We start from the raw sequence: 103,639 nt of genomic DNA, 5'->3' as shown, positions 1-103,639 counted from the left end.
CACTTCTCCTTCAGGTCCAATAGGAAGCAGCCCGAGGATAAAAATCGCTCTATATTCCTGGTATAGGTGAACGAGAACGAACTGTGGCAGGGGGTGGGGTGCTGCTGGGTGCTCCCCAGATTCTGTCCAAGTCAGAGTCTGATAGAACAGGTACCTTTATGACTCTTGCAGAGAAGAAATGCTGTTCAAGGCAGCAAATAACCTAAGCCTGGAGAACAACTGGCAGCCAGCAACTAGCTAGACCCCTGTGCCAAACAAGAAGACACTGCAGTCTCAGAGGCAAACACTGGGCCTCTTCAGACCAAAACTTTCCCAGGACAAGGCAGACAGACATTATTGGACAACTGGGCAATAATGGAATTGAGAAATGAGCCTCTTAGCATGGGGCCCATGGCCAGAGCTATAGCCTTCGCTTTCCCTGCTTACTCTGTGCTTATGTGAGAAAGGTAGGATCCCGGCTTGGGCTGTGAAAACCAAAGCATGGATACAATGGGTGCCAGTCTCTGATCTTGCCTGGTAGGGAGAACTGATTTGATATATGGGCTCAGTCTCTGGCCATACCACCCATGAACATGCCAGATTTCATCTGAATGTGGGTTCAAAGCTCTATGATCTGGAACTTTCCTTAACCCTTGGTGGAAGAGCTCTTTCCTGTAAGTTTCGCCACCCCCTAAATGTGGAAAGCCCCATAAGAAAGCAGCAATAAGTGCCAGGCGTTGGTGGCACACGCCTTTAATCCCAGCACTTGGGAGGCAGAGGCAGGCGGATCTCTGTGAGTGCCAGGATAGGCTCCAAAGCTACACAGAGAAACCCTGTCTCGAAAATGACCCGTCCAGCAGGTCCAGTTATTCAGGGTCTGAAGAGGTACTGCCTGAAAGAGAGTCATGGGCGGAGAAAGAAAGGAGACCATGCAAGCATAGCAAATTTTGTCACGGTCTCCCTTTATTGAGGGAATAATAAGACTTATATAGGGATGTGGCAAGGAGGGAGTGTAGAGGGAGGGAGGAGGAAAAGGGGAGCAAGGCCGCTGGCGGTGGGGCTCCCAGAAGGGAGGTGAGGTACAGAGGAAGAAGTTAGTACATTTGATGCAAGCGGCTATCTAAAGAATGTCTGTTGCCTGAAAGCCTCCTATGTTTCTTGTCCTCAGAGCTGCTTATCTCTTCCGGGATAGAACAGCCAGTGGCAGCAGTTGCCAGGTGGCAAGTCCTTCAAGGACCTGTAGTTTTCCACTGCTCTGAATGGCCCCTTAACTTATGGCTCCCAACACAAAAAGCCAAAAAAAAAAAAAAAAAAAAAAAAAAAAAAAAAAAAAAAAAAAAAAAAAGGAAGGAAGGAAGGAAGGAAGGAAGGAAGGAAGAAAGGAAAGAAGCAATAAGATGTGTCCATGCTGGTGGTGGTGGTGGTGGCAGCAGCACACGCCTTTCGACCCAGCCCTCGGGAGACAGAGGTGATCACATCTCTGGAAGTTCAAGGCCAGCCTAGCCTAGTCTACAGTAAGTGAGTTCTAGGACACCCAGGGCTATCTTTGACAAACCCTGTAAAAAACAGTCTTACTGATCTTTTTCTCTTGGTCGACTATCAACAAAGTGAAATTCACCATGAAACACACAGAAGTTTGCTCAGAGCCCATGTGGGCCCTGACAGTGAATCCTAACTAAGAAATGTTATATCCCCAACATGAGTCTCTGTCTCAAGGACTTTGTGTCACTGTCCCATGGTGATGTTGAAACAAGAAGGAAGCAAAGGAGAGTCCAGAGTGCACCAAGAGGATAACTGGGCTCCAGGGCCGTTCAGTTGCCCCTCTAGGCTTTCTCTGCTGCATCCCAAGGCCAGTCTAAGCCCAAGGCCAGGCCTACAGCTCTGTCCTCTACTTTATAACTAATGGCCCCCTGCCTAGGAGTCTGACCTCAGAGCTCTGGCTCCACCGTTTTGTTTTTGGTTTTGTTTTTGTTGGTTTTTTGTTTTGTTTTGTTTTGCCATCTAGCTGCAGGGCACATGGTGGAGGAACTCCTTGACAGGAGTCTGCATCATCTGACAGGAAAGCCTTCCCTACCTATCATCTTTCCAGTGCTGGATCTCTGTGTTCTTCCCCAGCAGGCAATTCCATCATCAAGCCTTGAGGACCCCATTGCTTCTTCCACAACGAAATCTGTCCCTCCCCTTTGCTCTCTCTCTACATCTCTGCCTCCAGATCCAGGAAAATCCCATAGGAATTCCCGGTTCTCCAGTGTAAAGTGAAAATCCATGAGCCCCCTAAATTCAGCTCTTATCAGTAATTTCAAGACAGAGACAGGAAGCAATAACTCAGGGCCAGAGCTATTTAAGAGATTCACATGCTCCCGAAGCCAGCCACAGCCACAGGCTTCCGTCTTGTATTCTATCAAGTTGCCTCCTGTATTGGGTTGTCCCCTCCAGGCTGTGATGTTCATATGGAAATAGGATTATCATGTATTTGTTTGTTTATCTCTCTGTAACACAATACCTTGCACAATAAGCTGTGGCTCCACGTTTAAGAAACTGCATTGCATTGCCAGATAATGGTTTGAAAGTGCAAACAAAAACCACCAGGTGGCACTGTTGCCCTCATAAACATAAATGCTGTCCAAAAGTGATTGGAATCCTTCAAGATAGTCTTTTCCATGTCTTTGGGGTTCTCTGGAGGTTTACACGCTCAGTTCTACATATCTCCAAGAAATTTACAAAGTTCTAAAGCCCACTCGTGGGTCCATTTACTTCACTAGATTCAGCTAAGTTCTTTGTAAGTTAGCTGTCCTTAGAAGGCCTAGTCGCAAATGCATTTAGTCCCAACACTCTGGAGGCAGAGACAGGCAGATTTCTGAGTTTTGAGGTTGGCCTTGTCTACAGAGTGAGTTCCAGGACAGCCAGGGCTACATAAGGCAACCCTGTCTCAGATAGATAGATAGATAGATAGATAGATAGATAGATAGATAGATCTTTCCAGGCCATAGCACAGATCAATCGGATTAAAATCCCTGTGTAGATGGGATTGTCATCTGTATTATTGTCAAACCTCTTGTATGACTCTAACAAAAAGTCAGAAGTTGGGGCTCACCACCCCAGTACACCTCCTCTCTCCGTTTGGTAGAAGGGTAAACTGAAGCTACAACAGAGGAGGGTTAGGGTTAGCTCACACACAGCCAGTTGATGGCACAACCTGTCCTGGATTTTAGTCCTGCCCTCCTAACACACAGTCCTGGCCTCTGAGGTTGTCCTAGCTGTCATATGACACTAGGCTACAGGTGGAATGTGTTGGCAATAGGACAGAGTGAGAGAATGCAGACCAAAGGGAGGATAAGACAGATGTCTGGTCCCCAAATCCTAGTTTTCCATCTCTCACAGTGCCTGAAGTCCTACTGCTGACAAAATTAGTCTCCCATTTAAGGACTGACTTTGGGCTGCTTCTGTTTCTGTTGAATTAGGTTTTCTGCAAAGAGAAATTAGTCCAAACAACAGAATGATGCAACTCTCAGACATTTTCCTCTCTGGGGAGGATGTGGACGGCTGAGAGCATAGACCGTGAAGATGTCAGGGGAGAAGGGGATGGGAAGTGAAACCAGAATGATATCTACAGGTTTTGTCAAGGGTCAGTCCTAAACTCTGTCTGTCTCCCTCCCTTTCCCCCTCCCCCTCCCTCCTTCCCTCCCTCCCCTAGTCAGGTTTGGCTCTGTTCCAGACCCCCCCTCAAAAGGGACAAAGTATGGGTAATGGTGGTACAGTAATATTTTTAGTGGATGAAGAGGCAAACACCTGTTGCAGCTGGCTGCTTTCTGTGAGGGTTTGCGGGGGAGGGGGTTCAAGCAAAGTTCTGGGGAAGGCAGAGCCTTGTGACCAAGTTCTCCACGGATTAACCCTAGCTAAAGAGTATTTTAGCAGGGGGCTGGGGATGTAGCTAAGCTGGTAGAGTATTTGCCTAGCCTGCACAAAGGTACGTAAAACAGGATGGCGGCACATGCCTGCGATCCTTCCACTCAAGAGGTAGGACCAGAATCCAGGGTTTTGGAAATTCAAGGTGGCCAAGTGGTGGTACCACACCCCTTTAATCCCAGGAGGCAGGGGCAGAGGCAGGAGGATCTCTGTGAGTTCCAGGACAGCCAGGGCTACACAATGAAATCCAGTCTCAAAAAACAAAACAACAAAAAACCCACAAACAAAAGAAATTCAGGGTCATCTTCTAGATTCAAGTCCAGGCTGAGCAAAGTGATACTCAGAATAAAGGGAGTGGGGTTACCAAGGTGAAGCCCATCACCACTAGCTTTGTCCTTGAGCCACTTCTCTCTGTCCTTGGCTGTTAGTTGGATGAGGTAAGCTGCCCACAGTTTTGCCTGGATACATGCATTGTATGTATCTAATATGCACTTGTATATATAATCTCCCTTCACACTGTCAACCACATGTTTTGTCAGAGGTGTCTTAAGGTGAAAAAAAGCAGTTCCAGTAGTAGCTGGATCCAGTAAAAGGAGTCAAAGCTGGGTGAGCTTGGTAAGCTCAAGTTACTTTAAGATCTCCTAGCCTTAGTTTCCCATCCTGTACATGGGAATGGCAGCATTTGTTTCGAAAAGTAATGTAGGTGAAGGCCTTTCTTCAGGACCAGACCCAACTGCTTCCTATGGGCTGGCTGCTGCCACTGCTCGAAAATTTTTGTTTGTTTTGTTTGGGGGCAGTCGTAGGGAAGCAGGGTCTCACAATAGCCTTGGCTGGCCCGGAACCCAGCCAAGATCCCCCTATCCCTGCCTCTCCAGTGCTGGGATTAAAGTCAGGAGCCACCATGCTAGGCCAACACAAGCACCTTTCAAGGGAGAATAATATCCTATTTCCAAAATGGGGAAAACAAGAGCCCACAGGAGGTAAGTGACCTTTCTGCCCCGGTTTTCTGTTGCATAACAAATAACCACAAAAGTATCAGGTTACAACAATGCATGTACATTGTTTGGAGTTTCCATGGAGTCCAAGCACAGCTGCCCAACTTAGCAAGTCTGCTCGGGGTCTCCTATTGCTGGAATCAAGGTCTTTTTGAGGCAAAAGGACTGCTCTATGATCATGTGACTGTTGGCAAAATGAATTTCTTGAAGCTATCGAACTCAATGTTATCTTGCTCTGTTGAGATCAACTAACTCAGGCCCACCCACGATAATCTCTTTTGCTAAGACATGAATCAGCTAATTGGGGATATGAATACATCTGCAAAATCCTTTTACCTGTGCTCTCTAATGTAAGCTATTATACACCCAGTGGCATCCTCCATAATTTACAGGCCCTACACACAACAAGAACAGAGACCTAGGGGCCTGGAAAGACGGCTCAGTGGCTAAGAGCACTAGCTCTCTTGCAGAGGGCCCAGGCTCCATTCCCAGTACCCACTTCAGACAGCCCCCAATTGCCTGTAAGTCCAGTTCTGGGGGATATGTTGTCTCAGGACTTTGAGGGTACCAGCACTCATGTATACATACTCACACAAGGTCCCACACATATACCCATAACTTAAAATAATCAAATGGGGACTGGAGAGATGGCTTGTTAAGAGTACTGGTTGCTCTTTCAATTCAATTCCCAGCACCCACATGGCAGCCCACAACTGGCTGTAGCTCCAGTTCCAGGGATTCTGACACCCTCACACAGACATACCATATATGTAGGCAAAACACCAATGCACATGAGATTAACATTGTTTTTAATTATACGATAATAAACACTTAGAGAGAAGGGATTTATAAAATGTGTGCATGTCATGGAGCAAGAAAGAAGTCTTGGGCCATCTTGGAGCTCTGCCTACTTCTCAGAGCTTCCCAGGGAGTGTTGACATGGGAGTATCTGTTTGATGTGTAAGCTTTTCCATGCCTCATGAAAGAAATATCCAGGAGTTTCTGGACATTGGCAGATTGTAAGTTGAGCACAGTACAATACCATATTCCTTCTTCAATTCTTAGAAGTAATGTACCAATCAGTGTGAACTTGCCAGACAAATAAACCCAGTCGTAGGATTGGCAGGTAATGAAGGATGTGGTCACCAACCTGTAAGATGGTTTCTGTTTTGGCTTGGACATGAAGTGCCCACTTCCCTAAGGCTTAGGTTTTGTTTTGGCTTGGTTTTACTGGGTTCCCCTGCCCCAGCTTTTTTTTTTTTTTTTTTTTGAGACAGGGCTTTTGTGTATAACAGCCCTGGCTGTCCTGGAACTTACTTTATATACCAGGCCAGGGTGGAACTCACCAGCCTCTGCCTCTGGAGTGCAGGGATTAAAGTTCTGTGCCCTCACCACCAGGTTAAGGCTTAAGTTTTTTGTTTTGTTTTTTTTTAATTTATTTTATTTATTTATTTTTGCAATTTTATGTGCATTGGTGTTTCTGCCATGGGTGTTGGGTACCCTGGAACTGAAATTACAGACAGTTGTGAGCTGCCATGTGGGTGCTGGGAATTGAATTTGGGTCCTCTCGAAGAGCAGTCAGTGCTCTTAACCACTGGCTAAGGCCTAAGTTTTAAAAGCTTGATTGCCAACAGTTTTGGGGAAGTGACTGAATCCTGAGGCCTCTGAATCCTGAATTTACAACACAGCATTATTGGCAAGTGGTAAACCGTAGAGGTGGGACAGAGTTGAAGCAGGTCACTAGCAGTATGCCCTGAAAAGTTATGCAGGTCCCTGACCCCTGTCTCTCACCATGTCCTGGACACCATGAGGTGAGCAACTCTGCTCCAGCACACCCTTGCTCCCTGTTTTGTCTCATCACAGGCCCAGAAACACAGAGCCAGGTTAAGGACAGATTGCCTCAAGTCAAATCCTTGCTCCCTATGCCTCTCTCAGGTATTTTGTCTGTCATGGTGACTAACACAGCATCCAGTGAGTCTTGCCTCTCCTGGCACTCCTGCCTTTGTAACAGCTTACTGTGACAGTCAACAGGACTGACCTGTATGCATGACTAATGAGACGCTATGAAAGGGAGAGTGTGTGACTTCCAAAGCTAGTTTAGTTCATAAAAGGCCTTGTAGCTTCTACCTGGCTCTCTTGGATCACTGGCTCTGGGAAACCAGCTGCTCCGTCATGAGGACACACATTTCTACGTTAATCCAGAAGGTGAGCAACGGAGGCCTCTTGCCAACAACTATAGCCAAGTTTCCAGGCATGTGAATGCACCCTGTTGGAAATAGATCCTCGCCCAGTCAGGCTTTCAGATGACTACAACATAGCCCTTATCTGGGTGCAACTTTCTGGGACATCCCCCCATCCCCCCACCCCACCCCACCCCACCTATAGAACCAGCCACCTCAGCTGCCCCTGAGTTTCTGACTCACAGAAGCCATGAGAGACATTTGTCATGGTAAGCCCCCAAGTCTAAAGAGAATGTTACATAGCAACAGATAACTAATACTTCTCAAGCTAGTATCTCACCCAAAGGATGGCACTTGTGTTGAGACCACCACTGCAGTACAGTCAACCTCTGGCCTTTCCCTCCACAGGCTGTGGGAAAGCAAGGCAACAGCTAATAGAAACCGAAGTCCAAATGCAGACCTGTCAACGTCCACTTTAACACAGACATTCCTCCAACAGTGGACATATTGTGTAGGCGCCACCCTGTTCGGGAGCCACTCAGCTCCATGTAACTCCATGTAGCCATTGTGCACTTAGGAAGAGGCTTTGCAATTCCATTTGTATTTTTAAATTTAAAGAGCCACGGTGGCTGGCAGCTACTGTGTTGAAGGAGCAAATCTATCAGATGAGAGTGCATGCTACCAGAAAAGTAATGAGTTGTAAGAACCAGAAATTCACCCAAGGGACTCAGGGAAACAAAATGTAGTATGGTCTTTCGAGAGACTGGAGATCCCAATCTACTGCTTCAGAGGGGGCTCTGAGAGTTGAGCATCCCCCAGTGAGGAGACTATGAGTAACATAACCCTTCGCTAGGCACGAGTTCAAATTCCACCTGTCACTAGTAAACTGTCTATTTGGACAAGTTATTTAACCTCTTAGATGCTGTTTTCCCATTTCTAACAACTGCTTCGTGCTGTTATAATTAATGTGTTCAAATGTCAAACATTTGAGTGGGTTCCTGTGTTGTAGTGATGTGAGGAGCCAATAGATTGACTATTAAATTCCTCTTGGGGCTTTTCTTCCCTCTGAACATGATGGTGACACCAAGCCCAAGCCACCAATGTCTCAACACACCTCAAACTGAGGTCCCACTCCACAGAGACAAGCTAAGAGCAGGTCATAGCCTTGCCGAAGGCATCGAAGACTTGTCAGCAGAATGTGACAACTATAGCAGGGCCTGCAGAGACCAAGCAGGTGACATCAAGGAAATAGGTGCAAACTGTGTCAAGAGAAAGCCAGTTTCCTCTTACCCACTCCTACTCGTCATACAGACTGGACGGCTGACAGTGTATAATTTTCCAATCCCTAAGTGAGTTATTTGGACTTTCATGAGAAGCATCATGTTTTCTACACAGTGACTCATTTGAGGCTTAATTTTTACTCTTCTGGTATTATGTGTATTTATCCTCCACAGTACCCGTGGAGGCAGTTTCTCTGTGTCCTGGCAAATAACCACTACCAAATAACCGCAGAGTCTTTATAATGTTGTATTTGGCCAACAGCTTAGACTTATTCTTAGCTAGCTCTAATAACTTAAATTAACCCATTTCTGTCCATCTACGTGCTACCCCAAGGCTTATCTACCACATGAACTTACTTCCCATGATGCTTGCTGTATCTTCCAGGCTCATGACTCCTGGACCTCTCTGCCCCAAAAATCCTTCCTAGCCATCGGCCGATCAGCTTTTTAATAACAATGAGAGCAACACATCTTCAGTGTACATAAAAGGTTATTTACCTTTTATCTAATTTCCCCCTTTCTGTCTAATTAAAAAGGAAGGTTTAACTTTAACATAGTAAAATGATATGTAACAAAAAGCTATCAGGTTAAGAATTGCAGTTACAATATCCAGTCTATTTATATTTGGCAAATTAGAGAAAATATTTAATTATATTTGTGAGTCTAAAGTTTTATATCTAATTTACCTTTTATCATAACTAAGGAAAACTAATTATCTAGTCTAGAACTCCCTCAAAGACCCATGAAGGGTGTGATGTTACTAAATGACAGGGACACCTGGCTGCCTGGACAGTCACCCAACATTGATATGATATAGGAATGATAGGGATGTTAAAGTTAAAACCTTTTTATTTAGACAAAAAGGGGAAATGTGGAATAGCACTTTACACATCTGAATGTATGTCACTGTGATTGGTTTAATAAAGAAGCCGACTGGCCTATAGCTAGGCAGGATAAGGTTAGGTGGGAGAACCAGACTAAGAGGATGCTGGGAAGAAGAAGGCAGAGTCTCCAGAGGAGAGAAGACAAACTTGGTGTAGTGTACAGAGGTACCACCACGTAGCAGAATGTAAGAAGAATCAAGGGTTAATTTAAAATGTAAGAGCTAGTTAGTAACAAACCTAAGTTATTGGCCAAGCACTTATAATTAATAGTAATTCTCTCATGTGGTTATTTTGGAACTGGCTGGCAAGACAGAAAAGTCAGCTAACACAGGTGGACCATAGAGGTCACAGGACAACTTTACAAGTTGGTTCTCTCCTTCCTCGGTGGAGTCCAGGAATCACACTCAGGTCCTCAGGCTTAACTGACAAGTGTTCTTATCCTCAGAGCTATCTCAAAGGCCTCAGGGATTCCGTGTTTGTTTTTAAAACCTGGCGTTGCTTAATTTAAACATGAACAGAGACACGCCATTGGGATACATTTTCTGGCATCTTCCCTCCTGTCTCACATATGTCCCTGTGTCTGGGACCTGAAAAGGTCTCACAAGCTTCAAGCTCAAAGGGTACACTCCAAAAGAAATAACTTGTTACAACCTTTAAAATGACACTGGGCACGGTGGAGCACACCTTTAATCCCAGCACCAGGGAGGGGGAGGTAGATGGATCTCTATGAGTTTGAAGCCAGCCTGGTCTACAGAGTGAGTTCCAGGACAGCCAGGGCTACACAGAGAAACCCTGTCTCGAAAAAGCAAAAATAAAATGACAATCTGACAATCTAGAAAGTACCAGGTTTTATTATCTTTTTATCAAAAAAGAAATCAGTAACAGACGACAGTGTGAGGAGGGTACAGAAAAGGTGCAGGCACTGAGGTTTAGAAGAGGACCCAGCCAGCTGGGGCCGCTCTGAGGTGCTGATGGGACTTGCAGGTACAAGTATGGTTGAGGAAATATGATCCCCACAACCCACATACACCCTGGACTTTGTAAGTCACTCTGTAAGAGGGAGAGTCCCTGGCAACAGGACTCATTGGGGCCTCATCACCCTCCTCCTGGTCCCCTTCCCTTGCCCTGGGAGGCAAGCAAAGCTGAGTGTCACTGCTAAGCCAGCTTAAGTCTCTTAGCAATATGCTTAGTGGATGGTGACTGAGCACTCATATTTGTGGCCAGTGCAACTGAGGAATGGATTTCTAACCATGTGGTCTGAACTGACCTGATTTATCCAGCCACATGAGGTCACTTTCATCTAGAGAAGCCTGAAGAAAGCAGCCCCAGAAGCCATGCTGCTGGGCCCCCCAGCAGAAGGCAGGACGAGGGTTAAGAGTCAGCTACCCTCTACTACTCCAGCTCAAGCACAAGAAGGCACCAGGAACAGGGCAAGAGAAGGGGGCAAAGCCTACTCAGCCACACAAAAATTTACTCACGCAGCCACCTGAGCCAACATGAAACTGGTAAAAAACCATTCTATATCCTAAAAAAATATATTCTTCTATTCTTCTATAGCCAAGTAAGGATAATATATTACAAGAACATGTACACAAATATCCCACTATCCCCTAAGTTATATTCTGGAATCTGCTAGAACATTATAGCTACTTCTTAAGACAAAGCAACTTCAGAAAGGGCCAAGGTCATAAAAAAAAAAAAAAAGAGTGCAGAGTATCTTTTTAAATGGTGGGGGAAACAAAAGATGAAGAAGCAGCCCTGTCTGAAGCTATAAATAGTAACAAAAATTAATAAAAAATCATTATCTCCAACTCTTCTCTCATTTTCAAAAAACAAAACAACATAAAAACCAAGACACACAAACTTAGCTGGTGCAATGTAAATGTTCAACACAGATGTGAACATCTGCACATTCCCACACTCTTAGCCCAGGCACAGATACTTGCATAAAGGAATGAACTGTTTTGTTTTGTTTTTTTTAAAAAAAAATTAGTTTTATCAATCTTCTACAAATGCATTTCAGCACTCCACCCCACCTTCCCCATATTTAAAAAACAAAACAAAAAATCAAAAAACAGTTGAGTTCCAAAAGTCACTGAAAGAGCCTAGAATGGCCCAAGGTGTAGCACAGAGACTCTGTAGTGTGAACCACTCGTGGGTGGACACATCTCAAGGTGCAGTGGATTCTAGCTTCTTGCCAGCTCCTACAGACAGACAGGGTACAGCATGTGGAAGGCAGCCAAGTTGGCTTCCAAAGACAAGGTAGTCACAGATGAGGCACCTTCAGTATAGGCTCTAAACTGGTCCTAGATTCTATTCTGGAAATTTGGAGGGGAAAAAAAAAATGACTCAAACCCAGGCTTGCCTTTAGAAAGGGCAAGTTTAACAGCCCCTTTTTTTCTACCTGGGCAACCGAGACATGAACCCCCACCCCCAAATCCAAGTGAGGCAGCACAGAAGATGATCTTTCTTCTGACCCCAGAAAGGTGACCAGAGATGGAGACACTGACAAGTCAGTATTAAGGTGCCCTTCCTCTACAAAGGCCCACCATCCAATCCTGTGACTCCCCTCCCCATCAAGTCCAAGCGGCACTCAAGGAAAACTTCACGCGTAGAACTCGTTGGTGGGGGCTTTTTTGTAGATGGGTTTCTTGCCCAAGTCGTAACTGCCCTCATCCTTCTTCTTCATGCGGTACACCAGCAGCAGGATCAGGAAGACAGCGAAGAGGATGCCCACCACGCCGCCCACAATCAAAGCTGGAGGGAGAGAGCGAGAGGTGAGGGTAAGGTGCTCCTTGGGACCTCAAGGTCCATGGGCTCTTCTACCCACAGTCATTATTCTCCATCACCATGACTACCCCACTACACCAAGGGAGATGATACCTTATCAGTTTTGACTGTCATGACTTTCATGACAGGATGATTAAGTATAGTAAGACCACGGCTAAAATGGGCCACAAAGCAAAATCACTACTGGCCTAGTCCACACATCGGGCCTAGTCCAAAGCTTGGGCTCTTTCTAAACATCACATAGACTCTCTAGCAACAATAGCTTAGCACTAGGCCAGGAACAAGGACTAAAGCGACTCACATAGACACTTCCAGCATTACCACAGGCTACCCTACCGTTCTCTGTGTTCACAGGTCCTCCCCCACCCCCGCCCCACCTAGACTCATACATGCACAGACAGGCATCACAGTCTACAAACATGCAGAACACACCGATGTCCACACTGTCACAGCACAAATAACTACTAATTATCATGGTTGTGTTCCAGTGTCTTGCGGTGGATTTCCACTTGTTTCTCCTTGAACCTTGAACCTTCCCCACCTACTACGGTGTCTGCTAAGGCAAGTTTTTAATCTCTTTCTCTCGTTGTGATATGGAAAAAGAACCTATCTCATATTTTTACCTACAAATTAAGATAAATTAATCAATCTACAGAAAACACTTGGAGCGGTGTCTGATGTAGTGTCTATCTATGTTCAAGGTCTGTGAACCTCTGGCTCTCACGTTCCCCACCACATGAACTAGGCCTGCACAACACTAAGCGTGTAAGTGTCCCCGGCAGTTCAGCTCACTGAGGAGCACCTGGCTGGGGGCAGGCAGAGGTAGGCTTCTCCACTTGGGTCAGCATCTGCCCATCCACCATGCCAGGTGACCAGAATAACTCATTTCTATTTGTCAGGGGTGGGAGTGGCCAACAGAATCCTTCCTGTGGCAGACTGAATCCCCTAATCCCAGGCTAAGAAGATTAATTTCACATACACGAGACATACACACACACACACACACACACACACACCACAAATCTACACACAGACTGGAACAGAGCAGCCAGAAGAACCAAGAATTTCTTCTTAATAAAAATTTTTTTAATTAAATTTTTAAAAAAAAGCAAGAAAGTGCTGCCAGGGATGCCAGACAAAGTATAGGCACTGTCAATTAGGCAAATACCACCTTCCTGTCTCCAGCTGTTTCTTTCCCTCCAGTAACTCTACTCCTCCTTCAGGTCCTTGATCTATACTGGGAAGCTAACTCTGCAGGAGTAAGGCCCAGCCAGAGGTTCAGAAGGCAACCAACTGTGCTCCAGATCCAAACACCAGGCCCACCAGGCCCACCAGGCCCTGGCTCTGTGACCTGGACAAGTTATTCAGGTTTCCAGTCCAGATTGCTGGAGGGGTTCCATGGGGTGAAGCATAGGAACCATGTGACACACAGACACTTAACAGAACTCCTAGGTGCTATGTAAAAGCTACTGGAACTGAGAGCATGCTTTCAGCTGTCGTTGAGCCTCTGCTGTCCTTCAGAGGTGAAGCCACAGGGGCTAGAGAAATGGATCTTTCCTACAAAAGACCTTACACTGGCGTGACCCTGACGTGGAGGAAGAAAGGGACAGCCGGGCATTAGTTCTTCTCTTACTCTGAACCAGAGTGGGACCTAAGTCTCCCCACAAATAAGAAAAAAGCAGCTTGACTCCATCAGTGGTTTTCAAAGTTTTCTTAAGAAAAAAAGACTACTGAACCGATCCGAAACTCCACAGATGTAAATGTAGCCAGCAGGTCTAAAATATGCTAAGAGCGAAACTCTATGGTTGAGTGGAGTTCTTTCCACGAAGCTTGAAAACATTTCAGGCCTAACAGTTTCTAAGGACTGCTCTCTCTGACAGACACCAACACACAAGAGTGGTAAAGGAAAAGTAGAAAGAATGTTGACAGGAGACCAGAGGCAGGACTGTGCTGCATGACCCGAGTCACCGGGGTCTGGGAGGCCAGTGAGAGCCTGGGCAGCTGAAGGTAGGAGGTCGGACAAAATGACATGCAAGCACACAGTTCCTTACACCTTGCCCTCCTTTGGCTCAGCTGGTTCCCAGGAAACAGGAATTACCTAGCATGGGCTTGCTATACCCATGCCCCTCCTCACCAGCCAGTCCACCCAGACTCTGGAAAGTTTGCTTCTTTCTCTGACAGCCTGGTGTGGAGACGCCCCCCTCCCCCCCTCATCTTGTGCTGCCAGAACAAGAGTGGCACTACCCCCAACTGATGTACCCCAGCCATCTCGACACAACACCACCTAGAGCCTCATGCAGTGAAGCACAGTCCCTGTCAAGGGTCTCTTAAACCAAAATGTCCTAATTTCGTAACATAAAAATATCGCATGTCCTACCTGCAAAGGGACCATGAGAGCACTAATGATAACACAATCACAGCCTTCTGCAATTTGCAAAGCAATTTCATATTTCATCTTTCACAAACCAACTCAAGGAGGCAGCATCGTTGCCTTTTTCCAGAGGAGTAAACCGAGGTAGACTCCCTTCAAAAGCATCCTGACCAAGGTCAGAGGGCTATCAAGAGACAGGAGCCTATCTAATTCCCCGGGGCCTCCAGGCTTTCAAGGGAAATTAACCCTTAAATAATTAACTCCAGAAGCTACTCAGTCAGGGGGAAGGCTTTGAGATATACCTGAGGGGCTTAAAGAAACAATTCCTCTTCTATTCTTTACAAGACTTTGATATGCATGGATTCCCCCTGCCATCCTCCCCTTAAGGGAGATAAAGCCCTCAGATGCCCCAAGGTGAAGTGAAGGACTAAGGACTTCTCTCTTCACCCTGGAGGAGCAAGCGAGTCTTACCTGCCAGGACCTCGGTTCTCTCAAAAATGTTGCCGTCCTGGGCAGTGCTGGACATGGACACTTTGTTGGATATATCGTTATCCACTTCGGAGGGTGAGACCCTTTTGGGAATGACTTCATTCTGCTCCACTTCCTTAGGTTCTGAGGGGACACGGATCCCAGGTTGTGCCCGCTCAGGAATGTGGTTATCTACAGGCATCTGAAAGGGAAAGGGGGGGGGGAATACTGAGCACATCTGAAGAGGAAGTAGGTGGAAGGGGACCCAGGAGGATGACAGGTGAAGAATAGTGTCTGCCCCAAATGGGAAATGAAGGGGGGAGTGTGCTTCACACACTAAAGCAGGTATAGAGTAACCACTACAAGCGATGTGGCAATGCTCACTTGTCTTTCAGGAAGGCAATTGCGCACCTGGAACTCTCTCCTAAGGGAGGGAGGGAGGGAGGGAGGGAGGGAGTGTGTGTGTGTGTGTGTGTGTGTGTCATACTTGATGCTTGATAGTGTTTTACTCTCAGAACACCACAATTTATTGACAGCTATTTTATCAATAAAAGGAACAGAGCCGGGCTTTGGTGGTGCACGCCTTTAATCCCAGCACTCGGGAGGCAGAGGCAGGCGGATCTCTGTGAGTTTGAGGCCAGCCTGGTCTCCAGAGTGAGTGCCAGGATAGGCTCCAAAGCTACACAGAGAAACTCTGTCTCAAAAAACCAAAAAAAAAAAAAAAAAAAAAAGAGGAACAGACTACAGCCTGTAAAAATAAGTGATGCAAGGAAACCTGACAAGTCCCGAGTTGTGAGTTTGGGGTTTTTTTGTTTGTTTTCATGCCCTCAGAATTTCACAGTGGTTCTGAGAGCACAGAAATTCATGTGCAATTTGAAAACTGTGCTGTCAAACAGCTGCACATGCATAAGGAGGAGGCTGGGGTCATTTTCTCCAAGGAGGATGGCCCACCTACCCGCCCTGCCATGCCTGTCCCCAAATGAGCCCAGTGCCCCAGTAAAAGTCTTCAAAATGGAGTCACTGCTGTTGTTTATTCACAGGGCTGTATTTTTTGCCCCTCTCAGTGGGTGCGCTGTGGAAGAGCAGGAGCAAAGAGATTGATACAAAGGGTGCAGGACTTACCAAGGGCTGAATCACTTCAGGGAAGGTCTTGGTCTCCTCTGTGTCATCTGCAAAGTTAGCCAAATGGCTGTGTGAGCATGAGGTCGGCCCCTCGAGTCCAGGGAACTGACTCCTTCGGCTAGTGGAGTCCTTCCCTGCCAGCCTCCCAAGTCAGCTTTAGTCACCTACTCTGAAACATGAGGCCCCTGGGACACCTGGCTCGGTCTCAGCAGTATGTACGCTGGTAGTACACAAAGCTTTCAGGCACTCTGCCAGCTCCAAACCCTTACTATGTAACCTGTAGATCCATAGAAAATAGAAGTATCTGGGAGCTGGTTAGAAATGCAGAATGACCCTGAATAAATGGGGCACACCAGGAATCCCCGAACACCAGAAGCCGGGACAGGATTGGGAGTCCCAGAGCAGCCTGGGCACCTCGATAAGATCCTGCGGTCTCAAACGCTCAAGGCTGGAGTGGAAGTTAGTGGTGGAACACTTGGTGCAATCTCTATCTGGGCGGACTGACCAGCCTAGGGCCAAATTAACTAGGATTTACATCTTAACACACTCCCTAGGAAATTAACTTTTGGGAAGGAAACAGTTCATTATAATACTAAATACTACACAACGCAACATAAAATTTAACTACAGGAGGCAGAGCGCTTGCTTCCCCGCTACAACGGTGTGTAGACTGTCTTAGAGCATAAATGTACACCAGTGTACACAGCAAATTTGACTTCTAAAAAATGTGGGGCTACCCAGTGCTTGGTAAGTTCAGTCCACAACACTCATAATCCTTGAGACACTTGTTTTACAAAGAAAGAAATGAAGGTTCTAGAGGAAGGCGAGGCTGGAATTCTGGACGTGAGTCCGAAGCTTCAAAGTTGGAACCAGTACCATACCCCTATACCCTGAACAGGAGAGGGAGGGACACTTCTCAGCAGCTGATACAGAGGCCAGAAAGCCCATGAAAGCCTGGGCACCTGGTTACATCCCTGAGAAACCTCCGAGCCTCCATCTTATCTGAAGCAGGAGCCTGTCTTCCGCTCCCCCTCCACATCTCAGCCCACACATGCGCCTCCCGTCCCACCACCCACCCACCCACACACACACACCGCTTCTGAGCCAGTACTTTTCCTTTCCAAAGGAAGAAAAACACTCTGGGTCTTTCCCCACGCTCCCTCTAGCCTCCACCAGAGAAGGAGCCTATTGGACAGGTTCAGGCTCGTGCCTGCAAACTCGGAGGGATGAATTCTAAGTTGTTTACAACTCACCCAGAGACCCCGGGGGTGGGAAAATGTTACTTTTGTTTCTCTTTTTGAAGTGGAGAAGGGAGGCTGTAGGAAAATCTCCACTAAAATGCACATCTCTCACTGTTGGGGCCACAATTCCCAGAAGCCCAGGTTCCCAGACTGCCCAAGCACAGTTCCATACCCAGATCTCCAGAGCCCGACAGCTCAAAGTCATCCGACTCCAGCTCGAGGCCCCCAGCATCTTCATCGTCAGGGAGGGCTCCAGAGAAGTATCTGCCTTCCAGGAAGTGCTGGTGGTCTATGACCTCAGTCTCCCGGATCTAGAAGAAAGGAGAAGGAAGTACCAGCCTACAGCTCCATTTCCCTCCCTCGGGACACTCTGGAGGTTGGGTCCCCCAGAACCAAAGCAAACACTCAGGCACAGGCAGAATTACAGAAGCCTTCGGGCCTGCTGTATAACCTTACCAAGTATCTTTACCATTCTGGGTTAATAAAAAATAGTTCAAGTGGTAACAAGTTAATATTTGTAGGTATCGCTTACTGAGCCACCTCCAACTCCTCAGTTCTTTATAGTAACTTAATTCATTTTATCACTAAAGGCAGTGGGCACTAAAGGCTTTAAACCACTCTCTTTTGGTAGCACAAGTTGACAGACAGGAGGGAGGACGAGTGTGGGGACAACCTGGCTTCGGGGCCAGAGGTTTCCATGCACACAGGCATGCCCAGGACATACGGCCTAGGGTCCCATGACAACAGCTGATTCCCACATGGAAGGGAGTAGGCTACTGGCCCTGCCCAGTCAGGGACACGATCCCCCACTGAGTCACACTGGGCTGACACAGGGCTGGTTCACTCACACCCCAAGACAGCCACAGGGCACAGCTCAGTCCCAGTGACTCAAAGGCACACCTCCAGTATTCATCAGCTTCTCTCAAATGTCTGTTGTACCAGCTCTGTGCAGGGCACAAAGACATAGATCCTTGCTCCCTCAGACCATGTCACCCATTTCTCAGAGACCCAGCTGGCCACCACAGAGTCTAAGGTCAATTCCCACTAAACAACTAAGAAGCGCCCCCCCCTTAAACACCACTTATTCTGCCCACCCCATCTCTTAGCCCTACTGGGTATTAAACAAAGCTTCTTCAGGGGCATAGGGTGCACTGAGGCGTCCACTGCCCTTCCCCTAGCCTCTGGACTCAGACTACTGTTCCTGCAAACAACAGCCAGGTACAAGGGTCACTGTTCCACTCCTACCCAGCGAGCCCTCAGGACTGCAGGGGATGAGCCTCTACTTAGAGGTTCAGAATAAAAACCTCTAAGGCCTCGGAGGCCCTTTTCTCTTTTACAGAGAATTCTGACGGTAGTCAAACCAGAAACAAGTAGCGACAACCCTAAGGCCACACACAGAATTCGGGTAGAAAGTGGCTGGATCTGTTTCTGACAGCCCCAGGCTGTCTTTCACCCAACCAAGGGGCCGCAGTGACACTGCCATGATAGTGAGAAAGAATGCTGGTCTATCCCTAACACCCGTGATTAAGTGGCAGGAGAGGTCAGGCGAGCAGCTTGGGAGGCAGGCTACTCCTTCACTCTCTCTTCCGGGGAGAGGTGGCAGGAGCTGACTGTGCCCTCTTATCCACCCCCGTGGTCAGGAAACCAGATTCTGGGAAGGGAGCTGGGAGGAAGTCGGGGAGGCATCCCTCTGTCCGGGGGTGGGGAAGTCAATGCAGAGCGCTTGGTACGCGTGGGAGTGGGGAGCCAGCAGGGGTTAAGCCCTGCTTAGGAATGACTTCATGACTCCGGAATCGGGAGCTGTAGGGCTGCTGGTACTGGAATTCCAGCCCCCGCACAGGGCCTGTGCCTGTGGCTTTGGTTTGGCAGCACAGCAAGAGGGCTTTTCTGTGGTTGTACAAGAGCCCTAGATGTCAGGCCACGTCCACCCCACCCCCCAACACACACACACAGCCTTTGCTACAAATTCCCTAGGGCTCAAAATCCAAAACAGCAAAGCCTCCTCCATTGCTTACAGTGTGCCAGGCCTTAACACGCACGCACGCACGCAGCTGGGATGACGTAGACCCTTCTGGTAGGTGTGGAAACCAAGGCTCGGAAAAGCAAATTATTTCTCTAAGGTCACACAAGCAGAAAGTGACCAACAAGATCAGCAGTCAGGCATGAGATCACCTGGGCTTTTAGCCACAGACAAGGGAACACATTTGTGCTTATAGCTACCAGCCTGCCCTAGGCTAGACGGGAACACTAGCCTAGGTCATGTCTAAACCAGCTAGGGGTTGGGGTTAGAAGAGAAGGAGGGAAGGAGGGAGGCTGATGTTGATACTTTTGACAACCAAAGCCTGAAAGACTGGTCAAGGGATGTTAAAGTTCAAACTCCTCAGGGCAAAAGCTGAGGTTTTTAGCCGGGGGAGGGGGTGTGTGGATTCCAGCACAGGTATCAGGCCTGGAGACCTTCCCTACCCAACCTGGCCTCTAGGAAGGAGCCTTGGAATGTTAAGTCACACACCGAACCTCCTTAATTTGTGAAAGTGTTCCCGGGTGTTTCAAAACAACCCAGGAGATTGGAGATAAGCACGTCCATTGGCTTTTAGTAATTACTTTAATCTTCCATTAGAAAAATGAGGTCCAAGAAAGAAGGCTGTAACAGCCTGACGTTGGTAAAACTGAGGCTGAAGCCCAGGTTTATTCCCGGGTCAGCCAGGCCCCTTTGGAACACCTGGTATGCCCCTATCCCCTACCCCTTCATTTTGAGACAGTGTCTCACGAGATAGTCTTGGGATAGCTTGGGATAGGGAGATCAGGCTGGCCTCTGCGACTCCAGTGCTGGGCTTAAAGGAGTGTGGCCCCCTACCACGTCACCTTTATGCTAAATTCCAGAGCAAAGAAACCATTTGTCTGAGATCACACAGGGGCCCAGGGTCAAGCCAGGATCAGACCCTTAGGCTCAGAGGCTGGAAAGCTCTTCAGAGGTGGTCTTAGAGGACTGAAGAGTTAACCTTCGACCTCTTCAGCACTTCAGAGGCTCTTGGACACGACCAATTCAGCCTCCTGGAGCTCAGAAGACATCCTCTCTTGGACCCTTTCTGGTTCTTCCTCTGCTCACCATCTTTAACAAGAGGAAAAACTCGAGTGGACCGACAGCAGCCACTGAGACCAAGATGTCACGACAGAACCAAGCCCAAGGGGATTGCAAGCGATGGTTTGTGTGTAAGGCTGAGAAGGTACCAACACCCCTCCCCCCCTTTTCCAACAAGGTCCATTCAGTAGTCTGGGGTGGCTCTGAAAAGCAAGGCCACCCATCAGGCAGGACCAGCCCTGCTCCTGACTACAGATGTGGTCTGTTCACCTCAGCTCACCCCAACCCTGCTCAGGAACATGTGTTCACATGGGTATGTCCACACACGAGCATCCCCTATGGGTCATCAGAACTCATCTGTTTCCTGTCTCAGACATACAACAGAAGGTTGTGGGGTCTACACTCAAAGGCTCTTGCTGGCCCTGTGGATATCTGAACTAATGCTGGCAGCTAGAGTCTTGGATTCTTCCCCATGGCACCTGGGGAAAAGAACAGAGGTAGGTATGGTATTGTTTTATAGGAAGCAACACCTGCCAACAGAAGGGCTCTGAGGCCACTGAGCCCAACGTATCGTTTTATAACCTCTGAGACAGATTACTTTGCCAAGGTCACCCAGGCAGCCAGCAGCAAAGCTGGGCTTACAACTGAGGCCTCTCAGTTCCCAGGGTAAGGCGGCTTCCCACCCCTTCCTGGAGCCCTGGCTGTCCCCAGGGTTCTCAACAAATGCACAGGCTGTTGCATGAAGCTAGGACAAAACCAAAAACAACACTGATCATATCCCAAAGTCTTACAATGTTCATCATCCCAGGAAAAGCATGGAGCCTGGGTGACTACAGGTTACAGAAGTAATCAAACCACTCTGCACAGGCTCAGAGTCTACTTCACACAATCGTGAGGCGGTCTACCTGGTTTGCAGGTGAGAAAACAGGTTAACTGAGCCATTCATCCAAGTGTCACAGCTAGAAAGGGGGACACTGGTTAAAACCCAGGATCTTTCTCTAGACCATGCCCTAACCACAGCCAGGTTTCTCACCATCACCCACTCTTTGCCTCCAGCCTAACGACAGCACACTGGCCAAGCCAGGGCTCCAGGGCACCCCGCTTCCCTTGCCCAGGAATAAACAAAGGTGAAAGTGATATTGCTTAAACAAAGGAACAGAAACTTGGCTGGAGTACCAGGGAGGGGTTCAGGATCAGAACTTGGTTAACTGTGAACTAATGAGAGCCTGCTACCTGCCTCCTCCCCAGGGAAGGCAGGGTCAAGGCCACACTTGATCATGAATTAAGGAAGAGACCACAAGCATGACAGTGGAACAAATACATTTAGGGGCAAAGGAACAACACCCTTGGGCACCAATAGCTGGCCTTTTCTGAGTGGTTCTGCAACCCCATTTCCTACAGTGGGCAAGAGCCACAACCACTTCTATGCGTCTAGGAGTTTACTCTGGCTTTTAAGTCTTCAGTTTCCTCTTTTGTAATCAGGGCTGGTAAGCACTTAGCAGAGGGATGAAAATCCACGGAAATGTAGCCCGTGTACAAGTGACCCAGTGGGTGATCTGGTGCATAGCAGGTGCTCAACACACGGTGATCTTTATTAAACCCCATTAGTTTTCCTTCAGGCTGGGGGAGATGAATGCTTAGCAGGCCAAAGATGAAACTTGCAGAGAAGCAACTGAAGGGCTGGGGAGGCCCTGACATCAAAGGGGAGCTGCTTCTGCAAGCCAAAGAGGGGTATGACAGCCAGCCTTCTACTTCTGAGACCAAAGATGCCCAGCTGAAAAGGATTTCTGTCCAGTGTAAGCCATGAGCACATTATCATAAGCAGAAACTCTATTTTTCCAGGAGTAGTGAAAGGCACTAACCAAAGACATCTGAAATTCCTGGTGACCTCAATCCTTTTATTTCCTAGCTTGCCTTGAGGGGACTCCTGCCCCAATCTTGAAGACAAAAGGAAGTCACCTCAATCTCCAGTCTGGTGTCCTGGTACCTGAAAGGGTTAATTAAGTAAAGTCTGGGAGAGTGGGGGTGGAGTGAGGGTTCAAATGTCGGCTCTGCCCACTTCAAGGTCAAGTTACTCTGAACACAATCACCCTGTAGAGAGCCAGACCTGGCACAGTCAGCAGCCAGCTTTTCACCAAGCCCCAGGGCAGCCCATTCCCACAAGAACTCCAGGATCATGGGGTACCAGGCAGGAATGAAGGGGATTGGTCACAAGCCTCAGGACAAACTCCGCCTGGGGACCAATCCAGGACGCCTGTCACTAACTACCTAGGTGGTCCCGAGTGGTGGATTCCCTTTTCTGGGCCTTGGTTTCCCCACCTGTAAAAGGTCTCAAAGAGACAAGCCTCCCTCTGTCCCGAGGCCTGGTTACCAAATTGGGCATTGCTCCGATTACTAGTGGAGACAGCTGGGAGGGACTGGCTCCCTCAAGGCCTCAGAGACAGAGGTGCATTGAAGCTGGGACTTGTAATCTAGGCTGCAGATCCAAAACCCCTGCTGGATCTGTGGCTGGCCAGGAGGCTCTCAGGATGCAAACAAGCCTCCTGTGTTCCGAGAGCAGAGTCCAAGGCCTACTTTGCAGCCCTGTTGCAACGGACCAGCGCCTGGTTTATGGCCCCTGAACCTCCCCAGACACTGGGGAAGCCAGCACTCCAGTCCAAGCCAGTCTGTCTCAATCATCTCCCAGCTGGGCTTCCCCAGAGGCAAGGAGTGTCCTCACTCCAAGTGCCCGGCCCAGCCATTTGCTTGCTGGCCCAGAGGTTGGAGTGGTGTGGCCAGTCCCCATAGGTTGGGCCACCACAGCCCAGCTTCACCCAGTCACTGTTTCCATACACACCAGCCTCTCCCTGCCTCCCTTTCCATTACCCTGGGTGTCACCTGACCAGCAGCCTCTCCTTTGCCAGAGAAAACTGGGGCAGCCAACTCCCTATACTAGGAGGACGAGGGAGGGAGTAGGCAAAGGATGGAGAGCACTCAGTAAGAGGGGATAACTCAGGGTGAGGGTGGGAAGAAACTGGGCAATGGAGGAGAGTGATATGTAGAGAAGACGAGTGACAGCTGTAAAAAGTCAAAGGTGGCTGGCTGTAGTGGTCCGTGGCTGTAATACCAGTACTTGGGAAGCAGAGGCAGAAGAACAGGAATTCAAGGCTAACTTCAGCTACATAGGGAATTCAAAGCCAGCCTGGGCTACACCAGACTCGGTCTTTTAAGTCCTAGAGTCCTCTGAGATAAAGGGTCCGAACCCCAGGAATCCTACTTAGCCCATTTCCATTTCCAGCACATTTACAGACACCATGTCCCAAAGCCAACCTCTGGCCAAGATCAGAGCCCTAATAATAAGCGCAACTTAAACCAGCACTTTACAAGTCTGCTAAATGACGATTACGGCCCTCAAGTGTATTTTATAGAGGACACTAGGGCTCTCACATCAACAAAGTGACTTATTAACTCCCTGTGTGCCCCTTGGTGAGTGGCAGAGTTGGGGCAGAGACTATGAAACTTTCTGGCTTTGAGACATGCCTACATTTCCAGTTTCCCAGCTTCCAGCAGGCACCACCAGAGAAGCCTCCAAGGGGCAGGCATGCACCCAAAGGTCACCAGCGGGTTAATTACCCACCAGCTCAAGTCAGGTTTCTCTCTCGAGGGTTAAATCGGACCCCAGTGGTCCACACACGTTCTCCCAGTCTCTAGTGCATGCATACAGGGAAAAGACTTTCTCAGAACACTCAGCACCCTTTACTTGTCCACCAAACCCAGAATGCTTCTTGTAGTCGCTCAGCTGCCTGAAGACTGCCCCTCCCCCCCAACAAGGGAAAGTGGAGTGGTGCAACTCCTAGATTGAACAGTGTCCTGAAAAATCTGGGACCCTTGTAAATTACCTACCCCCATTTCCCTGCAAGCTGCCTGGGACACCTGCAGATCCTAGCAGGAGGTGGGGCTACCAGGAACTGGTTCTTGTTTAAATATAAACCCATCTGATAACCTGCAAACAGCCCACTTGTAAGATAAACAAATATAAGATTTGGGCTCTATCAGCCCCACCCCTAGGCTCGCCCCTTCCCACCTAGCAGCTGCAGGATTGGATGTGGGGGAGGAGAGGGGTCCTAGGCAAGTCAGGGATCGGTCACTAAGGAACGTCTACTCTGGTCCACTACTTGGAGCTATGTTCAGACTCTCATCTGCAAGATCATCTTTAAGTCTCTCCATAATTTTATTTGTTTATTTACTGGTGCTGGGGAATTGAACTCAGAACCTCAACAGACCATTAACTCAAGTTTTAACCCTCCTAGCAGTCTCAGAAATGTCACAGCCTCCTAGAGCAAACCAAACCTGAATGATACTAGCTTGGCTCTATGAATTCAGACCAGCTCAAGCCTCAGTGTTGCTTAAGGGTGTGTGTGTGTGTGTGTGTGTGTGTGTGTGTGTGTGTGAGAGAGAGAGAGAGAGAGAGAGAGAATGTGGTGTGTGTGTGTGTGTGTGTGTGTGTGTGTGTGTGTGTGTGCAGGGGTCGCCAATGTTGTACCTGCTCTGTACCACTGTCCAGGGTCAAAGTGCACACATAGGCACTGTGAATGTTCAAAGGCTCTGGACACTGATGTTGACTTCCAGAGGTGAAGATTAAAAACAAAACAAAAACCTTCAATCCTTTAGGCCCATTCCAGTATTCTTACCACAGAGCTATCCACCTTATTAGCCAAGAGACTGATAGGAAATGGGTGAGTCAGGCAGGCTGTAGTAACACACAGTGATTCACAAAGCCCAGTCCATCCCATTTCCCTACTCTTAAGCATTACTTGTAAATTACACCAACTCATCCAGTCCAGGAGAGGCCGAAAAGAGAACAGCTAGTAGCCAATCCCTTCCAACAGCAAGCCCAGCTGCCCAGCTCCCCATTCAGGCGAGCTCAGCACTCCAAGTCCTTGGAAAAGCCTCCTGTTTCTAGGCACTGGAGATGGCAGGAGCTGAATGTCCACCCCACTTCTCTTCTGAGACAGGGACTTGTTTAGAGGCTACCAAAGCAGCCAAGGGAACTCTCCTTTCCCCTCCCCACTGGGCTGTGGCTCAGGAGAAACAATGGTCCAGCCTCCTCAGTTTGGAGATAGGACACTGGGCCCTAGACACAAGGTATGTTTGCTATCAACCCAGAAGTAGGTCCCAAGGTTATCTAGTGTCACCATCATCTAAAAATGTTCTCTGAGGGACAAACTATCTAGACACCTAGCATTCTCAATCAGACCTAGTTCCTGATCTTGGCAGAACACTACACTCCTTTCAGCATCAATTTTCTGTGAAAAGGGAGATAAAAATTCCTAACCTGCCATACCAAACTATAGTCATACTAGCAATATTGACTTGGGAGCACTTCTAGAACAAAGTTCCATACATGAGTTTATTCATTCACATAATCAATGCCCGTAAGAAAGTTAGGTGTTTCAGTAGAAGGAATAAAGCAGAGTTCTGGGCCCAGGTGTGGATGGGTGGGGCTCTCTCCCTTTCAGAATTTGGTGGTGTGTTTCCATTTCCTGGAGGGAATGCCTTAGATATCTCCAATAGCTCCTTCTGAATAGTTAGCGGTCAACTATCAAGAGGGCTGGAGAAAGAGCGCTCAGAGAGAAAACCAGGGTTTAATTTCCAGCACCCACTTAGCAGCTCACAACTGTAGCTCCTGTGAGCTCCTGTAGCAGCTCACAACTGACACCTCTCCTGGCCTCCTTAGGCACTAGACACAAACATGCTACATACATTTAGGCAGAACACTCATCCACATAGGTAGTATCTAAGGCAATAATCAAGTATGAGAAGGTGGTCTTACGGCTTTCTAGCTCTGTCAGATTCTGTGGAAGTCCTCTACACCCAGAGACACCAAAGGAAAGCCTTCCCAACCCCACATAACTCTCCAGATCATGGCCCGAATAGTTTCCCGGATGTGTGGTAATTCTATGGATTCCCAAGAAGTCCCAAGAGTTCTCAACAACCACTCATAGGTCCTAGAACACCCCCCCCCCAGGCTTCCGTCCCCTCCAGCCCCATGCACTTCACACCCACTCCCTGAATTGCTATCAAGGGGAGTTCTCAGGTAGACCAGATGTCTTTAAATTGAAGTACACCTGGTGGGTGGGAGATACTTTCTCAGAACTGCCTGGGATTGGTGCCAAGTTAGTGGGCTGTGCCCCTGGGCAGCAACACCTTGCCCCACCTTCCCAACCCAAAACAAGGCTGCCTTTAATTGGCCAGGGTGGGAGTGGCAGGAAGGCAGAGCAGGGAATGCTCCCAGCTGGACAGGAAGAACAGGTTTAGGAGACAAACCCGCCAAACAGAGGAGAGGGCAGCTGGGTGTTTAGCTTGGGCTCCCTTCCCCAAATCTGTGTTTGGACTAAATGCAAAATTTGGAGAAAGGCCCTCATAACATGAGGAAGACTACTTTATCAGTTGATGGCCTGCTTGCATAATGCATATTTAAAGGTGATATCACTTAATCTCTCAAAATACTTTATCTGGAAAAGAGGACACAATAACATAATCAACACATCACCACGTGCTAGTTTTCTGTGTGTGTATGTGCGCTCACTCAAGCTCCAGTAAGGGCCTAAATTATGTTATCAGAAAGTACTCAATAAACCATAACAGCTATTAGCTAAACCCTGCTCCCCAGGCATTCTTTTTTTCACTAATTTCCAAGAAAAAAAAAAAAAAAAAAGGAGGGCTGATAGTATCATTTCTCCAGTCAGCGAGCATGATTTGGTCTGATTTTTCTGGCCACAATTTAAGGGGATTCCCTGTGCCCCAATTAGAGGTTAAGATGCCCACGATATTAGCCAGGAAGGAGAAAGCTCAGAGATCGGGCTAAGAGATTGAGACAGAGACCTCCAAAAGGAAGCAGCTGCTTAAAGCTGGCTTCTCCCCCTAGCTAGATCGGGTCACCCACAGGCCTGGCATGACCTACCTCCCCCAAACCACATCCTCCTACTGATCTGGGGGACAGAGCCGTCTACTCCTCCCCCTTAAGCAAAGCACCTGCTGACTGAGCTGAGATCCATGGCATGTGACTGACTGACCACGTGTTGACCTCAGCCACCTCTCAGGTCCTTTGCCCAACCAGAATTCCTTCAGATACTCCCCAAGGAAAGACTCAACTTCTGTCACGATGTCACGATACCCTTCAGTCGTTCACTTGTTATTGTGCCAGGGAGGCATGTGGTATGTGCTCCAGCCTCGGCCACAAACCTTTCTGCCAAAATGCTGTCACCTTAGAGGAAAGCCATGACCCTCATTCTGGTTCTTTCTCCCCACTATTCCTTGAGGCTTTCTAACCCCAGATATGAATAGATGTAAGCTCAGTCTTGAGAATGAGACCCAACAGCAGCCACTAGAAGATAAAAACCGGCACTTCCAAACCTGGCTGCCTAATTTCAGTCTGACTCAGCCGGTTATTAGCTGTGTGACCTTCAACAAATTACTTTTAACCTCTCCTGCCTCAGGACTAGCTTAAGAACAGTAAACAGTGAGGTTTTCTGGAACTGAAAACATTTCATTCCAAAGCCATCAGAAAGCTGTTAGAACAGAAACCTGCATGCAACAGGTTCTGTATTTGACTGGAATTAAGGCTGCGTGTTGCACAGGCCCTCCCTAGAGTCCCCCGGAACAGAATCAACTGTGCCCTAAGTAAGCCCAGAGAAAAGGAATTTTCAGAAGAATGAATATTTATAATTAAACTTCTAAGTCTTCTCTTACACCCCCCCCCCAACTTGGACTGAAGGTACAAATGACCCACGCTCCTGGGATAGATCCCCTCTTCCAACAACTGCCATGCCCCGCAACTTCCCGTATGTGTTTGCCTCTAACCTACTAACTACTATGACGGAGCTGTATGTGGCCCAGGGCCCGGGGGACGCTGGTAGGGACCCTGACAAGGAAAAGTTTCTTTAGGCTCCCTAGGACCTTTTCTCCTCCAGCTCCTTCACCTCATTCAGGTGGGCTCCTCAATTTCCCCGTGTGCTGTTCAACACAAAAAATCGCAAAACAGCTGTAACTCAACCTCTAGCCCGGAGCCGAGTGTAAGTTGCTGTTGAGTCAGTCCGCTCTGTAAAGTTAAGGGACCCAACTTTCTAGGCAGCCTAAAGCAAGAAGGGTCACCTGTTGATCCTACTGTAGCAAACCGATCTGCAGATGGGGAAGGTGACACTGAAAGAGCAGGTCCCTGCCCCTTCTCAGGTCAGTGGCAAGGTTGTGACCAGGAGTAAATTCTCTCCACTCCTCTGTGAAAACAGGATCCCCGCATAACCCTAAGTTCCCCCACTCCCGAATGCACGCTGCCCACCTCGTCCCCAGGACATCTAAGGCTCAAGCCTCAGAGAGAGGAGGGACGCTCTGCGCGCAGAGCCTGCCCCAAGATCAGAGAAGGGATGAGGGTGTGGGAGAAGAGTTGACACCAAATTAGTCACGTCCCATCCCGGAGCCCCGCCGCAAAGCAGAGGCCAGGACAGGAGCGCAGACAACAATCTAGGGGCGCACGGCGCATGGAGGGGTTCCCGCCAGCCTTCCCGCGACCCCCGAAGAAACTTTCTCCACAAAGTTTTCCCCGCCTCGGTGCCCAGATAGGGGTAGCGCAGCTCCTGGCGTACCCCCACTCCATCCGGAACCGGGGATCTCAGGAAACAAAGGAGGCACCGCCCTCCGCCCTAAAACATCCCTCAAACACCTACCGACTCGGCGGGGGTGGCAGGGAATCCTCCGAAGAGCAGTAGCAGCAAAGCGAGCAGGCAAGGAGACGCCATGGTCTCAACAGTGCGTACCAGTGGCCCGGAGCGGGTGCACAGCCCTTCTTATATGCCGCAGCCCTGCCCCGCCCTGCCCCGCCCCCAGAGCCCGCTCGCACCGCCCGGAATTCCCCCGGGAAAGCTTGGGCCTGCGGGGCGCTGCGCCCGGACGAGCTGGAAACCCCAGGGGGGACCCGCCCACAGCGCGCCCGCAGGCTCCGGGATGACCCCCCGATCTGCGGCTCCCAGAGCGGGCAGCTTGCCATGGTTAGCAGTTCCACTGCGAAGCAGCCCCCCACCCCACCACCACTACCACGGGGAATCACTGCCCAACTCCACTTTATAGCTGGGGAAACTGAGGCCCAGAAATGGGAAGGACAGATTCAGAGTCTTATGTTTATACCAGTCTTCAACCAGGCGCGGTCCCCTCTGAAGTCAGGAAGATTTCCCAAGTGGGGCTTGAATCCGGATAGCAGCTCTGAAAGGGGTGGACCAAAAGGTTTGGGCTTTTCCGAGCCTGCTGTCGAAACTATTCCAGGCCCAGGGCGCCAGCTCCAAAAACGCTGGACAGTGGGCCTGCCTTTATATTAACCAATAAAATTTATGAACTGAAATATGTATTTTGCGTAATTGTCACATGTCACGAAATAAATACTTATTCTTTCGACTGGTCTCTGTTTTTGAGAGAATTTTCATCACTCTTAAAACTGGTTTGCAGTTTCTCTCTTCTCAAGTAGTCTTCCACATTGGATCCAAAAATGTCACTTCTAACATCAACCTAACAGAGTGGAGGGTTGGTAAGATTGCTTAGACCCTCAAGCCTCGGTACTGTTGGAATTAACAACAGTGGATTGAAGGCCATCCTCACTCAGGTGATGGGGAAGGCCTGTCATCCCAGCACTGAGGCAAGGGGACAGCCAAGAGTTTAAGACAGTCCAGCTGTTTACAATATGAGACCCTTATAGGGGAGGGGGCATGCTAGAACCATCAATCAAAGAGCCAATCTTTGACAGACAGATGTATTGTGCTAAGGGTGTGATGTGGCTTCGGAACTAGGGTACTTTGGGCTGTTTTGGCATATTAGGAATTCACATTCTTTTTGTGTATGTGTGTTTTGGTTTTGGGAATTTTTTTTTTCGAGACATGGTTTCTCTGTGTAGTCCAGACTGTCCTGGAACTCACTCTGTAGACCAAACTAGCCTTGAACTCAGAGATCCACCTGCCTCTGCCTCCCCAGTTTCGGGATTAAAGGCGTGCGCCACCACCTGGCTGAATTCACACACTTTTCCAGGTGGAAATGACCCCTGCCCCTCTCCTTCTTTGAATTGTCTAAACCAGCCCCTCACAATGTCCCAATTCACACCCCACCACGCACACATACAAGGTGGGTTTACAGGTAGGGCATACTATGTCCTGTTCCTAGACTTCCTTTATTCTGTTCCTTAGTTATTTTCCAAGAATCAAAGACTCTTGTGGCAGAAAACCTTGAGAGAAAAACAATTTTCAAATATTGATCGTGGGTTTTTCCCCTCACAGACTTAATGATGACCAATTGTTTTCAACTATTTTAATATACTTCCCTAAAAATTGGGCACAGAGAAAAGAAATTAACCACAATAAATCCTTTCTCGTGATCTGAGTGTGGTGGTGCATGCTTTAACACCATTACTCAAGAGGCAGAAGCAGGTAGATCTCTGAGTTCAAGACCAGCCTAGTGGACACACTGAGTTCTAAGACATCCAGAGCTATGTAGAGATACTCTGATTCGAGAGAGAGAGAGAGAACAATTTGGTTTACATTTCAGGTTCTAGGCTGACCAGTGATACACAACCAGAGCCATTCTCAAGAAAAAAGGGAGGGCCGGGCATAGGTGGTGAAGGCCTTTAATCCCAGCACTCGGGAGGCACAGGCAAGTGGATCTCTGTGAGTTCGAGACCAGCCTGGTCTACAAGAGCTAGTTCCAGGATAGCCTCCAAAGCCACAGAGAAACCCGTTTTGAAAAACAAAAAAAAAACAAAAAACAAAAACAAAAAAAAAAAAAGAAAGGGAGGGAGGAAGGAAGGAAGGAAGGAAGGAAGGAAAGATCATTTTACAATTCAAATGGTTTACAGTCTTTGCTTTCCATGGGACTGAAGGAGGCCTAACGTATCTGTCAGGAGGTAACTCACTAGAAGTAATTTCTGGTGACAGCTGCTACTCTCAGTCACCTGTCATCATGGTAACAAAACTCGAAAAGGAACTTCTCACCACTTCCAGCTCACCCAGCAGTAGAGGAGGGAGGAGGGCTAATTTGTGCCTTCTGTCAATTTCTATGGTGTAAATGCTCCCACTGTGGCTGATTTCAGCTCACCAATGAACCCTTACTGAACACGGAATTGGGAAGTGGTCTGCAACACTTATGTCACACAATAGGTATTAACATTTCAAAATTTATTTTCACTTCAAGGCAGGATCTGGCTAAATCGGCCCAAGCTGGCCTTAAACTCATGACACTCCTATGGACCCTTCCCAAATCTCTGGCATCACAGGCCTAGGCCATGGCTGGCTGCTGTAAACAATCATAAGAACATAAATAATAAACGGATAGTGAGAAAATTCAGAAGTGGCAAGTTTTGAGTGATTTCCTTCAGGTTTGTTTATTTTATGATGGTGATCATGCTGATAGCTACCTTTATGTTTCAAAGTTTTAAAATTGCAGTGCTTAGAATTACAAAACAAAATCGGACCTCCAAATGTCAAGGTATTTTAAGGGTTGTTTTTGTCATTGCCTGGTCCTGTACAGCTTTAACAAAACTTGCTGTTTATACAAGGTAATAGGTCACAAGGTTAACTGTGTTTCTACTTCTGTAAACAAAAGTTTGTTTTTGCTGGAGATAACTGGACACCTGCAAGACATAAGTTTAAAAAACAGAATGTAAAAACAAACAAAACAAAGTAGTGGGCAATGGTGGCGCACCCCTTTAAATCCAGCACTGGGGAGGCAGAGGCAGGCGGATCTCTGTGAGTTGGAGACGGGCCTTGTCAACAGAGCTAGTTCCAGGACATCCAGAGCTACATAGAGAGACCCTGTCTCAAAAACAAACCAAAACACTAAAATAAAAATAAAAAACAATGTAACTTTATGTTCTTTGCTTTTATAAACCCCTAACTTATGTGGCTAGGAGATAGGATTGGGAGTCCCCAGTCCAGGGTGTAGACCTGGCTCAATTACTGGAATAAAAGCCTCTGCTTTGTTAAAATGTATTCATTTTCAGACTGGTGAATCTCTGAAGACTCTAGAACCATAACAGTTTATAGCATACTGGTGATTGAACTAAAGACACATAAACTAAACAAGCACCCTGCCACTGAGATGTACTGCCTGCCTTTCATTCACACACACACACATGCACAAGCACACGCACACGTATATATGTGTATATATAATAAGTTTATGTAATTCAACTTATAGTAATAGTATTTACAAGTAGCTCACGGAGTTCCTCAGATTTGATTCTTCTGAAGCATTTCCTGATGCTGACATCTGGGAAACATCAAAATGAAAACTAGGGGTAGAGTTGTAGCTAAAATCTGTCCCATCCTAGTGTGAGCAATAAATTACCAAATTAAGAAGATCTGCAGTAAGACAGACATTCTCAACAAAATTTCACTTTTTCTGCTTAATAAGTATTGATCAAACTTGTTAGCACTGGTTTTAGGACTGTATAGTTATTTTAGTTTTGGTGCTGCTGTGCTAGGGATCAAAGCCAGGACTTCATGCATCCTGGGCAGGCAAGTGCTCTACCACTGACTACAGCCTCAGCTCTTGGCTCTGTGTCAAAGCGCACACTTTAAACCTTATATGCTTCATCTGATGTCAGTACTACCGTAAACTAGCTCATCCCATCACCCATGTAAGTTCACATACATTTATGCTTTCTTTCCCCCCAATTAAAATGTAAAAATGGGGGGTGTGTTCTTTAAAATCTGGGCATGCATGCTGCTGGTGGCACAGAACTTTTTAATCCCAGCTCCCAGGAAGCCAAGGCAGGTGAGTTCAAGGCCAACCTGGTCTATAGAGTGAGTTCCAGAACAGCCGGTGCTACACAGAGAAACCCAGTCTGGAAAACAAAACAAAGCAAAAAAGCCAGGTGGTGGTGATGTACGCCTTTAATCCCAGCGAGTTAGAGGCAGGTGGATCTCTGTGAGTTCGAAGCCTGTCTGGTCTACAGAGTGAGTTCTAGGACAGCCAGGACTGTTACACAGAGAAACCTTGTCTCGAAAAATAAGGTTTAAAAAAATGAAAAGAAAAAGAAAGCTGCTTAAATTATTACAAGACTTTTTAAAAAGGTGTAATATGGGCTGAAGCATGGTGGCACAGGCCTTTAATCCCAGCTCTCCGGAGGCTGAGGCAGGTGGGTCTCTGTGAGTCCGAGGCCAGCCTAGTCTGTAGAGTGATCACCAGAAGAGCCACGGCTGTAGAGACAGAAGGACAGCAAATCTGAGACCAGCTGGTCCATATATTGAAACTGTTTCATGCAACAAATAGAGGAGCTGGGGAGATGGGGTTCTCACGTGGTGAACGTTCATACACTTGAGTCCACCCACATAAACGTACAGAAGTCATCAATAAGTCTCTTATGTAAAAAATAGAATATGAGGAAATTCTGTGGCAGAATGTGGAGTGTAAATTCAAGTGTGAGTAGAAATTGCAATAAGGTAAACTTTGTTCGTGTATTTTCTTAAAGATTTATTTTTATTTTATGTGTCCGAGTGTTTTGCCTGCATCACCTGGTGCCTGAGGAAGCAAGCAGAAGAGGGCATCAGATCCCCTGGAAATGGAACTAGAGTTACAGATGGTGGGAAGCCATCACATGGGTGCTGGGAACCAAACCTGGGTCCTATGCAGCAGCAGCCAGTGCTCTTAACCACTGAGCCATCTCTCCAGCCCCTGTTCCTTTCTGTTTTTCTTTTTAGATGGATTGTTGAAAATAGCCAACTGTTAGGGCATTTGATTCAATGAGATACTTCTAAAAGAACAATGTAAACACTTTATTTGTAAGTGTATGAATTTATAATAAACTGGGAAGTATGATCCTTGCAACTATTTACACAACTATTGAAAATTGTTAGCTGCAAACTTAAAAATGTTGCTTTAAAATGATAGTAACTCGGGGAGAGTACCTCCAGAACAGGTTCAAAATGTCTAATTTATAATAAGCAAAAGTATTTGGCAAGACTGTCCCAACCACGTGGAACTATGGACTTCGTTATCCTTTTTCCAGGTTCTGAGAATCTCTTAGAAGGGGTACAAATATGTTTTGATGCAGTTATCTGTGAGTTTATGGGAATTGAACCTGGGATTCTTGGATTGGGAGCGGAGAGTATGCATCAGAAACACTACTCTAGGGAGACAGACACAGGTGGATTACCGAAAGCTTGAAGCCAGCCAGTCTAACCTACTCATTCGATCCAATTCCAGACCAATGAGAGACCCTGCTTAAAAAAAATAGTGGTGGTTCCCTCTTTTAATCTCAACACTCAGGAGTGAAAGGCAAGCAAATCTCTGAGTTCCAGGCCAGCTAGAGCTACATAGTAATACTCTGCAAAAAATTAAAAAAAGCATAATAGCTACTAGGGTATGACAGCTGGGGTTGACCTCTGACCTACACACACACACACACACACACACACACACACACACACACACAATTTATAATAGCAAGTTAAGGTCCTGTGTGGAGCTGAAGTTTAGCAAAACAGAAAAAAAAAGAAAGAAAGAAAGAAAAAGAGACAAAATCTAGTTTTAAAAATCTTGATTTACTGTGTGTGTGTGTGTGTGTGTGTGTGTGTGTGTGTGTGTGTAATAAAGGGGTATTGCACATGTGTGGTGATGAAAATGTGGGGTCAGAGGGGTTAGTGTGTGCATTTGGTTCCCTCCTTGCAACTTTATTCCATAAAGGATGGAATTCTGAAGTCACAGGCTTGTAAGCAAGCACTTTATGCACTGAGCCATCACAGCAGCCCCTTACGTAGTTTTTATAGTCAGAAGTTGGTTCCAGGAATCTCGGGGATGGAGGAAAGTTTGCAAGTCAGTTTGTTCCCAGGCTCCTGGGCGATTAGGAGAACGGGGATGGGGTGGATGCACATGGCGCATACTCAGCCCTGCTGGATCTGCTTCCATTTCCTTATTTTAGTTGTTTGTTTGTTTGTTTGTTTTGGTTTTGGTTTTTTGAGACAGGGTTTCTCTGTGTAGCTTTGGAGCCTATCCTGGCACTCACTCTGGAGACCAGGCTGGCCTCAAACTCACAGAGATCCACTTGCCTCTGCCTCCCGAGTGCTGGGATTAAAGTTGTGTGCCATCAACACCCGGCCCATTTCCTTATTTTCTAGCCCTGAGTTGGAGGGAGTCCAAGGAACACCTTGGGCCACATACTTGTGTCATCCCCTAGCTTCATTTCAAGCAAATGAAAGTGATTTGGAGTATCATCAGGCAGCCTTCTCCAACAGAACTTAAAAAATCAGCAGAGACATGGCCTGTGACAGAGCAGGGAAGTGTTCTCCCTTCTCTCAAACTCAGGCTGGGTGCATTCCTGGAACATCAGAGGCTCCAAGCCCGAGGTTCTCCAAACTGTCATTAGATGCTCCATCTCCTGGAAGTTCTGGATCCTTCACCTTCTAACTTTCATCTCTCCTTCCACGATGTCCAGTGTTCCTCCTTTTGAGTAATTTTCCCTTCCCCTCTTGGGTTAGATGGCTCTTCAATTAGACTGAATGGGGCTACATTCCTGGCTATGTGATCTGGAGCAAGACACTACCTCTCTGTGCTTCCATGTCCTCATATACCACTCTGTAGTCATCGGAAGAATGTGGACAGTATGGTGCTTAGCCCAATGCCTTGGCCATAAACCACTTCAAAGAGATCTTCTCACATGTAAGCATATTGAGACATTCATCTCCCCAGGAGCAGCCCACATAGCACACGGGTCATTTCAGCACTGTTTTCAGAACAGCTAAGGGACTGGATCGTGGCATTCTCTCTCCCAGAATGGTGCCATTGCTTTCTGATCTTCCTCACTCCACACAAACTTCTCCCCAGTTCCACATAAGACAGCCTGGACTTTGAAGAGTTTATGGAACGTCCAGCTGCTGCCGCCGCTGCCTTGCATAACCACAGAAACTGGAAACATTCTGGTCAGAAGGTTCCTCCTAGGTCACTGGGTCCAACAGTGCCTCCATTGTGAGATAGGCAAACCAAGGCCAGTACTGGGAGTCAGCAGCCACCAGAGGTATTTGCAGGTTCTGAAAATAACTCCCCCAGTTACTCTGTGCTTTGCCTAATTTTTTCCTCATCTGACATCATGGATTTGGTTTTTTGCTTGTTTGTCATCTGTTTTGCCTGTCGGATATGAGGTACACAAGGCAAGGATATTTGCCTTGCCCACAGATGTATCTATCCATATTACCTGCTGTGTCTGGTAGCACATGCCTTTAATCACAGCACTTGGGAGGCAGAGGCAGGCAGGTCTCTGAGTTCAAGGCCAGTATGAACTCCAGAGTGAGTTCCAGGACAGCTGGGGCTAAACAGAGAAACCCAGTCTCAAAAAACCAAACCAAACAACAACAAAAACATTGCATCCTGAAGGGAAGCTCCTTAAGCGGGAAGGCAAAATAGTTTCAGGAAATCCCTGAAATTGACCAGATCCACTAGGCCCCTCCCTCCCTGTCAGAGGAAACCATGAAAGCAAAAGCTTCTAAGACTCTGAGACCAGACCAGCTGTCTGGAAGAAGCAGAGACCAGCTGCGAGTAGGAGGTTTAGACCAGTGCCACTTGGAAAGGACATTATCCAACCTGTGGAGCTGCGAGCAAGCTATACAGTGTGCTCCAGGTCCCCAGCGTTTGTGAGCTATCACCCATACTGGGGTGAGCCTGGGTGATGCAGCTGTCTTTGATTCATTTTGTTCCTGAAAGTAACCCCTCACCCACATTTCTGCAAGTAACCCCAATAAAACCATTGGCTCACCAAGTTAGACTTTGGTGGTAGCTGTACTTTGGTCTGTTGTGGGATCTCTACCTAGGGTGAGTAGATGTCTCCTGAAGAACAGTTTTGTCGCGTGACAACACTGTGGACTATACTCTGAGTTAACATCTTCTTGCTCTAAATCCAGCTCTCACAAATGTAAGAAACATGCCTCCTCAAATACCTCAAAGAAAGGAAGGAAGAGAGACAGAGAGAGACAGAGACAGAGAGAGAGAGAGAGAGAGAGAGAGAGAGAGAGAGAGAGAGAGAGCAGATGCAGAGGCACACACCTATAACCCCAGCACTGAGAAGGCAGAGGCCAGAGGATGGAGAATTGGTGTGCTATATACTGAGATAGGAAAAGAGATGAAGAGGGGGTAGGGACAGAAAGGGGACTTGGAGAAGTGGACTCTAAACAAAGACTAAGGGAAAGCACACATACTATAGTGGTTTTCTGGGCTCATAAACTTATCTGCAGATTTTCTTTCCTTCTCCTTCCTTCCTTCTTTCTTTTATTCCCCCTGAGACAGGATCTCTCCATATAGTCCTGGCTGTCCTGGAACTCACTACGTAGATCAGTCTGGCCTCAAACTTACAATGATCGCCTGCCTCTGCCTCCCAAGTGCTGGGAAGATTAAAGGTGTGCACCACCATGCCTCAGCCTCCCTCTTCTCTTCCTCCCCATCCTTCCCCTCACCCTACCCTCTCACTCTCCTCTTCCTCCTTCCTTGGAACTTGCTAGATCCCTGCTTTCACCAGATGTGTGCTGCCTTAGTTCCAGCCCTTTAAGCTTGCATGGTCTTTTGAGAGGCTTCTCTTCCCTGGGTGTCTGCTTGTCTCCCTTCTGTTGACTTACTGGGTCTCTCTCCTCTAGTCTGTATTGGGGACAGCTATTCTCATTGGCATCCCCAGTAAACATCTATTGTTCTGTGACTAGAGATCTGCCACCGAGACCACAGTCTGCATTATCAGTTGGTTTAAAGAGTAGACGGACATCCAGCTTCTCACATCCCGAGTTGAGAATGTTAACAGTGTCCTCACCTTGACCTCATGAAGTCAGTAGTTTATCTCTTGTTTTACAGGCAAGAACGGAGAAGTGACAGCAAAACTGTAATGAAGCCTCCCCAATTGACCTCCAAACCCACCACAGAGTAATATGTGCCATTGCTGTTTACCACTGAGGTCTCGGGCTGTTGATTACGCAGCAAAAGCTGACTAGTATAGGATTCAAACGCAGGTTTTCTTTGATTATGTCTGCCTTTCCATTCTGTCCCACTGAACTTCCAGCCCTGCTTCCTGTTCTAGATAACACACATGCGCACCCACACGCACAGGTGAACAAACGAGCAAGCATACTCGCACAATCATTTTAAAGGGCTGGTGCTGCCACAGCCCCTTTTCCCTGCCCCTTTCTATACTTGGCACTGAGCAAGCATTCTACCTCTGAGCTACACCTCACAGTTGTAGTCACCCGGCAGCAGCAGGGGAAACCAAAGCTTAGAGGAAATCAACAGGTTGTCTCCAGGCAAAGCTTCACTTGGAAAGCCATCCCTTGGATTCTGGCCCTGGGCTAATCCCACAACCCCCTACTGGTGCTGAGTGTTTGACACAGATCATCACCTGGGCACTTCTGTGCAGTGGGCATGATGCCATGCAGTTTGCATGCCCGGCTCTGGGAGCTGAGTGCAGTGAGGATTGCAGGACAGTGAACCAGGCATTTCTCTGAGCTTTCCTTAGCCTCCCAAGTTTTCTGTGCTCCCTTGAAGTCCTCTTCCCTAATTCAACATCTGGTCAAAGAGCAGGCCGTGCACCTGTGCTGCAATGTTACTGAGACCAGTATATGTATATTATAAAGAGCTTGGGCACAGAGAAAGGTCCCAGGGAAGTGAGGTAAGGACTCCATGCAGAGGACTTGCTTACCTAATGTGTGCAAAGCCTCGGGTTCATTGCTAACACGGGGCTATGAGGTGCATAACTCTACAATCTTAAACGTGCCTGGCTCTGACCGTCATCTTGTGCACATCCACAGTGATTCGTCCCATGTCTCTGGTTTTGCTTTTTTTCTCCATCTGTTTGCTGACAACCTGGCTGTTAGAAACACTCTGACTACAATGACTTGCTTGTCCTTGCCCTGGCTTGCACTCCTCACCTTTCAGGATGAATTTGAAATGCTACTTCCTCAGAGACATCTTCTACTACGACCAGCTTGTGTCCCTGTTCAAATTCTTTTACACAGCTTCCTTTGTTGTTATTGTTAGGGGTTTTTTTTTGGGGGGGAGGGGGTGTGACTGTATGTGTGCCATAACAGGCATGTCAAGTTCAGAAGACAGTCTTGGGTACAGTGGGCTCAAGGGGTTGCCCTCATGACATCATCTGTGCACACCTTTCCCCACGGAGTCATCTCACCAGCCCTCCACACTTCCATGCTCATAGCTTTGTGTTTGTGCTGGTCCTTGTTTCTTGTACATTACCCCCTTGCACTCAAAGGCCCAGAGGCGGAGGGACTGTTTCTCTTTTGCATTCATGCTGTATCTCACAGCCTAGCACAGTGCCAGCTACTTAGTAAGCACTCAGAAACACTTGTAAGAACATGGCAGATAAACTAACAACTCTCCTCCCTGACTTTCACCTCTTCCCGTGTGTTCCCCAAACTCTGTTCCTCTGTTCATGTCCCAGGGGTATTGTGAGTTGATAGGGGCTGGTGCCTTTACCAGCTGTTCTGCCTCACCAGCCCCTTCACACTTTTCATCCTTGATATTAAATATTGCATTACCTCCTGACCTGCTTGTCTGTGGCCTTCGTGAGGCTAGCACTTTCCTCTTCATTAACTCTATTCATTTATGCCATCGGAACCAGTTCACGACAAACAATATAGGCCCAATGGATATTTATCAAATAAACGAACAACTTAAAAAAAATAAAAATCTGAGTGTTAACACTAAGAGCATAGAGTCATTTCTAGGCAGGGAGAGGGAGTTGTGTCTATGACAGGGTTCGGAATGCTAAAAGCTAAGCATGATAGCACATGCTGCAATTCCAGCACTTGAGTGGCTGAACACAAAGATGAGTTTGAGGTCAACCTGGGCTACATAATGAGTTCCAGGCCAGCCTGGACTATACAATGAGATCCTGCCACAAAAACAAAGCAAAAAAGAATTAGATAAGAAATTGTGTTGTGAAGTGGGGATGTCATCGTTTGAGAATATTTCACCTCTCTTCTTCCTTTCCAAGGTGTCTTGGAAATCAGTATCTAATGCCTGGAGCAGAGTCTTGTATTTAAAAGAAACGGTACCATCCAGCCAGAGGCCCAGCCACCCACTATCATGCCTGGCATCACCCACCGCCATGGAGAGATGGTTTGCAGAAAACTATCAGTGATCAGGCTTGGAACACAGAAACCTGTTTCTCCCCTCCTCTGGTGTGCAGGGAAGAATTGGCAATTTGTGGAGTGAAGATACATACATACTTCAGGTGTTTCTCAATTATGTTAGCATTGTTTTGTTTGGGTGGCAGCACTGGGGATGGAATCCAGGACCTTGTGTTTGTTACTCTACAGCTTTACCTCTGAGCTGCAGCTGTAGTCATTGTGGTTCTTCATTTGTTTATTTCTGTAGAGAAGACCCACCATGCACCAGCTGACTGTGAGTGTTTTCCTCCACTGAGCCTCAGTTATCTGTGAAATGGGAGCAATATTTATGCTCACCCTGCTGGGGAAAACAGACGAGGTTACGTAAGTGAGAGTTTTGTGTAAACTGTAACATCCAGTGCACTTTGTGGGGAAGAGGTAATAGACAGACCTGGGTTGGAGTTCAGCCCTGCCCTTTCTGGAGGCGTGGCTTTGGGCAAATAGTGCCTTTCTCTGAGCCTCAGGTTCCTTATCTGCTAAGTGTGAATACTAATAGTATTTACTTCTCACAGGCTTGTTTTAGAAGTCAAATAAGGGCCAAATGAGATAACGGAAGCCTGTGGCATACAGTAGGTGCCCAGCAAATGTTACTCCTCAAATACATGTGCGCACAGCCGTTGTTGCAACCAGAGTAACAAAGTGTTCTCTGTTTGGAGGAGAAAACAGGCAGCCAATGAGCTCGCTCTCCAGTTTCCATTCTAAGAAAGGAACTCACTGGCCAGAGTCCAGGCTAGTCAGTGATGTGGAGAATAGGAACGAATGCCAGCCTCCCACATGGAGTTTCCAAAAAGTGTGAGCACAGTGTTGCATAACCTGTCTCCAAAGAACTTCCACAAACTATTCCCCAAAAGGAAACGTGAGCAGGGCTATGGAGCAATCTCAGGAGGGAGGAGGGGAGCAGAGGTGTGGGGCTAGGACTGCATAGAGAAGCTGCTGGCCCTGGTGGCACAGGCCTGTAATCTGAGCTATGCCAGAGGCTGAGACAGGAGGATCACAAGTTCAAAGCCAGTCAGGAGTACTGAGCAACTGACACTCTGCCCGAAAATACAAAGTGAAAACAGGGCCAAGGAAACAAATCGACAGTAGAGTACTGGCCAAGCATGAGCAAGGTCCTAGGTCCAGACTCCAGTACGAAAAGACGGACAGACAGTCACAGAAGGAACCATAAGCTCTGGGTTTATTCTGTCTGATGCTTAGAGGAAGATCCTTGTCTCAACTCTGAGAGCTTAGGTATTTCCACTCCCACATTCCAAAGGAAGAAATAACAGCAGTAATTCATACTGCTAACATTTACACAACACCGACTGCTTATCAGGCTAAGCACACATTTGCTCCTCAGTACAGCCCACAATAGGGGTGCTACTGTAATCCCTGTGTTGTGGAAGAGAAAACCATTATGGTGGGAGAGGAGGGTGTGAAATGAGGCTGCAGTAGAGCCAGGTTTTAATTTTAAATAACCTCATGTCACTTGAGTGACTTACTAGGGTAGATCAGACACTGACCTAGAACTAATTGTCCTTACATCCTTGTAGTTAGGCCTGGTGTGGGGCTGATGTAAGCGACTAAATGACTAGACACTCAGAGGACAGTTTGTCCCAGCTTGTGGCTGTTTGCCACCTTTGCTTCTGACCCAAAGTTTGAATTTCATTCATAAGTTTGTAACCACAGACTTGGCAGTGTGGGAAAGGCCCTTGGGGACCAGTTATTCTAGTCCAACCCCCTCATATTACAAATGGAAAAAAACCCTAAAGCCCAGGGACATCCAAAGACACATCAAGGTCACAGAGAAACTTTCTGTTGGATGGAGGAGTTGGTTTTGGGGCCAACTACAGATAATCTGTGGTTGCCGATTATGTAACTCTGGTTCACTATTTTAAAATTGATTATTGTTATTATTATTACTATTATTTACTATCAAGACAAGATATCTTTATGTATCCAAGCTTTCTGGAGCTCATGATCCTGTCTTGGCCTCTAGACCCCAAAGTGTAAGGATCACATGTTTGTGTCACCATGCCTAGCTTGGGATTAGCTTTAAATGTACAGATTTTGTACTGGAATTATCATTCAATAGCGCAGTGTTTGTATGACGTATGAGGCCCTGGGTTTTATCTTTAACAACACACACACACACACACACACACACACACACACACTCACACACACACACACCCCACATGCTTTCCGAGGTCAGGGGACGAGTCTCAGGAGTCAGTTCCCTCCTCTTACTGTGCAGGTCCCAGGAACTGAAGTTGGGTCTTTTGGCTTGGCAACAAGCTCATTAGTTTGTTTGCTGAACTAGCTCATTAGTCCCAAGAGATTGATCTGTATGCTCTGCTTTTATAGAAGAATCCAAACATGCCCTGTTTCTCAAGCAGTTCTGACGTCACAGGGTATTGCATTTGGAAGCTGGAATCCAATCCCTGGCTTTTCCTTTATAGCTTGGAATATTAGGGCCCACCAAGGGACTTGACTAAGGTCATACAGCAAGTCTGTGACATTTCCTAGATCCTTTGATCAAATTTCAAGAACAGGCTAAGGAGGTTGGTGAAGAGAACTGTCATGGTTCCCTTGGCTCTTGGTTTCCTTGTTGGAGTCAGGTTAAGACATAGGATGGTGGCCATTTCCGGGACTCAGCAAGGTAGGAACCCAAAAGCTGAGCCTTCAAAAGGAAAAGGAAACAGCAGAGCAGGAAAGGATGTGGCCAGCCAGTGGGGTTTTCCCAGAGGCAAATTCTATGCTCTAAGAATGACATCAGACACTAACTACACACTCCTAAAGCTACCTGTGAGTCCTAGTTCAGGATGACAGGAGCACTTTTCCTGTGAGGGAGGAGATGGGGTGACTCAACCCAGCTGTGGCATCAGGAGGGTGGATCAAGTATGGACAGACCTGCCTGTGGCCACTAAGACAAACCTCTCCATTCTGGGCTTTCTCCTTCATCTCCCTCGCCCCCCCTCCCCCCCGCAAGGTTGAGTGGTGAGTGGAAGAATTTACTGGTCCTTTTCCTTTTTTTTTTTTTTTAAGATTTATTTATTTATTTATCATGTATACAGTGCGTGCCAGAAGAGGGCACCAGATCACATTACAGATGGTTGTGAGCCACCATGTGGTTGCTGGGAATTGAACTCTTTTTTTGTTTGTTTGTTTTGTTTTTGTTTTTGTTTTTTTGTTTTTGTTTTTCGAGACAGGGTTTCTCTGTGGCTTTGGAGGCTGTCCTGGAACTAACTCTTGTAGACCAGGCTGGTCTCGAACTCACAGAGATCCGCCTGCCTCTGCCTCCCGAGTGCTGGGATTAAAGGCATGCGCCACCAGTCAGCTGCAGTCAGTGCTCTTAACCCCTAAGTCATCTCTCCAGCCCCTCATTTTCCTTTTTCTACAGCACCACAATCTCTTTCCTCCCTTCTCCTGCCATCTGGAAAGGAAGTTGGTGTTTGCAGTCAGAGGGCCTTCATTTGAGTCCAGCCTTAATTTCTCTCTTTCTTTTTTGTTCATTTTGTTTTTTTCAAGATAGGGTCTCTCTGTGTAGCCCTATCTGTCCTGGAACTCACTTGGTAGACCAGGCTGGCCTTGAACTCAGAGATCTGTCTGTCTCTGCCTCCTGAGTGCAGGAATTAAAGGCTTGCACGACCATGCCCTGCTCAAACCTCAGTTTCTTTACATACAACTATCTTGGGCTTTGAGAATTACATAGCTCTTATGTGTACTTGACAGTTTCACAGACACTGGATCCTTCGAGTTAGTGGACCAGAGGAGTCTGAAAACCTGTGCTGAACTGTATTGAGATGCCTAAAAGATGGTTGAGTTGGGAAGTAACCTCGGTGATCTTTGGGCTAGAGTCCAAGTGGATTATTTACCATTTCCAAATGATAAGAGAAGTCACATACACTGGCTAAAGGCTTGTTTCTTTACTTTTGTCTGGGGTTCTATCAATTCAAAGTGATCGCATGGCTATCAGAAACTCTGACAGGCAGAAATGTAGGGTTTCATAAAGTGTTTAAATGGGAAGATAATTAGTGCAGCATAAAGTAAACGTTGGAAAATGTTCATGTAGTCCAAATGGGGAAGCTGAGGAGTTGCTCAGTGGTCACACTGCTAGCAAGAGGCACAGCCCGCTGGAAGCCCATGCTCTTTTCCTAGAACCACTCACTTCCCTTCTTTGTGTTCTTCTGTGAAGTTAGGGAACTTGGGGCTTTGGGAACAGAAATCGAGTGAGTCATGGGTTTGCCTTTGCCCTTTCTCTGCTCTTGATTCATCCAGCAAATATTTACTGACTGTCCACTACTCGGTCTCAGAGAAGGCAGAGATAAAAATGAACGTGGAGGTAGGCAATGCCAGCTGTGACTCCGGAAGCTGTGTTCTCTCCTCGTTGGATGGCCACCTCAACACCCACTCATCTGCCATTTAATGTAACCACGTCTGAGTGTAACCATTGTCTCGTGTGTCCAAATTTTCCCAGTCTCACCTGGATTATAATTCCTGCTTTGCTGGGTGTATGGACCATGCCTTCAATACCAGCACTAGAGAGGCAGAGGCAGGTAGATCTCTATGAGTTCAAGCCCATCCTGGTCTACAAAGTAAGTTCCAGGACAGCCAGGGCTACACACAGAGAAATCCTGTCTTGAAACAACAAACACACAAAAAGCCCATTTTGTCACTAACTCTATGTCTTTAAGACAGTATGCTGCCTTCCTTCTCTGGCCTTTAAACATTAGTGTAATGAGAAAGGAAAATATGTAGAAGCGCCTGAAAGTCCTGGATTAACTAAGGAAAGAAAACACTGAGAAGCTAACATGAAAATAGTCAATGTTTAAACCTGGGAGAGAGAGGCGGTGTGTGTGTGTGTGTGTGTGTGTGTGTGTGTGTGTGTGTGTGTGTGTGTTCCAGGTAGGCCTGGAGTATAGCAAGTTCCAGACCAGCCAGGGCTACATAATGAGACTGTCTCCAACCCCCCCCCAAAAAAAAGAAAAAAAAAAAACAGTTCTTTTTGGTTAAATTTAACTTGTTATTATTGTATTTGTGTGTGCTCAACAGTCAGGTGACAGCTAGCAGGAGGGAGTCAGTTCTCTTCTTCCAACATGTGGGTTCCAGGGATTGAACGCAGGTCCGGCAAGCCTTTAATCTGCTGAGTCATCTCGCCATCCCTCAAGTGAATGTTTTCTCTCTTATTTATTCCTAGACTTTCCACCCCTTTCCCTCCTAGGAATTGATCTGCTGGTTTTTTAAAAAAATCGCCCTCTAGAGGGCGCGCAAGATTCACGGCTTTGTGCCTCACTTCCGTTTGCCTTCAGACTTCCTCCTGCGCATGTGCAGTTTACTTCCTGGCAGCTCTCGGGAGCCTCTCTGGATGATGCGGTCCGGGCTGCGTCCACTGCGCCTGCGCGATCTCAGTGCGACCGCTCGGCCGCCGTCCCCGGAAACGCTTCCTTTGCACGCAGCCGCTGGCCTCAGCTATTCGGCCTCTCTAGGCAGGCAGGGCCTCGGCTCCATGGTCCGGTCTGTCAGCGCAGTTTCGGGAGTTCACTGCTGAGGCCCGGCCGCGCTCGGACGCTTCGATCCTCGAGCGGGTCGCGGGTGAGTGATCCCGGGAGGAGCCCGTGAGTGGGTCCGCCCGCCCCGCCTCCCCCACCTCCCGGAATGGTATCGCTCCTGGGTCCCAGGCCCTCCTCCCTCCCGCGGCGTTGCCAAGGCGACGGCCGGCCGGCCGGCCGGCCGGCCGGCCGGCTGCAGCTCCTGTGTCTCCCCGCAGGTAGCCCGTTGTCCGCGGGCCGATGGCGTGGCAGCGCTGACAGACGCGGGCCGGCATGGCGGGCCAGTTTCGCAGCTACGTGTGGGATCCACTGCTGATCCTGTCGCAGATCGTGCTCATGCAGACGGTGTACTATGGCTCGCTGGGCCTGTGGCTGGCGCTGGTGGACGCGCTAGTGCGCAGCAGCCCTTCCCTGGACCAGATGTTCGACGCGGAGGTAGGCTTGGCGGGATGGAGTAGGTTTTCGCGGTCCTGCACCGCCGAGCTCTAGATCTAACTGGGCCACGTTCTCGTTTTTGTTGTTGTTGTTGTTTTGTTTTTGTGGATCTAAGAAAGAGGGGATTCCAGCGCGCCCCCTTCCCCATTTTTGTGGATCTAAGAAAGAAGGGATGGATTCCAGCGCGCCCCCTTCCCCATCTGTAAAATGGAATGAATGACTGAGGACAGGGAGGCAGATGAGTTCACTCTCAGGTGTGTCCACTCCTGATATTGGGAAACGATGTACTCATCTACAGAGTTTCATGCTTAGGAATTGCGCATTCAAGTTTTTGTTTGTTTGTTTTAAGGGAAAACAATCTTACAGGGTTTTAAGCGACTTTACAGTTTTGTATTGGGCTGCACTTCACAGCTAACTGTGCAGCTTAGCCCGAGGTTGAACACACGTGCCAGATATTACAGTCAACAGGCTTGTGTCTCAGGCAAACATGGGAAGTCTCTTTGCTGAGACCTCCCGGGAAAGTGACTATGCCTTTCTCAGATTTGCAGGGGCCATGGTAGGAAGAGCAATAGATAAAAGGGCAACCAGGGTGGTGCAGTGGGAACTGTTAGGACTTGGTGTCAGACGGGCATCTTACTTAAATTCCACTTTGTTTGCTGTGTGACTTGTGGCAAGTGTTACCTCTCCTGTCTGCAAAATCATGCTATTGGCATTAGGTGGTAAATGGTAGTAAAAGATCCTGCCTGTGTTTAGAGTCCAGTCTAGTTGGAGGAATTTGGCAAGTTGTTTTATCTTTCCAACACCTTTCCTCCTCCGGAAAATGGGCAGAATAACCCTGCCATGTCACTCACATAAAATGTTAAAAGGCCCAGAGGGATAAGAAGATGCTCTGTGAGTCTGGGGTGTGTGTGTGTGTGTGTGTGTGTGTGTGTGTGTGTGTGTGTGTGTGTGTTTGTATTGCACACTTTTAATCCTAGCACTTGGGAGGCAGAGGCAGAGGTAGGTGGATCTGAGTTCCAGGGCAGTCTGGTCTACAGATCGAGTTCTAGGATAGCCAGACTAGACAGGGAAACCCTGTCCCAAGAAACAAAAAGAAACAAATAAGGAAAATGCTTTGTGAGGTATAGTGGAAGCCTAAGAGGCTGTTAGGAGAAGGAGCTGTGATTGACAGATGGTATTGAGCAAAGTTCTTGTTTCAGGAGACCTGGGATGGAGTCCTTGCTTTGCTTTTAGTCTTTGGATAACTAATTATATGAGAGGAGACACTGGTAGTCTTGTGAGATCATGGATGTCAGAGGCCTTTACAAGCTGAAGTGTGGTTCAGATATTTAGTACTTAGTACTACTCTGTCAATGATAAGTACTGCACACATATTAGGTGCTGAGTAGTAGTGCTTTGTGGGAGGCTCCATTGCTTCTCTAGCATGTTTCCCTGTGATTCCCCCTCAGATCCTGGGCTTTTCCACCCCTCCAGGCCGGCTCTCAATGATGTCCTTCGTCCTCAACGCCCTCACCTGGTGAGTACCACCAGCTCTCCTGTACGTCTTCTGGGGTCTATCTGGGACTAGCTTCTAAACTTAAACATGAGCAGGCTGGCATGTCTTGGGAATGGTAAGATGGGTTGAAGAGCCTATTTCTATGAACTGGCCCTGCTGTGGGTCTCCATGTTTGTTTTGAATTCAGCTCAAAGCTCATCTGTCACTGTGTGTGTGCTGCTTCTTGATGGTGTACCCAAATGTGGTGTGATTTGGAGGGAGGATTGGCTTCTGTTCCTGTTCTGTGCCACTGATGGAGTTACTTTCCTCCTTTCTGGGACCCAGGCTCCCTGTGTGTATCCCAGGGCTTGGACTGGGTAACATCCAGGGTCACTCATGACCACTGCCCATCTTTTGAGGATCAGTTTAGAATAGGGACCAAGATCTTAGACTTAAAGCAGACTTAACTGGCCTTGAGTCTTCCACCACCTTACCAATAGTGAAGTGACTTTGGACAGTTTTATCGCATTTCCTCATCAGTAAAATGGGGCTAATCTGATCGCTTACCTCCTAGTTGTAAAGTACTGTGTTAATTCACAGGAAGTTCTGAAGTCCTGTACATATTATATGATGACTTTACACTGAAGGTGGGAAAATGTCCAGATTTCTGCCTTCTCTTGAATAGTGGGGAAATGGATTGATTCCAGGCTCTAAGATTTGACTGGATGCAATAGCTTCTGTCTGCATTTTTACACAGAATGTGTGCTTTCTGGTATCCACCAGTCTGTACCATTCCTGGGCGGCTGTTTGTCATCAAACTCATCTTTCCCTGCTCTGTCAGACCCACTCTTGATGTTATCCAGCAGGTCTCTAAGCATCTGATATGATAACCCTTGTTTCTCACTCACCTTGCCAGCTTCTGACCACTGTGTTGTCATCCTAATTGTCCCCACTTCCCCAAGAACCTAATGTAAGGCCAGGACAACCCAGTGACAACTCGCTGCTGTCCTTTCCCCACAGTGCCCTGGGCTTGCTGTACTTCATCCGTCGAGGGAAGCAGTGTCTGGATTTCACTGTCACTGTCCACTTCTTTCACCTCCTGGGGTGTTGGCTCTACAGCTCCCGTTTCCCCTCGGCGCTGACCTGGTGGCTGGTCCAAGCTGTGTGTATTGCACTCATGGCCGTCATTGGGGAATACCTGTGTATGCGGACGGAGCTCAAGGAGATCCCCCTCAGCTCAGCCCCTAAATCCAATGTCTAGTGTTGGGCCCTTTGGACACTCTGCGGGCATTTGGCCCCCCTGTCACCTTGGGCTGCTCAGACCTCCACATGGGTCTGGCTCGAGTCTGAGAGGAACCCTGAAATGTGAAGTCTGTTGGTGGAAAGAGAGTGAGGTCCTGTAACAGAGGCCGGGAGCAGTCAGGGGCACAGCTGCAAGAATGGCCTCTGCCTGCTGGAGCCTTGATTTCTGGAGGCCAGGAAGGGGACCTTATTGAGGGTAATAACAGATTTGGAACCATGTCACTCTTGAGCCATCATACTGTCACCAGCCTGTTGTTTCAAAAAAGGGAAAAAAAAAAAAAATCAAGGATATCTGATTGGCGCAAACCACTTTTCTGGTCGCCTGTCTTACCCTCTGTAACAGCTGGTACCTTTGCCATGTTGCCAAACCACAGTGATTGTGTGTGGGGAGAGATTTGATTTCTGGGCCCGTAACCACAGAAAGAGATGTAGGAGCAGAGAGTACTAGGCTGCTGACAGAGAGGACGACAGATGGAGACATCAAGCACAAGAAAAATGCACGGCCTGTGCCCTGTTAGACACACACAAATGTGTGTTTGTGTGTCCAAGAACCCATGACTGACTGACTTCCTCCAGTTCCCTGTATGCCGACTCAACACAGTGGGCCACAGGACCCAGAGAAGAATCCCAGCACCCCCTCCTCCACCCCTCCCCCCCCCCCCCCACCCCCCACCCCCCCCCCCACCCCTAGCTTCATAATAAAAGCCACTGTCTGCTCTCTAGGAATGACCAGGCACCAGCTCCCACTGGACTCTCAGTTGTGGCAAGAATTTCTTTTTTCCTGCCTTATTTGAATTCTGTGGTGGTGAGAGGGGTATGATGGGTACCCAGCTTCCAATTGCAGGCTCCACTCATGGTGCTGGAGGAGATAGACTTTGCTGTGAAGGCTAGAGTTTACTCCTAGAGTGGTTCCTCTGTGAGGCGCTGGCAGCTGTCCTTTCTAGGTACATAAATCCAGTATATTCCACACTTTTGCCTGTATTTACTTGATGATGTCATTGTTAGGACCAAGAGGGAGTCGGCTGTGCCCAAGAGCTGTAAAGAATTAGCATTCCTCATTTCCTGAGACCCAGAGTTACTTCTCCATTCAAGTCAAATACCAAATGCCAGAATAAGTATCAGAGCACCTAGTTGCCCTAATACTTAGGAGGCTGAGGCAGGAGGATTGTAAGTTTGAGGCCAACCTGGGCTACATGATAAACTCAGACGTTATAGTGAATCTCTGTCTCACAAAACAAGAGCAAAACACTGTATCCTACCCTCCACCTGCACCTGCTCTAGGATGCCTAGGGTAAGCAGCCATTTCCCCCACTTGTGATCCCCGAGCATGTACTGTGGCAGACACTGGTTTCTGGAGCTTGCCCAAGGTAGTGGAGTCTCACAGCTAAAGATGAGTTTTGCTTTCTCCCTAGGGAGCCTTCCCTGCCTCTTGGCTCAACCTTGCAGAGTAGGGAGTCAGAGCTGGCAGAATGAGAATCTGAGAATGGAAGTGCCTGGCCAAAAGCTGTGAGTGAGCTAGAGTGAGGCCCCTTGGCAACTTGGGGTTGTGGCTATGCTGGCTGCAGGGCCTAGGCCCTGCTGGATTGGTGGATTGCCTTCTAGACACAAACTCCTCAGGCTATGACTACAGTAAAAGGCTTTAGAAAACGCAGCATAGCTGCTGTCTCCCTTGAGCTGTGGAGTCTGTTGCTCCAGGCAAGAGCATCTCTCTAGCATTTTAGTTGCTTGTGTCAGCCTTTCCTGCATATTTTCTTTGGTGAGAAACCTTTGTCTTTTGATTGTTAATTGGATTTTTGGAAATTGCAAAAGCACCAAAAGGAACCAAGGCGACTTTTTTTTTCTTTGTTTTTCCTTTTACCCAGTAATATAATGACTGAGCTGAGTGACAGTTGACTAGAAATTGCATGATCCTCCCCAGACTGCATGGAGACAGGCATGTCTCCATAGCTTGTTGGCCATTCTGCCTAGTTGAAATGACAAGTTTCCATCTCAGGGAAATGCCCTGTCTCAAGGCAGTGGGCTGAGTGTGCTAGAAAACATCTGGATGTTCTGCTTAACTGCACTGATTAAGCACACTTAATCTACATACACCTACACAAAGCTTATGACTCCAAGATGAGTAGTTTCTGAAGCAACAATATGGTTTCTAGAGGTGAGTTCCATTCCGTTCAGTGACAGTGACATTTTATCAATAATAAATGTATGTAGTGAGTGGCTAACAGGTGTCTATCTAGTAGAGGGCCAAGAACTTGTCTCCTCTCATGTGACCTCCTCAGGAGGAAGTCCCATCACCCATTATATATTATATTATATATATAATGAGACAGGTTTTCTCTGCGTAGCCCTGGCTGTACTGGGACATACCAAGCTGGCCTTGAACTCCTGATATCCACCTGCCTCTGCCTCCCCAGTGCTAGGATTAAAGGTGTGCACCACCTGGCTCCATCATTCATACCTTGTAGGTGATGAAACTGTGGAACTTGCCTGTAGTTACTTGTTATCTTCAGAAATTTGGGTTCTGGAAGTGACAATGATGAGCTCATGCAGCAGAGGTCAATTATTAGGGCATATAAGTTCTGATTGGTTCAGCGGTCTATAACCTTATATCTTCAAATTTCCTAAGTTAGATTGAATAGAGTGCTATATACATAACTAGCTATTCATGAAAAATGTGGATAGGCAGCATACAAATGAAGACCACAGATTAGCAGGTTGAGTGTTTATTTCCAGAAGATGAAGGCTGCACTCTAGATCAGAAACCTACCTCCTCCAACTTCTAGTGAAAGAACATACCTCTGGAGAGCCCGAGCCTTGACCCTGCCTCTCCCTTCACCCTGCCCAACACCCACATTCAGGCCATTTTGGAGAGAGATGTGGGGACTCGTGTAATTGCTACTCAAAACAGTTTACAACTCCAAAAGATAAGGGGGGGATGTAGGCTCAGAAGACACCTCTAACGCCGCCTGCTATGCAGCCCTGTCTAGGTCAACTACATGGAAGCCAGAATGCACTGGCAGAGGTCTTGGAGGGAGGAGTTTTTGAGGGAAGGCCCTAGGTCCTCCTCAGTCCTGAAGGGTTCCTAACTCAGAAAGGCTCTCCTGGGAGCTCTGTTTCTTGGACTATCCTCTGTGGCTTCAGGGTGGCCTCCTTCTGACCAAAGGGCAGTCACATGTGTAGGAAAGCAATAAAGGCTAATGAAAACAGTATTGAGGCAGGAAAGCGAGTGGGCTGAGCCCGTAGCAGGTAGCAGGGTAGAGGACTAGAAAGCTGCAGTGAAGTGGGTCTCAGGAGAGGGGCTGAGTTTGAGGCCAGCTTGGCGAGGGTGTGTTGTGTCTCACTCTCCACACCCTACCACTGCAAAAGATAATGGTATAGTGTTTCCATATAACTATATACATTTCTTTCATGCTTGAGATGGTAAAAATGTCAGTGTGGTGGTTGAGGCTATACAGTATTGTTGAGGAAACGAGAGAATTCTGTACACAATCAGTATGGATGGGCATCTTTATCTAGTGTTTCCCATTTACAGGTGGTTGAATCCCAGGGTACAGAGCACATACGTGCAGAACAGAACATGGGGCTGTGGGGCAGACTGTACTCCTTTCTTTGGTGTGAGGGTTCCGTGAGAGTGCGAGTAGCACAGTGTCTGGCCGGTAGGACGTGACCCGTGATTGTAAGTTACCAGCCTCCCTCCCACTCCCCCACTCCACAGTAGAGGAACCTGCTTTCTCCCATCTGCTGTACCCTGCAGGGTCGGTATTGTATATTCCTTTTTCTTTATTTAATTCTTTTTTCATTTTACATACTAACCCCAGTCCCCCCTCCTCCCTCCCCTTCTCCCATGTCCCCCACCTCCCATCCACTCCTTCAGAGGGGGTAAGTCCTTATTTGGGGAGTCAGCAAAGTCTGGCATACCAAGTTGAGGCAGGACCAAGCCCCTTCTCCCCTGTATCAAGGTTGAACAAGGTATCCCATCATAGGGACTGGGCTCCAAAAAGCCAGTTCATGCACCTGGGATAGGTCCTGGGAGTACAAACTTGTTCAGCCACTTTGGAAATCAGTGTGGCTGATTTGGAAATCAGAAAATTGGGAATCAGTCTACCTCAAGACCCAGCAATACCACTTTTGGCATATATCCAAAGGATGCAAAAATCTCACAGATTTGCTCATCTGTGTTTATAGCAGCATCAATAGCCAGATCCTGAAAACAACCTAGATGCTCCTCAACCAAAGAATGGATAAAGAAAATGGGGTACATTTACACAGTGCTGTTGCACCTGAACTGTAGTGCACAGTGTTAACTCCCCTCCTATCCTGATGTTTTCCGTGATCTTTGACCCAGGAGGCCCAATTACTGACACCACATGCATTGATAATCAGTGGTAAACTGGGTTCTGGGATGACTCCATTGGCCAAGGTGGGCTTTCCGTGTGACTTTTTCCTCTCTTGGGAAAGTGGGATGGAGAAACCAGGAGACTGATGGGTAGATTTTGCTCCAGTGACTCCTCCCTGAGCAAGCTGGAGTAAGTCACTTGCTGTATAGGTATATAAGTTTCTGCCTCTCCTTGGATCGCAGGGCCATTGTGAGGGAGGCACCTGCACCCAGGAGACAAATGGTCTCTGACTTCATAGAGGAAGTGTGCCCTGCTCAAAGGAGGCAGCTTTCGGGGCAGTGGGGGAAGGTAAAAGGTTACAACTTGGTAGGTTTTCTGTTCCAGTTTTAGAAAATGACTTTAGGAGCCTAGGGATGGACCAGAGTAGCAGAAACTCATGGCATGCAGTCCCCTCCTCGTCTCCCCCAGGATCCCTGTCCCCCATGTTTATGTGATTGCCAGCCTTGGACAGGTAGGGCCAGTGGTAGTGTTGTTCACTGCCATATGGGAGATTTTATTTGTAGGCTTGTGGGATTCCCACCCATCCCTCCCATTCAGTCAATCGCAGGGGCTCTACTCTTCTTACACTCAAGTTCCCGTCCAGGGTTACACCACCTGCCAGCAGAAATCTCCATGTTAGTCATAAAAATCACCCCCAGAGGGCGCTATCGTCCAGTGAGTGGGCACAGGGCCTGGAAGCTTTAGTTTCTGTGGCAAGTTGGAGCTATCTCAGTTTCCCAAAGGGAAGCCCTTTAAGATGGACCTCAGGAGTCAGTCAGTCACCCTCTTCCTTTCGTGGGGACCTCAACCCATGAAGGGGAGACTTTCTTGTTGTCTTTGCTGTGTTTAAGAACTTTCTTGCATAAATCTTATTTAAAATGTGAATAAATCAAATAGAGTTGATTGGACCTAAGGGGAGGAGATGCAGCAAAGCCCAGTGTAGCTACTTTCCTCCTCCCTAGCTTAAACTTGATTGAGATTCAGGGCCACAGTGGTTCCCACTCTCCTGGGGTCTCCAGACAATGAGATGACACATACTGGATCCCACATTTCCATTGCACCGTCCCTAAAGCTCAGATCACACCAAGATGCATCCTCCACCCAGCTATTAACCTGCTGTGTGGCCTAGTCAATGACCTCCTCTCTCTGGGTATGGAGCCGCCCAGTACTACCAGCCACCCAGAGCCCTGAGTCAAGGGCTCAGGTGTGGGCCTGGCTGAGGGGCTGCATCTTTCCTTGGCCTAGCAGAGGTCTTGTTATACCCACCTCATGTGGATGGTACATAGGTAGCTCAAAGTGACACAGAGCAGAAACGGGTGCAGGGGCGCTTGGTGCAGCGAAAGGTGGATGCTCTGCACATGATACGGCGCCCTGGGGGGCGGATGCGTGTGGGAAGCCCCTCAAACCAGACAAACTGGTCAGTTACATCCAGTGGTTTCGTGTCCCTCATGGGAGTTCTGTGATGGTAGGTCTTCAGGAAGACAGCTTGGGGCTTCTTAACCTGTGGTTTCCTCTTCTGGCCTCTGGTATGCAAGCCAAGACTTGCTCGTGTCTTGGGGACTTTAGACTTTGCCTTCTCTTTTCTCCATGGCACTGCTGCAGGTGACCCCTTTGACCCTTCCGTAGACTTCCACCCATTGGACGTTTTTGTCTTAGATTTTCCTATGGACTCTGCTTTCTTAGATTCCGGTTTCTTCTCAAGGGCCCTAATTTCTTGGAACTCTCCATTATTTTGTTTTACTTTGTTGCAGACATTGTTGTCCCTGACAGGGAGAGGAAAGGTTGTCAATAGAGGAAGGGTCTCTCTAACTCAGTCCTGAGCAGCTGCTGTTCAGGCTAGAGCTAGAGCTAGACCAGAAAGAAATGTCTCTAGTGCTTGGGGATAGACAGGAAGATTAGTTATGACTGAATGGGTGTGAGGCATTGGCAAGGCAGAAGGCATGACCAGTATTCAAGGATCCTAAGGGTATATATGTTGTTGGCACCTGCCACTGCACCAGGCTTCTGTCTCAGCCAAGAGGGAAGACAGTTCAGTGTTCCTTTCAAATTATATTCTAAGGACTCATGGGGTTCTGAGGAGGTTTCTTCAGTACCCTCCTCTGAGCTAGGTAGAAGGCAGGATGAGGGCAAGGTGCCCCTCACTTGGAGACAAATTTCTAAGAGATGCTTCTGTACTTTAAAACCATGGTGGTCTGTGACCCTGAGCCTTCTGGTTCTGAGCTTCCTGGTCACCCTGGAAGCTACATCAAAGAGAGAAGCAAGGAGTCAATAGCTTTCACACATAGAAAGAGTTCATTGGGAGTGTGAGTACCAGACTGAGCCGGACAAAGTCCCGTGCTGGCTCATCCTAGCTGATGACAGTGATGGCCACTAGGTACCTGTTGTCAAGATCTGCCAAGTAGGAGGCAAGGAAACAGCCACATTCCGTAGAGCAGTCTTTGGAGACAGCATGCTAGCCTCGGATCATCTGGATGGGGTAAGACATTTAACCTCCCAGAGCGTGGCTGGGGTCTCCATCATAAGACTGGGGTAATGTCATGTGGCATGTACTTAGGATTGTTGAGAAGAAGCATCTAAGTGTGGCAGGGAGGGGTTGCATGTGTAACATTCCAAGTAGAGTGGCTGGCACTTAGTAGGCACTTTTATAGATACTCCCCAAATTCCAGAGTGACCCAAGAGAGATCGGATTCTGAGTAAGACATGTGTATCTTCAGATTCAGAGGGCGGTCTGCAAGTCAGTCTCTGGGTTAGGCTGCCAGACACAGGAGGAAGAGAAGGCTCCCCACATACACACTCAGTACCACAGTTACTGGTGGGCCCTTAACTAGATGATTAGGATCACTGTTAGAGCCACAGCTTTGCTCTCAGGTGGGAGTGACTTCACACGGGTACACTGACAGTTGTTAGTTCAGTTGGCTGAGATGAATCACTTCATCTCTTGAGCTCCAATCCCTATCAGTAAAATAGTTTGCATAAATACCTGTTGCACACAGTCCCTGTGTACAGTAGGCCACTGTTCCTCAATCCCTCACCACAATGCCTATTCCTAGGAAAGGCAGCTACTGGCTTCATTTTGTGTGTTTATCAGGAGGGGGTGTGGACGGAGCTCACCCAGAGGAGATTTGGAGCATCTTTGGAACTCTGAGCATTGACTTCCAGCACCTTTTGGCCAGGCTGTGCAGTTCTTGGATCCGGTTATTCGAGCTCCTGAGTAACTTCAAGAGGGACAAGTTTTTTAATACCTGCCAAGGCCAAGAAACCAGAAAATTAGAGGGTTCAACCCTTCTGGGATAGCCTTCCATGCCTTAGCTGTGACTTGGCTCAGCTCCCACTGGTCCCTGGGTCTAGCACCTGGGGTAGCCCTTCAGGGGGCAGGTAGACTTCCCTAAGCAGGGGCTAAAATGGAACATCTCACCGTTTTAAGTCGGTTCCGCTCAATTAGTTTGCTGACAGGCTGATTTATCTTGTCATCCTGCAGTTTCTCATCTTGCACCTGAGGGATAAGAAGAGAGGGAGAGCTAGCATAGAAGGAAGCCCCTTGTAGGCCTGTGCTGTGTCTCTCCCATTGGCTGAGTGTGGTTTGACCAGTCCTAGACTGGGACCATTTTAACTCTGCCGGCCTCCTTTCATTCCTCATCTTTCTCTTTTCTGAAAGGCTGGAAAGTCTGTCTGTCCTTGGTGTGGCTGGACCCTCTGGTAAGATTCCTGCTATGCCTGGGCTCCAGTCCAAAATCTGACCTTGGAAGCCAGTCTATTCTTGGGCCTCTTCTTTGTAGATGGACTCATGCTGGGGCTGTAGCAGCAAGACTTGATCCAGCACTGCCTGTAGCCTGCCCCTCTCACTGCAGCCACCACACGGGCTGAGCAATATATGATGGCACTGGAGCTGCTAGGCAGGGGAGCTGTGACGTCACTGAAATGTGTGACAGCATCAGGGATGTGTCTCCGCAGGGTCAGAAGGCCACTCCCATCTGGAGACACACAGTAGGTGACAGGCAGCAGTGCCCATGATCACAGCCTCCCTGTGAGGTGAGAAGGTGGGCCCCTCCTTGCAGAGGAGGAAACTCAGACCATAGTTTACCCAGTTCACACAGCTGGTTAGTGGTAGAGCTGGGAATGTGGTGTAGGTCTGATAATCAATCCCTGAAAACTGGAGTTCCCAAGCTGTTTCTCTGTTCAGCCTTGCCTCATATATTGCCTGGCTCCTGCTTCATGTCAGGTTTTTTTTAATTCTTAGAATAAAGTGAGCCTGCATTCAGATGAGATGAGGCACAGTTAGGGTGGCATATCTGTGGACTGGCTTATGTTCTAGTGGAGGCGATTAGCCCTCAAATAGTATGTGTGCTTATCAGAAGTTTTACTGATGGAAATCTAGAAATAATCTTACAATGTTCTTTACTGCAAATTTCATTCTTCAGTTACCATTTTGGGTTTTAAAAATCACTGAATTTGTTTAAAAAAAAAAAAATCCTGTGTGTGTTGGTGGAGGTGCATGCAGAGGCCAGAGAGCATTATCCCCTGGAGTTGGAGTTACAGGCACTTAGGATCTGCTTGGGTGCTGAAAACCAAACTCGGGCCCTTTGTAAGAGAAGTACATGCTTTTTAGTCACGAAGCCACCACTCCTGCCCCCTGTTTTGTTTTTGATATCAATGTCTTGCTGTGTTGCCCAGGCTAGCCTCAAAGTTGTCTTCCTGCCTTAGTTTCCTCACTTGGAATTGTAAGCATGTGCCACTGACAACCTACCTGATATTTATATTATGCTTTTCTTGAAACTAAGTCTTCTTTCTGTGTACGGCTAGCATGCGGTTATGTCTAAGCAGATTTGGTACCAACCTAAGTGCTGGTGTTTGCATTTGAACTGAAGAGTCAGGAGCCGAAGGTGTGAGACAGGAAGTGCTGAAATTTCCTGTCAGCCCCCACTGACCTGACTGGCTTTGCATTACTATTCTTTGCTCCAATATGTTCTCCTTCTTTTCTGTATTTTTCTCATTCCATTTTGGTTTTTCGAGACAGGGTTTTCTGCCTCTTGGGTGCTGGGACTAAAGGCTTGCACTGCCACCGCCACCGCCACCCGGCCTTTCAGTTACTTTCTTAAGGCCAGATCAGTGGCCAGTCATTTTCTTCTGTAAGGGGCCGCTACACTTGTAACTGCCTACTTTAGTTCTGTATGAAGTAGCTACCGATAGTATGAAGTGAATGGGCGTGGTCTTACTGCAAGAAGACTGTTTGCAAATACCCCTGATGTGCAGAATTTGGCCCATGCCAACACAAACCAATAAACCAATACAGTGAGACCCAGCCTGCTCTGCTTGCCTCCCCTGTGAAATATTACTCCTGCAGTTAATTTCAGCTCAGTGGCGGGTGAGACTGGACTCAGAGTAGGGAAAAAATACCCAGCATGCCCTTATACATCATGTCTACTGCTCTGCAGGTCCAAAGGGCAGAGACTTGCAGGGAGGCATGTAGGCGATGGCTTTCAAAGTTAGAGGGTGACAAGTGTGAGCTTTTTTTTTTTTTTGGTTTTTAGAGACAGGATTTCTCTGTGTAGCTTTGGAGCCTATCCTGGCACTCGCCCTGTAGAGCAGGCTGGCCTCGAACTCACAGAGATCCGCCTGCCTCTGCCTCCCGAGTGCTGGAATTAAAGGCGTGCACCACCAACGCCCGAAAAGTGTGAGCATTTTTACCTTTGTGTGAGCTCAGCATCATTCATGTAATTATACATTTAGTCATTTAACCTTTGATGCTGGCTGCTCTTAAGAGCCAGCTCGCAGAGTTTCTCAACATGGAGGAACAGACTTTCCTGAGCCTGAGTCAGATTTAGCATGTCACTTATAGCAGATAGACCTAAGTGCCTGGATCGAAGTGAACAGGAAAGGGGAGAAGAAGGGTAAAGGAAGGGGTATGTTGTATTAAAAAGTGTGATTGTGCAAGCCCAGAGTCCCGGCACTTGGAAGCCTGGGGCAGGAGGATCATTAGTTCAAGTTCAGCCTGACTACACAGAGTGAACCTATCTCCAAGATAAGACAAAGCAGAGCAGGAGAGATGGCTCAGTGATTAAAAGCACATCTCTGAGTAGTTTCCAGCACCAATGTCGAGCAGCTCACAGCCACCTGTGGCGTCAGTTCCAGGGATTCTAACACCTCTGGCTTCCACAGGTACCAACATTTACGCAACCATAGGCCGGGCATGCCCCCTTCCTGCCCTCTTTCAACCCCATAGGCACCTCTAGAATGTAGGCTCCTCAACAGTTTTTTGTCTATTTCATTCATTGATAAATCTCCCAGGACATAGAACTGTGTCTGGTAGGAGCATAGATCATAATCATGCTAAAAAACAAAAACAACCCTCCCAAAATATATACTATGACTAAGATAAATGAGGACCCCAAGCTAGTCTGTGGGAATTAGGGAAGGAAATACAGACGTTAGCCAAGTAAAGGATATGAGGTGACCAGGGCCTTCTCACAAGAGGGAATTTAGAGGGTGTAGGTGTGCAGTGTGTTTTACTGGGGAAGACGGGGGGCCAAGTGTAGCAGGGTGAACCTGGAAAAGAGGGCATGACTTAGGTGCTGTGTGCTCAAGAGCCAGGCTGAGAGCCTCACAGTCCTCTCTGAGGGCACCAGGAGGACTCAGCCTGTGGAGACACTGGCTTGATTCTGTGCTGGGGCAAGCCTGCCTGCCTTTGTCATTCTGCTCCAATTCATACATTTTCAAAACATGTTTGTAAGGCTGTACCCTGTAGAGGAGTTTTGGGCTTATATCAAAATTAAGTAGCTAGATGTGATGCACACCTTTCATCCCAGCACTTGGGAGGCCGATATCTGTGAGTTCAAGGCTATCCTGGACTATATATATAGCTCCATAGTGAGACCCTGTCTCAACAAGAAAAAACAATTAGGTAATTTCCCATAATCCTCCCACCCTTGTATGTGAGTTGCCCCCTCTTCTCTCCATAAACATTAGCAGTTAAGCTTCTGACAAACATACTGTGTGATACATTAGCATTATTACCCAGAGGCCATCCTTTATGTTAGGGTTCCCTCTTGCTGTTGTCCACTGAATGAATGTTCAGTAACATTGCCCTAAAAATCTGGGGCCATGCTTTATTTATTCCTCCTTCTCCACCAAGCCCTGGCAAACACTGACCTCTTTACTGTTGGCATAGTTTTGCCTTCCAGTGTGTCCTGTGGTCAAAATAAATAAATGTCTAGCCATTTTGGATTGGCATTTCTTTCTTTCTTTGAGACAGGGTTTCTCTGTGTAGCTTTGGAGCCTATCCTGGCACTCGATCTGGAGACCAGGCTGGCCTCGAACTCACAGAGATCCGCCTGCCTCTGCCTCCCGAGTGCTGGAATTAAAGGCGTGTGCCACCAACGCCCCGCCGGCATTTCTTTAATAAGCATTTAAACAAACTCCATGTCTTTCCATACCTTGATTGCTTGCCTCCTTTCAGTGCTGAATAATTGTTGTTTTCATGAGTGTCAGTTTGTTTATCCCTCACCTACTGAAGAATGCCTTCTGTGACTCCAGCTTTGGGCAATTATGAGTAAAGCTGCTGTGCACATCTGTGTTCAGGTGTCTATGCAGACACACACTTTCCACACCCTTGGATAAATGCCTGAGACTGCAACTGCTGATCAGCTTAGTCTTGTAAGATAGCACCAAACTCTTCCTATGTGGCTATAACTAAGACAACCTTTATAAGTTTTGTTTTGTTTTTAAACATAGGGTCTTGCTACATAGCCCAGCCTAGCCTGGAACTCACTACATAGTGCAGGCTGGTCTTAAACTGGCAATCTTTCTGTCTTTTAATGTCCAGAGTGCTGGGAGTGCTGCGGCTCTAGATGTGAGCCGTCACACCCAGCTTAGTCAACATGGTCGCACGTCATCTGCTTCCCTACCTTCCTGAGCAGTTCATACCCAGGAGACAGATTGTACAGCAACAGTGGCTCATGAGCAGTCAGTCTTCCACAGTCCATTTGTTTGCTCTTTCCATTTACACAGGGAAAATACAAGCTTTCATGGGGGAGAGAGATCTGCCCAGTGACATGACTGGTAAGCCTTGAATAATAAATACAAGAAAGCTTTTAAAAATAGGTAGAGTGAAGCTGGGCAGTGGTGGCGCACGCCTTTAATCCCAGCACTCAGGAAGCAGAGGCAGGTGGATCTCTGTGAGTTCAAGGCCAGCCTTGTCTACAGAGTGAGTTTCAGGACAGTTGAGGCTTCACAGAGAGACCCTGTCTCTAAAAACAAACAACAAAAGTATAGTGAATAGAACATATAATTTATCAACTTCTGGTTTTTTTATTCTTTGAAGACTTCATACCCATACACAGTGTATTTTGGTCATATCCACCCCCATTCCCTCCCTCTCATCTCCTCCTGGATTCCCTCCCCAATCCATCTCCCTCCTAATTTAAAAATCCTCTCTGTTATTGTAACACACTGAGTCCAGTTAATGCTGCTCATATGCTCATGGGTACCAAGTCATCTACTGGGGCCTGAACCACCTACCAGTGGCCACCCCTGCTGGTGTGATGGAAAACATTCCCCCATAGGCTTATATTTTTGCATGCTTAGTCCCCAGTTGATGAGCTGTTTGGAAGAGATTAGGTATAGCCTTGTCAGAGGAAGTGTGGCCTTGTTGAAAGAGGTGCATCAATGGAAGTGGGCTTTGAGGTTTCAAAGGCCCAGGCCAGGCCTAGCGTGTGCTGCTGCCTGTGCTTCAGGATGTAAAACTCTTCAACTACTGCTCCAGCTCCATGCCTGTGTGCTTCCCACACGGTGGTAACAGGTCAGTACCCTCTGAAACTGTAAGCAAGTAACTGTAATTGTAACCCCAATTAAGTGCTTTCTTTTATGAGTTGCCTTGGTCATGGTGTCTAACACCACCCCAAAGAAAAAAGACTTCCTCCTGTGCCCATGCACCATAGCACTTGTGTGGTTTGTCCTTTCACTTTCTCTGAAATTAAAATACAGTGACATCTTTTCTGCCCTCTCTGCCCCTCCCGCTTTACTCCCTCTCAAATTCATGGCCCCGTTTTAAAACTTCAAAAACACAACTTGGCAGAATATGATTTTAGGCTGAGCAATTGATGTTAGATAACCAACTTAGGGGGCTCATTCCTAGGGAAGACTATTTCTCCCAGTGTCAGCACTGCTTAGTTCTTTGTGTGTGAGCACATAACCCCAACCCTCGTGAAATTTGCCCTCCATGTTAGCATGGCTATTGGTGTTGCATTTCTTCAAATCTTGATTAGGCAGCCATGCTGTTGGGGTATCATGGGTAAAGCTTCCTGTCATTTCTAGGAGACACAATCTCACAGATTTCCTGGGCCTTTGGCGCTCACAATCTCCCTACCTCCTCTTCCTTGATGCTCTCTGAGTCTTGTTTGTTTTTCAAGGCAGGGTTTCTCTGTGTAGCCTTAGCTGTCCTGGAACTCATTCTGTAGACCAGGATGGCCTCAAACTCATGGAGATCCACCTGCCTCTGCTTCCTTTTTATTTTTTTGGTTTTGGTTTTTCGAGGCAGGGTTTCTCTGTGGCTTTGGAGGCTGTCCTGGAACTAGCTCTTGTAGACCAGGCTGGTCTCAAACTCACAGAGATCCACCTGCCTCTGCCTCCTAATTGCTGGGATTAAAGGCGTGCGCCTCCGTGGCCAGCCTTCTGCATGTAGGAATTGTGTTGTAGTGAGATCACAGATCTTATGGAACATATTTATTATTCCCCACTTCATTAAACCAGCATAATTCCTAACTGCATTCAGGATCTTTGCTCGGAAAGGTATAATACATCTGGCAACTTTGAGAGATGAGATAATCTTTCTCAAACCAAAGAAAATTTGCAAATCTTTCCAGTTTTCTTTGAATGTATAATCATTTCAATTTTTTAAAAATAATTTTAGGGCTGGCAAGATGGCTTTTGGGTAAAGATACTTGCTATAAAGCCTGACAACCTGAGTGTGATTCCTGGACCCCACACGGTAGAAAAAGAAAACCAAATCCTGCAATTTGTTCTCTGACTTCCACATGCACACTGTGACAAGCTGTAAGTAATAGGTACATTTAAATTAAAAATATTTTAAACAGTGAGGAAGGTCCCCTGAACTCCACAAGTCTGTTGACAGGCACAGGTTGGAAACACCTCACCTGTAATGGAATACTGAACACACAAAGGTGGGATGATTGAGAACGGAGCTCAAGGCAGAGTCCTTAGCACGGTGTGATGGCACATACCTGTAATTCCAAAATCAGGGGGGCAGAGGCAGGAGCATTGCCATAAGTTCCAGGCCGGCTAGGACTGTACTGCAGAGCACTCACAAAACAAACAAAACAGAGTCAAAATCCTAGTGGAATCCTGTATAGAAATCAACAATCTGGGTTGGAGAGATGGCTCAACAGTTAAGAGCACTGACTGCTCTTCCAGAGGACCAGGGTTCAATTCCCAGCACCCACATAGCAGCTCACAACTGTCTATAACTCCAAGATTTGATATTCTTTCATAGACATACGTGCAGACAAAACACCAATGAACATAAAATAAAAATAGAAATTTTTAAAAAAGAAATTAATGATCTAATTTTAAAACATGAGGAAAAGCAAATGTGACATGACTTGGGGAAAGTTGCAGGATTCACTGTCTGATTTTAAGTGTTACTGTATTTATTATAAAGGCATTGTGGAACACATTCAGTTGGGAGAAGATAGTCTTTTCAATAAATTATATTGAAGTAGTTGTGTTGTATGCAAATGAACTTTAATCCAGATCTTATTTATAAAAATGAACTCAAAATGAGTCCTGTGAAAACCTAAAACTTACTAAAATGTATAAAGAGGCAGAGGAAGCCAGGTGTGGTGGCCCACGCCTTCAGTCTCAGCACTTGGGGAAGCAGAGGCAAGAGGATCTATGTGGATTTGAGGCCAGTGTGGTCTAGAAAGTGAGTTGCAGGACATCCAGGCTGCACAGAGGAACCCTCTCTCAAAAACAAACAATCAAAGCAGCACAGGAACAATTCTAGTGACTCCGAGTCGAGTCCTGAAAGAGAAGCAAGAGTCAAGGCCTTTGGACTCCTGACATACTCATCAAGACAGTCTCAAACAAAAGGCCCAAGGAAGTTGACAGCATTAGTATTAGTGGTAATTTATTTTTAAAATGTTCAACATGCTATTTTTGAAATTGTATTGAATAAAATTAAGCTATACCATCTCATTGTATAGGCTACAGATAATGAAGTAGTGATAGTGAGGGGCTGGGGAGATGGCCCAGTCATTGAAGTGCCTGCTGTGCAAGCATGAAGACCTGAGGGTGGATCCACAGCACCCATGAAAAAGCCAGGCGTGCATGGTTGCTGGAGTCTAACCCTATTGTGCTGGCAGAAGTTTCTGCCTCGCCAGCAGCTCCCAAATAAACACGCTGCAGCTTATATTAATTAATATCTGCTCAGCAGGTACTCACAAGGCTCATGGATTTACCTGTCCTCTAGTACATCTTGCTTCCTCTCCATCTGGTTGGTGACTCCTCTGACTCCACCCTTCATCCCAGTATTATGTTTGGCTGTCCCACCTATACTTCCTGCCTGGCTACCAGCCAATCAGCTTCTTATCAACAATGAGAGCAACACATTTTCACTGTGTACAAAAGGATTATTCCACAGCACAACTGTTGGCAGCAGAGAAGGGGCTGCCACAAAAGTGGATTGGTTCCTGGGGCTCACTGGCCAGTCAGGCTAGCCAATGTGTGTGTGAGATCCAGAACCAGAGAGAGACCCTCTCTCAAAAAATAAGGTGAATAAGTAATGGAGAAGACACCAGCAAGCACACCTGTTTACACTCATATTCTCACGTGTGCGCACACACAAAGCAATAGTGAAGCAAACAAGGTCATCTATCCCAACATTTTAACAATTCAACACTGCCTCCAGTAGGTTTTTTTTTTTTTTTTTTTTTTTTTTTTTTTTTTTTTTTTTTTTTGCCAAGACAAGGTTTCGCTGTGTAGTTCTGGCTGTACTGGAACTAATTCTGTGGACCAGACTGGCCTCCAACTCAGGGATCCACCTGCCTCTGTCTCTGTCTCAGAATTAAAGGCATGTGCCAACACACCTGGCCTACATCATTTTTTTACTCTGGACATGCAATTGTCTTTTCTTTTTTTTTCTTTTGAGGTAGGGTTTCATGTAGCCCAAGCTGGCCTCAAACTCACTATGTAGACAAAAGGGGACCTGATTCTCCACTTCCACCTCCAAGTGTTGAGGTTATAGGAGCAGGGTACCAGGCCAGATTTTATGCAGTGCTGGAGACGAAATTCAAGAACCTTCAACATAGGCAGGTACTCTATCTACTGAGTGACATCCCCAGCACTAGTTGTGATTTTGCTTAACTATTTTTTATCTGTTTCAGCTGAAGTAGCCGCTGTTGAATTGTCTTCAAGTTCACCAATTTCTTCCTTAGCTGTGTTGAACTTATTGATGAGTCTTCAAATCTTGAGCATGTCTGTTTCTAGTGTTGCATATGTGTGATGATTTCTTGCTCTGCTAAAATCCTGCTTGTTTACATTGCCTACATTTTCCATGAGAACTCTCCGGAAGCATCGTTCTCTTATATTCTGTCAGACAGCTACAGCTTCTGGGCCTCAGACCTGGACCTCCTCATTACTCTGACTTGACAAAAGGCTTTTTTGGTTGTTGTTGTTGTTTTGGTTTTTCGAGACAGGGTTTCTCTGTATAGCCCTGGCTGTCCTGGAACTCACTTTGTAGTTCACGATGGCCTGAAACTCAGAGATCTGCCTGCTTCTGCCTCCCGAGTACACAATTAAAGGTGTGTGCCACCACACACGTTTTTGGTTTTTAAAAATATGCTTCCGTATGTATTGAGATTTCTGACCGCTCTGTGGACATAGTACATGGAATTATAGGCACTAAGTACAATGTCACTTGTGCCTGGGAATTGCTGTCTTGTGTAGGCCATTAATGTGAGGGACTGAGTTGTCTCTGTCACTGTTCTGTCATCTGGATTCCCACACATTCTGCACCTGTCCAAGCCACAGTGGGCCTTTAGCAGTTCTAGTAAATATTTTAGTTTTAATAATTCTTCTTATCCTCATGCACGGAGATTTATATCCCCCTCAGAAGTAAACCAGTGCTTATAATCTGTGTCTTCTTGGAGGCTCCTGGCCTTTGGAATTCACATTAATTAGTTGCAAATGTGATTCTCTGAAGGTTGGCAGATACTGTGAAGACCGTCCAAGTTTTAGGAATTGTTATTAGTGTGGTAAGGCTCTCCCCAGCTGCCTGCATCCCAGCCAGAAGCCAGAGTATCAGGCCATCTGCTTTTTACTGCTTTTTCAAATCTCCTGGCCATCCATTCCTTGCCAGCCTGGGTCATTCTTCTGGATGATATACACTTCCAGTGTAGCTCTCTTCCAACCAGTTTTTGGCAACTCTCTGGCAACAAGAAAGGGTCAGACATCCCTAATCTTTCATCATCTTTGATTGAACGTATTCTCTGAATGAACTGATCGATCACAGTCAGTTACAGAGTGAACTCCTGGTTTATACTTTCCCCCTTCTCACCACTGCATTTGACCAGTCCAAAAAAACAAACCAAAAAACCATGTGTCCTTCTTCCAGAGATGAGCTTGAAAATGGGGCAGGGGTGGGAGATGGTATGAGCCAGTAACATGTGACCTTGGGAGCTGAAAATGAGACCAAGTATCGACCTCATCCATTAATGAGAAATAAGACTCAAGCTTAATAAAGTATTTCTTGAAAAATGAAAGTTGTAACAGGATAAAAGAGCATGCTAGGCACTGTGGTGACAACCATCTCAGGAGGCAGCCTGTCCGGGTTCCAATTCCAACCCTGTCACAGACTAGCTACAGGATCTTCAACAGTTCCTCCACTCTCTGTAGCTCTGTTTCTGTGTATAAAGTGGACATATAGCACTTACGTCAAAGGATTAAGGGTTAATATGTGTAAAGCACTTAAAGTAACTCCCATAGAAGTGCTGACAGTTAGGACTCCCTTCCTATAATGTCACAAGTTCATGGTAGGATGCATTTCTTTCTCTTTCTCAGAACCTACCCAAACCAAGAGAGCAGAGGTTTATGGAGCATTTCCAGTGCACCCGAAGTTCTACACTAAGTATTTTGTATGAATTTTAAGAGCGGGGATTAATTATTACTAGTTAATAGACAGGATCAAAGATCAGAGAAGTGTTTGCCTAGGTGGCTAGAAGCTTCAGTAGGTTTACAACTCAAAAAGGGGCACTGACTCCAAGACCTGTAATCTTAACTACTTCACTCCTTGTCCAAAGGAGAAAGTTGCTTGCTGTAGTTACCTCACAGAGTTGTTCTCGCATCTAGTCCCACAGAAGAGTCAGTGCCTTTGGATTGCTGGAGAATGATCTGTAGGGAAACCCAAATGCAACCTGCTTCTCATAGCTCACATGCCGTGCCTCTTCCCTGCTTTTCCAGACTCCACTTAGAAGCTGAGTGTGGAGGCAGAGGCAGGAGTTCTGAGTTCAAGGCCAGCCTGATCTACAGAGCAAGTTCCAGGACAGCAGGGCTACGCATAGACCCCGGTCAAAAGGGGGCAGGGGACCGACACAGGGACACTGTGTTACAATACCAGATCCTAGATTTTATTCTAGCAAAGGGGTTAGGGGGACTAGAACATGACGACACTCGTGCTCCGAACTGTCCAAGCTGACTGTTATGTGAAGAATGCAGCTAAGCTAGAGAGGACACAGGAAAACCCGAGGGAGGCTACTACAGTGGGGGCCAAAGGCAGAGAGTGGTGGAGATAGGAATGGTGGATTGGAAAGAAACTTAGGCAACAGAATTGACATGAAATGGAGGTGTTGTTTTAATATGGGCTTCAAAGGAAAGGAAGATGCCAAGGACGGCTTCCAGACAGCTTGACCCCAACACAGATTTATAATGGAACACACACACACACAGAGTCACTCACACTACTTTCAGGGGCTAGACAGCGAGGGGATGGGTGAGGGAGGGGGAAAAAATGGGCACGGAGTCTTGATCCAGGAGCTGTTATACTGGACACTGCTAGCACTGGTCTGAGTCAGGAGGTGCTACAAATGGGGCAGTTTCCGTCTGGACCGCCCACCCACGCCAGGCCGGACGTCTGGCATCTCTGCTAACACCTCGAGGTGTTGGCTCCCTGCCGGCGTGGAGGGTGCGGCGCTGGCTCATCCCCTCCAGCACCTACCGGCCCAGCGCGCTGACCGGTAGGGCGGCGGCTCGGTGTGGTCCAGGGGCCGGCTGAGGGAATGCAAGGTCCCGGGGTCATCGCCGCAATGCACCTGTCTCATTGGGCTGCAGCCGACCCTCGCTGCCCCATCCCGCACCTCCTGGAGAAGTATGCGCGTAAGCGTGGCCAGGGTGTTCGAGGTGCGGCGAGGCGGGCAACGGGTGCGTGCGCGTGGTCGTTGCGTGGGCGCTGCTTGCGAGTCGGAGCGCATCAAGTGTGCGTGGGCCGGAGCCGGCGCGTGTGCCCGCCGCCGCCGTCGTGCGCTGGGCGGGGGTGCCGCAAGTGCTTCAGGGCGCGCGCAGCCCGCGCGGCGCTCGCGGCCGCCGGAGCAAGGAGGGATGCGTGCGGCAACTTTTCGCCCGCCCTGCCAAGTCCGGGTCGCGGCGTTCCGAGGGGCTGCCCCCCGCCGCCGGCCCCGAGTGCCCGCCCCGCCCCCACTTCCGCCTCCCGCCTCTTCCTCGTTCCCGGCTCCCAGGGCCGCCGGTCCCCAGGGAGCCCCGCAGGCATAGCCCCACCCGGCCGGCCGGCGCTGCTCGCTCCCACGCCCCCGCCGCCGCTCGTCGGGAGCGCTTCCAGTGAGCCAGCGGGGCGCGGGCGCTGCAGGTAGGGGGTGCGCGGGTTAGGCTCAGGTGCGGCGGACCGGGGCCACGCAGCACGGGAAAGCGGGGCGCCCTCCTCCGCCCGCCCCGTCTTCGCCCACGCGCTGGTCCCCTTTTAGGGAATTCTTTGCCTCTTGCCTCCTTGGGCGCGGGTGGGGCTGGGGCAGAGGGCGTTCTCCATTTTCCTGGCTCCTGCCTGGCTCTCAGTAGCCTGTCTCCTCATCTCCACTCTTGCCAGTACCCATGGTCGCGTAAACAACTGCTTAGCTCTAGGTCTCAGCTCCGCAGCCCCTGGTGGGCAATCTCTTCAACCTGGTAAGACCACAGCGTCAGGGGGAGGGGAGAGGGGAGAGGCATCCGGGTGGCCCCGGTTCGCGGCAGCTCGCCTCCCCTCCCCGCAGCTCTGCAGACCGCCCCTGGGGCCCTGGGTATTTTTAGCGTTGTGACCTGGGCGGCAGCTAAGAGTCTTTCTCTGGAGTCCGCGTCAGCGTCTCCCTTCTCCGAGGCCAGCCGGTGGCCACATCAGCTCCCGGCACTTCCTTGGCCCTGCCTGGCTCATTAGTTTTGGGTTCCTCGTGAGCTTACTCTAGTTAGTGCTTGAAGACCTGGCCAAGAGCAGGGATACATATGCAGATGAGGTTTTTGGAGGATGGCAATTTGGTCCTCACCCTAGAAATTTTCCTGCTCCTGGTGATAGGTTCAGAGCAGTGTACCAGGAATGAGAATAAACGCACAGGGCTGTCCCCAGAGCGCTGGTGTTCTGCAAATTTCAGCACTGGGAATCTAGAGGCCTGATCTGAACTGTGCCCAGGCCCCACCCTTCTAGTTGGTACTTGCTAGCAGGAGAGGTAAGCTCGACAGATGTGTGAGAGGAGGGGACAACCCTTAGAGTTCAGAGGAAAGGTGGTCAGCGTTCGAAACAGCTCTCCTTCACAAAGTATGGCCATGGAATGCTTCAGGTAGGACAATGTCTTCAGGTGGGGACCTGGGGCCAGAAAGATGGTTTTCCAAGGTGCAGAGACAAGTCAGGAAGTTAGGTCTTTGACTTCATAGAAAGGATTCGGAGGTCATGGGGATCGTGGCAATGGTGTACATGGAGAAAAAGAGAACTGTGGGGGAGGAAAGTTGCTGTAGTCTTTCCTTGGGTTTTGAAGGGGTGGGGAGAACCAGAGGTGCTGCGCCCTGTGCCCTGTGCCTTGCCTTTTCACCTTCTTCCCTACCCTCTGAGGGGAACTAGGTCCATGAAATGGCCAGGCCCTCTCAGCCTCTCAGAAGGGCATTGTAGGCAGTTAGGCAGCCATTGGCAGCCTTGATGAACAGCAGGCTCTTGCGGTGCCTGGAACTGACATCCCCTTTGTGGAACTAGGGCCAGTCAATCCTTCCTCTATATGAGCCTTGAAATGTGTGGGGTGAGTTTTGTTTCACAGAAGGGAAAGAGGCTGCCTAGGCCAGAGCTGTCCAGACTGGAAGTAGGGCCAGGATGCTGACTGCTGTGGGGCTCCTTAAGCCCAGGCCCCCACTTACTTCTTCCTCTCTCATCCTCACAACTGTCTTTGTTTTACTCCTTTACCCCCCAGGGGCTGACATGGACCCAAATCCACGAGCAGCCCTGGAACGCCAACAGCTGCGTCTCAGGGAGCGGCAGAAATTCTTCGAGGACATTTTACAGCCAGAGACAGAATTTGTTTTCCCCCTATCCCATCTGCATCTGGAGTCGCAAAGACGTGAGTTTCAAGTCCTGAGGAATAGAATTCGGGTGGGTAGGGGAAGATGTCCCCAAATGGCTTTCAAATTTTGGGAGCCATCTCCCTTCCTGTTTTTGTGGTCCAGTAAACTCAGCCTTGGCCTGGTCTGCCTGCCCTACACCCTCTCTCATCTGCAGCCCCCATAGGTAGCATCTCGTCCATGGAAGTGAATGTGGACACGTTGGAGCAGGTGGAGTTTATTGACCTTGCAGATCAGGATGGAGCAGATGTGTTCTTGCCTTGTGAGGACTCTCCGCCAACTCCCCAGATGTCTGGTATGCCTCTCTGCTTGGGGGACCTGGGTACCATTTGGCCAGCGCTGGATGTTTGGGCCCAGAAATGAGGTTGCAAGTACAAGTTAGGGAAGAATCTTAAGTAGAAGCTGGAAGTGTGTCTCTGTTAGAGAAACAGCTCTGATTTAGGGAAGTTGCCTCTCAAGGGGAACTTGTCTAGGAATGGCTAACTACTTGAGATTTTAAATTTTTATATTTTTGGAACTCATGTAATTACCATAATTACCATAGGTCATGTTAGATAACCTAAAATGTACTCATAGTACTAAATTTCACCAAATGATTTACCTGGGTTTTTAATATTGTACTAAAGTACTTTACATTTTTTTCTCTCAATCCTTATAATGTCCTATGAGGACAAGAAATAGACTTTTCGTTTCATAAAGAAGGAAGTTAGAAGCCCAGGGGTGGTGGCGCACACCTGTAGTCAGGTGGATCTCTGAGTTCGAGGCCAGCCTGGTCAACAGAGTGAGTTCCAGGACAGCCAGGGCTACACAGAGAAACCATGTCTTGAAGTTAAGAGGCTAGGGGTTGAGTTCAGAAGCATGGTATACACAGTATGCTTACCTGGCAGCTATAAGACCCTGTGTTTGATTCTAGCGCTGAAAAAAAGAAAAGAAAATTAGATTCAGAGAAGTTCAGTCACACAGGCAGAAAGTGGAAAAGCTGGTATTCAAACCCTGTATCTGGTTCCAAACTCTGGATGCTTAACATGTAAAACACATACTCTTCTTTAAAACGGCCATTGACATTGCTAGATCCCTCTAGTCACAGGCCTCAAGAAACAGAGGCAGGATGATCCTGAGTTTGAAGCCAGCTACAGAGCAAGACACTGTCTGAAAAACAAAAAACAAAAAAAATTGCTGTTATTTCCTAATGGACTCAGACATTTGATACACATTCTTAAGAGTTTACCCTAAAAAGTCAGAAATGTAGTTGTCCTTCCTTGATAGGGAAAATGACTTGCCTACAGCTATTCAGGAAGACGTGAGGGAGAGCCTGAGCTCTTGAATTGCCTCCAGCACATAAGATGATACAGTGATATGGAAGGGGCTGGAGATCCTAATCCTGGCTCCTTTCTGACTGGGGAAGTAACTCTGGACAGGTGCCCATCCTTCTCTGTACTTCAGTTTCCCTGGCCAGATACATCTCTGAGTTCTCTAAAGCCCTGTGTGTGGCCCTGACCAGCTCTTCTCTATGGGTAGGAGTGGACAACCATCCAGAGGAATTGAGCCTGCCGGTACCCACGCCAGACAGGACCACATCCCGAACTTCCTCCTTGTCCTCTGACTCGTCCAACCTGCGCAGTCCAAATCCAAGTGATGGGGGAGCAGACACACCCTTGGCGCAGTCTGATGAGGAGGATGGGGATGATGGAGGGGCAGAGCCTGGACACTGCAGCTAGCACTGGGCCTCTTGTGGACTGGCCAATCTGGCTGTTCTCCTTAGAGAGGGGATCCCAGGCCCAGCAGAGCACTCTGGAGAAGACCTGACACTTTACTTGCCATCAGCCCCAGAGTGAGAAAGGATGGTGGATGTTGTACCTGAGAACTAGCCTTCCCCCGCTTTCTGCTAACTTTCTCCCGCTGCAACCTTCCCAGTGCTTTTCTTCTGAGGTAGGACTTCCAAATGAGAAGCTATTAGATCAGCATCTTGTAGGACAAGATGCCAATGCTTTCAATGCCAGTACCCCTCCTGCCCCCCAATGACCCTGCAGTCTTCTGCCAGAGTCTCCTGAGTCAGTGTCTGAGGGGAAGTTCTGAGGAGTTCCACTTGGCACTCTGTGAGGTTGTACTGCTGTAATCCTGCCTCTTTAAATCCTTTTTGGAATAGAATATAGTGTAAATAATAAACTATAATATACCACTCATTTCACCTCATTCTTCACATTGCAAAGGTACCAAACCCGCTGCCCTCAACTAACCAGTGTCATATCTCCATCATTCATTTACTCCAGTTAGGCAAGAAGTACTTAGGACTTTAATATCTCTGCAAGGCATTTGGAATAGAGTTCTGAGTAAGGTGAAGTGCTTTGCTGTTTTCACAGTTTACTGTCTGTGGTGGAGAAAATCAGGTAAATGCAATTCATAGTATAGTAAGTAGCATGAGGTTCTCCTCTGGTATCAGGAAACAAAATTTAAGAAATAATTTCTTAAGCAGAGAGCTAAAGGACAAATAGGAGTAGCCAAGCTGGGCAGAATGAAAGGGATCTAGCCAGGGAGAAGCTGCAGCTTGTAAACAGTAAGTGGAAAAGCAAGCTGGATGCGGGGACTCATGTGTGTAATCTCAGCACTTGAGAAGCAGAGTCAGGAGGATCAGAGGTTCAAGGACAGCTTTGGTTTCATAGCATATTTAAGATCAGCCTGGGTTTCATGAGACCCTGTTTCAAAAATAAATAAATAAATAAAATTAAGCAAAGAAGAAGAAGAGACTAAGAGACTAGCCTAAAGAAGCTAAAAAGCATTTAGTTTGGATAAATTCTTGGATTTGAAAACATACAGGGAGCGGTAAACTTGACAAAGGTCAGATTGTGAAATGCTTTGAAGCCTGTATTAGGTTTCAGTTTGACAGCTAGTAAAAGATCATGACTTAAGATACACATTTATTTCCTCATACTAAAGACGTCCAAAATACAAGGCTGAGGGGACACTCCATAGTAACTGAGCACCAAGCTGCTTTTTGGGTTGTTTTCCTTAGCCATCCAAGGCACATGACATCAGTTCTTGCCCACACCTCGTATTTAATGGTTGACAAAGCATTTGCCAGCATGGCTTTGAAAATGGCAGGAAACAAGAGAATAAACGGGCACTGGGCAAAGAGGGCACAGCCTGGGGTCTGTTCTCATGTGGGAACTGTAAGAAATGGTACCCACTTCTATTTCAATGTCAAGAATTTTATAACAGAAAATGTCTCATTATAACATTTTATAAATACCTCAACACAGCATTTTCTAGAAGAGGAAATTCTACCTTTTGGAAAGACAATAACCCTTTCAAATCTGATGCCAGTGCATCAGACTCCAGTACTCCTACCATCTCTGAGAAACACCTAGAGTGAGGCTGGGATATCCCTTTTTGTAGGGGACTCTACTGTCTTGACCAGTCAGGGTTTTGCTACTAAGGAGTAAGAGGATAGTATTCATTAGCAGCTGACATAGTAAAAGGTCCCATTAAGGAGTCGGAACTTTATTGGGAATAATGAAGGATTAGAAGTGGTACTAATCTCGAATGTTGGGACAAAGACCCAAATCGTCATGGCCAAATCAAGCAAACAAGCCTTTTTATTCATGTACACAGGTGGTCTGCCGCTAAAGGCAGGGTTCCAGAGATCAGCCTTGAGCATGAGGAAGATAGCTCAGGGGTAGGGGTTTTCCAAATGGGGGAGTTGGCAAGCAAATAGGTGAGGTTACAGAAGCAGAATATAACAAGGTGATCATATCAACAGATAATCAATTACAACTTTTTGAAACAAAGGTAGGGTTGCAAAATGATCATTAACAAGTTTTTGAAACAAAGACATGATTGCCATTTCTTGGAGCCGGCAGTATAGATAGAACCGTTTGTAGTTAAGGTTATAGGTGTGGCATAGCCCAATCCTTGAGGTTTAATCATAAACAGGAATTTGTGTTGAACTATAAAATGACTTCCCAGCCTAAGATGGAGGAAGGCTGGTTCATCAGTTGGACTTGCTTGTTTAAAAGGTAATTCTGGCGGCAGTTTAGAGAATATACTGGAGAAGGCAGGCTCTAGACAGACGGATAATAACATAGCAATGTATGAAAGTGATAATGGCGGTCCCATTGGTAGTGGTGACTGGATCAGGGTGTAAACAAACTAACATGAATCGTTCCATAAATATTACTTACTGATATTTAACAAGTGTAAAACACAAACACAGCATTGGCCAAAAGGGGGGTGGGGGTGGGCGGGAGAAAGAAAGAGTCAATTCTGTCTTAGAGCTCAGTGTAGTGGAGTTCAAATGTGAATTTGCAACTATGACTAGTGCCACAAAGCAGCCAGCTTATTCAGAGAGGTCACCAGGGATTCTCCCTTGAGGAAGTGACATTGGAGCTGAGATCTGAATAACAAGTAGGGATAAGCTAGGGAAGACATACTGAAACCCCTTGTGGCATACTGATTGGAAAGGACCCAGAGCCTGGAAACCAGATGATTGCATTCATCTAAATAAGAGATAGGAGCCGAGGTAGAAATGATGGGTAGGAAAGACTTCAGAGGCAAACTTAGAAACCTTTTTAATGGGTGATGTAGGAAGGGGACAAAGGTACCAGCGTTGTTTGTCTGTTACCCTGTAGGATGGTTTGCAGGGTTTGGGCTGAAGATTGTAATAAATTTGTTTTAGATGTATTGAGTGTGAGTGTTTTTGATACATCCGAGACAACACAAAGTAGGCACCTGGATCCACAAGCGTGGGATTGGGTAAAAGGAATGGACTGAAAAAATACTCGTTAATCAGTGCATGGGTGGGTGAAGCCATAGTGAGGATGAACTTGCCCAGGAAATGTTGAATGAAAGAAATTTTAGGATCCACCCTTAAGGATCTCTAGTTCATTTTTCACATTAAAAAGTCATTAGACGTCCCACCTGTCATATATCACCTGCAGGATTGGTGACTTTTAGCCTGAATCCCAAAACTCTTCAGGCTGAGTGACACTTGGATTATAGTTTCAGTTTTTTTCCTCGTGGAAGCCATTGTAAGTTACTGTTCCTAAGAATACTGAGAAATTTGTGGCATCTCCAAGGAAGCTAGAATGTCTTTCAGCTTTTCCCTGTCTCTCTAAACTTGTAGCATAGATACCTTCTGCCCCAAAGTCTCTGGGTTCAAGCTGAGATTATCTGTTAAGTTGGGCCAAGTTAACTCCTAGAATTTCTCTTAAGTTGCCTACGACTTTTCTGTATACAAATAACAATCTGTGTCCGTGCCCACCCTCCCTGAGCATAGCTCTACCTCTTTGATGGTCCCATCTTTCTCTTGAGCTTTGGCATCTGAACCCCCAGCTCTGACAGGACTTTTGGGAGCACCCTCTTCAGGGTGAATGGTGAAAAGCTGTACTTACTTGGTCACCATCAGCATTCCAATAAATCTTTTAGTTCTCTCCACACACAATACTAAGATTGTGGAGTTTGGAGCAGGAGCCTTCTTGGGGGAGGGATCTATAGCACTCTTGAGAAATAGAATTGTGAGTCTCTGGGAAATCGCCAGTTGAGCTAGTATGAGCCCCAGCTCTGTCTGGAAAAGACTGGGGTCAGTGGGACCACAAGACCACTTCCTGGTTGGGACAATGACCTCTCCTTCTGCCAAACCACAGGGGGCTGGCCAGCCTTCAGAGGCTTCATCTACAGCTGACTATTTCCTCAGACTACACAGTATCCTTGGAGACAGCATGCTGATTTAGCGCCAACTCCAAATTAAGGAGCCCAGCATTTAGTCTTCCAAGCCACAGTGTGGCTTCTTTCTGTTACCAGGCTAAGTAGACATCCTGATAGACTCTGAAGAGGGATTCTCCAGCCTCCTGAAAGAAGACTAAACTCATCTCTGCAGAAACTCGTGCTATGGAGGAAACAGAAGAGATCACAGGTTAGGAGAGTCACTAAAACGTCACCCTGCAACAGTCGCCAGGAGTGTGCAGAACCTTGCAAACAGCATGAGCATGTGAAGACAAGAGTACTGTGGTGTCCTGATTATTCATTTAAGTATAACTGAGTATACCTACAATGCGCTGGCATTGTAGAGACAACAAAAATTCCAAGGTGACCAAAGAGCTTCCTCAGGAACAGACATGGCCCAGATAATGGAAATGGAACGTAATGAAGGCTGCAGTACAACTGCACAGATGACTGTGGCCTGCTACAGGAGGTGGGTGGGCTGTGATGATGGGGACAATTTCAAGAGGAAACAGCATAAACTGAAATAGCCATGGCTGCTTCCTTTGTAAGAAATTATTTGGAGATTGTAATGTAGCCTCTTTCCTGGCTCCGCCACTCACTGTGAAATTATCTCAGTTTCCATACTGTAGTTTCCTTATCTATTAAATGAAGATTGTCCTCAACTGGTAGAGTTGTTTGAAGAGATGGCTATTAGTCCCCAGTGTGTAATGATAACAAGGACCCTGAAAGTAGGTAGGTTTTTTTTTAAACAATTCCTTCTATTTGTGTATGTGTATCCGTGGAGGCCAGAAGAGGGCACCAGATGCCCTAGAACTGGAGTAGTAGGCAGTTGTGTAGCAATCAGGGTAAGTGCTGGGAACAGAACTGTGTCTTCTGCATGAGGTACAAGTCCAAGTGCTTCCAGCCACTGAGTCATCTCTCCAACCCCCTGAAAGTAGGCTTTTGTGGATGAGGAAAAGTGACATACAGGTTGCTCATACTTAACACAGATCAGGACTCTGAACCTTTACCTGACATCAAATCTCTCTCTCACTACTGCAAGTCTAATGGGATCAGAAACACTAGATGTGGGGCAATGAGTCATCTTTTCAATAATTTTATTTTTTAATTCTGTGTGTGTGTGTCTATATAGATTTGTGCACATGAATTCAAGGGCCCCCAGAGGCTAGAGGCATTGTGGATGTGGGGAACCAAACTCAGGTATCTGGAAGAGCAGTAAGTGCTCTTAGCCAGTGAGCCATCTCTACAGACCCTAAAGTCATCGTTGAACAATTCATTTCTTGTTGGAGTCTATTTTGGTTGGCCTTCCTAAGACCAAGTTTGAGCTCTTCCTAGGAATACAGTTGTTATTTTACTCAAGAGCCTGCTGACAAAATCCTCCATGAATGTTTTTCCTGGAAGGCAAGTGGAAAAACATAAATAAGTTTAATATTGGAACAGCTACAGACCAATAATAAAGAAAAAAGGAGTACAAAAAGGTAACAGGTCTTTCATGAGAGAAGACGCATGAATGGATGACAAGAACATGAACAAGTGAGGTGCACAACACCATAGTGAGGAAATGCAAAGTAGTCCTACAGCAAGATCATCCAGAGAGCTGCATCCAAACCTAAAAACAACAAATGTTAGGAGGATATGGAGCAACCACAACTCCTGGTGTTTTTATTGTTGTTTGGGTTGTTTATTTATTTAATTTGTGTTTTTGTGACAGGGTTTCTCTGTGTAGCCCTGGCTGTCCTGGAACTCCACTCTGTTGACCAGGCTAGCCTCAAACTCAGAGATCATTTTTCTTTGCCTCTGCCTTCCAAGTGCTGGGATTAAAGACTTGTACCACCACTGCCCAGCTAACCTGCATATTTTTAATAGACAAATAAAATGACAGGTTTTGGAGAAATGTCTGTTTCTTACTATAAACATTAAGCATACATTTTCTCTTTGATTCAGCCATCCTGCCCCTAAATATTCTTCCAAGGGACATGATAAACCCAAATCTACAAAGCAACTTGTATAGACTATAATCAACCTTGTCCACTATAACCAAAACTGCCAAGAACTCCGATGCCCAACAACAGAATGAAGAAACTGGCTTATCCACACAATGTTAGCACCACATAGCAGTAAACAGAATGTCTTAGACACATGGGAACAAGAGGCCACACAGCACCGTGTCCGTGGAGATGAGAGGATGATGTAGAACCAACTCTCATGAAACTATGCTTTCAGTCCCCAAACCACAATGTGGTTTCAAAATCATTCCTTTCAGAAAAGAACAGACAAAAAGTTACACTATGGTGTCATTTACATTTAGTCCTAGAACAGATCAATCTGTTACAAGAACATTGGTTTGCTTCTAGAATGTGTTCTGGAGATAGACATTGACAAGGAAGAGTAATTAGCCACTTTCTGGGACTTTAGGTTGTTATGGTTAAGTTTTGGGGTTCCCTCCCGACACACACTGCTATGCTGGGTATGAACCCAAGGTCTCATGGATACTAGGCACTCTGCCACTGAGTTAGTTACGATCCCAGCCCCAGGTCTTAGGAACATTTTATATCTTGTTTAAAATTGGGGTTTCCAGTGGTATAGTAATCAAAACCCAGCTGATTTGACGAGAGAAACGTGAACCAAACTGGACTTTGAGAATGGAGTACATCCGTGTGTGAAATTTATTCTGTGGTGGCATCAAAGCTGAGACGAGTGGACTTGTGGGTGGGTGGGTAGCCATAATGTTAATGGTGGAATGAATTTACGTGATTGGAGAAACTTTTAACAGCTGCTCATTCTTTCAATTATGCCACACAGTTTAAATTACTTATAATAAAAGACCGCGGGGATGGAGTTGCTGGCTAGGTTTAGAGCCAAGTAAAGAGACTGGGCGTTTGCCGCTCACACCTGTAGTCCCAGCACTCGGTGCTGTGATTTTTCCAGTTCGTTCCCTCGACTACGAAATGGCCATTCTGCACATTGAGCACTTCCTAGCGGGGGGGACGCACCTCGAAGTGCGTGGGCCCTCAAGCCAGCCTCCCCTCCCCGCCGCAAGCCCACGCCCGTTCACGCTAGGTCGGCAATCTCCAGGGCGCGCGGACCGGTCGCGGTGTGCCTCCAGGAACCGCACTGCGGTTTCCGGACATCACCGGAAGTCCTTTCTCACTCGCTCTTCCTATTGGATGCCGGCTTCGGTGGGCGCGGGCGCTGCTGGGAGGCGGAAGCGGCCGCAGGCATGGCGGCGGCCGTGCCGCTCGCTGCGCTGCTGCCGCTGCTGCTCCTGGTGGGACCGGGCTGCTGGGGCCACGCGGAGCGCCCGCGCGACAGCCTGAGAGAGGAGCTCGTTATCACTCCGCTGCCCTCCGGGGACGTGGCCGCCACATTCCAGTTCCGTACGCGTTGGGATTCGGATCTGCAGCGGGAAGGAGGTGAGTTCATTCAGGACCTGAGGAGAATTTCTGTGACACCTCACCGAGTCGGTCAAGAGAGCAGTCTCTGGGGGCGGGACCTGGGTCGCCACTCACCCGCCCTGGTTTCTTCAGTGTCTCATTACAGGCTCTTCCCCAAAGCCCTGGGGCAGTTGATCTCCAAGTATTCTCTGCGGGAGCTGCACCTGTCGTTCACGCAGGGGTTTTGGAGGACCCGATACTGGGGGCCACCCTTCCTGCAGGCCCCATCGGGTGCAGAGCTCTGGGTCTGGTTCCAAGACACCGTCACAGAGTGAGTTCCCGCCTTGGGGACTGTTAGGGGTTCTTGGAGGGAGTGTGGCAGGGGGAGGCCTTGTCATCTTGCGTTGCCCTTGGGGTCAACCGCGCTAATAGGTGGCGATCCCACCAAGTTGATTTTGGAAATTAGGGTTGATATTACAGGGCTGGGGAGATGCCACGTCATAAATTGGTTTGCCACTCAAGCGTGAGGACCTGGGTTTGTCAGTTCCAGAACCCACTTAAAAAAGCAGATGCAGGCCTGTAATCCCAGAACTGAGGAGGTGGAGATAGGAGGAACAGGCCTGCTGGAGTCATTGACACACACACACACACACACACACACACACACACACACACACACACACACACACACACACACACGAGAGGGAATGAAGAAGACAAATCTTGTTCATCTCCGGTCCTTGCCACTGTGTGTATTGGTATGCATGCATGAACAGCACAAAGAAATTACATTACCATAGAGTAACATTCTTTGCTGAGTGAACATTCTATCCTGAATACTTTGAAGTCTGAGATACTACATTTATTTCTCTAAAGAGGCAAATCACAGGCAATTGATGCCTATTGTTGGCATGTAAAGCCACAAGTAATTGGCAAATTAGGTGTTTTTTAAAAGACAAATATTCATTTGTATTTAAAAACATATTAGCCATGCCTAACAAAACATTTGTGGGATAGCACAATGACTGAAGGAGTAAAAACACTGGTGAGGCACTAGAATGAGAAGGGTGTTTAAGGGTGTCTCATTCTCCCATGGACTTGGCAGTTAGCCATGACTGTGTGAAGGAGGCCACATAAGATTTGGAGTTACAAAGGTATAACCCCAGGACAGTAAGTATGTCTGTGTCTGTGTCTAGTGTGGATAAGTCTTGGAAGGAGCTCAGCAATGTTCTCTCGGGGATCTTCTGCGCATCCCTCAACTTCATCGACTCCACCAATACTGTCACTCCCACCGCCTCCTTCAAACCTCTGGGGCTGGCCAATGGTGAGATAGCCTTCCAGGTCTTTCTTGAACTTTCCACCCTAACATTTGCCCCTTTCCGTCGGTCTCCTCTCACTCCCACAGATGGCTAGATCCTAAATCCTGTGGGGTGCTTAGGTAGCTTCCTAAGGCTGCTATCTCTGCATTGCCTACTCTGACTGGAGGTGACACCACTTGGCATCGATAGTAGGGTAGTACAGGGAGAAGGTGGGGTCACCCACATCTTTGGAGTGTGGCTTCTGGCGCATAGGACCCAGGTATACTCTGGATAAACTTCTGTCTCCCTCAGACACCGATCACTACTTCCTGCGCTACGCAGTGCTGCCTCGGGAGGTTGTCTGCACCGAGAACCTCACCCCATGGAAGAAGCTCTTGCCTTGTAGTTCCAAGGTGAGTGTGGGTGGGTGGGTGGGTGGGTGGGAGCCCCACAAGACGAAGGGAGTTGGCAGATGTCCCTTTGCAGCCTGGCAGACAGGGTGTATTTAAGAGAATCTGTGCCCCATGTCAAGTGCTCCATGCAAGGTACTGACCAGCCCTGTATCTCTTCCTGTCTCCTCCAGGCAGGTCTCTCGGTGCTATTGAAGGCAGATCGCTTGTTCCACACCAGTTACCACTCACAAGCAGTGCATATCCGTCCTATCTGCAGAGTAAGCCATGGGGGATGGGGATAGGTGTCATCCAGAGGCTCTGAGAAACAGTACAGGTAAATCTGCCTGATTCTGGCTAAATAAGTAGTGAGAGGCAGAAGTGATCCTCATTATGTGGGGCATTGGCTGTGCAGCAGGGTAATTGAGTGGTTGCCTGGGAAGCACTCAATCAATCTTTATTGTGGAACACAAAGTCAGGAACAGCAGCCATGCGAGCACAGCCGCTGGCTCAGCCACTTGCCAGCTGGCATGACCTTGAAATCATTTCATTTCCTTGAACTTCATTCTCTCATCTGTCACATGAGAGTAATAGATTCTACTTTGGGGGTGGATGTAATGGTTCATCAAACTGAGGCACATAAAGCTGTTGACATGCAACCTGGCTCAGGGTCAAATGCTCCCTCCATAGGGAACAGCAGCAAGTCAGATAGGGATTATGTCCCAGTTAGTCCTTGGGGCTGTGTGGTTGGATGTGAGTAAAGTCCCTGACTGCTACCATCCGGCCCTTATGACAGAATGCTCAGTGCACCAGCGTCTCCTGGGAGCTGAGGCAGACCCTTTCAGTTGTATTTGATGCCTTCATCACGGGACAGGGGAAGAAAGGTGAGCTGCCTTGGGACCTCATCTCTCTCCACCCGTCACAGTCCTGCTCTGTCTGCATGGACCCAACCACCCCAGCCCTTGCTCAACCCTGTTCTTTCTTCTCAGACTGGTCCCTCTTCCGCATGTTCTCCCGGACGCTCACAGAGGCCTGCCCACTGGCATCGCAGAGCCTAGTTTACGTGGACATCACAGGCCACGGCCAGGTACCAAGGTGTTTAGCTGCGTATACCCTTCTTCCCCAACATCAGCCTGTCCCTCTGCTAGCTTCTGAGTGCCACCCTTGTGTTGCCAGGACAACGAAACACTGGAGGTGAGCCCTCCTCCCACCTCCACATACCAGGATGTCATTTTGGGCACCCGGAAGACCTATGCTGTCTATGACTTGTTTGACACAGCCATGATCAATAACTCCCGAAACCTCAACCTCCAGCTCAAATGGAAGAGACCTCCAGATAATGGTGAATTAATGGGGGGCGGGGGGTGTTCAGCAGACCGTCAGTATTTCATCAATTCCTTCAAATTCATAGGGGTTTAGACGAAGCTCTCTGAATTCACCTCTTCTCCACTTAATGACTGGGCAAGTTCCTACCTCCACTGAGCCTTAGCGTCTGTAACAAACAAGGACACTAATGCCTTGTGGATGGGATCTGATAATTACTGTAAAATACAGAATTCATTCATACATTCAGCTGGTCCAGTAGGTTTTTTTGTTTGTTTGTTTTTTGAGACAGGGTTTCTCTGTGGCTTTGGAGGCTGTTCTGGAACTAGCTCTTGTAGACCAGGCTGGTCTTGAACTCACAGTACCCTGCCTCCCGAGTACTGGGATTAAAGGTGTGCGTCACCACCACCACCCGGCTTGGTCCAATACTTTTGATTTTCAGCCATGCTCTAGACATAGAGTGGCAAATAATACCACCGTAAAAGAGTGGAGTCAGTTCATTATAGTTGTTCCCGAAGGAATGGGAGGAACACCCTGAGAGCGCTGGTGTGGGCAGGAAGGGGACACAGTGGTAGACTCATGAGCATGTGGTAATAGTTATCATCTTGTCCTTGTGATGGGCGCAAGCGGGATATTCCGGAGCCCACGCATCCCAGTTCTTATGGCGGAGCTTTTTCCCACCTGGTCTCTGGGCTGGGACTCTGAGTATGGCTCAGGGAGCTGGGGTGGGAAGTGATGCTTCTTCAGGAGCAATTCAGTGTCGACTCTTTTTTCTTGTAGCAGAGGCCCTACCAGTGCCCTTCCTGCACGCACAGCGGTACGTGAGTGGCTACGGGCTGCAGAAGGGAGAGCTGAGCACACTGCTGTACAACGCCCATCCCTACCGGGCCTTCCCCGTGCTGCTGCTGGATGCTGTGCCCTGGTACCTGCGGCTGTATGTGCACACGCTCACCATTACCTCCAAGGGCAAGGAGAACAAACCAAGTGAGGAGCTAAGTCCCAGCCAGCCCCCCCCCAGCTCACCTCCGCTCACTCTCTCTTTAGGTCCTCCAGACTCCCTTCTCAGTAGTTCCTGAAGTACACCCGAAGGCCTGTGAAAGCTGAAAAAGAGGGTTAGGAACAGTTTTAGAAAATATAGCAGAGGCTGGGCGGTGGTGGCGCATGCCTTTATCCCAGCACTTGGGAGGCAGAGGTAGGAGGACCTCTATGAGTTTGAGCTGGGGCTGTTACACCAAGAAACCCTGTCTTGAAAAACCAAGCAACAACAAAAACAAAACCCAGCAGAAAGCGTCACTGTGTTAGATTCAGAAGTAACTAACAAAGCAAAAGCAGTCCTTATGTACGTTTAGAACACATGCCGCTGGTGATCCTCAGCACAGTCCAAGGACAGAGCATCATCCCTCCTCTTCTTCTCCTCCCTGAGCCTATGCGCACCTCCTCAAGTTTCATGGCAGACATAGAGTCTAAGACAGAATGGGTTGGGCAAGGAGAAGCAGGTCGTGGAGGCTGAGAAGGTGGCAGAGGTGGGGTATATGGTTTCTTCACTTTCTTGGGAGAGTAAAGAGGTTGACCCCTTGCCAACTTGATACACAAACACATCACTGTTAAGCCAGAAACTTTCCTTTCTTGTTCTTCCCCAAAATCATATATTAATATCAATGTTCTGAATTTTAAAGATCCCATAGTCTTTAAAAATTCAAACATTTAAAAATTCCATCTCTTAGCTGGGCGGTGGTGGCGCACACCTTTAAACCCAGCACTCAGGAGGCAGAGGCAGGCGGATCTCTGTGAGTTCAAGACCAGCCTGGTCTACAAGAGCTAGTTCCAGGACAGCCTCCAAAGCCACAGAGAAACCCTGTCTTGAAAAAAAAACAAAAAACAAAACAAAAAAAAAAATCCATCTCTTTAAAGTAGCCAGTTTCTTTTAAATTTCAGAGTCTTAGCCAGACAATTAGAGTTTGAGGCCAGCCTGGTCTACACAGAGAAACCCTGTCTTTTTTTGGGGTGGGAGAAGGGAGTCAAAAGTCTTTCAAGGGTGGGCTCCAATAAAATACAAAATAAATTAAATACTTCTCACTTCAAGAAGGAAGAACCAGGGCACAGTCACAATCTGAACAAAGCAAAACCAACAATATAAATAACTCAATGTCCAATGTCTGGGATTCACTCATGATCTTCTGGGCTGCTCCAAAGGACTTGGGGCACTTCTCTGGCTCTGCCCTCTGCAGCTCATATAGCTTGACTTGTAGGCTTCAGCTGGCTCCACTCTACTGTTGCTGCTGCTCTTAGTGGTCATCGAGTGGTACTGGCTTCTCCAAATGCTGGGGTCTTCTGCTGACACTGGGCTGCACTTTCACCAATAGCCTCCCCTGGGCTCTCTTCAGGGACTCCAACCTGACACACAGTGCCAAGCCTCAGATGTTCTCCATGACACCTTCATACCTTCAAAACTAGCACTATCTAGATGATTCTTATATGACCAAATTTAGTTGCCCAGCACAAGGTACAACCTTGGCTGCCTCTGGAACACAGCTTCTGTGTGCTGACTCTAAGAAAACACTTCCCAGAAGACTTCACCTCAATGATGCTGGTCTCTTTTTAATCACTGCTGGTTCTTCAGCCCCAGATGAGCATCATTTATTGTTCCAGAAAAGCAAAAGTTTACTTTAGTGGTTCTTGTCTTTTGTTAATCACAGTGAATTCTGGTCTCTTGCCAATCATAGCCAATTCTCCAGCTGAGCAGACACCACAGCTTCTTCACACAGAAGGACTGAAAGAGTCTGCTTCCTTCTGAAACTTCACAAGCCAGGCTTCTGTCATCTGCACTGCTCTCAACATTCTTATCTTCCAGGCTCCCACAGAACATCCCACTGAGCTCTCAACACTTAATGACTTTTCTATCCCAAAGTCCTTCCGCATCCTCCCCAAAACAACATGGTCACATCCGTCACAGCAATACCCAACTCTTGGTACAAACATCTTTCCTACTTAGGGTTTCTGTTGCTGAGATGAAACACCATGACCAAAAGCAAGTTAGGAACGAAAGGGCTTATTTGGCCTACATCATAGAAACATCATTGAAGGAATTCAGGACATGAACTCAAACAGGGCATGAGCTGATGCAGAGGCTATGGAAGGGAGCTGCTTACTGACTTGCTCCTTGTGGCTTGCTCAGCCTGCTTCCTTATAGAACCACCAGCCCAGGGATGGCACCACCTACAATCAATGGGCTGGGCCATCCCCCATCAATCACTAATTAAGAAAATGCCCACTGGGCGGTGGTGGCGCACGCCTTTAATCCCAGCACCTGGGAGGCAGAGAGGCAGAGGCAGGCAGATCTCTGTGAGTTCGAGACCAGCCTGGTCTACAAGAGCTAGTTCCAGGACAGCCTCCAAAGCCACAGGGAGCTGTCTCAAAAAACCAAAAAAAAAAAAAAAAAAAGAAAGAAAAGAAAAGAAAATGCCCTACAGTTGGATCTTATGGAAGCACTTTTTCAATTGAGAGTCCCTCCTTTCAGGTAACTATAATTTGTGTCAAGTTGACATAAAACTAGCTAGCACAGTGGTAAAATTTAGAATTTGGTTGTCTTTGTTTTTTGGTTTTTGGTTTTTTGCCAGGAGGCTAAGACAGACCCATTGCTGAGTTTGAGGCCAGCATGGTCTACAGAGTGAGTTCCATGATAGCCAGGGCTACACAGAGAAACCCTGTCTTGAAACCTGTCCCCAAATAAATGAATTAAGTTAAAAAATTGTTATTTTTTAAGGAAGTGTTGACATTTCCTGATGCTTCCTACTGGGTGCCTGGCATCACCCAAGCACTTGTTTTTCTTTGGTGTGAAGGAGAAAGAGGCAAACACAAATCCCAGGGGGCAAACTGAAGAACTTTTAAATCATGTTTCCCATATTTTCAGACCTGTGGTTAATAGTTTTACTTGTTTCAGCACTGTTCAAAAATTGTATTTCAGACACCCTTCAGACATTACACGCAATGAATTTTGTGCCTTTTTTTTTTCTGCTAGGGTTTTGGGAATTGAATTTGAACTTAGGGCCTTGTACGTGCTAGACACGTGCTCTCTAACCACAAAAACCAAAACAAAGAGGGCTGGGATTGTTTTTTGGTTGTTGTTGTTGTTTGTTTTTTGAGATAGGGTCTTCCTACATAGCCTTGGCTGGCCTGCTAGGACCATTGGTGTTTGTTTGTTTGTTATGTTCAGCTTTCTTTTGACTTTTACACTTGGAAACAGGATCTTGTGAAGTTGCCCAAGCTGGTCTTGAGCTTTCATCTATCCACTTTCCTCAGTCTCCCAAGCAGCTAGGAACATAGGCCTAGCATGGACCTGTTCCAGGTTCAGCTGTGTTTTCTTTGACTCTGGAGAATTTTGAACACACCCAAGCATAATAGGTTCCCACTTGTGTATCCTTCCTTTAGTAGTCTCCAATTTCCTGTCTTTTTTATTGTTCTCTTCTCAGTTGCTTTGGTTGTTTTGTTTTTTGAATATTTTAAAACATCTTAAAGCATTGTATCAATTTGACTTTAAATATTTCAGAATATGTTAGCATATAACACATCAGGTGTCATGGTGGCATCTTCGTATGTTATCGCTCTTAGCGTCCCCAGGGCCCTAGCAATAGCTTTTTGTGTTTGGCTTGTCTGTACTTTTCATCTGTCCACTCCCCTCTAGCAGGTTCTTGTAGTTTACTTCTTGAGCATGTTCCTCTTTAATTTGTGGGCTTTATTTATTTTTTAGGGTACTTTTAGGTTTGCAGAACAGTGAAGTTCAGAGATTCTGTGTTCTTTCTCTGCAGTCAGCCCTGTTATCATTCTCATGCCGTATTTTGTGTGTGCTTCTCTCCATCCCCTGCATTACTGGGAATCAGCCCAGGGACTTGTATGTGCGAGGCAAGCGCTCTACAACTGAGCTCAGCCACCAATTAACCCCGCCCCCTTTTTGTTTTTGTTTTTCAAGACAGGGTTTCCCTGTGTTGTTTTGGCTGTCCTAGAACTAGCTCTATGACTAGGCTGGCCTCGAACTCACAGAGATCTGACTGCCTCTGCCTCACGAGTGCTGGGATTAAAGGCATGTGCCACCACGTCCCAGCATTTATTTTTTATTTATTTTTTTTTTTTATGTTGCTGCTGGTTGTAGAGGTGGCTAGAGAGATGGCTTAGCAGGTCAAGAGCACTCACTGCTCTTCTAAAAGAGAACCTAAATTTGTTTCCTAGCATCCACATCAGGCGGCTCAGAACCACCTCTAACTCCAGCTCCTGGGGGAGTCTGACGCCCTCTTTCTGGGGTACTGTACTCATGCACAAACCCACTCACAGACACACATACATTAACATAAAACAAAAATAAAATAGTAATTTAACAAAGAACTACTGAAAAACATGATTGTGCTGGAGATTGTACCCAGAGCCTCATGCTTGACAAGGGTTAACACCAATCTATAACAGTTCACAGCTCTTTGTTTTAATTTTATTTTTTAATTTGCTTACAAAGTAACAGGTTTTCTTACGGCTCTCTCATACATACTTTTTAGAAAAGTGCTATTTGCTAAAACTGGGTCGTCTGTTATATAATGTGTAAGGAATGTACAATTTCTGGGTTTGCCCTTGTGCTGCTGTTTAATGTGAACTGGTATTACATTTAGAAACTTGATTAGATTTATGTCCTATATTTTTGGCAAGAATTCCCAAATGGCTCTGTGGACTTCCTGTTGTATTACATCAGACAATAGTGACTTATTTAACTAATTATTCACTTATTTATCTATTTATTTATTTGTGGGAGGGGTATTTGCTCTGGGTTGCATGTGAAGAGGTCTGAGGGCAGCTTGCAGGAGTTGATTCTCTTCTTCACCATATGGGTTCCAGGGACTGAAACAAGCAGGGCTGTCAGGCTCAGCAGCAGGTGTCTTTACCCATGAGCCACCTGGCCGGCTGAGATGCCCCGGCTTTAGTGATAGGAGATTGATGGCCCGTGGCATCCACACAGCCTCTTCTGACTGCATCCTGGGATTGCTGCCTGGAAGCATGCTCTCCCTTTCTGGAGAACCGTTTCTTCCCTGGCTTGACTTCTTTTTGGTCCCAAGGCAGAGCAGCGGGGAGGTGTAGGTAGTCTGATTTTAGGAACAGAGTCTAGGTGGCTCTTGCCTCCGTCCAGGTTACATCCACTACCAACCTGCCCAGGACCGGCAGCAGCCCCACCTCCTGGAGATGCTGATTCAGCTGCCAGCCAACTCTGTCACCAAGGTCTCCATCCAGTTTGAGCGGGCCCTGCTCAAGTGGACTGAATACACACCAGACCCCAACCACGGCTTCTATGTCAGGTGGGCTCTACCCCGATAGACTGCCCCCCTTCTGCTCTTACCCTTTGGTGGGAGCAGCCAGTAAAGAACACAGCTGTCTGTCTGCTTCTCTGCAGCCCATCTGTCCTCAGCGCTCTGGTGCCCAGTGTGGTGGCAGCCAAACCAGTGGACTGGGAAGGGAGTCCTCTCTTCAACACCTTGTAAGTGTGACCACACCCTCCTGCTGTTAGGTCCTCAGCTGCCTACTGGGTGGCTTCCAAAGCCATGGGAAATTTAATCAGTGGTCTGTGAAATGTGTGAAGATTGTAACAAAGGCTTCCAAGGTGCTACTGCTAAAACAAGTAGGTGAGAATAGTAGCATGTACCAGTGACCTTAAAAGCAGTGGGACTGCTTACTGAAACTGCTTACCAAGTGGCAAGGACTTCAGAAAGCATCCTATATACAACCTGGCATGTCCCACTCTGCTCACAGCCCAAAGGGCATATTCTAGATTAGGGTGGTAGTAGTGGTGGTTTCGGTTTTAGTGGTAGTTTGTAGTAGATTAAGGCAGCAACGAGGCAGACCCTTCAGTGCTGGTGGCTTTCTTTTGACCAGGCATGCACGCATGCATGCATGTATGTATGTATGTATGTATGTATGTATGTATGTATGTATGTGTCTGCTAACACACACACCCATGCACTTTCCCATGAGGTGCTTATTTACAAGGAGGCAAGACCAGGACTCTGGAAGCTGCGACTGTGTAGCACAAGCTGCAGCTCAAGGTTGGGGAAGGCAGGGAGGGAGGGAGAAGCAGCCAGTCCCGTCTCACCACTCTTTCCCATCCCTAGGTTCCCAGTGTCTGATGGCTCCAGCTACTTTGTACGACTCTACACAGAGCCCTTGCTGGTAAACCTGCCTACACCTGACTTCAGCATGCCCTACAATGTAATCTGCCTTACATGCACTGTGGTGGCTGTGTGCTACGGCTCCTTCTACAACCTCCTCACCCGCACCTTCCACATTGAGGAGCCCAAATCGGGTGGCCTGGCCAAGAGATTGGCCAACCTCATCAGACGTGCCCGTGGTGTCCCTCCTCTCTAAGACGCCCCTTTAGCAGCTGCAGCTGCACACCTAACTACTCATTCTGTCCAAGGGGAGAAGGGTGGGACTTTTTCTACCACTCCTTCTGTCCCCAGAGTTAGCTTTTGAAGCAAACTCCCCCTAGGCCCGGCCAGAGCCTAGAGCTGTGGTGTCCAGTGTGGTAGCCACAAGCTAGGTAGAGTGCAGACATTCGTGTTTCCCTTTTGTAGCAGCCATGCTTGTGCCCAAAAGTGGCTTGTGCTGCTGTACACTGGACAGCCTAAAGAGCATTCCCATCATTGCAGGGCGCTCTCGTGGCCCGGGAAATGGGATGCAGAAGAGCCTGTGTTACTGTGTGGTGGTCGAATTCACTCTTGTAATAAAGTGGCTGCCTTCCCAGGTCATTGCTTTCTCCTTGAGGCCTGGGAAAAGTTCCCAGCTAAAGCCTGCTGATGAGTGCCGCTCTGCCCACTCCTGCCAGAAATTCCTCCTCCTCCTCTGTATTTTCCCACCCCTCTCAAAGTAACTCTCCAGCTCTGGTTTGGCTGGGAGGTTTTCTGTGAATATAATCTGTGATCATGAAAATGAATCCTATCAGCAAGGGCAGAGGCAGGAACGGCTAACCGCCGAGTCAGAATGGCTGCGGCTCACTGTGCAGCTGAAAAATGTTGGATGTTAAGGACCACTCCCTAGACCACCCAGGAGCTCTGACGTTAGGCCATTGGCTCCAAGCCTGCCCCTGCCCACCTCCCCTTGTTAGAGAAATCTGGGTGGGTTCCTATAGAACAGGTCCTTACACAGTGAGTCACCCTACCCCCCCTTCCTCCAGCACACTTAACTTGAGTTAACTTGTGCTCTCCACCCTAACCCCCATTTTTCTCCCAACGTGGCAGAAATGCACTGTTCACCGACCACACACCCCTTAACTGCCTGGTTCGCTTTCTTCCAAAGCTGAATGAGACATTGCTTCCTCTGGGAAGTCTATGACATGCCAGGAGCTGAGCTTCCAACCTGTAATTTCAGTGGTCCAGGCTGCAGTTAGGATTGTGAATTCAAGGCTCAATCAGGCTATGTAGACCCCATCTTCAAAAAAAAAAAAAAGAAAAGAAAAGAAAAGAAAAATGCAGAAAGAAACAAAGGCTGGGTATATTGACAATTACCTTTTATCTAAGCCCTAGGGAGGTAGTTCTTTTGAGTTCAAAACCAGCCTGGGCTGGTTAGGACAGCCAGGGCTACATAGTGAGACCCTGTCTCAAAAAAAAAAAAAAAAAAAAAAAAGAAAGAAAGAAAGAAGAAAAAGAAAGAAAATATAGGTAGTAGCTCTCAAAAACTAAAGGGTCTTGGCAGCCAAGTGATGTGGGATGATGGCCAAGTCAGAAGAGCATGAGGCAGCCCTGATTCATCTCAAGCAAGTCAGCTGGAGATGACCTCCACTTGCTGGCTGCATCTGCATGTCTTGTTCTTCTCTCCCAGGATGCATTTACCCAGCTGCCTTCATCTTCTTGCCTTCTCCATTTGGATGGCTAGAATCCCTGCAGCTGAACTTGTCATATTCCCTGTTCCACCCCAGATGTGTTCACCCACAGAGTCCCCCTGTATTTGTCAGCGGCATCTGCCCTTTTTCCATCTGTCCAGCCCTTGGAGTCATCTTTGATCTTCACCACATCTAGTATACACCTTCACAATAAATTCAGACTCTTGACGCCTTTGTGTGTGTGGTGTATATGGACTCTGGTTACCAACATCAAGTGTCGTCTTGTGCTTTTTATTTTAATTGTTTGCATGTGTGTGACGGTTGTGCCTGCATGTATGTGTGTGCATCACATACATACCGTGCCCACAGAGGCCAGAGGAGGGTGTCACATCCCCTGTGATGAGTTACAGATGATTGTGAGCCACCATGGGGGTGCTGGAAATGAAAGCCAGGTCCTCTCAAAGAACAGCCAGTGCTCCTAACCCCCTGAGCCATCCACCCACCACCCACCTTGTTTGGAATTGGCCAAATAGGCTAGGCTGGCTAGGAGCAAGCCTCAAGGAGATGAGCCTGTCACTGTCTCTGTCTCCCCGGCACTGAGATTACATATACATGTCACCGTCACCATGCCTGTTTTACATGTGTAGGGATTGAACCCTGGTCCTCAGGCTGACTCAGCAAACCCTATACCAGGGGAGCCATCTCCCAGCCTTCCAGACTTCTTTCTGCCTCACACTATCAAGTTTTCCAGGGCATGCTCCCGGTCACACCCTATTTCTAGCTCCTTCTTAAGCCCCAGGCTTGTTCCTTTCCTGGTTGTTTTCACTCCAGCTCTAGGGGCGTTCTAGTTCTCACTGTGACCAGTAATCTCTCTACCTGGATGGAGGCTGCATTCTGAAGGCTGGAGGAATGCCAGTGACCTCAGGTCACATGGAAAGCTCCCTGCTAAGCAAGTCAGGCTAACCTGTTGTCAGCTTCTGGGTCTTGGTGTGGTGTGGGGGGGGGGGGAAGCCTTGAGTGACTAGTTAACCCCATTCACACACCGAGGGGCTGGCTGGGCACCTCTAGCTCTTTCCCCAGATTCCACTGCCTTGTACCAGCGGGTTAGTCCTGTGTGTGTGTGAATGTGTATTAATGACAAGGACCAAGGACCAATACCGCAGGCTGGTGGAAAGTGGCAAAGCCTTCCTCTGGTCCAAGTGAGTGTTGAATGTTGATCCGTGTGTGTGTGTGTGTGTGTGTGTGTGTGTGTGTGTGTGTGTGTGTGTGTGTGTGAACTAGCAGCTGCAGCTCCCTCCTCCCAGGGGACTGCAACCTGAGACTTCTCCTATGCGCTCACCCCAATTGATTCTGTACATAATAAACAGGCCGAGGTTCTGGGTTGCTCTGTAGTTGGTGCTACTGCATGCCTTTTCACCCAACCCTAGTTTTTCTGTATGTGTGTCTGCCCTTTCTTCATTCCCTCGTTGCCCAGTTAAGTTTCCAGGACCAAACCAAGCTGCACATGGCACCCTGGCATTCCTGCTCCACCAACACTGGAACAACCATCTATCCCTGTGCTTGGGACAAGAGCACTTCCTTTAAGCTCACTAAGGTTTCTCCTGGTGTGGGCCTGACAGTCGCCTTCTCCAACAGAGCTGGCACAAGGCAGTGGAATCTGGGGAAAGAGCTAGAGGTGCCCAGCCAGCCCCTCGGTGTGTGAATGGGGTGGCTGGGAAGGTAAAGGAAAAGTGCTTGTAACCCTGAGACCTCTCAGGGAAAAGGTTAGGGAGTGAGAAGCCTGCAGAGATGAAGTAGCCGGTGGGGTAGAAGCCCTTCACAGCTTCCACCATGCCTCGTAACCAACTACCGTTCTGCTTATTAGACATCTGCATGTATTACATGCCCACCAGGACCCTTGCAGGATGCAAAGTGGGTACTTTGTGGATTATAGGAGTACAGGGAACTCTGTCTCTGCTATCCCAGCCTCCCCCCCCCACCAGCATTAAGACTACAAGGAGTATTAGAAAGAAAAAAGAAAAAAAAAAACCACTAGGGAATTCTGTGTTACACACTGTATATGCCTTAGAGGAAGTAAGCTGCCAGGCCAGGGTAGTCAACAAGTAATGACACATGCCTCTTACTGAGCATGCAGACACCAGGGCCTGGGCTAAGGACTTTACACGGAGCTTTGTCCTCATAACAATCCCGTTCCATATTGTGTTTGTTTACAGATAAACCTAAAGGCTTAAGGATCCCTAATCTGTGAGGGATGAGACAGGGAATTAGAATTCAGACAGACGGCCTGGTTAGTAACCTGTGCCCATGCAGTAACCCTATCAAGGGAAGAGTGATCCACTGTCCTTGGAAAGGAAGGTGACTGACTATGCTAATTGGTAGATGAGGACGTTTTGGGCTAGGAGGTCCATTTGGTGGGAAGGAGGCATGGAGAACAGGCCTGAGAGGCCGGCAGCTGGCAACAGGTGGCTTCTAGGTGCTCTTAGAAGCTTCACAGGGAGCGGTGCAGGCTCTGAGCTATGAGAGTCCGAAAGGGCCTTGCCCTGGCCCTGGACAAAGCTCTTTCCATCCACAACCGGCCAGAACAGGAGGTACAGAAGTCTGGGTTAAGGCCGAGCCCCTGCCTGGAGCAGGAAGGGCAGGAGAGGGAGGAAGGGCGGAACCACCTTGCTTAGATTATCTCATATTTTCCTGAGTCTCTGCTTGGGCCTGTGCTCTCGCCTCCCTGCTAGCCTGTTTTATTCTACATTCAAGAGAAGCCTTCCGGACCCTTTCCACTCCTCCAGCGGTCACTTCTTCAACCAGGTGTCTACAATCACCCATTGATATTCCTGTATTTCTTTTTTCTATCCATTTTTTTTTGGGGGGGCGCATTGTTTTGAGACAGGGTTTCTCTTTGTAGCTCTGTCCATCCTGGAACACTCTGGCCTCAAACTCAGATCTGCCTGTCTCTGCCTGAGTGCTGGGATTAAAGGTGTGAGCAGCTACCCCCATCCCTGCTCCCGCCAACCCTGGCTGTATCCAATCTTTTGTTCTGTTTTTTGTTTGTTTGTTTGTTTTGTTTTGTTTTGTTTTCAAGACAGGGTTTCTCTGTAGCTTTGGAGCCTGTCCCGGCACTTTCTCTGTAGACCAGGTTGGCCTCGAACTCACAGAGATCTGCCTGCCTCTGCCTCCTGAGTGCTGGGATTAAAGGCCTGTGCCACCAACGCCCCACCTTGTTGTTCTGTTTTTCAAGACAGGGTTTCTTTGTGTAACAGCTCTGGCTGGAACTCACTCATAGAGATTCACCTGCCTCTGCCTCTCAAATGCTGCGATTAAAGGTGTGTGCCACCACTGCATGGTCTCTATCCATTCTTCTCTGCAGTCAACAAATACTTTGTCTAGCATCGACTGTATGCTAAGCATTGTTCTAGACACTGGGGACCAGGTCATGAATGACAAGGGAACCTCCACACTCAAGTTCAACAAAGGAGGCAGATAATAAGCATGAGTGTTATGAAGAAGAATAAAGCAGACTTTGCATGAGAGGGCAGGTAAAAAAGGCCTCTGAGGGGATGACCAGCAAGTGGGGATACTCCTGTCCATTTGATTCAAGTGTTTCAGCCTGGCTAAAGCCACAGTCAAGATTCCGTTCACTTTGCCTTCCCACTTTAAGCCTAGGCCAGTGCAGGCTACTCAACATGTTCTTCGTGGTGTGATTTCACAGGATCCAGATTTGGTCTTTGGCAAACCAAAGAGGATACCAGGGCATCTGCAATGTGTAACATTGAAGCGTGTCCCCAGACACCAGTGTTATCCCCATGACACGAGAGTGTCATGGAAATGGCAGTGTGGCGTCTCCGTTTGTGGCTTCTGTTTGATCTTACATAGCTGTTTCTCTTACAGTAAGAACAGATGGCTATGCTAGGTGCAGGACCAGAAGGGGGTGCAGGACCAGAAGGGGGTGCAGGACCAGAAGGGGTGATTGGGGATAGGAGGACTCTCCATGCCAGGTCAGGACAAACCCTGCCTTTTGTCAGAGAATGTAACAATGGCACTTGTTCAACCTTAAAAAGGAAGGAAGCAGACACATGGATGAGCCTTAAGGACACTGTGCCAACTGTGGATGGGGAATGGAGTCCCACCCAGGAGCATGGAGACTCCCTGACCTTCAGCGGCTCCCTCTGCACACTCTCCTAGCACATGTTTCCTGCCAGGCAGGAAGAGCCTTCAGGGGCTTGGAATTGAACCACAGGTGGCAGAGAACAGTAGGCCAGGCTCAGGGGACAAACATGAAACTCTCCAGAGTGCAGTTCATCCTGCCTCCTAGGATACACTCCCTCATCCCATCCCGGCTAGGAGGGAAATTTGCTCCTTGATTTTCATCATCTTTCTGAGGGCACAGGACAGTGGCCTCGAACTCACAGAGATCCATCTGCTTCTGCCTCCTAAATCTGGGATTAAAGGCGAGCGCCACCACTGCCAGGCCTATTTGAGAGCTTTTCTAATACCTCCTCACCCACCTGGTGGAGAGCAAGTTGCTGCTGAATTCTGGGTTATCAGTGGCTCATAGTTCTGAGCCAGGATTAGGGGTTGGAACGCACACCTGCAGCTGAAGGAGAAGGGGCCCTGTTTTCCCCAGGCTTCTGGAAAGAATCTTGCTTGCCATTTACTAGACAAGCAAGGGAATATGAGTTGAGTCAGAAGAACGGGACTCCTTGTCTTGGAGGCGGGGTCTCTCCCTTTGGAGGAGCTTGTGGGGGCTGCTGAACAAATTTCATTCGCCAGCACTGCCGTCTCCAGAATCCCAGGCTTGGACGCTCTATTGTGGATGAGTCCAGGAGATCTTGAACTGCCAGGTGACTCCTTGGGGCCTCAGTTTTCCCATCTGCAGAGAGACTGGCATGGACAGCATGGTCCCCGAGGGAGACAGAACGCCTCCTCTCCTTCTGTTATTGTTGGCCGCCTTCTAGCTAGTTGTCTCAACATCCCAGGAGACACAGCAGCTCTTTGTCTTTGTTTTATTTATTTAATTTGGAAATAATATGTTGATTGTCTCAAAGGAATGGCCATCCTTATTTGAAAGGCTTCCACCATACTGACTGGTGTAAGCCGAAGCTCCGGCTGTGAGATGGCACAGATCCACTCCGTGATTTCCTCTCAGTGAGCTCATGTTCGGTATGGGTGTCTGCCCTGTCCTTTTCCTTATTCCAGCTGGTGTCACCGTGCTCTCTTTGATTTCCCTCTCCTGAACCTGAGACCTGTTGCTCTTATCCCAGCCCCACAGCAGTCTGAGGTTTGCTTCTGCTTGCTGCTCTATAGCCTGAAGGCACTTTGAGAACGGGTGTAAGTCTCGGTCGGCTTGGTGGGACTTAGGGGAGACACACCTCTGGAGGCACAGGGAGGGCGTTTTCAGAGAGGCCTAGTCGAAGCATGGTGACCTGCTGTAATGTCTGTCGTGGTGGGATCCTTGATGGAGTAGACAGGAGGGAGTAAGCTGAGCACTGCCACTGTCACTGTTTCCTGGCTGTAAATGTCATGTGATCAGCCACTTCACACTCCCATCATTCGCACTCCAAACCATGCCCTCCCCATCCCGGAAGCCTGTATCTCTTCAAACTGTGAGCCAAAAGGAAGCCTTTCCTGAGTTGCTATTGCCAGGCATTTTGTCTCAGAAGTGAGAAAAACTGAGTAGTACAAAGGGGATTCCGCTGGCACGTCTTTTTATTGCTGTCTGGGCTGTTCTCTGGCCAGTTTCTTCGATGTTCACTTCTTCGGTTGGCTGCTTTTGGCTGTGGGCTATGTGTTTTTCACAGGAGGTCCCTGGCACTTTCAGTCATTCAGTCGAATGTGGTATCCCTGGGAAACCACAAGCCTTGTATCTTTTTATTGAAGCTGAGACATGAAAAGGTCAGATAGTAACAGGGGCTGCGATTTTCTAAGGATTCATCTTTTTGCACTCAGTAAACTGACACTTCTTCCTGGCCTAGGGTCTTTCCCGTGACAACTATGTTGTGTTCACTTTCTGTTCGGAGCTCTGATCTGATATGCGACCACTTCTGGTTGTCTTGGGGCCACCATACTCTGAGAAAGCTGCACGGCGGGCAGAGGCTATGTGTAGGTTCCTGATGAGATTATTGGCTGTCTTTAATTCTAGGGACCAAATCCCGAGCCTCAAACATTGTAAATGTATAGTCCATCACTTATGTGCACCTCTCCTCTCTACAAAGATCATGCGGGCATATTTTGTAGTCCCCTATGTGAATAAGAAAATCTTTTAAAGAATCTTTAAATTTGTTAAAGATCTATTTTATTGTGTGCACATGAGTGTAGAGCCCACGGAGGCCAGTGGAAGGAATCAGATCCTTGGAGCTGGAGTTACTGGACGGTTGTGATCAGTGCTGAGAACCCAAGCAGAGTCTGAGCTCTCTCTCCACTCCTCCCCGCACCCCACTCCCACACCACCCCGGCTTTTAAGAATCTTTACAATCTCTGCATACTCAGAGGGGCCTGAAAATGGAGATGAGCCGGTCGCTAAAAGATTTTTGCTGTAGCTTTTGTTTAATGGAATGAAGTCCAGTAAGATTCACAGAAAATCCACAAAACTTTAAGAAGCATTTGTGGAAGTGCTGTCATGTTGGACCAATAAACATCGGGACCCTGGAGGCCCAATGGATTTTCTTGGTTCTACCAGTCTGGAAGCTCTGTCTAGGCGCTTTCTAATGGGGGGAATGAGGTTTTCTGCCCCCTTCTGGTCTGACTGGGGAATGGCAGCATCTCAAGCTTTGCAAGGCGCGCTAGGGAGACCAGAGGCTGTCACCAACACCCATCACCAAGTTGGCCTTGGGCTGGTTGCAGACCGTCTCTGCAGCCTCGGTTTCCCATCCTTGGTGGAAGTCTCACGTTTCCATCCGTCGTTGGCGAGTAGGAGGCCCGGAGGAATAAGGTAAGAGGCGGTTGTAGCTTAACTTGGAAAACAGGTGTAGGCTGTTTGCCCCTCTGACTAACTCATCTCCCCGGTAGAGAAAAGAGGCCCCTCTGTCAGCCTGAGATAAGACCCCAACTTTTCTCTCGGGAGCTCGAGCTGGGAATTATTTATCATTTCCAACTCCAGTTCTCTATGTTCTGTAGTCTCAAATACCTGCTCTAATGTTCTGGGGGTGGGGTGGGGATGTTGCTTTTATAAATTCCATTTTGCAAACTCAGAGACTCAAGTCCCATGACACTAATTTGCCAAAACCCCAGGTCCGATTGATGTGAAAATACTGTCTTTTTCCTTCCCTTTTTAAAGCTCCAGGACAATTTTATTAGAGTTTGAGACTAACAACAAGCAGGCAAGCTGTAAGCTTTGGCAGCTGACCAGAGGAGGGAGATGGAGGAAAGGCAAATTACATGACTTGTTACTGGCCTCTCTGGATGGAGGTTGGAGGCAGCAACTTCAGAGAAACAGAGAGAAAACCCAGAGCTTCAAGGAAAACAGGGCCAGGCTCTGGAAGAAGAGAGAAAGAGGAAACAGTTATGCTTTTCTGAGTAACTCAGAACGGTGGGCCAGCTTAGCTGAGCTACACAGTGACAGCCCAGTAAGCAGCTAATAAACCATTTGACATGGTGTCCTACTTAATACTGTGAACGAAAGTTCCTGGAAAGAACTGCATGTTCCTTGGAACCTTCTGGAAGGCTGATGAGCTGATTAGAACTTCAGTGATGTGGAGAGGCTGGAATGTTGCAAGTCCAGAGTCTACCGCTCATGGGGCATCTTTTACTCCCTTCATGGTCATTTAGTATTCTCTTCTGCAAATGACTTAACATCTTTGTGACCATTAGGTAAATCCTTTGGAATGTATGAACAGATCTCTACTTGGCTTCCAACCAATCACAGGGCTAAGGATGTCAACGGAGGCCTATAGCAACCAATCACGGGGCTAAGGATGTCATTAGAGGTCTACAGCAACCAATCACAGGGCTAAGGATGTCAACGGAGGCCTATAGCAACCAATCACGGGGCTAAGGATGTCACTAGAGGTCTACAGCAACCAATCACAGGGCTAAGGATGTCAACGGAGGCCTATAGCAAAGTTCTCCCTGCTTTGCTGTAACCCACTAACTTAATGTTCCTACTAATGCCTTTGAAAAGTGCCTCAATTTATGACTTCTTGTTCTGTGACTATAAAACATAATCAGACTGTTCCTATTTTGTGTAACCGGCTCCCAGAACTTAGCACAACTGATGCCATGTTAGAGGTACCTTCTGACCTTAAAACCTAGCATGAAGCCCCCCCTCCCAACCCCCCCACACCTGCCAAAATGGGAACAAAGACCTAATCCATCAAAGATCTAGTCCATAGTACAGGAGAGTCCCTAAAGGTACCAGCCTTGCCTTTTGGCTTCTGTAGCTCTGCTGCCTGAAGTGTGACAACCAGGATGTGGGTTTTGTGCATAAAGACAAAGGGCTGTAAGGCTCAGGGCTTCATGATTTGGGCAAGTTCCCATGCAGCCACCAGCCAGCAATAGACTTTCTTTTCAGCCATAGAAATGTCTATGTGGTGGTCTTTGGTGGGCTTACCTGAGAGCAGTTGGAACATGGGACGCACCGGTAATTCAGCCACCTAGTAGCTGAGGCAGGAGGATCATGAGTTCTAGGCCATCCTGGAGATCATTGTGAGGCTCAGTGGTGTGGGTCAAAAAGTTCAGGAGAAGTGCTTCCTAAGCAGTGACACAACAAAGTGACCTGGTGGCTCTCGGATGCAGGTTCTGATCTGGCAGATGTATAACATCTGCACAGTCTGGGCAGCTGCTTTCCCAACAGCTGCTTCTGCAGCCCTAGCTTCTCTTTTAGAGACACACAGGACACGCTTTGAACAGGAGGACCGAAGAAAACCTCATCTGTGTGGACGAGTCTACAGACAGGGGGCCTGTCCCACAGCTTGAGGGACTGCAGGACCCTGGAGCCTGGGAGAACAGCAGAGGAGACATACATACGCATGCGTGCACACACAAACACACACAGCATACACACACAACTACACACATGTAAGCACACACACAATACATACAAGTACACACACAAGCACACACAATACATACAAGTACACACACAAGCACACATACAGTACACACAAGCACACATATAATACACACAAGTATACACACACCACACACGCGCACACACACACACACACACACACACACACACAAGCATACAATACACACACATATAAAACACACACAAATATTCGGTCTCTGTCACAAGTTCCCAGAGAGGTTCTCCAGGAGACTCATCACTTTTACTGGATTGTGCATGCTAATAAGATGTTAATAAGATGCCAATGAGATGCTAATGAGATGGCTGGAGCCTTGAGTGCCACAGAGTTTACAATGAGTACTGGTTGCTGGAAAGCCAAACCAGGTGATTAAAGCTTTAGCAATTTCAGACCCGCCCTCCATGATCTCCAAGGAGGCCAGTGGGCCCCTGAGACTGAGTTCAATTACCAAGGGCCAATGAGGTACTCGGTCATGCTTGCGTAACAAAACCTCGATAAGACCCCAAGCCTGTGGGTTTGGAGAGCCTCCAGGTTGGCAAACACATCCCTGTAGCTTGAGGGAGAGGCACCCTGGATCTGGCATGGGAGCCCCTCCCTTGCCCCATGGAATCTTTGCTTGGGCTCTTTTAGAGCTGTGTCCTCTGATTGTAACCTTGACACTAAGCAAAGTGTCTTTCTAAATTTGGTGAGATGGCTTGTGGAACCCCAACATTTAGATATTCAATCAGTCAAAACTCAGAGTAGCCTCAGAAACTCACAGTGGTACCTTGTGAAACTGGCTTCCCAGTAGCTCAGCTTTCATCATCCAAGGTTGCAGCACAGTGCAGTGGCCACCACATCAGAGATGGAGTAGTCTAATGGATCCCAGATGCTCCTTGAGCCCTCGGGTGTGGGATGGGAGCAGTGGGGGTGATCTAATAACCAGGCTGAGCGTGGGGCTCTGTAGTTCATATCCAGGGACCTACCCAAGACAGTTTTCTTTGGTTTGACTTTATTTAAAAGTGAAGCCTGATGATTACAAAAGGCCCAAAGCCACATTCTCATAAATAACATGGATTTTAGTCCTTTTAAAAATAGGATGTCTTCACAGCACACCACAGCCGTTTCCCATGGCAATAAATATTCCCTCAAATGTTGTTTATCTGCTAAAGCTGTGGTGTGTTCTATAGTAAACATGCATTCACTTAAAAACACCATTCGTGTGTATGCATGCACAGTGTGTATACTTGTGCTCCTGTGAAGCACAACTTTGAGGACTCATTCTCTCCTTTAACTGTGGTTCTTGGGATCTAACCCAAGTTGTTAGGCCTTGATGGCAAGCCTCTTTACTCCCTGAACCATCTCATTGGCCCATCTTTGTTTAGTTTTTTGAGTCACAAAAGGAAACTATGCTTCATACAACTGAAGGAAGGATATAAAGGAGCATAAATAAGGCTTTTTAGACTTCCCCTCAGTGTTGACGGGACAGCCCAAGTGAAGAAGACAGTGTTTTCTCTCCTCCACAAAAGCGGGCTTCTTTAGAATTTCATCTTTCAAGTGGGAGGCACCAATGCCCATGTGAGACAGAGAGCAGAGCTTCCCACCAGCTGCCAAGACCCTCCTGCCAGAGTCCACACAGGACCCTGTGACCCGGTTCTTCATTGAGATGACCCGGTTCTGTGAGATGCTCACGTATGGGGGTTGCAGAGAGAAGGAGAGCCACTTTTGGGGGCGTGAATAGGAATGAGCCCCATAGGTTCATGTGTATGAATACTTGACCCATAGGGAGTGGCACTATTAGAAGGTGTGGTCTTGTTGGAGTAGGTGTGGCCTTGGAGGAAGCCTGTCACTTGGAAGTAGGCTTTGAGGTCTCTCATATGCTCAAGCTAGGCCTAGTATGACACACAGTGTCCTTGTGATGCCTGCAAACCAAGATGTAGAACTCGCAACTCCTCCAGCACCACGTCTGTCTGCATACCACCATATCCTGCCATAATGTAACGGACTAAACTTCTGAACTGTAAGCAACCCCAATTAAACGTTTTCCTTTGTAAGAGTTGCTGTGTCATGGTGTCTCTTTACAGCAACAGAACCCTAAGACAGGAGGAAAATGGGTTTGGGGAGCAGAACCTGGAGTGCTGGTGGGAAAGGCCTAGTACAACTCCACCTGCATGGAGTAGCTCAGGTACCAACTGAAGTTCTCCTGCCTTGGGAAAAGGAAGTGACCCGTGAAGCTATAAAATGTGTCAGCCAGACAGAAGGCTGGTTCTGATGTGGTCAGGGCCATCCCACCCTCCTTTACTGAGGAGAACAGGGGCAGCTGCCCTACACAGAGGATTGACCATGCTCCCAAGTCTACCACCCAGAACTGGATTCTTCTATGTCAGCCCAGAGGACCATACTGGGACAGTCTAGGATCTCTTGGGCATAGAGGGTCCAGGTCATGGGTGTGATAGTCACACATTTCTTTCTCTTGCAGAGACCTTAATACCAGTGCTGCCACAGATACAGAAGTCCAAAGCCGCAGGCCTGCGC

General features: G+C 47.7%; 5 protein-coding genes and 1 long non-coding RNA gene across 12 annotated transcripts; 3 read left to right on the top strand and 3 right to left on the bottom strand.

Annotated features, from left to right (window-relative positions):
• Nucleotides 1-10,052: 10,052 nt before the first annotated feature.
• Nucleotides 10,053-29,146, bottom strand: Sdc4 (syndecan 4). Its single transcript, XM_027423466.2, has 5 exons — nucleotides 28,998-29,146; nucleotides 17,389-17,527; nucleotides 15,976-16,022; nucleotides 14,857-15,055; nucleotides 10,053-11,981 (listed from the first exon to the last, which is right to left on the bottom strand). Exons 1-5 carry the CDS (start codon nucleotides 29,067-29,069, stop codon nucleotides 11,830-11,832), a joined length of 609 nt encoding a protein of 202 aa, XP_027279267.1. The 5' UTR covers nucleotides 29,070-29,146; the 3' UTR covers nucleotides 10,053-11,829.
• Nucleotides 29,147-45,888: 16,742 nt separating this feature from the next.
• On the top strand, nucleotides 45,889-71,146 carry LOC100764663 (SYS1 golgi trafficking protein). Of its 2 annotated transcripts, none has more exons than XM_027423464.2 (4): nucleotides 45,889-46,031; nucleotides 46,207-46,423; nucleotides 47,872-47,939; nucleotides 71,014-71,146. In XM_027423464.2, exons 2-4 carry the CDS (start codon nucleotides 46,262-46,264, stop codon nucleotides 71,018-71,020), a joined length of 237 nt encoding a protein of 78 aa, XP_027279265.1. In that variant the 5' UTR covers nucleotides 45,889-46,031; nucleotides 46,207-46,261; the 3' UTR covers nucleotides 71,021-71,146. The 2 variants fall into 2 exon arrangements, with proteins under 2 accessions (XP_027279265.1, XP_027279263.1); XM_027423462.2 differs by lacking the exon at nucleotides 71,014-71,146 and adding an exon at nucleotides 48,918-49,495.
• Tp53tg5 (TP53 target 5) lies at nucleotides 54,773-58,834 on the bottom strand. The gene is given in 6 exon segments (XM_035446101.1): nucleotides 54,773-54,865; nucleotides 54,867-55,335; nucleotides 56,684-56,814; nucleotides 56,988-57,065; nucleotides 57,416-57,543; nucleotides 58,810-58,834. Coding segments are annotated over 6 exon segments (924 nt in total).
• Nucleotides 68,791-73,344, top strand: Dbndd2 (dysbindin domain containing 2). 5 transcript variants are annotated; one of them, XM_027423458.2, is made up of 4 exons: nucleotides 68,791-68,953; nucleotides 71,014-71,160; nucleotides 71,319-71,456; nucleotides 72,680-73,344. In XM_027423458.2, the coding sequence occupies exons 1-4, from the start codon at nucleotides 68,857-68,859 to the stop codon at nucleotides 72,877-72,879; spliced, it is 582 nt and encodes a 193-aa protein (XP_027279259.1). In that variant the 5' UTR covers nucleotides 68,791-68,856; the 3' UTR covers nucleotides 72,880-73,344. The 5 variants fall into 5 exon arrangements, with proteins under 5 accessions (XP_027279259.1, XP_035302483.1, XP_027279260.1 ...); XM_035446592.1 differs by lacking the exon at nucleotides 68,791-68,953 and adding an exon at nucleotides 68,955-68,977; XM_027423459.2 differs by lacking the exon at nucleotides 68,791-68,953 and adding an exon at nucleotides 69,285-69,440.
• Nucleotides 73,345-77,959: 4,615 nt separating this feature from the next.
• LOC118239067 lies at nucleotides 77,960-80,056 on the bottom strand. The gene is made up of 2 exons (XR_004770518.1): nucleotides 79,772-80,056; nucleotides 77,960-78,273 (listed from the first exon to the last, which is right to left on the bottom strand). It is a non-coding gene; the product is annotated as an uncharacterized LOC118239067 (long non-coding RNA).
• A 21-nt stretch (nucleotides 80,057-80,077) lies between these two features.
• On the top strand, nucleotides 80,078-92,336 carry Pigt (phosphatidylinositol glycan anchor biosynthesis class T). 2 transcript variants are annotated; one of them, XM_027423457.2, is made up of 12 exons: nucleotides 80,078-80,292; nucleotides 80,407-80,584; nucleotides 81,450-81,577; nucleotides 81,864-81,964; nucleotides 82,135-82,221; nucleotides 82,737-82,824; nucleotides 82,930-83,027; nucleotides 83,117-83,282; nucleotides 84,047-84,247; nucleotides 89,427-89,592; nucleotides 89,688-89,771; nucleotides 90,403-92,336. In XM_027423457.2, the coding sequence occupies exons 1-12, from the start codon at nucleotides 80,100-80,102 to the stop codon at nucleotides 90,653-90,655; spliced, it is 1,743 nt and encodes a 580-aa protein (XP_027279258.1). In that variant the 5' UTR covers nucleotides 80,078-80,099; the 3' UTR covers nucleotides 90,656-92,336. The 2 variants fall into 2 exon arrangements, with proteins under 2 accessions (XP_027279258.1, XP_027279257.1); XM_027423456.2 differs by having other exon boundaries at nucleotides 84,044-84,247.
• The last annotated feature ends 11,303 nt before the right edge of the window (nucleotides 92,337-103,639 follow it).

This window comes from Cricetulus griseus, chromosome 6 (genome assembly GCF_003668045.3).
Source record: "Cricetulus griseus strain 17A/GY chromosome 6, alternate assembly CriGri-PICRH-1.0, whole genome shotgun sequence".
NCBI classification, from domain to species: Eukaryota; Metazoa; Chordata; class Mammalia; order Rodentia; family Cricetidae; genus Cricetulus; species Cricetulus griseus.
Note: the sequence above shows the minus strand (reverse complement) of the source record. Positions and strands in the feature narration are given on the sequence as shown.

Excerpts from the sequence above, each read along its gene's own strand:
- Dbndd2 (XM_027423458.2), top strand. The coding sequence starts at position 68,857 with ATGCAAGGTCCCGGGGTCATCGCCGCAATGCACCTGTCTCATTGGGCT. Across the intron at positions 68,954-71,013 it reads CCTCCTGGAGAAGTATGCGC|GGGCTGACATGGACCCAAAT; the intron begins GTAAGCGTGGCC and ends TTTACCCCCCAG. Across the intron at positions 71,457-72,679 it reads GCCAACTCCCCAGATGTCTG|GAGTGGACAACCATCCAGAG; the intron begins GTATGCCTCTCT and ends CTCTATGGGTAG.
- LOC100764663 (XM_027423462.2), top strand. The coding sequence starts at position 46,262 with ATGGCGGGCCAGTTTCGCAGCTACGTGTGGGATCCACTGCTGATCCTG. Across the intron at positions 46,424-47,871 it reads ACCAGATGTTCGACGCGGAG|ATCCTGGGCTTTTCCACCCC; the intron begins GTAGGCTTGGCG and ends ATTCCCCCTCAG. Across the intron at positions 47,940-48,917 it reads GTCCTCAACGCCCTCACCTG|TGCCCTGGGCTTGCTGTACT; the intron begins GTGAGTACCACC and ends CTTTCCCCACAG.
- Sdc4 (XM_027423466.2), bottom strand. The coding sequence starts at position 29,069 with ATGGCGTCTCCTTGCCTGCTCGCTTTGCTGCTACTGCTCTTCGGAGGA. Across the intron at positions 17,528-28,997 it reads CTGCCACCCCCGCCGAGTCG|ATCCGGGAGACTGAGGTCAT; the intron begins GTAGGTGTTTGA and ends CCTTTCTTCTAG. Across the intron at positions 16,023-17,388 it reads GTCGGGCTCTGGAGATCTGG|ATGACACAGAGGAGACCAAG; the intron begins GTATGGAACTGT and ends CTAACTTTGCAG.
- Pigt (XM_027423456.2), top strand. The coding sequence starts at position 80,100 with ATGGCGGCGGCCGTGCCGCTCGCTGCGCTGCTGCCGCTGCTGCTCCTG. Across the intron at positions 83,028-83,116 it reads ACATCACAGGCCACGGCCAG|GACAACGAAACACTGGAGGT; the intron begins GTACCAAGGTGT and ends TTGTGTTGCCAG. Across the intron at positions 89,772-90,402 it reads AGTCCTCTCTTCAACACCTT|GTTCCCAGTGTCTGATGGCT; the intron begins GTAAGTGTGACC and ends TCCCATCCCTAG.